At 45.7% G+C, this 143,680-nt stretch overlaps 7 protein-coding genes across 7 annotated transcripts; 3 read left to right on the plus strand and 4 right to left on the minus strand.

Annotated features, from left to right (window-relative positions):
• Nucleotides 1-43,599: 43,599 nt before the first annotated feature.
• LOC135388839 (DENN domain-containing protein 4C-like) lies at nt 43,600-79,894 on the minus strand. Its single transcript, XM_064618685.1, has 39 exons — nt 79,750-79,894; nt 76,869-77,264; nt 75,815-76,001; nt 75,676-75,732; nt 73,710-73,779; nt 73,456-73,625; nt 70,199-70,422; nt 70,044-70,110; nt 69,917-69,972; nt 68,568-68,712; nt 66,755-66,848; nt 66,582-66,663; nt 66,079-66,121; nt 65,854-66,000; nt 64,982-65,123; nt 64,700-64,887; nt 64,195-64,428; nt 64,088-64,128; nt 63,862-64,006; nt 63,594-63,722; nt 60,114-60,348; nt 59,892-60,023; nt 59,652-59,810; nt 59,386-59,551; nt 58,205-58,469; nt 57,135-57,527; nt 55,577-55,907; nt 54,500-54,691; nt 53,387-53,573; nt 53,215-53,266; nt 52,589-52,835; nt 52,275-52,486; nt 51,442-51,616; nt 50,559-50,761; nt 50,403-50,486; nt 48,757-48,874; nt 47,668-47,713; nt 47,414-47,583; nt 43,600-44,861 (listed from the first exon to the last, which is right to left on the minus strand). Exons 2-39 carry the CDS (start codon nt 77,168-77,170, stop codon nt 44,713-44,715), a joined length of 6,039 nt encoding a protein of 2,012 aa, XP_064474755.1. The 5' UTR covers nt 77,171-77,264; nt 79,750-79,894; the 3' UTR covers nt 43,600-44,712.
• A 1,134-nt stretch (nt 79,895-81,028) lies between these two features.
• On the minus strand, nt 81,029-82,044 carry LOC135388842 (iron-sulfur cluster co-chaperone protein HscB-like). The gene is made up of 2 exons (XM_064618686.1): nt 81,588-82,044; nt 81,029-81,498 (listed from the first exon to the last, which is right to left on the minus strand). The coding sequence occupies exons 1-2, from the start codon at nt 82,017-82,019 to the stop codon at nt 81,127-81,129; spliced, it is 804 nt and encodes a 267-aa protein (XP_064474756.1). The 5' UTR covers nt 82,020-82,044; the 3' UTR covers nt 81,029-81,126.
• A 147-nt stretch (nt 82,045-82,191) lies between these two features.
• LOC135388843 (osteoclast-stimulating factor 1-like) lies at nt 82,192-84,364 on the plus strand. The gene is made up of 8 exons (XM_064618687.1): nt 82,192-82,361; nt 82,650-82,696; nt 82,773-82,890; nt 82,954-83,045; nt 83,349-83,468; nt 83,542-83,620; nt 83,911-84,009; nt 84,213-84,364. The coding sequence occupies exons 1-8, from the start codon at nt 82,316-82,318 to the stop codon at nt 84,263-84,265; spliced, it is 654 nt and encodes a 217-aa protein (XP_064474757.1). The 5' UTR covers nt 82,192-82,315; the 3' UTR covers nt 84,266-84,364.
• A 1,911-nt stretch (nt 84,365-86,275) lies between these two features.
• On the minus strand, nt 86,276-88,840 carry LOC135388844 (small ribosomal subunit protein eS17-like). Its single transcript, XM_064618688.1, has 5 exons — nt 88,773-88,840; nt 88,404-88,555; nt 88,174-88,279; nt 86,455-86,520; nt 86,276-86,370 (listed from the first exon to the last, which is right to left on the minus strand). The coding sequence occupies exons 1-5, from the start codon at nt 88,773-88,775 to the stop codon at nt 86,302-86,304; spliced, it is 396 nt and encodes a 131-aa protein (XP_064474758.1). The 5' UTR covers nt 88,776-88,840; the 3' UTR covers nt 86,276-86,301.
• A 174-nt stretch (nt 88,841-89,014) lies between these two features.
• On the plus strand, nt 89,015-102,417 carry LOC135388845 (regulation of nuclear pre-mRNA domain-containing protein 2-like). Its single transcript, XM_064618690.1, has 10 exons — nt 89,015-89,649; nt 89,932-90,162; nt 90,229-90,270; nt 91,910-91,975; nt 92,064-92,116; nt 92,889-93,015; nt 93,115-93,290; nt 97,348-97,522; nt 99,677-99,838; nt 100,397-102,417. The coding sequence occupies exons 1-10, from the start codon at nt 89,502-89,504 to the stop codon at nt 101,677-101,679; spliced, it is 2,463 nt and encodes an 820-aa protein (XP_064474760.1). The 5' UTR covers nt 89,015-89,501; the 3' UTR covers nt 101,680-102,417.
• Nucleotides 102,418-103,204: 787 nt separating this feature from the next.
• Nucleotides 103,205-104,491, minus strand: LOC135388847 (large ribosomal subunit protein mL44-like). The gene has a single exon (XM_064618692.1). The coding sequence runs from the start codon at nt 104,290-104,292 to the stop codon at nt 103,282-103,284; it is 1,011 nt and encodes a 336-aa protein (XP_064474762.1). The 5' UTR covers nt 104,293-104,491; the 3' UTR covers nt 103,205-103,281.
• A 191-nt stretch (nt 104,492-104,682) lies between these two features.
• LOC135388846 (cyclic AMP-responsive element-binding protein 3-like protein 2) lies at nt 104,683-115,453 on the plus strand. Its single transcript, XM_064618691.1, has 11 exons — nt 104,683-104,803; nt 105,346-105,496; nt 108,748-109,156; nt 109,380-109,459; nt 109,539-109,634; nt 110,077-110,169; nt 110,305-110,352; nt 110,454-110,512; nt 111,392-111,460; nt 113,470-113,669; nt 114,151-115,453. The coding sequence occupies exons 2-11, from the start codon at nt 105,386-105,388 to the stop codon at nt 114,483-114,485; spliced, it is 1,500 nt and encodes a 499-aa protein (XP_064474761.1). The 5' UTR covers nt 104,683-104,803; nt 105,346-105,385; the 3' UTR covers nt 114,486-115,453.
• Nucleotides 115,454-143,680: the final 28,227 nt, after the last annotated feature.

Here is a 143,680-nt window from a genome sequence, read left to right on the forward strand (position 1 = left end):
TGTATCCACCTGCTGTACATACATCGCATCACACATTGCGATACAGCGCGCGTTTCTTGTCATTCCCACGGAACATTCTAGTGGAGGAAAGCGAAAATACAAACTGAAAAAAGAAAAGAAAAAAAGGTCACAGGAGCAAAAGTTTCGCCGCCTATTATATATTGCGCACCATGCCGGAAAATCGAGCATTGGTATGCGTTCTTCTTGTCTTCTCCCCCTCAAGCAATGGGATAGGGAGCTGCCTCAGCGGCGAAGCATCCCACATCGTCATTACTTATTTGTTGTTCTTGTTGTTGTCGTCTGCTACGGAATATCTTGTGGCTGCGCCCCAGGATTCTTCTCGCCGTTAGCAGTGCACGAGAAGACATGACGTTCAGCACTTGTAGTTACGCCGCAACTAATATCAATGACGTTTTTTTTTGTGTGTGTGTCTTCCGCTGCAGTATTCCGAAGGATGTCGCTTGTGAGAATACATGGAATAGACCTCTACCCGAAAAACGTCATCATGAGGTTGGTAGACAGACTGAAACCGAAACAAACCGGAAGGGGGAGGGCTGGGTTCCACGGATGGGCACTCGTTCGCTGCCTCCTACTGAAAGAAAAGTAAGATCAAAGGTCACGTCCCTTTCAGGGACCATCGTAATCCCCTCAAGACCGTGGCTTTCGGGCGCGACCTTGCTTGCCCCCTAGCTTCGAGCGTAGTTCAACTCTACCAAATAGGCGATTTCAGATATTGCCCTTGTGCTCCGCACGGGGGCCCTCCGTCGCCCAAGTCACGCGCATCGCGCAATGCGTTGTGGGAAATGGTTTGCATTCGTGCTCGTCTGCCTGTTGCTTGAAGGTGCGGGAGGTGAAGGAGAGAGAAAACCGAAACCGTTTGCGCTCTCCTTATTCTTCTCTGACTCATGAAAACTAAATCCCAAGGTGCAGCGGCGCTCTCGCAACACGGCGCTCTCTGGTGGGCCATCCGTGCAATTTCTGAAATCGTCAATTGGTGGCGCTGTCGAACACTATGACGTCATTTGTTTACAAACATGGAGAAGTCTATGGTGCGCTTTGCAATTTCTCTCCTTTTATTGCTCCACAGTAACTGTGATGTTCTCCAACGGAGCAACCGAGTCTAGTTGTCTGAAAGGGCTGTCTCCATTTTCTCTTTTCACTTTCAAACATATCCGGGAGGATCAAAAAGAAAAAAAGAGATTCTGCAGACACAGAGAGAGAGAGGGAACCTGGCAGTATTTTGTGTAGCTTTATGGCCTGGAACACTCCTTCTGATTTCGTAGGAGTTTTAATGCTACTTGAGGGCTGTTCTCGGCCACGGCTTGCGCTGTTCACATGAGTCGGCATTTAAAATCTTTGTCATGTAGTTCGGTTTCGGATTGCAAATTATATTTTTCGGTGAAAGGATACTTGAAACCAAAAGTCTCTCCGTACCGCTTAGTATTTATTGTCAAGAAAGGCGAAATCTATTATCCCGCAATCCAGGGATTTGGCCCGCAGAAATCCAGGGATTTCGGAACATGAAATTATGCCGAAATCCCGGGATCCAGACCCAACTCATCGGGTGCTCTGAGGGAATGTTCGTCCTGGGCTTCTAAGGGAACTATGCCGACAGCGTCTGAGGAAATTTCAGGAAAAAACCCCGACAGCACAGCCGGCACCGGAATTCGAACCCTGTTAAAACAGAGGTGGTGGTGGTGACGAAATAAGTCACTTATGTGGACAGCGTCACGACTGTAGCCATGATGAGATGAGATGATGCGATAACAGTTCTGTTAAAAACAGAGGCGATGGTGAAAGGGCTCGCCCTTGTCGGCCTCACAGATGTGGGCAACGTCACGACTGACGCCCTGGGGAATATGCGTCCTGGGCCGACTTCTAAGGGAACTGTGCCGACATATGTCTGAAAGCGTCGGAGGAAAACACAGGAAAAACCCCAGACAGCACAGCCGCCACCGGGATCTGTTAAAACAGAACTTTACTAGGTACGACGGTCGTAGCCAACTTGGACACAATTGGACACCAATTGGACACAACTTGGGTACATTATGCATTGTTTTCGACGAATCAGGAGTCAGAACGATATCATTCGGAATGATGGTGGACTACACTCTTTAAAATGAACTTCACCACATAGCGCCCTCTTAGCCAAACATCATCCCGAGGGGGGGGGGATAATTATTGGCAGAAAAAAATAAGAAAAAGAAAGGGGAAAGGTCAGCCATGCAGCACGCCGGCTTGCTACTCCCTAAAAAAAAGGAAGAAAGACATCCCGAGGGACATCGTTCTTTTACCCTGATTTGCTGAAAACGAGGGGCGTACGTCATTTTTGTGGTATTATGCAGTTCATGATTGCCGCACACTCACTCTTAGAAATGAACTTCACCACATAGCATCGCGCCTCATTTGTTGAAAAGGAGAGGCGGAGCCTATTCTGTGCCGTGCATAATTGACACAAAATAGGCTCCGCCTTCCGTTTTCAACAAATCTAGGGCGGAGACGTTGTCATTCGGGATGATGGTTGGCTAGGAGCGTGCAACGGGGTGAAGTTCATTTCGAAGAGTGCTCTTAAAACAAAGCTTCACCACACTCTTAAAAATGAACTTCACCGCATAGCCCGCTCCTAGCCAACCATCATCTCGAATGATATCGTTATCTGCCCTGATTTGTTGAAAACGGGAGGCGTACGCCTTTTTTGTGACACTTATGCTGTTCATAATTGTCACAAAAAAGGCATGCGCCTCCCGTTTTCAACAAATCATGGCAGATAACGATATCATTGGAGATGATGGTTGGCTAGGAGCGGGCTATGCGGTGAAGTTCATTTTTAAGAGTGCACATAGCACGCTGAAGGCCAAACATTGTACGGAGCGATACATGTATCACTCTTGATTTGTGGAAATGCGCGGGGTACGCTTTTTTGTGACAATTAACATTTCTGCATAAGTGTCACAAAAAGGCGTACGCCTCCCGTTTTCAACGGGCAGACATCAAGGAGAGAAGGGTTTCAAATGAGGGGAGAGAACGACGTCACTCGATGGTTGGCTAGGAGTGTGCTATGTGGTGCAGCTCTGTTTTAAGCGTGTATGCTCTTGTAACAGGTGGTGGCAGTGGTGATGGAAACTGCTTGCCGCACACTCTTAAAAATGAACTTCACCGCAGAGCACGCTCTTAGCCAACCATCATGTCGAATGATATCGTTATCTGCCCTGATTTGTTGAAAACGGGATGCGTAAGCCTTGTTTGTGACAATTATGAACAGCATAAGTGTCACAAAATGGCGTACGCCCCCTGTTTTCAACAAATCAGGGGAGATAACGATATCATTGGAGATGATGGTTGGTTAAGAGCGTGCTCTGCGGTGAAGTTCATTTTTAAGAGTGCAGTCGACCACGTTCAGGCGGGCAACGTCACGACTTCCGCAGGGGGGGGGGGGGGGTATCGTGCGCCCTGGGCCGACTTCACAGGGAACTGTGCTGGGAAAACCCAGAGAAAACATCCAGAGAAAACATCCAGAGAGCGCCCGGATTCGAACCCGGCTCACCTCCCAGTCTCGGCGTGGAGTGCCATCGTCTCTTGTAACATAGCTTCACCGCTATAGCACGCTCTTAGCCAACTACCATCCCTAATGACATCGTTCTCTCCCCTGATTGGTTGAAAACGGGAGGCGCACGCCTTTTTGGGATTGAAAACAATGGAGATGTTAGTACCAAGCCACTCGGAACTGGCTGCTTCAGGACGTGTTATTTAGGGTTCGATATATGTAAAACAAATGAAGGGAAAGGAGGGTGGAAAAAAAAAAGAAGGGAAAACTGTACAAATCTATCCACTTTGAAATGGAATAGATGAGAGCGCCACAAAAAAGCTTTTTGTGACATTTATGCAGTTGTGTTAGTTGGCACAAATAGGTGTACGCCTCCTGTTGTCAACAAATGTCGCGATTATTGTTTTCTAGTTCTGTTTCAAGAGTGTGTACTGTAGGCAGATCGTGGCAAGAATGCGGTTGAGTATGCACAAGACGGCGACACACCTCTTTTTTTTTAACTTCCCAACGGTATCTTTCGGGAAACGTTCGAAATATCGGTGGCTCCCGACCTCATGTTCCTGCACTCGAAAAAAAGAACTTCACCGCATAGCACGTTATACGCCACGCCACCCATTGCCATGAATGATAGTGTTATCGCCTCTGATTCGAAGACAGATGGGGGCGTCAGCCTTTTTCTGTCAATTATTGCGCATCCAATCCAGCGTGCTATGCGGCGATGTTCTTTTATACAGGGTGTGCTTCAATCGATACGTTTGAACAGAACTACACTCTTAAAAATGAACTTTCTTTCTTTCTTTATTCACCCTCAGGTCAGGGAACTTCACCGCATAGCACGCTCCTAGCCAACCATCACCTCGAATGATATGGTTATCTGCCCTGATTTGTTGAAGACGGGAGGCGTACGCCTTTTTTGTGACATTTATGGTGTTCATAATTGTCACAAAAAAGGCGTACGCCTCCCGTTTTCAACAAATCAGGGCAGATGACGATATCATTCGAGATGATGGTTGGCTAAGAGCGTGCTCTGCGGTGAAGTTCATTTTTAAGCGTGTATGACCATGTTTGAAAATACAGGTATAATTGAGCTGAAAGGGCATGCCCAGTAGAACTTCATCACGGAACGTGATGAAGGCCAACCACTGCACGGAATGATACCTGTATCGCTTCTGATTTAGGGAAAGCGTAGGGCGTACGCCTTTTTGCGACACTTTAACGTAACTGCATAAGAGTCCCAAAAAGGTTCACGCCCCTCGTTTTCAACAAATAAGAGGAGAAAACGCCAACTTCAAACGCCCGATGCAAAAGTCTTCAAAGACTCGCTTGCTTCAGGATTATACTGCTCTTCGGTGAAAGCGTGGGAAAACAAAGTTCGCCTCCCAGACATCTAGAGGATCCGCTTTCGAACATTCCTTCTCACCGGGGCGACGAGAATTCAGGCACAATGCAAACACAACGCGAGCAGTTGCCCAACTTCAAAGGAATCAATTTCGCGTGAACTAAAGGGGACGTGCCATTCGATGAAAGAAATACAGCTGGTTGTTATTTTTCCCCTTTATATTTACTTCCCCTTCATTACGAAAACAGAAAACGGGAATGAAAGAGAGGCCGGGGAAGTCCCTGTCAGAATCAGCCGTATACGATCGAAAAAATAGGGAGCGGAGAGGTTGACGGCCCCGAAAGGGAAAGGCGTTTCAGTAAGATGGAGCAGTTAGAGCGATACGGTGTAAATGTAAAGGCGTGTAGCGGAATGGCTAAGAGGTACAAACGACTTTTCTTTCTTGCTGTCCCTTTTCTCTGTTTTTTTTTTTATTTTTATTTTTACTACCTTCGCTACATTTGCGTCGTTTGGAAACGCCCCATTGGCCAGGGCAATTACTCCACGATTAGCCGGCACAAGTTTCTGTACTGGGTTTGAAATGGGGTCCGTGAATTACGTTGGCATTATTTACGAAGCTGTTGATGATGCGATCACTCACTAAAGTACGAAAGGAAAGTTAGGTAGCAAGCGAGCTGGTGGTGACGATCCATGACTTGAAAACCCGAGACGAGGTAGGGACAAAAACAGACAAACACAAACACGGTCGCAACGTGTATTTAAAATATACCGGGTGTTTCAGTTAAATCCCCGGGCTAAATAATTCGCGAACGGGTGCAGCAATCCACGAGCTTTCTTTTTTACAAGTATCTGTCCGATACCACCTACAAGCTGCACACCGTGTGGATTAGTGGGAGGCGCTCATTATTAAGATAAAAATGCAAATGAGTTAAGTAAAAAAGCGTAACTTCTAAAGCAGGGCGCTGTCGGTATTAAACTGGGTACTACCCCTTTTGGGACCTTCAGTGGACACCTTTTAGAGAAAAATCTGCCACCGAAGCGGGTCATTTGTTGCAGTAATTAATTAGTTTCGGTTTACGTATTTTTGTCGCGGCTTGTGGCTGCGAAGCGCAAAAGGGCGCTCTTTCACTCCCTTATCCATCAATGAATTACGTCCTTACACCAATGAATTACACCAATGAAATACGCCCTTTTGCGCTTCGCCGCGACCAGCCGCAAAAAAAATACGTAAACCGAAACCAATTAATTACTGCAACAAATGACCCGCTTTGGTGGCAGATTTTTCTCTAAAAGGTGTCCACTGAAGGTCCCAAAAGGGGTAGTACCCATTTTAATGCCGACAGCGCCCTGCTTTAGAAGTTACGTTTTTTTACGAAACTCATTTGCATTTTTATTTTAATAATGAGCGCCTCCCACTCATTCACACGGTATGCAGCTTGTACGTGGTATCGGACAGATACTTGTAAAAAAGAAAGCTCGTGGATTGGTGCACCCGTTCGCGAATTATTTAGCCCGGGGATTTAACTGAAACACCCTGTATATACAGGGTGTAACACGAGAGGGTGTCACTTCAATTCCTAAAAATTATCGCTGGCGTCTGATTTTCGGTTGTCAAATTTTTGTCGACATCTTGAAAAAAAAAAAACATGATTTTGATTGTAATGTGTTATGGCCATGAGCTTTCGAATTCAGGAAGAAAAATGCTGCGTTTGCTTGACAATTTTTCGAGTTTAATTATGCAAATTATATTAATTAATGCGTGACAGGAATTCAAACGGCCTCAATCTGTGGCAAAAGTCTGTATGAGTGTATTCCAAGTAGTTTTATATACTTTTTTAGTAAAATCTATTTTTAGGAATTGAGTGACATCCTCTCCTGGGATCCCCGGGCTAAATAATTTGTGAACCGGTGCACCAATCGAATAACTTTCTTTTTTACAAGTACATGTATCTGTCCGATACCGCCTACAACCTGCGCACCGTGTGAATGAGTGGGAGGCGCCATTATTTAAATAGAAATTCAAATGAGTTTCGTGAAAAAAAACATAACTTCTAAAGCAGGGCGCCGTCGGCATTAAAATGGGTACAACCCCTTTTGGCCCCTTCAGTTGACGCCTTCTAGAGAAAAATCTGCCATCAAAGTGGGTCATTTGTTGCAGTAATAATTGGTTTCGGTTTACATATTTTTGTCGCGAGCAGTAGTATTTTCTTTTGCGACAATTATTACAGCCCATAACTGTCAAAAAAAGGCTTACGCCTCCTGTTTTCAACAAGTCAGGGCAGAGAACGATGTCATTCGAAATTATGGTTGAGCTACCTTTGAAGTTACGGTCGTTCCGCAGACGGCCCTAAGTTTGCCGTCTGACTAGGGTATCACTAACGCGCTAACTAATTCCGTGCTTTTGGTGTCTGTGTGTGTCTTTCGGTTTTGTCAGTCAAAGTTCCCAACAACTCGAATATTTCTTTCGTGAGAGGATACATATGCCATCCTGTGCCGTACAGTAGTAAGGGATTTTATGCAAACTAAAATTGTTGCTCAACGCAAATGGTGGGTGCGGGAGTAGGCGACTCATTGGTGAATGAGTTGTGGGCGACCCATTAGATAGAAAACGGCATTGAGGTGAACGGCATTAAAACTGTCGGCGTGGCACCGCACGAATGACATTGAAGCCTAAAGTGTGTCACCTATGGGCCAAATAAATTATATTAATGCGTTAGCATTAGAAGGCTCATGTTAAAGGAAAAATGGCGGTGTCCATCTGCGGACACGAGAAAGAAACGAGAAGGATGGAAGGAGCAGCTTGAACGAGAACAACGAAGACACGCGAGTTCAATGCGTTAGCATTAGATCATGAAGAACAAGAAGAAAAATCAAATTCACATTGGGAGTGGATTTACACGCAAGGTGAGTCAGCATATTTGTGTGGCGACATATGCTGCACGTGATGCAGGGTAGGGTAGAAGTATACAGTGGAGTGCGAACGAAGTACGAGTGCCGGGCCAAGTAGGCGACAAAAGAAAACAGAACGCGATCGGCGGCGGCGACGGGCTGCCTAGAATGAACAGGAACGTAAGCAACGCCTGTCTGCGGACGCCATGCACGGCTCAACGCCGAAAGCGCGCAGACGAGATCGAGGAAGAACGGATGCAGCGGCTTGCACAGCAAGCTGAACTGCACCGCAAGAAGCGTCAAGCAGACGCCGCGCGACGGAAGCAGGGGCAAGACGAGCTCAACGGGATGCAAACCCAGCACTTCGAGAGGCAGCAGCCAAGAGGGCTAAGCGGCAGAAGAAACCGAATCATGTCACGACAAGACTCGTTCGTGAACGTACTGTACTGTACGTACGTACTGGGCTGACGTAGCTAAGGACCCCTGCTTTCGAAACGATGCGATGGGTGCTGATGTGCCCATCCAAATCAAGGGCTTCTCCTAGGTCACTGGAGCCCAACGCCCTGGAAACCGAAAGGCCGGAGTTGCCATCTATACGCAAAGGATGGCATCGGCGTTATACCTAGAGATATTCGCAGCAACGTTCACGAATACGCTGAGTCCTGTGCCGTACGTCTTCCCACAGATCTCAACGTGGTTGCTGTGTACCTGCAGCACAAGCGGCAACCGCTGTAAACGACATGATGGACTGCGTTATGCTTACTCAGGAATGGGTCGTCATGGTGGGAGACTTCAACCAGGACGATGTGAAAGACTTAACTTCCAGTTCGCCTTAGACATGCGTTCTCTGTGCTTTATTGTCCGTTCTTTGTCCGTTCCGCAAAGGTTCCATCTCCACTGACCGAGGAACGTGTGTGGACCACGTCTACCAAACGACGCTTCTGGTGGACGAGGTGCTATACATGGTGTGCCACTTCACCGACCATAAGGCCCTTCTGGTGTGTCTCCATAAGGACCCTCCCTAAAAAGAAGTCGAAGACGGCATTTGGACACCGGATATGCAAGACATGCTCCAGTGAACCGAAAGGAGGAAGCAAAAGAAGGAATCGAAGACTCATGGTGGTGGTGGTGATGGTGAAAGGGCTTGGCGTTGTCGGCCTCACGTATGTGGGCAACGTCACGACTGACGCCCTGGGGAAATGTGCGTCCTGGGCCGACTTCTAGGGGAACTGTGCCGACATATGTCTGAAAGCGTCTGAGGAAAACCTAGGAACCCCAGACAGCACAGCCGGCAATCGAAGACTTATGCTAACGCATTTACAATGGACCCACCAATGGATCTTCCGCGTCACATACAGAAGCGATACTCTGGTGGGAGCGTACAATGTGAAACACGATACATAAATTCAGTACGAGAATATATTCTGAAGACGAGAGATTTTATTCGTAGTATTCCTGCACTGTTCCCCTCCCAGCCATGTGGTTTGCGTTTTACTCTTAATCGACAGCCCTCTGTAACATTGGAGAGTGTTCGTCAAGCACGTCCACAACAATCAACCATCCTGGGCCGTTCGCACGTCGTGGTATCTCCTCATCCCATTTTCATCGTCGTTACTTTTGTTCCGTCCAACGCGTAAAACTTGACAGATACATGCACAGAGCTATCTTTTCGCGCTACACACGTGGGCAATACGGGCAGCGCAGCCGTAAATCATCGCAGCCATCGTTAAGGCTATGTGCTCGAGATACACGGCATGAGGTTGCTCAAATAGATTATAAAAAAAATACGCTCCCGGTTCACCGAAAACAATTTGCGTGCGCACAGCATATTAAAACTAGAAAAAGAAGCGCTAAATATAAGGCATGTGATAACGAACGACATTATTGAGAAATATGCTCCTGTTTGAAGATGATGAAAGAAGAAACTTCCACGGAACATATTGTGCAACTCGAGGGCGCTATAAAAAAAGATGGATGAAACGACATTCTCATCTCGTGCTTCAGCGCGATATGTCTTAACCCAGCGACATGCACTCATATCGCGCGGGGCAGCGTCCTATATATGTGTGTGCCGCGCCCATTGGATTGCGTGCGATCCTCATATTTATAAAGTTGTTGGAAATAAATTGCGTAGATACGCGGTAACGTTTCTCGATCAAATATGAAAACGACCGTGTTCTTCCACTTTAACTGATATCTATACAGTGATGAATATTTTCACCGTAATGGTTACTGAAACAACGATGTAGGAACTCACAGGCAAGGGACGTGCTGGGACACGTAGCAACAGGGCACGTACACCGCGTCGGCATCTCGTTTTTATCTTTTTTCTTTTGAAGTACACGTTGAGCACGTAAGTAGAGAGCGTATTTTTAGGCACTAACAGGTAGCGGTCTTCGTCGCACAAATCAATAGAGAGTTTTAGCAGACCGTTGATAACGTGGCTAGCGTCTCACCGTATCAACCGGAACCAATCAGTGGATAAGATTTTGAGTCACGCACGAGTGCGATTGGTTCTGATAGAGACGCTAACTTTATCAACGGTATACTAAAACTCACTATTCTAGGCCAACCAACCTTCAGAATCGTTTTATCTTCCGATTCGAAGGAAATTTGATATATAGGTGAATATATAGGATATATAGGTTGCTGGTGAAAGGGCTCGCCGTTGTCGGCCTCACAGAGTCCCCCCCCCCCCCCCCACTCCACTCTCTAGACATTGTTGCGATTCTCGTGCGAGTCAGCTCTCAAGGAAAAGGAGAAGGCAGGGTCCTGTCCAATTATAGAAGAACGTTTATTCTACATAGCGTGTACGAACGAAAAGCGCGAGGTCCTACAGGATCTCGCCTACACACAGACGAACAAGAAAAATCACAAGTATACAATTCATAGTTTATATTCCTGTCGTTTGAGCACGTTCGAGCAATTTTCCCGTGAACTCCGACTTCACCCTGTTCGGGGCACTCAAGTCGTACGATTCCACCACGAGCCCATCAGGTTGCGCTGGCTGCGTCTGCGTGGTATTGCGAGGAAGCATCAGTCCCAATCGTAACAGCATAAGTCAGAGGAACAGTTCGGAGGATTTCTACACTGTTAAAAACAGAATTTCACCACATAGTACGCTCCTTTATAAAAGCGATAAAAACTCACGGCGCACACAACAGGTTAAAATGTAACGAGGCATTGACGTTTCGGAGTCTATACGGACTCCCTCATCGGAATGAAGCAGGGGGTGGCTGTGCAGTTCTATTTACGTACTAGAGGGGGGGCGGGGCGTAACAATCGAGACGCGGTACTGGATGTTTGTTTACAACGTTCATATGAACAAAATTTCAGGGCAACAAACAAACAAACAGGAATGCACGCTAAGGGAAAAAAAGAGTGATTTTAGTCCTTTTGGGGACTAAATGCATTGCCACAAAAATTAGACCCTTTATGGAGTAAATACATGGGCCTAAATGAATGTCACAGAGTGGGGACCTCCATTTCATCTCACGCATTCTAAGAGTCCCAGGTCCTTCTCCATATTTTTCTTTATTTTCCAATCCAATCCAATCCAGTCCCAGGTACATAATTCGTGGACATGAATGAAAATACTTTGAATTAAACCGTCAACCGTGATATGTCGAGCGATACAAAATTTTGCGACATGCAGTGGGCATAGATTCGCAAGAAAGAACCTGTAACTATTTTTTTCCTCTCTGTGGGTGGAAAATTGCTATAGGTTAGCTAAGTTATATAGCCTTATTCCATCAAGTTCACGAACAGCACATATTTACGTAGACTGTTGCATTCAGGGTTTTTATCTGCACGGCGACAGGTTCGGCATTCCATGGCAGAAGATGGCAGTGGTGTGTTTGCCCCGTTACGGAGCGTTATCCTGACTTGCGAACCTACAATCCGTCTTCCCCACCGAATTGACCTCTGGTTTCAGACCTTCACAGTCCAAGAGTACATAGACGGCCCCATGCAGTGTTATAACATGCCAACGATTTGGCCATATTGCACGAAATTGCCGAGGTTCTACACGGTGTGGCATATGCACCGGGCCTCACCAGAGATCAGACTGCAACAATAAAAGAGAGCCAAAGTGTGCTAACTGCAAATCCAGCCATCCCGCATCATTTTCTTTATGTCCTGTGAAGACCGCCGCCACCAAAAGGCACCAAGACCGGACGCTACGACTTCCGTCTGACGCTCCTAGGGGTGGTAGTGCCACACTCCCGTCTGGTACAAATGCACAAGAATTTTCTGCACTACCCCCTCGATCTGCATCAGGTGAACGAGGGTCGCTGAACACAATCGCGGCTAAGCCCATCACAAGCAGCCACCCACCGCCTCCTCGTCCATCAAGGCAGATTACACACACTTACGCCAGTGTGACGGAACCAGCAGGCACGAGGAGACAGTTATCTTCATCAGCCCCTGAAGATGTGCCTTCTCTGGGGCTCTTCTCAGCGGTACTTGCTGCCCTTAAGGCAATTGTCTCTGCTTTTCCTGTAGCGTCGCAACTGCCCGAGGTCCAAGCGCTTCTGGCACTGGAGGCATTACCTTTGCATCAGCATGACGGCATTGTATAGAAAGGCCATGGCGATGCAGTGGAATCTTCGACGCCTGCGTAACAAGCTCCCTGATTTTAAATTACATCTACAACAGTACAAGTTCCCTTTCATAGCTGTATATGCGAACACGGCATGGATTCGACACATCGCGTTAATGGATACACAATCTATCGATCTCATCAATCCTCTGAGAGCACAACAGCGCTATACGTTCGTAATGACCTCGTATTCAGGACGCGGTGGTCATGTCTAAAAGGGTAACAGGCCATGTCGGTCATTCCCCAGCAATTAACCACCTTTACGTCGCCGAGCAGAAAGAACGGCTCGTCGGACAGGGCAACTTACGGACCTTGTGGAATACCGCCGGATGAAAGCTAAAGTAACACGAGAACTTAAGAAAGAGGACAGGAAGCGTTGGCGTAAGTTTTGTCACTATCTTTCACCGTTAGGCCCGGCCACGAAGATCTGGGAGACAATCCGATCTCTGAAGGAGGCGCCCCCTCAAAAGAATCCTCTCGCGGCCTTGGCTATCGTTAAGGGTGTAGACGGAAACACGCTAGCGACGGACTTCTGTGTGGTACTAACGACACCGGCGGCTGCCTCGACGACGCCACTACACCGCAGTTTTTTCCACAGTTTGACGGCTGATCTTCACCAAGACTGGCCTCGTCCCCCAGAAGTTATGGACCGCGACTACACACTAATCGAGCTAAAGGCAGCGTTGAAGCTTGTGAACGCCGGCTCGTCCCCGGGACCCGATAAAATCACCTATGCCGCACTGCGAAACCTTGACGGGCGGTCACTCCAAGCTCTCCTTCATGTGTTTAATACGTCTTGGCAACAAGGATCTTTACCACCCACCTGGAAGGAGGCATTGGTTGTTCCCATCTTTAACCCAGGCAAGCCCCGAAATGCCCTATCCTCCTTTCGCCCTGTGAGCCTGACAAGCTGTATGGGGAAACTGATGGAGAGAATGGTGTTGCATCTCCTCGACTGGTGGCTCGAAAAACAACGTGCGTCCCCTCACGAAATGGCTGGATTTCATCGCCACCGAAGCTCCATGGATCCAGTTCTCGACCTAGTCTCTACAGTCCGACATGCTCGTGTCCATCGAGGGATCGTCCTATCGGTTTTCCTCGACATCAAGCGCGCATATGATACCGTCTCGCACATTTGTGTGCTGCACGCCTTGCGCTCGTTTGGGCTATCCGGTCGGCTCTTCATCTGGCTCCAAGACTTCCTTACGGACCGAACTGTCGCTGTCCGTACGTCCCAAGGCCAAAGCCCACCAGCATCCTGTTCCTCAAGAATTCCCCCAAGGAAGTATTCTCAGTCCGACACTCTTTAATGTGGTGATGGCCGGCCTACAATCAGTAATTCCTCGCAAAGTGTCGTAAGTGTTTTCCGTGTATGCAGATGACGTCGCCCTTTGGACAGTAGGAAAATCACGCCCAGCCATACAGCGCCGCCTGCAGCTTGCTTTAAATAATGTCCATACGTACCTCACGCACATTGGGGTGGACCTTTCACCCGAAAAGTGTGTCGAGCTCCCTTTCACGCGCAAAGCTATGGCCAATTTCCCTCTTTGAGTTGGTGCAAAGAAGCTTGAGCCGGTACGCTTCCACCGCTTCCTTGGCGTGGTAATCGACTCGGACTTGCGCTGAGCTCGCCACATTAAACACCTTGAAACTAAAGTGCAGCGATGGCTCCCCGCAATTCAACATCTTTCTGGCTTAGGATGGGGCTGTGATCAGCGTTCCCTGCTCGCAGTTCACGCGGCGTTGGCAAGGGCGACTGTGCTTTACAGCATTCCTATTCTGCACAGGATATCAACAACATCATTAAATACCCTTCGGTCCCTGTTTGCTCGAAGCCTTCGTCGCTGCCTCGGAGTTCCAAGAATGGCTGAAACACGGCAAGTACTGGCTGAAGCTGGTGAACTTCCGATTGAGGTTCTACGTGAACGTGAAACGGCTCGGCACTTCCTACGTTTGCGTGCTCACATTCCCCGTCGCCCGCTCCTCAGGCAAATTCGATACCGCCCTGAAAGCGACTTCTATCGAGTAGCGCAGAGGACACGCCAGACTCTCACTGACTTCATAGCTAAGGACATTATACCGCCGGAAGCCCCCTGGTCTCTGACGGTACCGCCGACTTTCGTAAGCCTTCCAAACCTTCTGGAAAGAAGAGATCAGGTCCCCCCTCAAGTCCTCCGAGCCCATTTTCATGCTCTGGTAGACGAGAAGTTTTCTACGTTTACGGCAGCATATAGCGATGGCGCATACAGAAACAACAAGTCCGCCTCAGCATTCGTCATACCATCCGAAGGCGTAGTGCACGGACGTCGCCTTTCACATCCAACCTCCTCCACAGCTGCGGAACTCTATGCCATCCTTTTCTTTCTACAACACATCGCTGATTTTACACCGCGGGAATGGGCAGTCTTCACAGACTCCAAATCTGCACTTCAATCTATTGCAAATTCCGGCATACGAGGCCCATCCGCACCCCTAGTCACAGATGTGTTAATGGCTTACCACACTGTCCGCGCAGTGGCCACAGGCTAGTTCTCCAGTGGGTTCCAGCCCATTGTGGTGTCGTGGGGAACGAGCAGGCAGACAGCGCCGCAGAAGCAGCACTCTCGTACCGGAAACGGACCAGTATTGTTCTGCTGAGAGGAGACCGCCGTTCCATTCTGCGACGCTTCGTGACACCCCTGGCTTCCCGCCAATGGACAACCGACATTCTCCCCCCATCTATGTTGAGCAGAGTTGATCCAACGCTCGCTTTACCCATGCCACGAAACACCTCTCGTCAAGATGCTGCATTAATCCACCGAATGCGCCTCGATGTGGCCTTTACAGCTCAGTGGCGTTACCGCTTGAGACAAGGTGACTCTCAACCTGCTGCCACTGTGGTGCTCTAGAGGATCTGGAGCACATTCTTCTTCATTGCCCCCACTACCAACCTTCCCGAACCACACTCTCCGAGTCTCTTCGTCAGCTGGACTCTTGCCCTTTCTCTCTATCGAAATTGCTTGGTCCCTGGCCCAATCCAGCCCAGCAAAGATCTGCGCTCAAAGCTCTTTTGACATTTCTGGACACCATCGGACTTCGTTCGTTATTGTGGAGGGGCTCGTTATTTTATTCCCCACATTCCCACCAGCAATGGGGTAGAGTATCGCCTGTGGCGATGAACCTCCCCACTCTCCAAGGTCCAAATAAAGTTGTTGTTGTTGCATTCAGGAGACCATTTTCGAAGTTCAATGACTATTTGCAGTCCCGTGGGGAGTAAATTTCGGGGTTAGGGACTAAAATGGCGAGTAATTGCAGTCTATAGGATACCAGAAGCTGCAATTACTCCCCATTACATGAAGGTCCTATACAAGCTTTCCTTGTGCCACCAATCTGTGACACTCTCAAAGAAATCGCCCTGAACTGCTTTGTTGAACTGTCCCCTTGAGCTTATCCTATGTATGTCTGCTCATGTGAAACTCTTCCTCGTCCGTAGTCCTGTCCCCCACCCCCTTTTTCTTACGAGTCTGAAACGTGTCGCCACTATTGAGTAGGCGGACCTCACTCCCATTTCCTTCCGAATACGTCCGTCCGTTCCTCACACGGGGAAAGCACTTTTTTTTTTTTAAGAAAAAGGCTCTTCAACCTTCATGACGTACGCCGTCATACCAGAAATTTGATTCCTGTCCTGTGTAATTGCACTTTTTTTTTTAACAGCTCCCGTGGCATAGTGGTTAGGATGAGCGCTTTCCGCGCCGAGACTGGGAGGAGAAGCGGGTTCGAATCCCCCCGCACCGGCTGTACTGTCTCGGGTTTTCTCTGGGTTTTCCGGCAGACTTTCGGGACGAATGTCGGCAGAGTTCCTCTTGAAGTCGGCCTAGGACGCATACTAACCCCCCTGTTTCCCACTCCTTCCTGCTGCCCTCTCTCCATCTGTCCACGTCTGTACACCACCCATAGCCACAGTTGCTTCGCGCCACTAAGGTGGAATTTAAAAGAAAAACATTATTTTAACGGAAGGGTCGCCCCACTCCATACGCATAACTCAAAACCTTCGTACTGTTTTCCTAAGCTAGATAGAACATTCCTCCTGCACCCTTTCCCCTTTTATCTTTCCTTTATTTTCTTTTTTTTTTCTGCCAATAAATCCCCCCCCTCCCTCCTGGACGCTGCACAATGCGTCCATGCCTGCGAGCGCACCTCGAGGGCATTTGAAAAAGATTAAACCGTTATTGCATCGCGAGTTCATTCAAATCAACATTTTCAAATATCCATTACAGCTTCTTTGCATTCGATTATCAAATACGAAGGTATACATTCGATTATCCACCCGGCTCACGACGACGTAATAAAAACGTTCCTTCCCTGGAAGGAATACGTTCCACTTTTATTAGGCAGATTCTTAAGAAAACGTTGCTATCAAACCCTATATCTATATCCTGAAGCGTATTTCAAATATAGGACCAGGTTTTTTTAATCGTCTTCCCCGGTTTCAATATCAACAATGCAGACTCAGCAATTCCAATTTCCATTCAAAAGTTCGCTCGAGGCCAGTATACGCATGGTTCAAGAACCGCTGTCGCCCTTGTGGTATATAATGAAGATATGGCAACCGACAACGCCGCATGCGTGATTACCGCGTCGAAGGTATATAAGGCGGCTATCTCCGAGCTGAACCACAGTCAGCGAGAAGTTAATGGTCGTGAGACGTCCCTTTAGTACACTTGCCATAGATGACGCCGAAAATGAGGACAATTCCGAGCCCTCTCCAATGTCTCATTACACACCGCAACGCTTGTGATCTAAGAAACCGCCGATGTGGCACGCGGGATGTTAAAGTGCTGCGATGGGAGTTCGGTGACTATTTGACCATTCGCATTTAACGTGCTTGCCCCGAGAGGACATGGCAGTGAAGAACTGGCCTGAACAAATGTTGATGTTCATGTTAGTGTTGTGAACAATTGTTCCATTATCCTCCAGACATAGCCATCCTCAGTTTCCCTTTCCCTTTCCTCATCCTCAGTTTCCCTTTCTTTTCTGAATAATGCGTCCTGGAGCAGCTTCTAGAGGTCTTCTTTTTCTTCGTCCCAGGGAGAATGGCCATTAGCCACAAGGGAGATCGGCCAGGGCTGTGAGGTTGTCTAACTGTACTATGACTTGACGGTGACAATCTGGGTGGAGAATATGATGGTTGGTGGAGAATGTGATGGTTGAAGTGGTGGAGGTGGTGAAGTTAGCTTGTTTTGGCTCCATGGCACAAGGGCAAGCATTGTCCATGTCCTGGTTATTTGCATAATTCACATGTAGAGTCATTGTAGATGTATGGCTGTGTGTTTGACCGTAGCTTTCCATTCGAGGTAAGCAAGAGCTCGCGGAGTAACTGATCAATGGGGATATTAACGCGTCATTTCTTTTCTTTTTTCTTTTTTAACAGACCCGTGTTCCACCCTATGCCGTCGGTCCAGTGCATGTCCTATTCTTGCCGGCGCTTTTTCCGGAACAGACTCCCACGTTCAAGACTGTGGGTCTGCAAAACAAAAAACAGACACGCGGGTGAACTGCGGGTACGAAACGGATGCAATACACGGACGAAGAAAACGGTCCACCGCGTCCGTTACTCCGTAAGAAACTCAGGATCAAACCAGAGAGCGGTGTACAATTTATTTTCACGGGGGAGTAAACGAAATTATGGAGGGAAATGTTACCCATGAAACAAGACTCAGGTCCCGTGTCGGATGCCTGTTAGGTTACACGGGCGCTCTCTCTCTTAGGTTACAGCGTCAAACATCATCGATATTTCAATGGCAGTTGGCTTCAACTGGGACCAGCGATCACAGTTGAACAGGTCTGTGAAATGGCAACGTGCTTCGTGTGGACCGGCGACTAAGTAATGGAGTGTTCTGTCTTTCATGTGGCCCAGTTGCGTGCTTTTGAAAGCAAAGAGCAAAAAATTTGTCCGAAACGTTGCCACTTATGGAAGAAGAAGGTGAAGCTTATCGTATTTATTACGTGGTACACTCTTAAACATGATGATGGTGGTGGTGGTGGTGGTGGTGATAGGGCTTGCCGTCTCTTAAACATGAGCTTCACCACATAGCACGCTCCTAGCCAACCACCATCCCGAATGACAACGTTCCCGCCCCTGAAATGTTGAAAACAGGGTGCTGAGCCTATTTTGCACCCATCACGTGCATAATGGTACAAAATAGGCTCCGCCCCCCCCCCCCCCCCCGTGTTCAACAAATCAGGGGCGAAAACGTTGTCATTCGGGATGGTAGTTGGCTAGGAGCGTGCGATGTGGTGAAACTCATTATTGTGAGTGTACACTCTAAAAACTGAACTTCACCTCATTGCACGCTTTGCGCCAACCATTGCCACGAATGATAGGGTTATCGCTTTTGATTCGAGGAGAGAGGGAGGCGTACGCCTTTTTGTGTCAATTATCATGTATCCAAATTGACACAAAAAGGCGTACGCCCCCTCTCTCTTCGAATCAGAAGCGATAACCCTATCATTCGTGGCAATGGTTAGCGCAGAGCGTGCTATGCGGTGAAGTTCAGTTTTTAGAGTGTAGAAACACCTGGCAGAAGAGCTGAAGCAAACGACGCACGAAACAACCCGTGTAAGCACAGGGAACTGCCGTTCAGTTCAAGGGCTGTTGGGAGGTTCAACTGGCATTGACTTCAACGGTATTTGAGTGTGTCTCTGTTCCAAGGGTGCAGGTGTAATGAAGCGCTCAAATAAAGACCGCCCTCAGTAGCTCAGCCGGTACACTCTTCAAAACGAGCTTCACCGCATAGCACGCTCCCAGCCAACCATCATCTCGAATGATATCGTTATCTGCCCTGATTTGTTGAAAACGGGGGGCGTACGCCTTTTTTGTGACACTGATGCTGTTCATAACTGTCACAAAAAAGGCGTACGCCCCCCGTTTTCAACAAATCAGAGGCGAGAACGATATCATTCGAGATGATGGTTGGCTGGGAGCGTGCTATGCGGTGAAGTTCATTTTTAAGAGTGTAACGTGCTGGCTTGCAGAGGTCAAGATCGCGGGTTCGATCCCGGCCCAGGGCGGTAGCAATGTGGGGAAGGTAAACATTGCTTCCAGCACCGTGTGTCGCAGATTTCCGGCGCACGTCAAAAGAACCTCAGGTGGTCCAAATTATCTGCACTCCTACCCTGCGGCACGTGCAACCATGTCGCCACACTGCGCAGACAAACCTTACGTGTAACGTCACGGTACCATTATTTCAAATACAGAGAACGTTACCTCTTCGAAACGCAAATTCATCTTGGATCTCGCTTTAATGCCCAAAAAGGTTCGCTTTAATGTACACCAAATTAAAGAAACCCATATTTACGTAACGTTATTCAGTCTGCCTCTTGGAGGGCCTGTCGCACTGCAAACACTGGTAGAGTGAAACTTAGACGTTTAATTTGCATTGAGAATGGGAATGTTTGGCCACGTGTATCACGATCAGAACTGTGCAAACTTCAATTCACTATGTCTGAAAACGCTGATTGTGTTACCGTCCAAACATGTAACAGTTTCAAAGGACAACAAGCACAGAAGAACAACAAAGTAATTTTAAGAGTATTATACCTGTGATATTCCCCTCAGAGATACACGAGTATGCCTCGTTGCTATAGTTGGGCAGATATGTATAAAATACCGCACAAATGGGGGTATTTAAAATAAAATACCAAATACTGAGAGCCGATTGTTCTTAAAATACAGCTCAAAGTACTTGCGAACAAAAGTATTCAAAATAGAGTACAAAATATTTCAAAAGGTATTTAAGATACGTTTAAGATACTTGAGCGCTATCGGTTGTAAATAACACCCGTGGGCGTCGTACTGTATAGTTTCATCTGATATATCGCCAAGGACGTATAGAGGCGACTGCTTGGAATACGTTCCATGTTGCAATCTGACAATGTAGACAGCCCGAAAGACCTTACCTAATTGAACCTGTCCTTATATCACTCAAAGACAAAATGGATAAGAAAAAAAAAACTGAAATGCTGCAACAAGCTAACAGCAGCCCGAAGACAGTTGACAGAGTAGGTAATTAAAGTACTGAGTAGAAAATACCGAAGAAAGTATTTTAAATCGCGCACAAAATAATCCTTGGAAAGGTAACTAATAAGCAGTGATGGCCAGTAGTTAACTACATGTAGTTAAACTACTATAGTTAAACTACCAGACTGTAGTTAAAAAGTAGTTATCAACTACTTGCAGAAATGTAGTTGCAACTACTAGTTAAACTACTATTTTAAGTAGTTAAATACAGTAGTTAGGTTACTGAAGGCGCGAACTACTTCCGATTTTGCCGCAAACTTTACGGCACGATTGTGCTTCGGACTTTTCGCATGAGCTACTTGTTTGACGAGAACGGAGGTGCAGAGCAATTGTGTCGTGCATGTGTACTAAATCTTCACTTTTAATGCTTGTCCAATGTCCAGTGAAGCCTCATTTGCTGTGAAATAATTATGCAACTTAGTTTATCGCGTAGGCACAGAAAGAATCCCGCCGCAAGCTTTGTATTTGACGATCGTAGCAATGGCGTGAGCCAAAGTTTATCATCCGTGTGATTCATATTTAGGTGTCCAAGAACACTACAAGGGATTGGGGTTGATGGACAACGTTAAGTAGTTATAGGTGTAGTTAAACTACATCGCCGTAGTTAAAGAAGTAGTTTTAACTACTCCCCTAAAAATAGTTGAACTGCTAGTTAAACTACTCCATCACAAACTAGTTTGTAGTTATAGTTAAACTACTGTAGAAGTAGTTAGTGGCCATCCCTGCTAATAAGATACTACTAAATACCCACACACAAAAATAAGTACAAGTCTGCAGTTGGGCCACGTATGCCATTGGGCGAAAACGTTTCCTCGCTAAATTGTATGATAACTTGTGGCTCTCTCACCAAACGTGCGGGTGACAATTTTCTACCATGAAAGCTTATGGAGGGCCTAAACGTTTCTCAGTCCATATGCGCGCACGGGAGTTCGTGACGGGCCATTGGCTCAAATTGGGCGCAGCTGGCACTGAGCACCAACATGCTTAGAGTACTATTAAATGGAGTGGACACTTTGCTGCAGCGAAAAGATATTGCTTCTTATCGCGTTCGCGTATACGTTGTACTCCGACGTTTTTCCTGCTAAACGGGTGGCTGTGCGCCTCTTCGCGTTTCAAGGAACATAAATCATTTGAACTATTTGAACTGAGCGAAATTCAGCGTCAGCTGTGCGTGTGGTGAAATGAGGCCCGATGAAAGTGTGCAGACAAATTTATTTAAGCGTGATGAGTATTGATTTGTGAAGTCTCCGACGACGAGAAGCTTGCGCGAGCGGTAAGGCAGCGCGGATGCGTTCCGGCGCGGCGCGAGGCGAGAAGTATAGCACACAGCCTCCACGAGCCCTGTGGGAAGCTGCACGGCACAAATATCTCTGACGTCGTCCCCAGGAAGGGTGACTTCAACTGGTGTAGCCAGTTCTCCGGCACGCAGGTAAATGACAACCCCTGCCGCTCGGTTGCCCTTGTCACTGCGACGCGTTCCGCAGCAGTACTTGAAGCTGTCGACTTGTATTGGTCTCTCCGTCTTCATCCACGTCTCGGAAAGACACAAAAGTGATGTCTTACGGAGGACATAGTCGTGTGCAACGTCTTCTGCGTGGAGCTGTACGGAGCGTACATTTAAGGCTGCGAGTGTCAACGGGTGGGGCTTGTCTAGTTGTTCCACGCACTGCGTAGTGATGGTGCGAAGGCGGATTCATTGCGAACAGATATCGGGCTGGCGTGTGATGACCTTGTGGAATCACGCTTCTGTTTACATTGTTACTATTGGTTGGTCGAGCCAGTCTAACGTCATAAAAGCGAAGTGTAATGTGCTCCTGGCGAAGTTAGTAGCAATCCAGATAGCTCTGGAATTTATGACCACTGTTCAAGCCCAAGACGTTCTCGCCGATCCGCCACTACAGGGCGTGCTGACCACACCTTCCCCTTACATTACCCCCCCCCCCCCACACACACACACACCACCACCACCACCACCACACTCTAAAAACAGATGGTGGTGGATGGTGATAGGGCTTGCCGTTGTCGGCCTCACGTATGTGGGCAACGTCACGACTGATGCCCTGGGGAATGTGCGTCCTGGGCCAACTTCTAAGGGAACTGTGCCAACATATGTCTGAAAGCGTCTGAGGAAAAACTTCAGAACTTCTAAAAACAGAACTTCGCCGCATAGCACGTTGTGCGCCAACCATTGCCACGAATGATAGGGTTATCGCTTCTGATTCGAAGAGAGAGGGGGGCGTACGCCTTTTTGTGGCAATTTTCATATATCCAAATTGCCACGAAAAGGCGTACGCCCACCTCTCCCTTCGAATCAGAAGCGATAACCCTATCATTCTTGGCAATGGTTGGCTCATTGCGTGCTATGCGGTGAAGTTCTGTTTTTAGAGTGCACCACCACCACCCAAGACGTTCCGATCCTCTCAGACCCTAAAAGTGCCCTTCATCGTGTCAAAGGATGCCGACAGGAGGACAGCGCCACGCAACACATTACAGACATTCTCAAGCAGCTAAAGGAAAAGGGATTCTGCATTAGGTTCCAGTGGATCCCCGCGCATGTGGGGATCGATGGCAATGAGAAAGCTGATCTAATTGCCCGTGCAGACCATGCCAATTCTCCGAACACGGTATAGTACCCTATGACCCACAAGCCAACAGAACAAGATTCGCTGATTATACTCGCAACATCCGAAATTCGGCGTTCCCAACAGTCCGACTGTTCGAGCAAAGTCCCCTCCCCACAAGGGACCCAGTCAACACAGAAAGCTGCAGAAGTGTTGCAGTAATGCTGCTGCAATGTTGCTGTGTGCAGCAATGTTTCACAACCAAGCGCAGCCGTTACCACAACATCATTTTCTCAATGCGGAAATGATGCTGCGTTTATTGCTTTCATGTTTTCAGTGCAGATGCACTGCACATGTATAAAATGCTGAATTCTAGACTGTAGGATATGAGGGTGTGATTACCGGTGAACGTTGTTCCTGGAATGTTGGTGCAATCTGTCAATGCAGTGTTCCTGCAACGTTGTCTTTATAATGTTGCTGCAATATAACATCAATATGACATGGCAACATTACTGCAATATTACTGCAACAAATTTTGTTGACTGGGGACCTTGAACGCATGAAAGCTAGTCCTTGTTCACAGGCTGAGAACTCAATCCATTATGACATCAGCACGTATGTATATACAAGCTTGGTCTGGCACCGTCGCCGAGGTGTGGCTCCTGCTTCGCCCTCGAGGGCTTGGAACGCGCTGTTCTGCATTGTCCGATTCACCAGGGTTCTAGGGAAATTATGCTCAGGAAGTTCCATGCCCGGGGCCTCCTGGTCGATATATTAGAAGACATGCTTCATCATCGGGGGTCAACACGCCTCCGCAGGACAGCACGTGATGTGCTACTAGACTTCGCTTCTAGCAGCTGACTGCATTAAATGTCTCCCCTCCCCCTTTCAGTCTACCACTTTCCTTCCCTCCCTCCCCAACTCCCCGCTCCTAATGGAGTGAAACTTGCCGCCCTTGTCGTGCAGGCAGACCTCACTCTTTCTTCCCTACAACCCCCTCCCCCCCCCCCCTCGTAATGTGCTCTTTCGGCTGTTCACCGTTCGGCTGTTTCGATTCTGGGGTGTGCTTGTTACACTGATGATGTAGTGATATGTGGTGGAACCCAAAAACAATGTCCTGAAAGAGTCGACAAGGTTCTATAGAAAGGCTCGAAACCCACGGGATGAATGTGAATTGAGTATCTGGGCTACGTTATAGACGGATCAGGAAAAACACAGCAGAAAGGGTACAGGGAATAACGAACGCACCTGCACCTACGCGCGTCACCGAGGTTCGAGCTTTTGTGGGCCTTGTCGGCTTTTATGCAAAATTTTTGCCGAACTTGGCGAGTGTCCTCGAGTCATCGTATAAGGTACAGCGGAAATCACACTTACGTGCAACGCGCGAGCTGTGATTCTCGCGCCTGCTGGTGGAGCGATATGAAACCAGGGATCAGAAACCGAAGCTGAACCCGAACCGAAACCGCTAAAAACCCGTATCTTTCGCTGAACCGACCCAAAATATATTTTTTCTCGAGTTGAACCGAACCGGAACTGAACCGAAATCAATTTAGGCGGTTGCCCATTCGCGAAACGGTTCAGACGCAATGTGCGTTGTGAGAGATCGGAACTACGATTTACACAGCGGACTCAGCCGCGTTGCCTAACAAATTCGAAACCGAAACTGAATAGAACAAAACAAAACAATACCGCAAACCCAAGTGCGCGAGGTATTTCCTCCTCGCAGTTATTGCGTTCATGCAGTTGTGTTAGTTTTGAGGTCGTCGTTTTGGCGGTTGTAGGCTTCCTTTTCTGTTCGCGATTTTTGTCGTCCAGTAACCTCTAGTTTTCATTTTGGGCAGTGAAAATAACGGCCAGACCCTGAGCAGGACGTAACAGGTTGTATACGATGAGTGAACATAGAGACTACAGTATACCACCGTAACGTTGCACCTTACACGCAGATCTGTAACACGCAGTGTTGCTGTGAACCGCTGCTGTGTCGGCAACAGCAACAACAAAAGCACATTTGCGTTGTTGGAGAATTGTAAGGATGTGCTTGCTTTTAACCCATGGCAATCGCTAACAATCCACTTTCCTGAACCGGTTCCAACCGATATTTTGCGCTGCTGCGGAGCTGAACCCGAACCCAACCAATATGCCTGAACCTGAACCCGAACCGAACCGAAAGAAATAACGGTTCCGATCCCTGTATGAAACCGGACGTACAAACCATTATCCGTTTGTAGGGGAGGGCGCGTAGATATGCACGGGAGCGAAACGCGAGTCTCTCCCCTGCGTACATGCCCCCCCCCACCCGCCCCCTACAAACAGATAATGCTTTGTCCGACCGGTTTCATATCGCGCCCCCAGGCGTCCTGCCAGAGGCCACAGCTCGTGCGTTGCACGCATTAATATCCTGTGTATACTGCGCAAAGAGGAGAAACAGAACTGGAACTCTGAACGTCGCAAGTCTTTCCAGACGTGTAAACACTTATTTTCTAGTAACCAACTTTTAGCACTATTTGATCCCAAGTGTGACGTGCGATGCTTCTTCGTACGGGGAAACCGTTCTTTCGCAAGTAAAAGACTGCGTGCAACGACCAGTAGCTTATGCCTCGCGGACATTAACGAAATTATGCACAGTTAGAGAAGGCGGCACTAGCTATAATCTTTGGGACTAAAGGGTTCGAGAAATACTTGTTGGGTCGAGAGTTTCAAATCATTACTGACCATCAGCCGCTGTCTTCTCTCTTTGACCCTCTAGGCAGTTTAGGTACACTAACTGCGTGGCAGTTAGCAGAGTAATCGTTGGCTCACAATTTTGGCCAATATTTCCTATAAAAAGAGAGCTAGCTTATTAAACAAGCCAACAAGCGAAATAAATATTCTCCTCAGCTTATCACACGCAGATGGACTTTCCAGACTTCCTTTGCATGATACAGTCATGCTGTGCTGTCCGTGGTTTTTCGTGGGTTTTCCTCAGACGCTTTTAGAAATATGTCGGTACAGTTCCCTTAAAAGTCGGCCCAGGACGCATATTCCCCCCAGGGCGTCAGTCGTGACGTTGCCCACCTCTGTGAGGCCGACAACGGCGAACCCTTTCACAATCACCACTACGTTGCTTCATCTCTTTTGCAATAGTGTTGTGGCCCGTCTGCGAACCTAGCTCCCCTTATTCCTGCTTTCTGAGTGGACGAACGCTTTGTCACGTGCTTTCTGCAACCTTATCATCGCTTATGCATATTGCGTAGGCGATAAAGTGTTCGTCAGAACAGTTCGTTGTGAAATCGTTAACTGGATACCTCGGAGAGTAGTAGAAGTTAAATCGTCGGTGATGTTCCTCGTTAGAATTCGCGGAAAGATTAGATTTCTTCGTTTGGATCATTTAGAGACCAGCATCGCCAAGTAATGACCCTCCAAATAGGAATTTCCTTCGCTACTGGATAACGAGCACCTCAAGCGCAGAGGCGGTATCTCAAATCGAATGAACACGCAAGCCTGAAAGGCGACAGACGACCCTCTGTTTACAAACATGTGATGTAACGAGAAGACCGGTTCGAGGTTATATTTTGCTGTGGTGGGCAAGAAGCAGGAACAGCGCGTCGGCTGATATGCTGATAAAACTGATAGTGCCCAGCAGCATCCTTTGCGTGGTGGCGTTTCGTAATCAATGACGTAGGGTCTCAGGTCGTCTATCTCCAGAAACCGGAACGTTATGGTTGTACTAGTATTTAGTGTGCTTTATGCGTGGAGTGAATATTTCTATTTGTGTTATCGATATTGACCGAGTTCATATGTGATGTGTTTCTTTTCGGGGTGGGGGTGGAGAAGTGTTGCCAACTGATAACGGATTTGTTGGGAACAGATATCGGACTGGCGCGTGATGACCTTGTGGGATCACGCTTGTGCTTACATTGTTTCCATTGATTGGTTGAGCCAGTCTGATGTCATAAAAGCGTATGTGTGTGTGTAAACTGTAATGTGCTCTTTCGGCTGTTCACCGTTGATAAGCGTTTTACTGTCCGCCTGAATAAAGGATATATTGCAGTATGTTGGTCTGTCTTGAAGCTATAGGATACCACATCCATTATGCTTTCTTTCGCATCAGGGAGAGCATTGTTAAGATTGGGGCTGCTTCCCCGCAATGCCACCCAGACACAGCCAACGTAAACTGATCGGATCGCGGTGGGGTCATGCGGCTTGAGTGTCCCGGGCGTGATATACAGCATGGGATACCGGAGTTCACGAGACAGTTGCTAGAACGTGCCTCCATGAACGCGCCCCTAAGCTATGAATTGTACAGTTGTGTTTTTCCTTGTTTCTGTATACAGGCTGTTATTTATTTTTTATCCGTTACATAATTTTTATAATTTTTATTAAAAGCCATGAGAGCAGCATAGATGTTGTTTTTGCAGTTGAATTATACGGCCAAGCTGGCTGACATCCTCTCGAAGTACGCAACTACAAGATGACTAATTACCTAAAATTCATTAATGAACTCTTTAATAAGGGGATTTCGGGTAAAAGCGGGAGATCAGAATAAGAGACCATCCCATAGTTGAAAGCCAGTCCACGTTTTAAAAAATTCTGAAATACGCACGTGCGTGAAGATATTGGTTTTGGCGTGAAGTTTGGCGTGGTGGTTTGGCGTGAAGGTATACTTTTTGGTTGGCAACATCAGGGAGTCACAAAGCACTCTATTAGTGGAGTGGAGAATATTATGCTATCTTAACACCGCTGCAACATACCAATATAGTAGTATCGCCAATGAAATACTGATTGACGGACACAGCATCCTAAGGCCCGATTTCACCAACGCTGGCTACCTTTGAACCGAGATTAAGGGTTGCTAAAACTTGAAGTTCGAACTGAATTATTTTTTTTTACAAACGCTAGTTCCTGACGTGATGAAGTTTCAGTGACAATATAACTCCCTTTAGTAAAGAAGAGTTAAGCGTTAAATTCAAGGTAAGGGACCATTAATCTCGTCTTAAATGGTAATCGGCGTCGGTGAAACCGCGCTCTCGCAACGTAGAGGCAGGAGCCATTTCATCAACTACCGATTTTTAACCAGAATAATATTTATAAAAAGTAACAGTGTGTATCGTGCGTCGAGATTTCAGCAGATATCAGAGAAATCTCAAGCAGGCAAAATTAATCCACGTGCCGACAACTCCGGTGTTACACATGATGATCATAAAGTAACGTAATGCCCCGAACTCTCACAAAATGTCAGTATGCAAATTGAAGCCACGACACTCCGGATAGGCGACAGGTAAAAAATAAATGTGTAATACACGTGTATCATAGCAACGCGCGGATACACAAAACACTTTTGCACGAAGCGACTCAAGCCGGCCACCCCTAATATTATTATGATTATTTTTTTAGTTATCTCCTTATTCTTACCGTGCGAATCTCCCTATTCTTACCGTGCGCCAAGAAGTTGAAAATTGGGCTGCTTGGTGTGACATTAAAATCAATAAAAACCCCACTGTAGGGCGACATCTAAAAGACGACACAGACACAGCACTGAGATGAGAGCAAAGACGTGCACGGCTATATGTGACCGCATATGCGGCGGCACACTAATACATGCCGTTTGCACCGCTTCCGGTTTGGTGCCAACACGACATCCGGTTTCACAGCAAACACGCCTCTGCACCATCCACTGTGCCGATTGATACAGTCATCGCTTCTGATTTGAGGAGAGAGAGTGTCAACGTCACGGCTAACGCTCTGGGGGAAATGTGCGTCCTGGGCCGACTTCTAAGGCATCTGTTGCCGACATGTGTCTGACAGAGTCTGAAGACAACCCCAGACGGCGCAGACGGCACCGGGACTCGAACCCGGGTGCCTCCAGGTCTCGGCGTGACATGGTCAGCACGCTAACCACATAGAGCCCCTATTAAGTGACTCCATAACCACTCAGCCACCCGGCTCTGAATTCACTGCAGGCGTCTCCGCCAATGAGGCAACACGGAAGAGGTCACGTGCTTACGGGAACCAATAGGAATGGTCGTGGCTCTCGCGCTTCTGACATCAGAGCTTACGCGGAGGTTTGTTCGAGGTACTAGGGAGCTATGGGAAATCGTAAGTGCCCTCCAATTCCGACTCCTTATCACTTTCAGTCAATCAGGTATCAGCAACGTGATGTCACCCACTCCAAAGAAATCAGGCCATTGGCTTATCATGTTCTCGGAAACGACATCGTGAAACCTGTACGATTTCATAAAGCTCCCTACACTGTATGCTGCCATCTACGACATCTTGAAAGATAATGCGATTTTTTCTTCTTCGTTCATATAAAAAAAGAAGAAGAAAAAACGTCTTTGGCAAACTTGTGAAATAGTCGTCTGCAAAAGAGAACTATACCGCTTCCAGCGTACACGTACACATATTTTTAACGTACGGCACCTTCTATAATTCCTTTCTCTCTCTCTCTCTCTGTTCCACAATTAAAGTGCGTTCTGCTAAACTATAGAAGAACTTATAATGAGACCATTGTGGTTTCTGGCTTTTTACAAAAAAAGGAAAGAAATATGTCCCCGAGCGCAATATAGTTAGAGCTGTGAATGACAAGGCACTTTCAGGGCGCTACATTAACTTGGATGGTGGGCGCGACTGAATGTGACATGTTCGGCGGGAGTGGTGGGAAAAAAAAGTGCGAAATAAATGACAAGGAGACAGCAAAGAAACCCAATCTTTTAAGTGTCTGGAAGTCGGAAGGGCCAGTCCGAAAATTGTTTCTACAAATTCACATTGGAATTGCAAAGCATCACTGCACGGACCCTCCCGTATGAGACGAAGTTATTGGAGAAAGCTCCTCGTATTAAAGTCAACAGAAAGGGCCTGGAGCTACAGATCGCACGAGAATAAAAATCGAAGTCATTGTATATGTTAGGCGGACAACCACTGGCGGTCTTCTTCCCGTTTTCTTTGTTCTTTTTTTTTACGATATCTATGCCGTTCCTTTTATCTCATTCCTTCTTTTATTTTCTGTTGTTTTTCCATTGTTTATCGAGCTATTTACTGACAAATAACACAACATTCCATCGATCTCGTGCACAATCATGTAGCAAAGCGCTTAGATACTCTACTGTTATTATTCCGTACACAAGCTCACTTGCAACCGAAACAAAAAAAAACAAAAAAAATAAATCGGCGCGAATTAAATACATATGCTTTTAAAAAATAGAGAAAGCAGTAGTTCCACATGACATGACCAGTGCTGGTTTCAAATTTTCGATGGTAGACACTTACCAATTTTTCTCGATAAATAATGGATTGATTTTTACGATTCCGGTATTGTGCGTTCGCTCTTGTAAAGTTGGATATTTATGCAGAAAATCCCGACCGTTCCTAATTGATTTTTCTGGGGGCGTTACAGAAGTAAAAAATAATATAAAAGCTGTCGAAATCTGGCACTGAATCTGCGGAGCGCACAACTCGCATGCAGATGCAAGCTAAATGTTGTACATTCTTGTTCTTCGGAGATCTTTCTAGAACATTTTAATACCAGTATCATGTGTGGCTCCGTTTACGTGTATTCGTTTCTGGTTCAGGGGTAGGGGGTGGAATCCTACCGCTTTCGCCGGTTAACTCAAATGAGTGACACGGTGTGGCGCCACATGTAGCCACTGACGCTGGGAACCCTAGACAACTTCCGGTTATGCCTTCTGTTTGTGAACAGTAAAAGGGCCGAATAGACCTTTACCCATAAGAGTTGTTAACCTTCTCTCTGTTAAAGTTGTTCCTCTCCCTTGCAGATATTTACGTATATTTACCTCTCAGTCAACGTATACTAATATGCACGTCATAATAATGTACGTCAATAAGACAGCGCATTGTGTAAGGATGACACTCAAAAGGAAGTATTGCTCGGTTCAGAAATAGGTCAGTCAAAGGGTCGATGAGGTTCATCCAGTGGCGTCGCTAGGGTACGCGCCACCCGGTGCGGGAGCTCTTTGCGTCACCCCCCACTATGCGATTCACGATAAATAACCAGCTTGCACTCAGAACACCACACTTACACCACACTCAGAAAAAAAAAATGTGCCTCGCAGAAGGCTCCTCATGTTGTTTTTGGCGTCATCCTGCCACAGAGAACGGGAGGAAGCGGTAGTATTGGTGGGGCGCGTCACCCCTTCCGTCGCTTCACCCGGTGCGGACCGCACCTCCCGCAACCCCCCTAGTGACGCCACTGGGTTCATCAATGCTATTATAAAAAAAAAACGCGATTCAAGGAAAGGGCGCCGCCATTAGTGCCGCCACCCTGTGGTCGTCACAGGAACTGTTGAGGTGTGGACGGTTGTGGACTGTCGCTTGCCGAGTTCCTTCATTTTCCCGTGTTTTTTGTCATTCATTTTCGTGTCCGTTCGTGTTCACTTCGTGTCTGTTCATTTTCTCACGCTCGGGAACCGGTGTAGAAAAGATATCGCATCGGCCAGCACTCCGCACGTGAATAACTGTGCATATCGCACGCGGAAGCAAGCAATCTTCTTTTTCCTTGATCTTTCGAACGTTGATATACGCTACTCAGATGTTTACCGGGTGACTAGTTATGTGGAATGTTAGGTTATCGTCAGTCACACTCATTAAAGACGGCGGCCACGAGTATTTATCCCAATGGGAAGAGTGATTTTGGCAGTCCACCCCAGTTGGGTCGTCACTGGGAACGAAGCTAAGGAGTGCACGGAGACTGGTGGTTTGAGAGTACTACATAGTAGAGTAATACATGAATTTTTTTGTGTGTGTTAGCGCCGCGAAGCAACTGTGGCTATGACCAGCGTACAGATGGAGAGAGTACAGAAGGAAGGTGTGGGGGACAGGGGGTTAGTATGCGTCCTGGGCCAACTTCAGGGGGAACTGTGCCGATATTCGTCTGGAAAGTCTTCGGGAAACCCAGGAAAAACCTCAGACAGCACAGCCGGTGATAGGATTCAAACCAGTGTCACCTCCCAGTCTCGGCGTGGAAAGCGATCATTCTAACCACTATGCCACGGGAGCCGGCAATGTATGAATAGGACCAAGAGAAAGGATAACTATTGCCCCATGATTTAAAAAAAAAAGGTACAGACCAAATACACACCACGGGGCATCGTTAATATAGGAAACAGTAGAGTCACTAAATAAGCTACGCTTCAGAGTATCGACACTGAGCCGCCATGTTGTTTCGGATGACCCCCAGCGCCATCCATTTAGCGCTCTTCGAAGTGTTGTCTTCTTCCACTGCTGAACTTCACCTTCTTCTATTTCTACTGCCAAAATAGAGGTGGGGCTGGAGGTCATCCGAAACAACATGGCGGCTCAGTGTCGTTACTCTGAAGCGTAGCTTATTTAGTGACTCTAGGAAACAGTTCCCCAGCACCTAGAAGTACGATTTAGAAGGTTTTTGACACACATGGTTTCCACTCAAGCAGTTCATCCATAATTTTACCGAGGTATGCTACTTTATGGACCTGTTTTATATGCCGGCGATTAACACCAAGATGCACCTGGAATAAAGAGCCATGCTTAAGTCCGATGGGCGTTTGCATTCCGATGTCCGTAGACGTAAATTACACACGGTCTTCTGCATTTACCGAAAACCGCCGAGAACTATTCGCCCGTAATTTTTTGTGCCATTCGACAAAAACGAATAACTACCGATAACCGCCGCCAGTGGGGTGAGCTGCCATGGCCCGAAAGGTAGCTAAATATTGTTATTGGAAGCATTGCAGTCTTCAAGTATTCCGCAAAGAACTCTGGAACTGGAACGGATAACCTCAAAAAGCAAGATTTCCTCCCCGTTTTTCGATTCGTCACATCGGTTACTGATGAAGAAAAATGCGGACGAACTATACCTGGGTGGTTCCTGCTGAAGCTGACTGCGATGTTTGTTTGACAAACTTCAGGTTGTCCGGTGAAAGGGACGGGTCTGCCCTCGCCTCCGCCGGCCCACCCAGACCTCCTGTCACTGCCATTCTCCAGCGCAAACGTGGAGCGACGTCCGATAGCGCTTTTCACACAAAACGACGGTGTGCAATGTCGTACGAGTCCCTTCGTGTACATGATGATTTATTGTTCAAGTTTTAATCAGTATTTAGTGTTGTATGCTTGCGTTGGATCATAATAAACAATTTCAACGTTCCACTCATAGGTACATCACATTTTCGTCTATTTTCGCCTTGTCTATAGTATCGTCGGAAAAATCCCAGCCGAAATCTACCATTTCCTGATGTCCGAAAAAAAGCATTTATTTTTTCGCTGAATTTCGAAAAGAGAATCGCCGAAGACCAGAAACCCTACGTATGAGCAGCATCAGGCTTTCGGTTAGTGACCGTGACAGATTTTTGACTCTACGGCACTCCTGTGGTAGCACACGAAACAACGCATTCAGTGACGCGACGCTGTCGGAAAAAATTAGTTAGCCATGATTGGCAGTCCACTCCTGAACCATACGGCATTCATGGAACCTTTCATATGGTATCCTATTCTATTGAAGGAATAGCCTTAGGACACAATGCATCAATATATGCCTTGCAAAGACTACACCTGTGACCGGCTAACAATGCAGGCCCCGTGCACTTCGCCAGGGGGCAGCTCGACGCTCTGCTTTCGGCGCCACTCAGCGGTGGAACTGTTCGCAACTGGGTAGGTGAGCCGGCTGCAATGACTGTAGCTTTGTACGCCGTGGCTTCGAGAATTCTAATTGATCTGTTATGCGACATCTTCCGGAGCTCTAACTTGAAAAAAATGCATTAAAGTCGACGAGAGTGGTCATATATATGTACAGAGTCCGTGAAACTAGGTAAACGTTGGCCCAGTCGTAATTGCAATATATACGCTACGTTGCGCATCCTGGTAAACATGGTTACGGGGTACAGATTACCGTATTTTCACGCGTATAAGCCGCACCGCATATAAGCCGCAAGACGCGTTTTTAGGAATGTTTTGAAAATTTTCCGGCAGATAAGCCGCACTCGCAGATAAGCCGCGGGCAATACGAGACGACTCCTATGTGCGACAAAGGAGACCTTAGAGTAATGCCATAAACCCTGTGGTCCACACTCCGGGATCGGCATAGTGTACAACAAAGGAGGTCAGTTCTAGAGTTCTACCAAGATCGGATTGTGCCCTTGTTGGGCGCTTTTCATGTATTGATGGGTCAGTGGTCTTCCAGAAGGCATGAATCACTGTCACCACTTTCGTTAAAGCTGCATGGGGCAGTCTACTCGAATGTGGACCCATCCCTGTTAGGCACCGTTCGTGCATCAGCAGGGCAGTGCTATTCCAGAGACACTGTCGACTCTTTCGTTAAATTCAGTGTATGGGGAAAATACCTGACAAAAAAAAGTCATCAGATAAGCCGCACCGGTGGATAAGCCGCACAGCGCCCATGAGAAAAAAAAATCGCGCATAAGCCGCGGCTAATACGCGTGAAATTACGGTAGTCGGTGCTGTGTAGGTCCAATGTTCCGTTGAAACAGCCAGCACTTCTAGCACGTGATCAAATATTATTTACGCTGTTGTCTGCGTATACTGCCGTGTCTTCCCGAGTAGTGTTACCCATTACTGAGTCCCGAATTCAGCATTGTATTTGATGCACGACGAATGTGACATTTATTTTACTTCACAAACTAGTGTCGTTATGAAACACATACAGAAAGCAGTCTCATAGTTGAAACCAGAAAAATTGGTTTCTCGGTCTCTGTTCTTGTTAGTAACACGATATCTCGAAACTGGTTTCAACTATGAGACTGCTTTCTGTATGTGTTTCATAACGACACTAGTTTGTGAAGTAAAATAAATGTCACAATCGTCGTGCATCAAATACATATTGTTGAATTCGGAAATAATGGGTAAAACTATACTCGGAAAGACAGCAGTACGCAGACAACGGCGTAAAGAATATATTTGATCACGTGCTAGAAGTGCTGGCTGTTTCAACGGAACATTGGATCTACACGGCACCCACTGATCTGTACGCCTTAACCATGTTTGCCAGTATGCGCAAGCGTAGCGTATATATTGCAATTACGACTGGGCCAACGTTTATCTTGTTCTGAGTTTCACGGACTCGGATTTATTTTACGTCACAAACTAGTATCGTTATGAAACACATACAGAAAGCAGTCTCATAGTTGAAACCAGTTTTGAGATATCGTGTTCCTAACAAGAACAGATACCGCGAAACTCTCCCATTAAATGGAATACGTTCCAGAATAACATAGAACACAAATGAAAATGCGCTAGTTATGTAGGTAACAACGGAGCTATAGATCGTAAACCAGTTATTACAATATAAGTGATCATATACTGCTTTCAGTCTATCCTCTTGCGGTGTATTCTTTTTTCTTTTTATGGTTTGAGCGATTTGCGCAATGTGGTGAATCAAGGCACGATTGCTTGCTCAGACTTGTCGCGCATAGTGTGCGCTTAACATATGTTGGCAAAACTGTATCATGCTGCAGTTTTCCGGATTAAAGTGACAGTACACCAAATTTCAGGGAGTTCAGAATAGGCGTCGTGGGGTTGCTAGCTGTTGACCGCAAAATTTCCCGAGGTTCAGCAGCAGGCGCTTGTGTTGCCGTTCGGCAAACACTAATCCCCATTTTGCTCCCCCAATTTTAATCCCCAAGAAAGAATTACTCTTCTTGAAATTTAGAATGATGTGCTTGCTTTAACAAACAAACAAAAATCTTACCTTGCCGTTCGAATTATTTTGAGTAGGGAAGCGCTGAAACTTCAAACGCTTCCCAGTTTCGTTGTCAACATCGCTGTCAATGTTAAAACTACGAACAAAGCAACAGTATCTCCTGTTATGACAATCCTTCTTTGACACTTTTTAGTGTTGGGATCTGCGTTTTCTATTGCCCCACATTGCCACCATGTGTCAACCACCTACCCAGTTGGGAACGGCCTTCACAGGAGGGAGCTACCAGTACTCCAAAACTTTAGTGGACGGTGCTTCGGTTTGTGGGACGCCAAACACCGTGAACTCCCAGCCATACGGCAGTCATTTTTGCGCCCATTGCCCCCCGTAGCATAGGTCGGCATTTTCCTAAGAATTCATTTAACATCACATCATGGTCAGTTTTCTGCAAAGCCTATCACATCACATCACCGTCACAAACCATCACATCACGAGCCCGTAACTCAACTTCAACTTCAGAATTCATCACTTCATAACCCATCATTCAACTTCAACTTCAGAATTCATCACATCATAACCCATCATTCAACTTCAGAACCCATCATCGACTTCCCGCCCAACTTCAGAAACCATCACCGACTTCAGAGCCCATCATCAGAATTCAACTTCAGATCTAATCGCGGTTTTGAAGTTGAATTCCTATGATCGGTTCTGAAGACGGTGATGGATTTTGAAGTTGAAGTTTGTGATGGGGCTTTGAAGTTGAATTCCTATGATGGGTTCTGAAGTCGGTGATGGATTTTGAAGTTGAAGTTTGTGATGGGGTCTTGAAGTTGAATTCCTATGATGGGTGCTGAAGTCGGTGATGGGGTTTTGAAGTTGAACTTCAACAAAGGCCTACGTGGGGTGTGCTCGGCTGCAGGATTACGACTCTAGCGTAATGCTCGTCTGGGTTTGCGTGGGTTTCCTGGTAGTGGCGGCAAAAGGGTAAGCGAAGGAGGGGTATGCTGTTTGGAGGGTGCGGTCAGCCTGCACTCGGTTGGACTTGGAAGCAGGGTTTACCAATGAAAGAGGAAAGGGAGGAATGCCACGTTTGACCTCCGCTGTCGCATGTGAACGGCGGAAGGTGTGTTGCTTGCGCGGTAGGGTTATTGCACAATGTTGCGCCCGTTGTTGACAGATAAGTGAGCGCAAAGCACATTGCGCGTTCAAGTGGCATCGGATGACCGCTGATGGGGTTTTGAAGTTGAATACCAACGAAGGCCTACGTTGGTGTGTCCGGCTGCCCGCTGCTGGAGGATTACGACGTTGGCGTCTCCCTCGCCCCTGTTAGCGTGGATTTCTTGGTAGTGGCGGCGAAAGCGTAAGCGGAGGAGGGGTATGCTGTTTGGAGGGTGCGGTCGCCTTGCTCTGGGTTGGGCTTGGAAGCAGGGTGCACCAAGAAAGGAGGAAAGGGAGGGATGCAACGTTTGACCTCCGCTGTTGCATGTGAACGGCGGCGGGAGGTATGTTGCTTACGCGGTAGGGTTGTTGCACAATGTTGCGCCCGTTGTTGACAGCTAAGTGAGCGCATAGCACATTGCAGGTTCATGTGGCTCCGTACGACATCCTTGCCTGCCGGCACTTTGAACGTTCATGTGACTTCGTACGACCGCCGTGTCTGCCGGTACATTGCACGTTCATGTGGCTTCGTTCGTCTGGCTTTTCCGCCGTGCTATTTTTCACTCGTGACGCGGGGGTATTAGCTTCGGCATCGGAATACATCGTGGCCTGCCACTCAGTATTACATGAGTTCTTGTGACATGATGCTTGCTGACACTGGAAATAGCCGTCATGAACGAATTCAGTGACCTGTGATCACCTTCGCTAGACATATGTTTTTACTCTAATTCTCTCATGCGATACACCACTGCAGTGGTTTATCCGGAATCCCAAACAGGGGGCGTGGTCATTATTACAGCTACGTGATAACAGCTTTACACGTATAATTACAGACATGTCATTACAGCTGAAACAGCATGCCCCCTTTTTTGCAGGGGGTGTCGCCATACTTTTTTCTTTGGGGTGGGGGGTGTCACAGGGATGTAGGAGGGTCTGGATAAATGACTGACACCAAAAACTGAGAATCTGTCCTCGGAAAAGTGTAACACATTGTATTATTTTTCCTCCGAGGGGGGTATATACGGACGAACACTAAGTGAATTCTTAACGACCGAGGCATTTGGACACATGTAATACATACAGAATGTGAGGCGCAAATTGAAGTGAAAACTGCAAGGAGCCCGGAAGACCACCAACTTACAGTCCGTGAAATAGTTTCTTTTCCCCTCTCGCAGTCTGTGAATAAATATGTGTCGACACAGTTTACAACAATTCCCACTCTTACCTGTTTTTATTTGATGTTTGAAACAACCTCTCAACAACAAGCTCAATTGGTAGAGCCCTGAACCGGTAATCCAGAAGGTGTGGGTTCGATCCCTACAGCTGGCTAACCTTTTCAGTGACTTTCATCTTTCCTCGTTGACAAGGTATATTCGGAACTCCGCTCCCAACTTAATTTCGGCATGGTAGCAAGAACTTTCATTTCTCACTTAATTTCATTTTGAGAACTTGAAGGTTGTAACTTCATTACATATTTAGCTTAATGACGTAACTCGTAACTAGCAACTTTTGGGTGGTAATTAACTTCCCCACCTCTGCTGAAATGTACTTTATTGGCGATGAATATCTAAGAAATAGCAGCTGCGTGCTCTGATGGAACACTTGTGTCCGATGGATGCTACATGCATGCGGAACATTTAATTCCCCAAAACATGACCTATGCACCTCAGATAAATAAGAGACCTATAGTGACCTCTGTGTATTACATTTAAAATAAAAGACGTCTACAAAAACAATGCCAGCCTGATCTTGTCATATTTGGATCCCAATCACACAAAGAAAAAATAAGCAATCTAAGAAGACACATAATAAGCCTAATAAAACACACTTCGTCAGCACGACAACAATCGTCTAGTAAAACGCGCGTACGCGACCGAAGGCGGAGGCTCAAATCCAAACCCATCCAATATACATATATACGCACATTATAGCTGTAGGCGAGCAAATGAGTGAAACAGAACAACCGCAACGTGCAGACCGCGCATCTCGATCTAATCTACCACTCACATTCGCAACATACAGTTGCCTCCGGCTAACATTGCCCTCCGCGCCCCACTACGCGAGAGAGTAACGCGTTCCAAACACTTTCCCTTCCTGCGGCCGCCGATACACAACGAGAGGGGGGGGGGGGAGGAAGTCCGCCAGTCATTTGCAGTGTCAGGCCCATACGCCCACATCAGACACGAAACGCGACGCGTTTATGTTCGCTCGGTGCACGCACACCAATTTGCCCTTCACTCCGCACGCGTTCGCACAAGTAACAGTCACGACACGTGAACATCAGACATCGACTAAACATGACGTTCAAAACCTATTATGAGGACCTCGAAACCTATCCGTCATCTTCAAAATCCATCATGCAGACTTCAACTTCAGAACCCATCCCACTGACTTCCCCTTAAAAACCATCGCGCTAACTTAAAAACCCAACACACGGACTTCGACTTCCAAACCCACACACGCTGACTTCAACTTCAAAACCCATCACGCCGACTTCAACATCAAAACCCATCATAGCCCTTCATTCAACTTCAACTTCACATCACGTCATAGCCCTTCATTCAACTTCACTTCACATCATGCCTTTCATTCAACTTCAGCTTCGCATCACATCATGCCCTTCATTCAACATCACATCATTCTCTATGAGGTGATGGTGAATGAAGTCGGTGAAGGCCATCATGAATTCGTCGACCTATGCCCCGTAGACGCCAGCCCTGCCCTGAACCCAAGTCAGACTCGATTTTCTGCCTGCTTCGTATGCGCCCCATTTGGCGTCTCTGGGTTTTGGGTATCCTCGTGCTTGTTCAGTGCGTGCAGGGGCGGATTTAATGAGGGAACGGTGGGGGGGCGGTCGCCCCCCCTCCCCATACGGCTGTGTTTCTTATGTAAAAACCCTATCTCCTGGACGATGCCGCAAAGCATGAAATTTCCTTGAGACCGCCCCCCCATGACAGACCCTTAAAGGAGCAGTCTAGAGGCCCACAACTTTGTTTCTGTTTTTGGTCAGTATGGAATGTTAGGCGGCCGAAAACAGTTTTCCCACAATTAGTGCAACCGTAGCTAAATTGGGACGCCTGTAATAGCTTCACGAACCTCCCGCGCGCGAAACACCCTCCTTCGCCTTCACGATAGGCACGTGATGAGCGGCACCACACACGTCACTATGTGACGCAAGTGGTGAGGGCGCTCCTCATTGGACTTGGGATCACATGATCGAGGTGAGCAACATCGCCCAGGCCGGAGCGTCTGCTACCGCTTCGGAGACGCCATGCGTTCTCCGGCTTCGTGATGTCCGAAACGGAGGGTTTGAAGGCTGTCCACGACATAACCACGATTTTTTGGGACTGCAGGCACCACGGGAAGAACGAGTGGTGCAGCCCGAAATTAACTGCGTTTGTACAGCAAAAACCCCGTCCTTCTCGACAGTGTGCAGCCTGTCCGACAGTTTTCACCGCGCAGTTGGTTCAGTGGCTAACAGGTGGCGCCACAATACCGCCGCCATCGCTAGCTTTCTGGTGCTGTGAATTCTGAGATTGCACAGAAGCCACGGATATATTACTCTTGTGATCGTAATCTTATTTTCTCAGGCTGCGTATATGCTTCTTTTTTTTCTAAGAAAACGTGATATAAATCATATAAATAATAGAAGTCAACAAGAAGCAGCTCGCAATGTTCGTAGCAGACGGTTTTTCCTACGAACGAATGAGGGGCTTTCTACCACGAACGTCACACTAGAGTGGGTGTGGTCTGCAGTTGGAGCGCTCCGGCCTGTCACCGCGGCAGCGATTTTCCAAATTAATTGCACCATGGTGATACAACTTTGGACAGAAATATTTTGTGGGAATGCTTTTCACATACTGCTTTACAAGATGAAAGCAGTTTTGGGCCATGTTAGATACCACTTTAATGCTCCTTTAAATCCGCCCCTGAGTTCGTGCTATATTGACGACATGTATTTCGCAGTATCATCGTTTGTAGTGTGCAGTCACGCATAGGGTCAACCAGATATTGCGCTACATGTATTCACCGATTTCAATTGATTAAATGATGACTTACGTTCAGTGCTGACTTGTCTTCTGCTTTTACGGTTGCAGACGAGCGACGACCTTGCGGGCACCATGTGCACCTTAGATATACATGCATCCTGTTTCAATTACTAGTCCGCGAATAATACCCCTGTCACACGGGCATTTTCGATCCTGCTCGACCGAACCTGCTTGAACCCAATGCAGATCGGATGGTGCTACACGGCCGCTTCCAAGCAGGATCGAACTTTGATCCTGCTTGACTCAAGACAGTTCCTATAACAGGATTGAGAATTTCAAGACGGCTCGACGGCCGCCATTTGCATCCTCGACCCCGGTGAACTGTCATAACTTCGACTGACATAACTGGCCGTGTAGCAGCGTCAAAACTCGAGCGTGCTCGGGAAGTTCGATGCAGATCGGATTCGAGAAGGATCGAAATGCCCGTGTGACAGGGGTATAACATTTCATTTTCAGTGCACTTGTGATAAAATTCTTGCCCTTGAATGGTCCATGACATGCAGCAACATAAGGTGTCGTCTGCATTTTTCTCTCTCCGAAGGCGCGTGTCATAGTCACGTGCGTCCCCAAGCAGCACAATGTACTGAAAGTCAAGTGCAATAGGGGTGGACGGTATGTGTCTTAGCAACGTTCTTTAGTTTCATCAGTCTGTTCAAGGCCTTCCACCTACCCGTCCACCCCTATTGCACTCGACTTTCAGTACATTTTGCTGCTTGGGTCACGTATCAGCTCGACCTGCTCGAGCGCCTGCACCCTCGTCCCCAATACGCACCGTTGGTTGCGTTTTCCAAACACGTGGTCCGCTTTGATTTTGTTGCAAAATAATGTTCAATAAATCTGAACGTTCAGAAAACCCGCACATTTTGGGGTTTTGACTTGATTAGACGAGAGATCGATTTGACATTGACCAACTGATGCTGTGATCAACCGACTGATGATCGCTGTGCTCTCTTGTCCGCTGGCAATCACGAAATGAGGTCATCTGTACGCGAAAAATATCGTATCCACCAGAAAATCTGCTGATTTGATTCACTTTCTTCTTGCATCCTACTTCCTAAATATGCTCCTCTCACCATGTAATTTTCCTTTCACCGTTTGCTCTATTGTTTATAAGAACGTTTTTATCTATTCATTCCCAAATAAACATCAAGCCATACGATGGCTAAGAAAGGTGCAACATGGATATGGCTGCCATCCTGTACCCCCTTTTAAAAGCACGGTAGTACTTTCACATACATACTTCGAAAAACCGCGACGACAAAAAGCGCGTCGCAGCCGCAACACTCCCAGAAGACTCGTAGTCGAACGCGCCCGTGAGCACTTATATCCACCACTCTACTCATGGACACCATAAACGCTAAGCCATGCGCATCATATGGTTTGCCGTGACCTTGATGGACGCTAGATAGTAAACTGAATATGAGCCCTGAACGCAGTCCACACACGCCCCGATGCGCACACATATAAGCGAGAGCATAAACGCGCGTGGGGCTCGCAATTCAATAAGCGCTCTCGGAACAATTTCCCCTTTTGCAGGTTCCACGCGTTATTACCGAAAAGACAAGCAAACGGAGTCGGACTCAGCTCTTCAAATTCTGTGCAAGGTCCACGTTTGAAAATGAGGTGTTCGGGGAAACAGAAATGTTTGCAGACATCTTCGTTTGCATAAGGACTTTGAATACCGTGCATAAGGCGGTGCCAGTGCTGTTGAAATGATTAAATGGGGGGCAAGTAGACAGATTTTGATGGGACAGGTGGTAGACAGGACAGCAAAAAGATTTTGCTGCGGATATTTTGCATCAGACTTTCGGCGCTCCATTCTGACTAGCTCCTTCTTGCAAATGTAAAAAACCCAGCTTCGAGTCCTGGCACCGGCTTGGGGTTGTCCTCGCGAATTACCGAACTCCAATTATCACGAAAGGGAGTCATAGCTCACTGATAGCTCACCAGCTCACTTAAGGCAGAACAACAGCGGGCAGATTGTCTAGTACAAGTTGAACGTGTAGTTTTTGTTCGGCCCCCTGTTGCCTCCGAACACAACGGTTTCCTCTTGCAGAGTCAAAAAAACACTTAGTAGGTTCACTTGCATTTTCGCATGGTTTCCAGAGTACATTTTACGTACTTCTCGAAGCTTAACAACGTCAACAAGCCCTGTCGTCACACATATTTTGCCTCCTCAGTTGCTAGACATTTGGCATTCAGTTCATGTTCTCAGTGGGACAGCAAACACAAAACTGGAATTTCTTAACTGTCCAGGTGGAGTTTGGAAAGGTGGCAACCCTGCACTGGCTGGGCGTCTTCCCTTGGTTTTTGCCCTGACGCTTTCATCCGAACGTTGGCGCGTCACCATACTGGCAATGAAAGTGCCCAGCAAAGTAACACCACCACCACCACCACTACTACTTAGCTCAGCTTTTCTGCAGGTATACGGAAGGCTGACCACAGTTGCAATACTCACCACCTGACTCAATTTACATGAAGCAGACAGTGCAATTGTGGGTTGCAGTTTCTGAGCCAGAATCGCAAGTACAGGTGGGGTGTTATTACTACGTATAGTTACATTATAACGGCTCTATGTATCGTTGCCAACATGTGTCTAAAGCTGAAATAACAAGGGCCACCCTGTAGGGGGTGGACAGGAAAGAAAAGCAGGGGGTGTTGCAAAACATATTGGGGGGGGGGGGAGGCGAGTGGGTCTCAATAAACCATTGGTTGGTTGCATCACTGAATGAGGAGTGAAGCAACAAGACCGCATATTTTCAACCACACACACAAAAGGACTGTTTTAATTGTTTTAATTGTATACTTGTTAGACAAAATCCAGAACGCAAAATTTTTCATATTTGTACACCTAATATACTTTTAAAACAATCCCCACCTGTATCTGAAATAAAACAACAACCAAGATCAAGATGAAGATATAACTGATTTTCCCCAAGCACTTACATGCTCACACTTACTGTTACCAAGCAAGGGCCAGCACTAAATCGTAGTATGTACAATGCTACTAATTCTTTTCAAAGATATTAGCTTCAAAAACCTCTGTAGAAAGCAACATGGTGGGACAACACTGCCAACACATCTTATGTGGGCACTATAACAGCTGTAACAAGTATAGCTAAGTGATCTGGACACGTTCATGCACATAATGAAGTGTGAACTTGGCAAAGCTCGACAACTGCCTAACTCATGGGGGCATGTAAATGATATGCAGTAGCAGAACACCACGGAAAGAGGTGGTACATCAAGTAGAAATACAATACAAATACGCCTCTAGCGGCCCTCATTAGCTTTGATTTCAGTCAGGAAAACGTAACTGAACAACTTCCTAAAACACAAGTGCTACTCGGCAAGACACACAGAAATAGCACCACTAAAACAGCTATATAAAACTGCTATATATATATATATATATATATATATACACTACTATTTATACAGGTTATGTACAGTGGTCTGAAGGACACGCAAAATCGGCACTGCCAATGCGGGGGGCTCTGGCAAATTTAAAACCTACGTCCACAGAAGGTGCATGGTCGTAACAGTGCAGTTTTCCTACGTGGATGTCCCAATTGCTGGGATTTGTGAGAAACCAAATGCCAGATTAGCCTGCTACATAAAATGAACACCAATTTGAGAGCTACGAAGAACTGCTGCGTGAATAAACACCATATATGTACACCATTATACATTAGTAATTTTTACACGCTGAGAGCGCATGCAGAGCTGCGGCCACGTCCTGCGGTTGATTTCGATTTTGTACGACGACTCATGTGTCGGTACCAGGATGATAAGGAACAGCTATGGGTAGAGTCCTGTACAATGCTTCCCTCATCAATATTCACACAGTAAAAAAGAAAAGATGTGCAGCCAATATCGCGCAGCTAGTGATCACGTGGTAGGGCGTAGTTCTAGTTCGCGGAAAAACTTGCGGCACATCATGGCACGTAGAGACGGATATTTGTCGCTTTTGTACAGTGTGGTCCTCTTCGTTGGTATGAGCTCGTCGTAAGCTTTCCAGTACTCAATGTCGAAGGACCCTGTGCAAAAAAAAAAACATCTGTGTAGAAAATCACTTCAATAATACAGTGCAATCTCATAAGTTCGAACTTGGAAGGGACCGACGGCGCTGGTCTTGTCAGCTTAACCTGCCCTCTTATATCGCGGCACGACATGTCTACAAATTGGCGTCGTTGATGGCTAATTGTGACTAGGCACAGCTGCTCTCATTAGAGCCTTGAACCTCTGCCTTCCATGATGCTAAAAGGATGCACAATGGGTACTATCATTCCAGCTATCTTTTGTGTCAAAGCTGCTGCTGCTCTGACATGACAGTGGTTGCCTTCGCTTCATGACAAACGTGATGGCTGGGACACCTCCCGTCATGTTCACAACTACCACCTTTAGGAAATTCGCTCGAGATACAACTGGGGTACAGTTCAGTACGGTTGTGCAACGCAGACGCAGCCCTCAGTCTGCATGTCATTGGACTATCCCGACACTGATTCGGGTTCAGGTACAGCATTCGAATGTCCCAACCAGACGAGGACCCGTGCAAAGAACAGTGAAACTAAACCAACACTGCACGAAACGTGCCGAGAGCGATTGCACACGCGCATGGAACCCACACGTCGCTGCTGCATAGTTCTGTATCGCTGAAGTTTTATTCATGTGCCTATGCGTTCTATATCAGTGTTTCCCAAACTTTTGGCGGCGACGGACCCCCGGAAGCGATGAGAACCAATTCACGTACCCCTACACACACACACACACCGTCACAGCCAGTGCATTACCAGCAACCTTGTCAGCTGCTGCGTGCTTTCGATACAGCTTCAGAAATGATTCCGGACTGGTTTCTTCTTCTTGTTTGTATGTGTATGTCGCGGACAAACGTGCATTGCAGGACTTTTCTATCAGAAATTAGAAGCTAGCCGTTGAAGCATGCTTGTAGCAATTTTGGAAGTTCTGGGTGTTTGGAAAATTTGGGCATGTACGAGCGTGTGTTTGTGGGGACGAAAATCCTCACTGAAATGTGAGAGACTGTCGCGGACCCCTGGGGGTCCGTGGACCACACTTTGGGAAACACTGTCCTATATGAGATTGTCACGTAAAATTGCAGCCATCTATTGTGTGTGTTTCACTAGTGGATGCTCGTTACCAAAAGCGGATCTGGACAAAGTGCATCTTGCTGTCGATAAATCGTTTGCAGAGTGCAGACGCGCTTGACCATTTTGTGTGACACTGATCTCGCGAGCAACAAACGCACCGCTACAGTGTGCTCTCGTCAGGAAAAATGCTGCATGAGTTTAGCATGTGAGGCTAGTGTGTTCGGGAAATCTCTAATATTCGAAGATATTCGATTTATACGACGACAAATCGAATACAGATAGTAGTGAAAATATTAGATACCGTTTCGAAATGTTGAATATTTGCACAGCCCTAGTTTCCCCCAGTTCAAATACATCAGCCGACCGATTTTCCGGACTTGACTGTCCGGACTTGACTGTCCGGACTTGACCGGACTTGAGGTCGACTGTTGTGGGCAGTCAGTGCGACTGTCATCAGTATGACGGCTGCACGAGCACTTGCCGCACAACCGACACGGCCACGGTGTCAAAAGCTGGTGAACAGTGGAAGCGGAAACTCACAAACAGAAACTCCACTAGTGTCCCGACCCCTAGAAGTGCCGGCACGCACCAGCCTATTGGTGCTTGTTCGCAAGCGTTTCAGTCCGGAAAATCGGGCATTTTGACTTCGACCTGACTGGAAAAATGGTACTGAAAATGTATTAATCTAATGGCGACGGTGATGGTTCCCCTTGGGAGTCCAAAGTATAGAATGAGTCCGAATAATTGGAGTTAAAAAAAATCAGTCGGCTACTGTACACGGCTTTAAGGGGACCCGAGCGTACAGTTCCAATTATCCTTAAGTTTGAATTGACAGGATGGCACTGTAATAGTATTATGCGTGACTTTGCTGCCCTTATTGAGAGCGGAATGTTCCACAATATATAGAGCCTGAAGGTTTCGGGAAATAGTTTTTTCTAGATTCGCGGGGGGGGGGGGGGGGGGGGGGGTAAATGGACATGTGCTATAAATTCGTGTGAATTCGGGTGGAAAAACTTCCAGTATACTAAAGTTGGGGAGAAATCAGGCTGAGTTACTCAAACTAACTGTGCTGGTTTGGTACAAATGGTGATGCAACTCCATTTCCTGCCAAACAAGTTTGTGTGCATTCCTACAGACATCTCAGTGAGGGCAATTTGCAGGGTAAAATCTGGTTTCACCCTAAAGAGGCAACCTTCAATTCGGGGTGCAAATTCAGGGAAGAATCGGGTCAAACCCTAAAACTTCAGGCTCTGACAATATACAGTTGAAATTCCTTCAAAAGATCCAAACTTGTTCCCAGCATTTACACACCATCTTCTCAGGGCTTTTTACGGAAATACCAGTTCACACAAAGGAATTTCAGCACCCCCAACATCATGTCCCTTTAGCGACAAAATGCATCCCCTTTTCACGTTATCTCCACCTATTGCTGTTATAACTGTTACCGTAGTGATTGCTGAGCGCAATGTATGTGTGGAACTCACTCTGGTTAATAGTCTCACGTCCCAACACAGCAATTGCCAGGAACAAGATGTCCCTGTAGAGACTCGGCCTACGAGACGCAGTTCGTGTCTTCTGACGTTCCCTCAGCAGCAGCTGGACTGCTTCCTTGATGTTCCCATGCTGAACGCATGCCAGTACTTGCTCGGTAACGCTGGAATCACATTTCACTATGTCAATGTATATTTCACAAAATGTGCCACACTTATGTGCACATGAGGAAGACTCTATTACAAACCTTTTCTTGTCTTCTGTGACCAGAGACTTCACCAAGGGTGACACACCTATAAGTCAGACAAGTATTTAGTAACGAAGCATTTGATACCTCAGAAGTATGTCGTTGATTTTAGGAGAAGTGTTTCATTTTGGGACTTGTTGTGTCAAACAGCCAGCGACTACTATCTTCATGACATTTCTCGTACTAATACTGTGTGTACGAGTGACCTCTACAATTGCATTTACTGTAGTAGATCCCCATGTTCAATGAACTACCTCCTGGCCTGAGCAGCACACTGAGCATCGCTGAGCTCTTGAGGAAATGGTTGTACAAGAGATAATGAACTTTTTCTCAATAATGTATTCTCTTTACAAAATTCAAAAGTTCAACCTATATACAGTTGCCGACCGATTTTTCGGACCCCGATTTTCCGGACATGCTCGATTATTCGGGCCCGTTCGCGGAACGGCCGCGGGTCCCATAGAGGTGATGTATAAGAACGTCCAAAATTTCAGACGCCGTGCAGCTCCGTCGCTCAATATTTCGGACTCTGTTTGCCCAACCCGCGAATTTCTCTCATGGGGTGACGGAAAACATTGGTATAATCTCAAGTTCGTATCAAAAGAAATCAACCAACTAAAATATTGAGGCAAAAAAATAGGCAGTGATGATTTTTTATTTTCCATTCCTCTGAGTAGATGAGGTCTGTCGTAGCGCTTTTGAGTCTTCGTTTTTGGCCAACGGCCCAGCACGTGCTGTCCGCCCGGGAGTCGCGCGGCAGCGCTGTAAAGCGAGCTTCACCTAAAGCACGCATGCGTTAGGTGAAGCCGACTTGCGCACTTGATGACGGCGGTGCCTCTGTCAGTGTACTTACAGTGACGAAATGTCGCTTCGGGAAATAGAAGCTGATGTTATCAGGCAGAGCTGGAAACGCGTTAGGAAAGCATCGACAAATTTTTCCAGCCTACTAGAGCTTAGTAAAGTTTATTTTGAAGCGAAATTCGTTTTTTCGGACTGCTCGATTATTCGGACTCTTGCGCGATCCCCGACGAGTCCGAAAAATCGGACGGCGACTGTAGCTACACAAGCACTCATGTATTTTGGTCTTACTTGCTTTCCGCAGCTGCCTGTACATGGGAGGTACCATGTCTGCATGCAGCTTGGGATTGTCCCAGCAACAAATCACATTGATGGCTTTTCCTTCTGTTCCTTGCCAGGCATCAGGAATCTGAAAAATTAATTCATCTTTGTAAGCAACAGGCCAGTACATTAGAGCAGAGCTGTGTGAATAGCAAAATTTCTAAATCAAACTGAATATGAATACCTCACAGACACTGTGAATCAAATTCAGATTGTTTATTTTAATTTCAAATCGAATTCAAAATTGAAATTCCCAAAACCCACACTGAATATTTTGAATACTGCCTGACTTTGGAAAGTTTCTAACGTTGTGCCCATTAGTTTAGCTACTGCATGAAACGGTGGGATTACAGCCTTTCCGTTAGAATAAAATATAAGAAAGTGAAGCCCATCTACTTCAAATACTGGAAGGAACACATTACATCACTGGAATGTGCACCTGCTAGTTTAATTGTTTGCATTTGTACTTTCTGTACTTTTTACAAATATTTGTCCGTTACTGTCAGGAAATCGTGCATACATTTATTGGGGCGTATAAATGCACAACATACAGCAGGACTTATAATAACTGATAATGCAAGCACAAAAAACCTCCAACAACTTGTGGGAGTGTGCTACGTGTGGACCCATATACTATATGGGTTACATATGGGCTATATAGGATCATTTTGTGAGTACAACTACAAGTTGTCACGCAGAAAAGATAGAGTTTGTACATGTTATGAGCTGACTCTCTGTGAATGAGCAGTATTTCCAGACAAGTTGTAGAGCTGTTCACTTGACACTTATGTGACTGATGCATGTCCAATGTGAAAGAGATGCTTTCCATGCCATCTTTTTGCACTTTCTTCCTTCACTTCGGTATAGTAGAAGCTTCGGTATTGCAGTCCGGGAGAGGACTGTCCTTGAAAGTAGAGTGTAATATAGGACAGCTTTAGCCATTAGTTCACAAAATCTGCGATCCTGGACGACAGAGAATGGCTGGAGGTCGATACTGATCATTTTCGTAACTTTTGCGCCCCCAGCAGCCTTTCTTCATATAGGACTCAACCTTTGCACTTCACGGTTCATTCAGTTATTTCCATCAGATTTTTCTTTTGTACTGGGAATAGCCCATTCAATGTCTCCATATCCTTTAGCAACACTGTGATAGCATGAGTGAAGGAAACTACTTTTCAATGTTGCACAGCAGTATGCTACGCTCCCATTTTTGGCTTGCAATCCACGGGATCAATATTGACGCTGGGATGGATGCGAGACAAGGCCATGACGTCCGAAATGCAATGACGATGATGACATTTGAGCGGACTATATTTCGGGTTCGCATAAAATGCGACACTTCGCTACTCTTATCGCACAACACGTTTTACTCTTTGTGCATTTTTGCGTCTGCCTCGGCCTCGTCCACAGTGCTGATGTGAAAGTGTGACACACTTTCACAAAGGTATAACACCTCGTTAAGGCATTATTCAAAAAATATTCAAAAACTGCAAGTGCTCAAACTTGCCTGTGAATACTGTTCAAATAGCGTTACCTATTCAATTCGAATCTGAAGTTTTGAGTATTTGCACCGCTCTACATTAGAGATGCAGGATTTAGGATAAGTTGACCTTTACCTGTCTGTTGCCATGTAGCTGTGGTGCCTCAAGACTCAGCTGAGGAAGGTGGCTAGGAAGACTGAGTCTCTTGAAATACCAAATCTAGATGAGAAATGGAATCAAACGAAACAATTACATATTTGCTACAAACCATCAAAGGGTAGTACAGCATACCAAGTTCCAGTAGATGATTGGGTGCTGGTCGACAAAAGTGGCACTGAGCATGCAGTCATCACCTTCATGCTCAAGAACATTTTCTACCTCTTTTCTCAACACAAGGGGGCTTAGGTAGGGCACAGTTAGGGGTTCCAGTGACACAGATGGGCCGAACGCACTTGCCAGTGGAGAAAGTGGGCACACAGGCCTTTGCAGGACTCCTGTAACGAGAGAACGTGAAAACGCTCAACCACAGTAAAGAGTGAGTGAAAACAGAACGAAGAAGTATTTGATTCGATTTTGAGAAAGCAAAGAAGACAAACCTTTGAAAAGAACACCTGTATCAAGATTTCTTTTCACTGTACCCTTAGGCATTACTAATAGCCCACCCAAGCAGCATGATACACCGAAAGTTTAAGTACGTGGAAGTGGCTTGCGGGTATCTTATCAGTGTGATGCTTCATATTGCCAGATCTGCCCACGAAAAACAGTACCTAGATCTACTCGCCCTTCCCTTTGCACTTGCACTTTCAGCACATTCTAGCAGCACCTTGTTTTATAGTTAATAGACAAAACTATTTTTTTCTTTGTTTGTTTGTTTGTGTGTTTGTGAGAGAGAGGAGGGCTATAATGCAAAATTTACCATACTTAGATGTCACCTTTGCAGAAGCCCTAACACTATTTGTCAAACTTCACTGTACAAAAAGAGAGAGGCAAAAAGAACCACATAGCTGCGCTTCAGTGCCAATTTTAAGGAGAACTTGATGGTCTGAGCTTTGCAATGCACAGTAATTGTATTGCCAACTCAAAAAACAGTTGAAAAGTGTACCTTTTGCAGCATTGCAGTCAGTTTTTCGAAGCAACACAGAAGCTGCATAAAAGTCTTCCTGTGGGCACTTACCAGGTCCCATCCGAATCGCAGGTGTGCTTGTGCTCCTTTGCTTTTCGCATAAGTTTCCAAGAAGTTGTGGAACGGCTGACATCACAGCCGTCGCTCCAGTTTTGCGCACCCTCTGAGCCGGAAGGCTGGTTGCAGGCGGAGCTGGGGTGCTAGTCGGACTGCTTAATTCTGCCATCTAAATTTTTTTATGAAAGAAAATAATTTTTACAATACAATACTCAATACAAAAGCTGATTTCACTGTAATCTACTCTTCTTATTCCATAGTGTTCAACAATGATAACAAAACCAGCCCTTATCAGAACTGTGGCCTGCTTCTTTGTAATTTGTAAAAATAATCAGACTTAGCCGAACATTTCACATACCCGACCCATCCCTGCTGTAGAAAAAAAAAAAAAAGCTAAAATTTGGACACACAATTCACCCGTGCCTACGACAGGTCTCCCAATCATACAAAGTTTTAAAATGTTCTGTATGTGCAAAGGCATGCAAGTATATGCAAATAGTGATACAACTTGATGGGCCATAAGGGCATGTATGTGCGGCGGATACTTTCTTGTCCAATAGCACACAGCATACCATCGTGCCTGGATATATTGGCTAACATGGACATTTTCAGATGGAAAAAATATGCTACAAAATGGTTTCTCACAACATTGAACACTATATTTCTGGACTGAATGAGATCAGGGAAGAAAGATCCTGCACTCATGCTCCAAACTGTAGAACCTGCACAACCCTGTTTGGAGCAAGGCTGCACCCTTGAGGGAACAACTGCATCTGACATAACAAAAAAGAAAAAAGGCTTTCCTCAAGGTGTTCAAGCAAACTCACTGGTACAGATCTAGGTGGACTATCCATAGTCATCAGGTCATCCGTGCTTGTCTGCGTAACCACAGGAATGTCAACAGGTTCTGACAAATGCCTCAGCGCCGAGCCTTCCTCAGTTAGGCTGCCCGGTGCACCAGACGCGAAACCATCGTCCACACGCTTGGGACTTCCTAGGGGAGTCTCTGAACATGAACCTCCCGTAGCTTCTTTCTTTTCTGTTGGAAAACAGTTGCATTTTCTTTGGCTACTGTCACTACAGATATGACCATCACAGCATAAAAGTACACTACATCAAGAGTTCCAAGCACCTAACTAACCTGCATCGGGGCTTTCCTCGAAAAGGAGGAACGTATCGTTGCCGCTGTCTATGCTGCTTGGACGTGACATAACGTCAGGGGGCTGAGGCGACTGAGGGGACTGCAGACCGCCGTCTCCAGTTTGACCATCGTAGGTGACATTTTTGACAATCTGAGGGGAGTGGGCAAAGGGTGGTTCACTCTGGATGCTGTCTGTTGACTGTGCTGAACTCATACGTCCGTCCTTTAGGTCTTCAACACGGTAATCCTGCAGCAAGGCGAGAGAAGGAACGATATCACCGCGGCCATACAGTCGAGCCCGTTTATCATGATCTTCAGTGTAACGATAACCCGGATATTACAGTTAAGCTGCTGGTTCCCGTCAGCTTGCTCAATAGAGAACATTAAAAAAAAAAAAGACTTTGATGTAACAACCGTCATGAAGGAGCTTGCGTACGTGTGTTATCAGTGGCATTATATTTGTACCGTTCTACTAAGTAGTACTACACTGACTTGATCCCAACCAGCGATATTGAATATTCGCTAATTAAGCTTAATTTGGAGGCCTGTTTCATTCAAAAAAAATTTACTGACTGAGCAACTTCAAATTAACGAGTAACTGATGTTACTGCCAGCTTAAGACTTACCTTAATCTTCACCGTTAACAGGGGAACCAGAGTTGCATTGCAGAAATAGCACCTGAGATGAAAGAAAAAGGGCTATATCCTAACAGTGCTTCATGTGCACAAAATCACTGCTTTCCTCTTCGTTAAACTTACTGGTAAGGGTTTACTAACAACACAATGTTTACTACCCTACCTAGTATTGAGGTTGGAGTCATCCGCTGCCCATCCGTCCATAATTTCTTCATCATAGAGCAATGATCGGCAGTTGTTACACTGAGAGCAGGATGTTATAATGATGTCTAATGCCACCCGCTGTTTGTCTCCAGCATCCAGACTGTCCAAGTTTTGAGTCAGTTGGGTCAGAAAAGATGGCATGCTTCCTAAAAAAACAAGGAACTTTTTAATGACCCAGTAACTTCCCCTTCTACCTACTCTAAGAGACCTAACAAGGTTTAGGCCTGTACAAATTGCAATTTTAAAACTGATGTGAGTACAAAGCGAATAGTTATTAACTGAAACGACTACATTGCAACATATGTGCATGATATGTGCACATGGATCTTTCAATGAAGTAGCACTCACTTTGGTTCATACCTAGGGTTCTTTGTTTTCGGGTTTTATGATTTTTCAAATTCGGGGGAGGGGGAAGCGAATCGTGTGCTATTTCCACACGAGAATTCAGGGAGAAATCGGGCACTCCGATCTCTGTTTGATATGCCATCGGGGAATTTTCTGGTGAAACGAAAGGCATATGAAACAAGCCACTGCTGTGACACTGGGACGAGAAACAATAATCTTTTTATATTTGCACTCGGAGCTGAGGCAGTGAATGACCGCGGTATTCAAACACTTGTTCGAGCTCCACAAAAGCTCGCCTTTGACTCCTGCAGGAGGTGATTAGAAAAGGAGGACAAATAGGTTGCCACAAATAGCTCTCTTTGCTGATATTATGATTCACTTTTCCGACGGTTTACCTAGAACAACAAGTTGAAGGACCGCAAGGATTTCGGGTAGATACCGGGTTTAACCCGAATTCTTGAAAACTTGTTCGGGGAACTATCGTAAAAAAATTGGGTTTAACCCGAAAACGAATAACCCTATTCATACCCACTCTGGGAGTTTTGGGATAACAAGTGCAGCTTCTGGGCTACTCTAATAAATTCAGAGACATCACTTCAATTCCAAATTTGAATAAAGAATTTCATATTAGATTTGGGATTTAAATCGAATCTGCAATTATTTGCTTCGATATTTGAAAAATCTGATAATTCACACAGCCCTAGCTTAGATGCAGCATTCATTTTACCGTAAGTATGGAGAGGAGTGCCAGGACCATCCCTGAGCAAGGCATCGACGCCATCTTCGCCAACGTCACCTTCACCACGAGAAAGGGTGTCTGTACTCTGCCTGCGGCTGGATTCCAATGAAAATGAACTACCGCGGTCTTCGTCGTCCAGCAACAGTTGGTCAAACCCTCGTGGAAGAGAGCTAGACATACCTGCAGGAAATAACATGTTGACGGACTATGTCGCAACCTGGTATCGTAATGCCTAGGCGGCATTGCTTGTTCTGTGTTCGCGAGCGTCTGCTACTTAGATGTCACTACATTTTGAATGGGCCAAACCTAACAATTTGAATGCTTGCGTTCTTGCTTAAACATTTACCTTACGTGGGTGTGAACACACCTTCGCATTATGGAAACTAAATTTTTATTTACACTGTGTCCGGCAATGTTGAGCTCACAGGTAAACATCTACGTATGAAACATTCATGTTCATCCATACAGTGACTAGTTTATTTACAAAGATATTTTTCCTTGAGAGTGTTACACAAATGCTGCAGTTCCTGCTCCAAACAAAAGGAAAAGAAGTGTACTTAGCTCCAAAGCGCGCATTTTTGATCACTGCAGTTTTAATTCTTGATGAAGTGAACATATTTTATCTGTAGACAACACCATACAGTAGAATCTCGATGATACGAATCTCACGGGGTCGCGTAAAAAATTCTTATTATCCGAAATTCGTATCAAACGAATTAAACCAAAATAAAAATTGAGGCAAGAAAATAGACAGTGACTGTTCATTTTCCGTTACTGTCAATGAAAGAGGTCGGTTTTAACGCTTTTGTGTCTCCGTTTTTGGCCAATGCTAGCCAAGTACGCGAGATGATTCAAAAGACGTAGCACGTGCTTTTAACCCGCGAGTCGCGCGACAGTGATCTATCATCGAGATTCTACTGTATAAGGCATTTACTACATTCATTAATTATTCATAAGCTGTACCACTTGGTACTGTATACAAAATATACTGCATGCTACCAATGAGCATAGATCAGGCCAATCAAACAATGTTTCACAACAACTTCCGATTGAAACTCAACTTACTGCGTGTTGGTGTATTCGACGTCGACAGAGATTCTTTGATTTCTGTCAGCCTTGAGGCCATGCTGAGAGCAGCAAACTTGAATGTGTCAATGATGTACTCAGAATGCTTCGCCGACAACTTGGGTATAGCAAAGGAAGCATCAGCCTGGATTGATGCTGGTGTGCCATTAGTACTTCCTGTAGTGGCCCCTCCTGGGGGTGCCTCTTTCGACACAGCTGGTGGGACGTAGCGGCGCCGCGGCGAATACGGAAGAGTTGACGATCGTGACAGGCCTGGTTTGGCACTGACTACTGAGGGACGTGGTAACGGAGATGGAGATTCTTGCTGGGCCTTGCAAGAGAAGAAGTATCATGCAACCAGAGCTACGATTTTGTTCAAAATTAGATACACGAGGGTAGGTATGTGCGAACGGTTATTGTAAGACTGAAGCAAACAGCTAACTGAAGTTAGCGCAATGCAAATAGTTGTGCATGTATAAGCACGTGTACGGCATGTATACGCAATATAATATATTCATATACGAACCAGAATATGAATAGGATTTGACTTTTTCGGGTTAAATGCCTTCCCCAGATTCAGGAGGGAAGAACCGGGAAAATTGGGGTGAAGTCAGGTGCTATTGATATGTTTTGGGTGTTAGATTATTTTTGCACTTTTGCCTTCAAGCATTTCAGATGAACAAGAGATGCAAAGCGGTTTTAATGAATGCCAGTGTGCCTGCATTCGTAGCTGAATTTGCTGCACTGTGGCAACTTCGTTTTCGGGGCCTTTCGGGTTTTACTGCAAGTGACGATGATGCAAATCAGAGGTTAAAAACGGGTTCCTACCGAGTTCAGTCCTCTAACACAACCGTTACACATACATATTTAGGGCCCGGTGTTTTCGGGCATAACCCAGTGTAGCCAGTTTTTACTCCCCTCGGGGCAAAACCTTAAAAAACCCGAAAATGTAGTTCAAAAAGTGGAAATTCAGTAACCAATACAGGAACTCGAGAACGCTAAGCATTGGACGCATTGGAACGCATTGTACACTTAGCACAGCTGTCAATCAAAAATGCGAGAAGTGCTCTTTTTTTTATTTTCTACCCAAAAATCTACTTTTCCACTCGATATCACCCCATTTAACCATGTTTTACGGGTACCGAAATAAAACACAATCCACGCCCCTTCCCTGGGTTTTCAAAAAACATGAAACCCGAAAACACAGGGCACTATACATGCCCCATGTATGTAGCAGGACTAAATCTTAAACTGACGAAATATTGTGCGCAACAACACCAAGCGTATCTAGGAGGTCGACTTAGTCCCGGTTAAACCAACGCCGATTAACACTTGAACCGAGATCAACAGTCCCTTAACTTGAACTTAACGCTTAACTCAGCTTCACCAAAGGGAGTTATTGCCACTGAAACATCACATCACCAACTACCACTTACAAAAAAGCACTGAGTGTGAACTTCAAGTTTTCGCAACCCTTGATCCCGGTTTAATGTTAACTGGCACTGGCGAAGCTGGGACTTAGCACCCGATAACTAAGTTTGAGGGAAGAGAAACACACCTGCTCCGCCAAACTCTCCATTTGTGATGTCGACCGGGCCGGAGAGGAGCGGGCCGAAGCAGCCTTTTCGCGGGTCGCACCTCCCTGATGAAAGGTGGAGCTTCGAGATACCATGCGGTGAGATCCAAGAGAAAACTTGCGAGTCTTGAGTCCCAAAGACGACGTCAAAGAAGCAGCCGCACTAGATATGTCTAGCTGTTGCCAAGCGTCTTTCAGTGGACTGAATGTTGCGGAGAAAAGTTCTTTAGACTGTTCAAAAGTGCGTGCCAGGTTTGTAGGTGATGCACTTGACGATCTAACGTTGGAATGTAACGGGGGAGAAAGAGGACCAGGTGTGGGCTTATGATGTGGCGCGAATTCCTGCGATTGCATTGCCTCGGGTGGTGCTTGTTCCTGTTGGAAAAGAAACATGCGTAAGGTCAAGTCAGTACCAAGAAATATCCTTGTGGGTAACTCTTGATCGCTCTAAAAGCACTATCTTGGAACTCAGGTCTTTGCAATTAAGCTAACATAAGGGAAATTGTCCTCCCTGTTTTTAATGCATAGCATTCTAAGTCCAAAATAAAATGCAGTCAATTAAAAATTAGGAAGGAAAATTTACAACATTAAACTGTGGTATGTCACTAATCAGCAGAAATACTGCGAGCACCCACCTATGAAGAGTTTTTTTATTTGAAAAAAAAATGCAAGCGCCCATTATGAAAGCAAAATGGGGCTTGCTCTGGATTTTTATAGAAACAAGAAACACCATGCACAATTTATTATGCAGAAGGAAGACACAAAGGCCTCTGAAAGAACTGGCCCCTTCTTTAAGCAGCATACTGTAAACGTATTTTTATTCGCAACGTATTAATTTTCGCGAATCGCGCATTCAGTCATTCGCGAGTATTTAATTTCACGATTCCAGGGCTCTTTCCTTTCCCAGGATATACGTCAAGCTGTGTTCGCGAATACAATTTTTCGCGATTTTTTAACGGTCGCGAAATTCACGAAAATTAATACATCACGAATAAAAATACGTTTACAGTATGCATCAGTAGGACAAACACACAGGTTGCTGTAATATTTACCACGCTCTCTTTTCCGTTTTCCATTTCTTCTTCATATGTCACTGCTACTACAACATCTTCCACAGATTCTACTGTGCCATCCACTGCATCAGTCTCAGCTGTTTCCACGTGTTCACCGGGCGAAGTGGCTTCCACTAGAGGCGTGAGTCGAGTATCATCTAGCTTCGCACCACTGCCTCGGCGTTCTCGTGATTGATTCTCCCCTCCAAAGCTCAGAGATCTCACAAACTGGCGACTGGGTTCACGTTCCGACATAGCACGTGAGCTGGTGGTCCAACAAAAATGGTAAATGAATGCAATACAAAGCATTAACAATACATAGAGCCTGAAGTAACGATGTAAGATAAAAGTCACTGAAAAGGTTAGCCAGCTGTAGGAGTCGAACCCACATCTTCTGGATTGCCGGTCCAGGGCTCTACCAATTGAGCTAAGCTAACACGCCTTCTCAGCGACTTCCAGGGTGCGTCATCTGAAGGGACAAACCAGTCACTCTCTCTCACTCATCCTCCTTTCACTCTTACATTTTTTGCTCACTCATACACACATTCATACGATGGGATCGACGCAGGCGGCAACTGTTGAACAATGAAAGAACTGATGTTCTGAGGCTGGAACAACATAGAAGTACAACATATGTATTTGTCCCTTCTATGTTGTTCCAGCCTCAGAAAATCAGTTCTTTCATTGTTCAATAGAGCCCGAAGTTTTGGGGAAATATATTTTTCCTAATTCGGGGGGTTAAAAATCGGAGGAATCTACATGTGCTCTAAATTCATGCGAATTTGGGTGGGAAAAACTTCCAGTATGCTAAATTCGGGGAGAAATCGGGCTCAGTTACCCAGACGAACTGTACCGGTTTGCTCCAAACGGTGATGTGACTGCGTTTGCCGCCAAACAAGATAGTGTGCATTCCTACAGACGTTTCAGTGAGGGCAATTTGCCGGGTAAAAATCAGGTTTCGCCCTAAAGAGGTAACCTTCAATTCAGGGTGCAAATTTGGGGGGAAGAGACGGGTTCAACCCTAAAACTTCAGGCTCTAGCAATACAACAAAGCAATACAGTTGCTTTACTTATTTGCAATCAAATAAATAAAGCAACTGTATTGCTTTATTGTATTTGTTTATTTAAAAATATTGCAAAATAAATAAAGAGGCTGCCCCAAAGGAAAAAGATTTGTGCACCTATTTGTTCCATTTTCGTTCTCAACAGACAGGTTCCCGTTTCCCATGCCTGCACTTCGATGTCTGCGACGTCGCTGAACCGCTGAGCGCAGCGCTGTGCTGCTTCGCAGAAAGGTGTCTGGTTGACGCATTGCTTCACTGGCGAACAGCACTCCCGCTGATGCCACTGCATTACGTTACGCACAGAGTTACATTTCACAAGCAACTTTGCCACAAAAAGAGAAAGAATGTAAACAAAAACCCAAGCAGCCTGTTCCATTGCTTACCCATAAGGTCATCAAGAGATCCACCATTGACGTATGCACCGGCAGAGCTTCGAACAATGCTGCCAACCCTGCTGCGGAATTGATCGGACTCCGAGAAGTCAAGCTCATCAAAGCGGAGGCTCCGCGCAGCGCCGTTACACTTTTCGTTACGACTAGATACTGCAAACAAATCCATCGTATTTTTCGTGGGGGCCGACTAAAGGCCGTCCAAAGGCGATTATCTACGACACTTCATCTTACCTGCAGACTCTCGAAATGCAGGCCCAGAGAATTCCTGGGAACCTTCCGTTGCATACGAACCGCTTGAATGCGAGGATGACTTGGCAGAGTCTTCGTGATTGGCAGAGCTATAACCGGTGTCAGAATGCCCACCTAAGAGCGCAGAGAAAGTTATGTACAGGCAACCATGCTTTGGCCTGTTTGCACAAAATGCATGCATAGTGCAATGCACCAGTTCCCTACCTCTGTCATCTGTCCTGGCCAAGAGCTCCGGAAACATCTGCCCTGTCGCTGTGTGGTCCAGTGAAACCCGGGTGGAACTGGGCTCCTCCAGACTGGTACGACTGCTCGCTACACTTGTCCGTTCTCCCTGTCGTCGCACCAGGTTTTGTTTAAACTGGGACACAGCCAGCACGACATTGCGTAGCTGGGCCCATCGGTGGCTGTCACCTGTTGGCCACGGACATTCAAGGACTGCCTGAAATGAGAGATGATGGCATTAAAGGGGCACTAAAATGCAAAAACAACTCACTCTCAAATGAAAGCCCACGTTTCACATAGTGCAATTCAAACAAAATTAGTTCACACGATGGTACCGTTTTTTTTCTTCTAAACGCAATGAAAACAGGGCCGTCTTTGGCGCCAACGCCTGGGATCCCCAGGAGGCAAAGATTGGCAGCATCCAATGAGACAGCAGGAGAAGCGCGCGCACGTACCTATCGTGGGTGTGTATCTGTAACGGGTCCGATCGTAGTGTTCCGTATATGTACGGCATGATGCGCACGGCATGATGCGCACTGCTGCGTCTTTCAATACCGGTTGACTGAATTGTAGCCCACAACAGTTCTCACGAATGTTCCGCTGACAACATTTATCTCCATGTCCTTCGGACAACGACACCAGTCTCCATGGCGTGGCACGCGCAGCATGAACTAAAATCACAGATGCACTAGCTGAAGCATCGTTCACCGCTCAGCGCTGAAGCAAGGAAGAGTCCGGCATAACTTTGATTGTAGCTTCGTAACGGAATCAAAGTTTTCAATTATGATAACAAGTACGGACTCAACATAGCATGTAACGTAATTTGAAGTAAACTTGTTTTTGCATTTTCGTGCCCCTTTAACACTAGCCTATATTTTTGTCGCAGAAATGTTTCGGAGAATGTGTGCCTGCTCACAAATGTTACATCATCATGGCTAGGGCCTGGCTTCTTCGGGTTATACTTTTCTGCAACATCAGGGGGTAAATATCGGGTCATAATTAGAGCCTGAAGTTTTAAGAGTTTAACCCGATTCTTCCCTGAATTTGCACTCCGAATTGAAGGTTGCCCCTATAGGGTGGAACTCGACTTTTACCCGACAAATTGCCCTCATTGAGACGTTTGTAGGAATGCACACTAACTTGTTTGGCAGGAAATGAAGTTACATCCCCGTTTGTACCAAACCAGTACAGTTAATTTGAGTAACTTCGGCAGATGTCTCCCTAAATTTACCATATTGGAAGTTTTTCCACCCAAATTCGCATGAATTTAGAGTACATGTTTATTTACCAGATTTTTCCTCTCCGAATTTAGAAAGAAAATGTTTCCCGAACACTTCAGGCTCTAGTCGTAATTTGCTTTAATAATTCAGGTTTAATCTGGTTGAGTTGAACCTGATTCAACACAATTCCGGTTGAACGTGATTGAATCAGGTGTAAAGCTTCGGACACCTGACCAGGGGTGGAAGTGGTGTCAGGACTTTTGGAGCTACAATTGGAGCAGCAAAAATCTGCTTCTGGAGCAGATATGGAGCAGGAAAAATGACATTTTGGAGCACATATTCCGGAATTTGGAGCAGAAACGTCTGGTACGCAGATTGGTTCCTTGAGAGATCTGCACATTGTCATATACTGCCAGATACACCATGAATCATGAGAAGCTAACCATTTTCTTAATGTAAACATAAAAATATCAGTGTACAAAATGTTATAGACTAGCTAGCATGACCAGTTAAAAGGTACACACTCGTGAAATCTAACGCATATTTCGTTGACTAGTCTGCATGACTATTTAAAACGTACACACACACTGGTGAAAACTAGTACATATTTTTTTGACCAGCCTGCTTGATTAGTTGACACCTGGTGAAAACTAGTACAGAATGAAACTTTCAGCACTGCCTGAATGCAGTCACAATACACAATCAGACGAACGTTGTACTTTCAGTGTTGCCTGAGGAGTGCCATGTGCAGTGCTTACATTGGCACAGTTATCCATAGTTTGATGTTCCTCGTGCAGCGCTGAGAGTATAACGTTCGTCTGATCCCCTCCTTTTCTTGTTCCACGGGTTACTCTCAATCTCTTGAATGCGCTGGAGAAACTCTGGAAATTTTGTGTTTGTGTCCTTCAGTAGAACGCTTGTGCTCTCTACCTTCACCATGTCCTTTGACTTGCCACCTTGGCTGACCAGTGATTGGGACATTTTGGGCAGCCTCAGCAGTCCGTGTTCTCTGTTCTGTTTCTTCTCGTTACAGGCGCTTTTTGTATGCTTTGTAGTAGTTTGGGAAACAACGTACGAAAGTTTCTTCCTTCCGCACTGAATGCGGGAAACATGGTCGGGAAAATCTCCGTTGCGACGTCTCCCCATGTGTAAGGGGCGGAGTTCGCAATCATCTAAAGTACGAAAATAGTGTCTGCTTTTAACGTACTTTCCTGTACGTTAGCTCTGGCCTCAAAAGCGTTCAAATCCTTGCTTCGGCACTTGAAGAACGCCACTCTCGGTGTCTGTGATTCTTTGCTTTGTCCGCGTGTTTCTTTGATGCTGCATGACGCGTGACAGCCGAACCACCAGCGTGCACGATATGCCCACGCTGCATAAAGTGCAGTAAGCACCGGTTTATTTTACACTAGGCTAGCAGCACAACGAAGTGAGGTCACCATTTTAGTCTATCATTTTGAAGATGTCATCGTTGAATTTCGTGTTTTTTTCTGAAGTGTACATGGGCCCTCGTCCCGTGATTCTGACAAAAAACAAGAAGAAAAAAACAAGTCAGCAATCACTTTTGCCTATCGTTACTTTTGCTCACCGTTGCACAGTGTGCAGGCACCACCTAAAAGACGACAAAGGCAACAAGAACCGCAAAAGGGGAAGTGAAGCTGCCGCGCACCCCATCAGAGATAAGCCTAACAAGCCTGACCGGCGGCCTAACCGACATGAAAATAAACTAAATTGTCTCGGATTGGCTGACTTTGGATTTTGTTGGATATGAAGAGAGCTTTGTGGACGGGTTGATCGTGGGGCGGATATGGATATGGATGCTCGTGGCTCCCTTTTGGCAGTGTTACTAGAGTTGGTACGGACCAAGGGGGTAGTTTGGCGCAGCTTTGATGTTGCGGCTCAAGTTTGCGCATGAAAAGCAGCGGGGCGCAGAATGGCGCAAATGGCGCAGCACTTCCACCCCTGCCTGACACACCATTAGGCACAGAGTATCAATATTTAGTCCATGCATCTAAGAGGCAGTAGGATCTCTGTTTTTGACAGTTTGTTAGAGCATATTTATATATTTACAACACAGTTTCCATCGTTCTGTGCTAGTTGCGATGGCTTCTGATCCCCCTGGTTCAACAGTTTTCGGGGGAATATCGGGTGGTAATCAGGTACGTACCATAACCATAAAAAGTCGGGCCCCAATCATTGCCAAATGATCGAAGAAGTGCGGGTGGAATTACTGAAAGACGCTTACTTTATTGTAGTATCCATAGGTGATAGCATTCGGCTGGATGCCGTTCTTCTTCATGTCGAACAGAATTTTAACTGCCAGCGCCGGTTGATTGTACTGACCACACATCAGCATCAGCACGCGATATGACACCTAGAAGAAGCCCACAAGAAGAGGCAAGAAGGCTTGAGCAGTTGTGTGTAAGTATATTAAGCACTTTCGTTGTTCAAGAAGAAGGAGAAGGTACATCACGAGCCGCGAACCTTAGTGCTTAATGAACCGGCAGACGTACCTCATCCGGAGCGGGCAGCTTGAGTAACTGCATTCGATGGAGTACTTCATCAGCTACTCTGAGGGCCTTTGGCCGGGATGTAAAAGTCTTGGAGTAAGCTGGCAGGTGCATGAACCACACACTGTAACATGTTCCTGCCAAACACCTGGAGAAGAAGAGGGCAACTCATCAACTTCCAGCCACTTTCCCCCGTGAGCCACTTTGCAGCAACGATTCTTGAACATACTTAGCCCACATAAGAGGAATTTCTGCTTGTTTCTTGGCAGCCTAGAATAGAAAATGTGACCCCTTAATCGGACCAGTGTACAAGTCAAAATAGGAAAGATAGCCAACCTTGCGAGCCAACTTCACTTCCTGTTTGGTGCGCCTTGCCATGGGGCTTGAAGAGGCTGTCTGCCCCTCGGGCGGTACATTCAGAAGGGACACTGCGGGGTGCTTGTGATACTGGGTGATGTCCAGATTATCAAAGCCTTGGAAGGGCTTATGGGGTGCACTTTCCCACCCAGGTGACTGTTCCGGGGGAGAAATGAACACAGTGTGTTCGTGGTTGTGGGACGACCCAGCAACCTGAAAGTATTTTTTGGAGTGCATGTAGTGAGAGTACCTCAGGTCTTCCTACTGTAATAAAGTACTATGCAATGAAGTTATAATTCTACTATTCTATTTTATTCAATTTTATTTTATTCTACTATTCTATTCTAAGTTATAATTCTACATTTCCTCATGCGACATTGAGAGGGTTGGATGTCAAGATCAGAGAGAGCACTTCCTTTGTTCTAAAAAGTTATTTGCGTTACAATAAAAAGATACAATATGCAAAAAACTGGAATGGCCCAACCTCAAGAAGAAGGTGTTCTGAAGATTCTCCAGCAGTGTCAACTCGTTCAGCACACTCATCAAAGAAAGCCAGGCTCACGTCCTTGTCGGACACAAAAGATCGCTCCTCGATAAAGCGGATAAACATCTGTGTATGCATCATCATAGAGTAGAAGCGATGATAATTCTTGTCACGACTTTTCAAAAATCCTGGAAGATGCAGGAGGTATGCACCAGTGAGTGTTGTGATATATTTGTGGTCCTTAAAGGTAGAGCCACATATATATATATATATATATAATACCTTGAAGATCAAAAAGTGAGTTAGGATCTGTAATGCCAGGTTTCGGAGCTGACGTTATGGGTCTCAGGTAGGTACGGAAGTCCTTTAGCAATGCTGCCATGAACCTGAGGAATGCTTCCTGAATCTCAAGTTCCAGGCGACGCTGAAACAAGATTATGTTTCATGCATTTGGCTTCAACATTTACAGCACCCACTCAATTGTTACAGCAAATTGTTAAGCAAATGGTTCCCACTCAATTTTGGTACTGTATCAAAATTCAAGTTTCTGTCAAGGACCTTTTAAAGTGGCACTAGGGACTAAATCTCGTGCCTTCAGAATCTTACCAAAGTTATCAGACTGAAGTCTTCTTGTCTCACTTTACATTCCTGCCAAATATTTCGATTCTACATAATGCGATAGCTAAAGTAAATTAATTTTTATTTTTGAGAACAGTGACGTCACGCTAGGCTCCGCCGGAGCGCCCGGTTCTCATCTGGCAATGCTGCTGCCCTTCGTGTCTTCCGGGGGGGCTCACTTTTTGCACTCCGTTTCGCGTATAGAGTCCTTGAGGCACTTTCTTTTTATGCCATAAATAAATAAAAAGTAAATAAAGTAAACTCTGTTCCCCCCCCCCCGAGTCTAGAATGGCACTTTAACGTACAGCCATACCTAGTTAGATTTTATTTTGTACCAGTGGTACTCAACCAGGGTTCCGAAAAATCAAGGGGGTGTGTAGTGTTAGTGTAACATAGGCTCATGGAAGCCATGCTGACAAGCTCATGGGCTCCGTGGATTGCATGCCTTGGGAACCACCGTTATATATTGATTTGAAAAGTACAAATTCTTCCAGTGACCAGGATCTTATGTGCCATAAAAAGTTCAACATAGTTACCTCCTTCTTGTGAAGAACAATGTCCCTGTCAAAAGGTACAATGTCACCAGTGCAATTCCGTGGTGCAATGTTTGCCGCGTTTGTCTCATAGAGGCATACTTTCTCGTACAGTGACTGCAAGTTGTTACGCAGCGTCCTAGCTGGTTTCTACAAGTAAAGATATTGATTGGTCAGGCTGTCAGTACATGTATTAGTCCAAGCAGATCACACATACACTGAACTCACCTTTGGCAAGAGCTTCACACTCAAAAAGCTTTTCTCCTCATTTCTGCAAAGGTACAGTATAACAGTGTCTAATAAAAGTACTGTGCATAGCTGATGGAAAAGGTTATTGCTAGAGCATGAAGTTTTAGAGTTTAATCCGATTCTTCCCCGAATTGAAAATTGCCTCTTTAGAGTGAAACGAGATTTTTACTTGGCAAATTGCCCTCATTGAGATGTCCATAGGAATGCACACTAACTTGTTTTGCGGCAAATGCAGTTACATCAGCAAACCAGTACAGTTAGTTTGGGTAACTGCGCCCGATTTCATCCCGAATTTAACATACCGGAGGTTTTCCCACCCGAATTCGCATTAATTTGGTGCACATGCTTATTTGCCCAATTTTTACCCCCCGAATTTAGAAAAAATAATTCCCAAAAACTTCAGGCTCTGGTTATGGCACATTGTGATGCAGAAAATTCCATTCTGACACGAAAAGAAAAACAATAAACAACCTGTCACTTACATGAAGATAGTATTTGTATCCAAATCGATACATGCCACTTCATGGGGTGGGTCATACATGTCAAAGTACCTGGAGTCCACACCTAAAATAGCACAGACAACACCGATCAACAAACAATTGACTCTTGACAGCCCCTCATAAGGGCAGCAGGAGCTATCAATCAATCGTCTCACCGACAATGAACGGAAGAGGGGCACTCAACACGTCAGAGAGGCCAAGAGGGCAGAGTGGAATGTATGGGCATTGCCAGTGAAATGGGAAGATGAGCTGGAAAGAGGAACACAAAATGCAATGAAACCATGTGAAAGTTTCTCATACACTATGCCTGTGCTTCATATCGTTCTAAAACCTACATGAAAATGCTGCAGGTGATGATGTGTAACGCAATGCAGCACTATAGAGGGCCAATGTCATAAGTCGTTCCCACTTGTGTTCATTATCTAATATTTCTACTCACACTCGATTGCACCTTGCATTTCGCTGTAATGTATTGCAAGGTTACACCACTTACAATGCTGACAATTTTTTGCAATTGCTTACATGTTCCTACTCCATAATGATGCAGTACTGGAAAACGCTTAATTTTGCACACAGCTAATTTACACAAACTTTGTAAATTCACAAATAAATTGTAAATTCACACAGTTTAAGGGCATACGAAAGTTTCGATGAAGACAAGACACTTAAAAAACTATGCTGCAATCGCAAACAGTGTTTCACACCAAGGTGCATGGGCGGGGTAGCTGGTAACTGATCATACTGGGCGAAACAAGCAGGAAACGAGACAGATCATAGATGTCTCTACCTGCAGATATTTGTGTCAAAATGTAAGACGCACACTTTATTTATTTTCCACCCAATATATACCAACATAGCTCAATTCTACCCTATTTCACAGCTCCTGAAATAAAACCAGATTTTGAATACGAAGCAAATACTTGTTGTATAACACATGTGCATATATAACACATGTCCACAGCAAGCATACACAATAAATTCATACGGACCACAATATGAAGTTGTGCTCACATTGTTTTGCAGTGATGGCCACTAACTACTTCTACAGTAGTTTAACTATGTGTACTAACTACTTTGCGATTGAGTAGTTTAACTAGTAGTTCAACTACTTCCCAGGGGAGTAGTTAAAACTACTTTTTTAACTACTGCAATGTAGTTTAACTACATCTATAACTACTTAACCTTGTGCACAAACACCAATCTCTTGTAGTGTTCTTGGACACCTAAATATGAATCACAAACAATAATAAACTTTGGCTCAAGCCATTGCTGCGATCGTCAAACACAAGGCCTGTGGCGGGATTCTTTCTGTGCCTACGCGATAAACTAAGTTGCAGAATTATTTCACAGCAAATGAGGCTTCACTAGACAAGCATTAACAGTGAAGATTTAGTACACATGCACGACACAATTGCTCTGCACCTCCGTTCTCATCAAACAAGTAGCTCAAGGTAAAAGTCTGAAACACAATCGTGCCGTAAAGCTTGCGGCAAAATCAGAAGTAGTTGGCACCTTCAGTAACCTAACTACTGTAGTTAACTACTTAAAATAGTAGTCTAACTGGTAGTTGCCACTACATTTCTGCAAGTAGTTGATAACTACTTTTAACTACAATCAGGTAGTTTAACTAGTAGTTGAACTGCATGTAGTTAACTACTGGCCATAACTGTTGTTTTGTGCCCCCTCTTGTGCCATGAACTATTTAAATATATTCAGTTTTGAAGAAACATTGATTACATTCGAAATTCCAATAGAGAAGCCTGTATTCGATTCGGAAATCGTACTGAACATAGAATTATTCATCTCAGTATTTTTAAAAAATTTGAATATTTGCACACGCATATAATCTATTACACGGTGTCCTTTTACTGTCAAAATATGTGCTAGATATGTGAAGTATATATGTGCTAGATGCAGCCATGCACACCTATGAAATACACATGCACTAGTCAACGGTACGATACTTACAGCAACTACCGCTTCCGCAACACTTGTTAGAACGTCTGGCCTTAAAGAATGAAACAGCATCTTCTGCTCGGTAAGCACCAGAAGGAGAACACACAAGCAGTTGTCTGGGCCGAGAGTCTTCAGCAACTCTCTGAATGAAGCACCACTGAAAGATATGGTACTACCAGTTATGCACTTCCCCCATGCTACATTACACTGACATCTCTAAATAGAACCCTACGGGAAGACAGCATTTGCGACGCCGTTGGCCACTGCCGCCGTATCATAAAAATATAGAGGAACGGAGTTTAAAAAATAAAGCCCAGGAAATCAACACACACAACAGCACATGCTGATTATTTAAGACTGAAGCCTTTACACAAACCAAATGGTAAACTTCTTCCTTTTCATCCTATCTTGAGAGATTCTCAACTCTCAAGAGATTCAGAGCGAGAGAGAGAGAGTCTCAACTCTTTTTAAAGGCAACCTCAAGACACCAAATCCCCGCCGGCACTGCTAAAGTGCATGTGGGAGGGACGTCACCCCTTCCTCAGACAAAATATACACAATTAACTTGGGCTAACATCATCTAAAACTAAACACAGGTCTGCCTAAGTTGGTCTTGCAGCACTGGCAATTTTGTAAGCAGGCTACACCTCATGCAGGGAAGCATTAGGTGAAGCCCACTTTCGTGGGGGTGTTGTTCACATTCGGGGAAGAGTCGAATATTCGATTCGTGAATCGAATACTTCGAGTGATTGATATTCGATTTCAATTCGAGAACTCGAATATTCGCACACCCCTAGTAAAAACATATGGGTGATTGCAAAGACACTTAGACAGGAACATCCTGGAGCTGTTGAATGATTTTGAGGTTAGAGTTGTATTGCACTCTGAGTTGAGTGTAGTTAGCACACGGGAAATTTCATCCACCAGACCATCATAGTTTTCTAAGATAAACAAGAGGAATGAACTGCCTCTTCACATACTGTTTTAGTTTTATGGTGGTGTAAGCGTGAGTACTGCACTTTGACGAACATCAGGAGGGTATGTGACTGAGATATCACAACACTTGTAATACACAATTACAATGTAAACAGCAAGCTTTGTCTCGAATGGGCAGCTCGGGTGCTTAGCAGAAGAAGAACCCAGAAGTCACAGCAGACGTCATGGCGGCAAAGGCACTGGCCATAAAATTCAGTCGTAAGTAATTGGCTCTAAAAGGTTAATTGAAATATATTTTCCACAGTGATTGAGAGGCTCATAAGAAAGCAAAGCAACAGAGCTATTTTAGCTTCAATTTGGAGATGAGCTGTCCCTTTAAGTGAAAAATCAAATTAACAGAAGTCTCCTGTTCTTCCCTAACCTACCTCAGTGGCAGTGGTGTGTCTTCAAACTGCGACAATGACACGTGCTCCTCCTCCAACTGTAAGGTGTCGATACACACATTCATCCAAACAAACATAAAAAATTTGAACCCAGTGCTGCACAATTTACCTGGATCCATATTGTTGGACGCTGTACAGATGGGAATGGTATGTCCAGCATAAAGTGAGAAATATATCTGCAAAAGATAGATAAACGGAGTTGCTGACACGCACACTCAAAATATCGCGAGGCGGAGAGAAAAAAAAGCTGAGGGGGGCACCCACCTCTCAACGGGTACGGGCCTAGATTCTCGCAGTGACAACTTGTAGAGGAACCGAAGCACACGCTCAAATGTCCGAAAAAACGGCCAGTGAGAAAAGAGGCAGATTGACTTGTTTGCGTACACAACTTTGTCATCAGACGGTTCATAATTTAGTTTCTTCCTCTGTGATGCCGTGAGATTTGAATCTGGGAATCTTTCATAGAAAGTGATAGAAGCACCGTAGACCTAGAAAAAGAGGACGCAGTAAAATGAATCGACGGATGCAGGATTAAAGGATGGGCATGTTAGCTACCCACCAGAACAGTAAAGAACACTGTGTGTGGGAACAACAAAGACAGCAACACACGTACTGCCATACAGTGATACTCCTGCTTACAAAGCAAAGGCTGCACAATTGTTTTCCTGCAAACTATATTTCTCCTATACTGAAACATTGAAAAAGAAAAGATGAAGAAATGTACAAAAAAACAAAAAAAAGGGTGGGAGCACAACAGCCGTTGTAAACTGACTTGGTTATGTTAACAAAATATAAGCACAGATACTTATTTACCCACAACACCGATTAGGGCTTACAGTTCAACGATCATACAAAGCCGTGGTGTACATGAGCACTTTCACGATGCATGCTCTACAGTATTTTCGGATTTATCTTAAGGGAGCAGACTTGTTTTCGTAACCCACATCATGTAGCTATTCATCAGAACGTTACATGCTGGCAATCCAAGGTGTGTCATAAGCTAGAAACTGAACACTTTTTAGTGCGTCACGAGCTGCACTGTCATTTTATTCACACCATCATTCCCGCATTTCACACAGGTGCCGTGCCTACCTGTCTCACAAAGTGTTCGAGTGAGGGACAAAATTTCAACAGCCTCACAGGCATATTTTTCATTGCTTAACTAGCGCAATGAAAAAAAATGGCATGTATGTAGAGCCTGAGGTTTTCGGGAAATATTTTTTTCTAAATTCGGGGGGTAAAAATCGGGTAAATAAACATGTGCACTAAATTCATGCGAATTCGGGTGAAAAAAACTTCCAGTGCACTAAATTTGGGGAGAAATCGGGCTCTATTATAAATGAACTGTACAGGTTTGGTACAAACGGTGATGTAACTGCATTTGCTGCCAAACGAATAAGCTATTGCATTCCTACAGACATCCCAGTGAAGGCAATTTGCGGGTAAAAATCGGGTTTCACCCTAAAGTGTCAACCTTCAATTCGGGGTGCAAATTCGGGGAAGAGTCGGGTGAAACCCTAAAACTTCGGGCTCTATGTATGGTACATGACTGCTAACAACATTTATTGGTTTCATTCACATAAAGCACTCTGCTTTTTTTTCAAATCGTGGGGTATTTTGGTTTCGACACCACGTATGCGAAGATATCTTAGTAAAAAAAAAAATAATACAGACAGGTGTCACTAAAAGGGCTGCTATTATAGCGGACTTCCGTTTAATTTGCCAACACATGAAATCAAAACACAGAGACCGCCCAGCCCAGGGAGACCACCAGAAAAGAATTCACGAATATGAAGTGCCTATGAGCACTGCCATGAAATTGGGCTGGAGGAGCCGCCCTGTCTGTGTGTGTCCTTTCCTGATATCTCTTTCGGAGCAGGCTGAAAGTTCAATTTCAGACATAAACACAACCTCATTGTATCGCAATATGTAACGTAGACAATGGAGTATAACATTTCAGAAGAGCAACTGTGCCGCTATTGCCTCTTATGATGCAATTGCACTCTTTGTTCCCCTTCACAGGAGTGTACAGAACTGGGCAAACATCATTATCAAGAGAGTAGATAGGTAGCAAGCGAGCTGGTGGCATAAATCCATAACTTGTCCTTGTCCGTGCTATAACTTTTTGTCGCCCCGTCTCGCATTTTTAAGTTATGGATCATTATCAAGACTGCACATGGTACCCTTAAAGTAGCACAGAAGTCATTTTTAACACCCTATTTTCTTCCTATAAAACTGTTAAGTAGGCCAGTAAGATGCACCGTGCGAAGTAATTTACACCACAGAGTCATAATTATCGCAGAAATTGAGTTTAAAATACGCCGCAAAAAGCGACCGTGCGCAACGGTGGTGAAGAGCAGTACCAGCCTGTGATCTGCCTGGAACCTCGCGCTGACGTATAAGGAGAACACTCGCTGATTGGCCTAGAGAAATGTTGTCTGCTACTCCGCTGTCGTCTGCTACTCAGCTGCTCGGGGTTCTGATAAAGCCCTTCTCCTTGCTCGGTAATGCTTCGGCCGCTCCTCCTATCCCCAATTCTCCGGGAAAACTGGCAAAACAGGTTTACGGCGGCAAAGGGACAAGGCGCTGACCCCCACTGACCGGCAAACCAGAACGAGTCTCCTTATGCCATCATTGGTGACGTGCCATCATACCTCCTCATCCTCGTTATAGCTGGAGTGGCGGGCGAGTTAATGGTGAACGTGCGGAGCATGTTTATGTGAGTTTTTTTCTGGGAAACAAATTGCACACATCAAAACCTTTCGTGCTATTCGGTATAATGACACACACACTTTCATCAGATGTCTCAATCTGAATTTTTTTTGGATGGCCCTCTGTACTCCTTTGAAGGCAAATTCTGCTTTCGTGTCCTGTGCAAAACGATAATTGTAACAGAATTATGCATCCTGGCACTAGCGGGTCATTTGTTGCAGTAATTAATTGGTTTCGGTTTACATATTTTTGTCGCGGCTGGTCGCTGTGAAGCGCAAAAGGACGCTCTTTCACCCCCATGTCCACCAATGAATTACACCCTTTTGCGATTCACCGCGACCAGCTGCGACAAAAATACGTAAACCGAAACCAATTAATTACTGCAACAAATGACCCGCTTCGGTGGCAGATTTTTCTCTAAAAGGTGTCCACTGAAGGTCTCAAAAGGGGTAGTACCCATTTTAATGCCGACGGCACCCTGCTTTAGAAGTTAGCTTTTTTCACGAAACTCATTTGAATTTTTATTTAAATAATGAGCGCCTCCCGCTCATTCACGCGGTGCGCATCTTGCAGGCGGTATTGGACAGATACTTGTAAAAAGGAAAGTTATTCGATTGGCGCACCGGTTCGCGAATTATTTATCCCGGGGATTTAACTGAGACACCCGGTATAGGGCCCTATTTACATATCCTTGGTTCACATGCACAAGTCAGCAATCAAAGAGAGCTGGGCTGAAATTGTTGCTGAAACAATAATTTTTTGCCGGATTCCAAGCCCTCTTGTGTTCCTCTCCACAACAGGAAACATACCTTTTCAGCAGATCCCAAAGTAAGGACAAACGTTGAAAATGTGGGCCATGGTCTTTGAGCTTTGGTTGGCCAACATTCCACTGTGGCACCCATGGGCAAGCAAAACAGTGGTACTTGTTCAGGTAGTGGGAAACTGCTGTAGTTATCCCTTGGGAAGCGATCCAAAATTGCTGCACAAGCAAGTGATGGCCAATATGCTCAAGTTTGCTCACCTGCTTCACAGGGAGGACAATAAATAATGGGCCTCAACTCACCCGGTTCATAGGAGATGAGATCAGGTCTATTCGTAGATTTTTTGTAGCAGAGGAATATGTCTGATCCAACCTGCATGAAAAGAACAAAGGAAGCTACACCAATGGCACTGTACTATCAACCAAAATGAGAAGCAACTGATGCCAAAGGTGACAGGATTTAAGATTTTCGAGTACCTATTTCCATAGCAGGATCCAACAATAACTTTTCAAACAGCAATGCCCACATCTCAATATCACCCATCATTATTATGATGGAAATAAATTGAATCAATCAACCAATCACACTTGTCATTGAACCACCAAGTTATAACAAAACAAAAAGTAACAAATGTAGCAATTAGAGCCTGAAGTTTCAGGGTTTAACCCGTTTCCTCCTCGATTTTGCACCTTGAATTGAAGCTGGCCCCTTTATGGTAAACCATATTTTTACCCGGCAAATTGCCCTCACTGAGACGTCTGCAGGAATGAACACTAACTTGACTGGTAGGAAATGCTGTTACATCGCCCTTTGTACCAAACCAATACAGTTAGTTTGAGTAACTGAGCCTGATTTCTCCTCAAACTCACCGTACTGTAAGTTTTTCCACCCTAATTTGCATGAATTTGGAGCACATGTTTATTTACCGACCAGATTTTTACCCTCTGGATTTAGAAAAAAATATTTCCCAAAAACCTCAGGCTCTAATTATAATTTTATAACAAAAAATAAAAAAAGAAAGAAAAAAAATTGTTTCCTCCCAGACTCAACTTGAAGCATAGCCTGATGCGTTTGAGCAGGGAGTTATGACAGAAAAGATTTTAAAACATGTGTGAATGCAAACAAATTAATAGCCAGGAATACAGTTTGTAGCTAAATAGCATGGATTATATAAGAGAACATTTTGCAAAACTGTCCATGCTGATATATATATATATAGCCCTTTGACAACATTACGGAAGAAACTTTCTCAGAATTATTTCAAAAGGAGAACTTAACAAAAAAAAAAAAAAGTCAGCATTGCGTTGTACATGTGTCACACAAACCTTCCACTGCATCAGCATATATGACACACAAAACCAGACGTGTAAATGACACCAGTGAACAAGCATAATTCTCAAACATCGAATCATCTTTCAAGTGGATCATCATTACAAGACACGCAGCCAATGTCATATGCAATTCATGCGGCCCTTTCAAAGTTTGAATAATCAGTATTTGCTCCTGGTTCCTGCCCAGACAAGGATATTTTTGTGCAATGAAGCAAGATAAGGTAATCAACAGGTAAGAGGTGCCTGCTACGTGCCATATTAAGCACCTCTTCTACATTGCACACCCTTGAGAGATACCAGTTATCTAGCAGATGTGCACACGGAGAACAGGTTCTGCTGTTTGCTTGGGAGCACGATCCAAGTTGCAAAGCATTTTTAACAATAAATAATACTGCGATTACTAATATATTCATATATTTAATAAAACTTCATAATATTACTATTTTATTTCTTTAGCAGGGAGAAGGCAAGAACTGGATGCACGTATGAATATACAGTTCTCTGCATACATCTTGTTCTGATCTTTATATTGCTGGATTTTTACAATTGTTCATGCATGAGGTGCACAATTGATTTGCTTTTGCAAATGTGACTTCCACAGTCAGCTTCAATGGAAGAGTGATGCTCCATCTGCTCAAGAATATGAAGGAGAGGTGGAGCCCAAATTTTTAGGGTATAACCCAATCCTTCCCCAAATTGAAGGCTGCCTCTTTACGGTGAAACCCAATTTTTACCCCCACCAAATTTAGAAAAAAAAATATTTCCCGAAAACTTACTCAATGACTTGGCCCTTTTCTGTTTTGTTTTTTCACTTGATCAGCACAAACCTAAGAGGTTCCGGAGCTTTCGCACGACATTCACCTTGCATCATTGTCAAAATCTGAGACTGATATCTTTTACGGCGTGCCCACACGGAAATATTAACTCTGACACTTACCATGCCCTTGTTAAGATTGCGATCAATCTTGCAGAAGGCATGTGGTGGCGTTTCGCCCTGCATTTTTGAAGTACAATGTTAGTAACGTAGCTCCAAAATTATCCATCTTCCCAATAGCATGGATGGTCTGGGTATCTACCTTGTTTGCTAAGATGACACAAATATCCGTCACAACAAGTTGATTGCAAGGAGCATTTTCCTGTGCACGACGATATGTCAGGAAGGTCCGTGATCCACTGTTATTTACATTCGCAGAACGGCCGTAAGGAGTCTTCTTCAGAATCTCACTGTCGGGCAAGATGCGCTGCTTGTTTTCATATAATACCCTGAAAAAATATGAAATCCAAAACTTTATCAGGACAGGTTTACAGCACAACATGAAACACTCAGAGGAGACAGAGATTAGACACAGTTCTAAGTGACCACTGTTCTCACACCATGTCAGCCTTCAGTAAGAGCAATTCTTTTCATGTATGTACAGGTATCTTTGAATGATTGTGTCATGTTGTTTTTTGCTGTCCAGTGGAGATTAACAAAACAAACAACAAACCGCTGCCAGCTGTATGGACACGCAAATTTATTTTAGGAAACACTTCTGTTGTAAAGGATGGCATGTGTATGCAACCAAGCACCTTGATTAAGCAGTTCAAAAAATTTAGTTCGATTCTTAGACAGTGTGGACTGTTTCTAGTCGAACGCACATGAAATACCAAAATATTAACTCCATCCAATAACCTTAGAGAGAACACCAAGGAACACGAATGATTCATGTACAAAACTATGCATAAGGGCAGACATTCATCCCTGTCTCTGGTTCCCCTCCATGATCATGCACCAGCTTGTCAGCGCTTTGTCTCTTCTAGAGACATTCATGAACATAACCTACATAAAAAAAAATTGTTATTCAAAAAAACCTATCATGACAGTCATGTCGTTCACTCCTCGTGCACAATATGTTTGCTCAAACATGGGTCCATTCTTAAGAATTACAACTGTTAAAATGATTCTACGACAAAGTGGCATAAATTCATGCAACATCGTAAACAAGCTCCAGCATAAAAGAAAGCCTTAGTGTGGGGCAACAAGTGAATCAGACAAAGACAGCTTTGTCCATGTCGTCTGATCCACTTGTTTCGCCACACATATCATTCTCAACAATGATTAATCGATGATTATTGATTCAATCTACTTACCCAATATCCACCAAAGGTGGCTTATCCCTTCCCCGACGATAACATAGAAATATGCTTGGACTCCTGAGACTACCATGATTGAGATCCGCCGGAAGACCCGACGGAGTGTTCTCAATGCAGACAAACCCCGTGGGCGCCGATTCGCCTTGGCTTCGAATTATCACCGCCAAGTCTGTGATTGGTAATAGGCCTTCTGAAGCACGAGACGTGTGACATTCGGCAGTGGCTTCCTGCTCCAGGGGCTTCGGGTCCGACGGAAGTCCCGCAACCACAAAGTAGTCCGCCACACGTTTCTCTTCCATGGCGGATTTCGCTTGAAGTGTCTGGTACAAGGCCAAGTTGCATTACGGATGTGGAGGGAGAAGTAAAAGGGGCTGCCCCGTCTTCGTGGACATGCTGTGAAATAGTGACGACGAATTAAACGCAGAACGCTATGAGAGATACACGGAGCTAGAGCGCAAGTAAAGACGACATAGACGACGGCACCGTCCATGTCATCTTAATTTGTTTGCTACCCAAGCTCCGGCTGTATTCTCCTCGGGTATCGTCCACCAGTCGACCTCCACTGATATCATGCTCCCCGTCATTAAAAGAACCCAAGAAATGAAACTAAAGTTTGAAGTGTCAGGAAAATTTATGATTGGCAGCATGTGTAAAGAAATAATAGTGGTCAGTAGAACACTGAAAATACTGCAAAATACTGAATAGGTTACGAAGAAAAGACACCAATGTTTTGAGAAAATAATTCATTATATTACCTTACTGTTAGACAGAAAATGATGCAGGAGAACAAAAAATATTCAGAAGAGCCATGCAGCAGTGACAGAGAACTATACATTCGCCTGAGAATTCTGGCGACAAAATGCCCTCGCATTGGCATTGCGGGTATACTTGTTTCTGGGCCCTTTACAATGACTGAAGGAATACAAAAAATAAGGAACGAAGAGATATTTTACATTAACCACCAAGAAGAAAGTTAAAACTGATCTCCTCCACCCCTGTGTCAACCAAGGATGAGATAGCTAAAAGTCATCACTCACACATCTGCATCAAAGATGTGCTTATCTCGACAGATAAGCCATCTACCCAGGGAATGTCAATGGTATGGCGCAAAACACACTTTCCCTTGTTGAGATAACAAAATGTGGGCTTTTTATTACTATATCCTGTGAATCCTGTGTTGACATCACTCCGGATATTGCAACCACTGAATAGATATGTATTGCGCGTATGAATTCCGTTAGAATGTAAAGTATTCAGTGGAGGATTCAAAGTACAAGGAAGTAACTGAAGCTGTCTGCCAGCCTGTATACCCCTGTTGCACAAATGAACAGTGATTGGAATCCAACACTGCCACTTCTAATTGCGGTACAATCATCCTGATATGATCTTTCTGGCCTCTCCAAGCTGACAAATAGCTATCCTCAAGGCAAAGTGTTGCACACATGTTTCTCCATGCTAGTATTAACACGGAAATTGCTACTGCTACACTGCTGCTGCTATTGCTTCACTGTCTGGAGACATGTGATACATATAACATATGTTGGGATGGCATTTGTTTTCTGTACATAGGAGAAATATTTGATTTAAAGATTTATACAGAGTACACCATAGTAATCAAACTGCCTTGAGATTGCAGATATTTATCTTCACTTTCCTATGTGTCTTCTAGAATTGATCATTCAAAGAAAGTTCAGGAATATGACTGCTGAAAAGACATGTTTAAATTCTTAAATTATTTTTTCCCCTGGACCATATCACAGTGGAACAGTTTGTAGATAATGTCCGAATTGAATGCTGGTCTATTTTGTAGGAAGTTGTGCCATAGTAATTGTAAAGGTGTGCTTAGATATATGTGCTCACATCAGTGTGCACTATAACGTTGTGTATTTGTAAGATTATTTTTTGTTGTTGTTGGTTCTGTAAGTCTGTCCCCCCTACTGCAATGCCTCTGGCAATGCAAGAATCTGGAATAAATACTTGCATAACCGTATAATGCATGCTTGACATACTGTAAGCGAAGTTGCGTCAGCAGTTATCAAAAGCATCAGAACAATCACGAAAATACACAGATGATTAATAATAATAATTGGGTGTTTACGTCGCGAGACAACTGAGAAATACACAGATGAATTTGGCGATTAAATGTCGTTCCTCATCCGTGCTGCCAAGACTAAAAAGAAAGTTTTTCAATAACAGAACAACGAAATCGATCTGCAGAGCATATCCAAAACCATCATCCCCTTACAGAAGCAAATTTGCTGAATGTGCCCACCACAAGAGAACAAGATAAACCAGTGACACACTTGCCGTTGTCAGCATATTCAAGATTAGACATTTGAACAATCACATGGGCTCGAACACAGCACGCGAAAGGATTGTTGAAACGCGATAGGGAAATGACCTGCCACTCTTTGCACACGATCAGCAAGCTGGCAAAGAAAAACAAGCGACACAGACCAAAGCGCACTTCCTGTCTACCCTTTTCGCATATGTGCTGGCAATGGCATGAACTGCCCTTTATCTCTCGAGTAAACCACATCAGAAGCGACAGAAACAACGACGTCAGTAATAAATATCAGCGGTGAACCGGGTGAGCCCAACGCGGTAGCGGCATCACGCCCCAAAACAAGAGCATAAACAACTCGCGAGCAAACGCATGTCCACTGGCCAACACCAACACGATGGTAAATCATGCGCTGGCTGTGTTACAAAACAACCTACGCACGCACGGCAATAGCATCGTGTGTGCTACTGCTGGAGAATCTAATAAAAGCACTCAGAAAAGGGAGGCCGCAGACATAGCGGTGCCGATAGTAAGCCTACTCTACGGCTGCGAGATCTGCAACACGTCGTAGCAGAAAAGTGAAACATTGCGCACCTTTGACGTATGCGATCACTGAAACACGCTGAGGTTGATTATCCGTGTCCGCATTTCCAGTGTACGATCACATACGTTATAGCAGTTTGCACTACACCACACCGTATGAGTCACACACAGCCGCCATGTTTATTCTCCTTCAAACGGCGTCATGATTGGACGGATGATTTACGAGTCGTTCCTCCCTCTAGGGAGCAGAAAAGAAAATACAACTACTCTTTCGCTGTTCAAGGTCATCCGTGTTTCTTTTCTTTTGTGAAGTTTCATTTTGATAATGTTGCATAAAAGCGGACTCTGAAGCGCGAGTCCACACTGTCGAGAATGTCGAATGAAGAACAGACGCCCCGAAACTCGATTCATTGCAAGAGAGAATACGTAATTCATTTACAACGCGTATACTAGCAAGTTCTTTTTTTTTTTTTTTGCTTTCTTTCCGACAGCGACCTTTCTCTAATTGTTGTGAGAGGCATACAAACCAGGTGTGTGGGCAGGTCATTTGTGGCAGTCGGTGGATAACCAAAATGAGAATTCTAGTTTCGGTTTCGTAGCGCACTTCCTATTTCAAAGCAACATTACTTTGACTTGAAATGCTGATTTTATACACTGTACTAGTGTTACAGAGTATATCTTTTTGCGTCATATTTCCAATAGGCGCGATAGACACACATACTCATGCAGATGACACGAAATTCTAATTGAACGTTATGCCAATTAACATGAGAGCCAATTACCGTTAAACGACTAATTAAATTAATTAGAACTTAGTCAGTCATCATGCGTGCTCCACAGAGACAATCTCAAATCTACGAGCTTTTTTTTTTTTGTGCATCATGTCCAAAAATCTGGGGTATCTTGCATGTGTGCATGGTATATGTATACAAACTTGTAGGTAACATTTCCTTGAGTATGAGAGAAGACACGAAGACAAGACACGCAAAGGGAGGAACTTATACGACTTTGTCCACACAGCACAAAATGCTGATACAGGTGAAGTACAGATCCCGACAAAAGTTTACGGAACACCAGAGCGACGTATTTCTTGATCTCAGCGACACCCTAGCGACGAACGGGAGTGGGCACACTTACTGAGAGGTGCGTCGAGTACCCGGTCGCCTGTTTGTAAGTCTATCTGCTCCTGTTTGCAGCAACCGTGTCGCTCAGATGACCATATACACCGCTCCAGTGTTCCGTAAACTTTTGTCGGGACCTGTACTGCAGATCAAATGAGGTGACATCACTTCACTGTCAACTTGATGAAATTATGACAAATATGACTTGACCATGTTCTTTCTCCGCCTAGAGCGTACTTTATTATTCACCCAGTGAAAAGTAGTTTACAAAATTGCACAGACAATGTGAAAAAAAAACAAAACTAAATTAAGCATGATTGCGCAGCTGTTCTTTAAGCTTATCCTCGACATTCCTGAAATACTTAATCTTGGCCAGTGCCAGACAAGCCTTATCAAGCTCATTGTTCGCGAAAGATGTACTTAGTTCGTCAGATAGCTTCTCTAAATTTTTGTTAACTTCTTGAAGAAGGCGCGGTGCAAGGTCGACGTTCTTGTTGTTCTCACTTAACTGTTCATTCAATTCCATCATGTAGGCCAAAAACGTTGAGTCCAACTGCACGGCATCCAAATCCTTGCCATGTAGCCTCAGCAAATAGAAAGCTCTCTTCTCAGGCTTTGAGATGACTTGGTAGGCGAGATTCACAAACGCAGAGTGGTCATCGGAATACTTCTTCTCTTTCTGGAATTAATTATGTACGGTACCCAAACACATTACCAATATGAATATAATCGACTCAATAGGAAAGATGCACACGCACGCAGCTATACCTCCGATTTCTTCGTGAACCTGTCAGGATGGAGTATTCGCTGGAGATCGTGAAAAGTCTCCTGTAGTCTTTTTTCGTCGAGGTCGTAGCGTGGCGACTCTCCGAACACTTCGAAGTAGTTCAGATTCTCATTCACTTTCTGAAGACTGTCGCACGATTTGCAGAGTAAGTCTCTAAAGCTGACTGTTTTATTACAGTTCCAGCAGGTTTGTGCTCCGGAGTGTTCTACAAACCACCTCCAAACCGGTGTCCCTACTGCGATATACTTTGGAGAACGTCCTAATACACAGCGCTCTTGAGCATGTGACACTTTCACATGTTGGTAGATCAATGTTCTAAAATCGCTAGGGTGGTTCAGTAAAGAGGCACCGAGATTTCTCGCAGAAATCCTCGAGTTTCCGATGCGAGCACCAAATCTTATGGACGCAGCCATATTGTCGCTAAGGAAACTACAGTTGCGCCGCTCAGCGAGAGAGCATTTGGTAATTCTGAACCTGTGAGGGAACATTTAAAAAATGCCACCTCTTTGTGACATTTTAGTGGACAGTTGTATCTTTCCACATTTATTCTCGTATGGCGAGAAAACCAAATAGATCAACGTTATATCCAAAATAAACGAGCGCTATCAGCATCAGCGAAACCGAAATTTCTGCTATCTGCTTCCTCTGAGAGCGAAAAAGTTGTTTCAGACAGTTTGAATGTTTGTATGGCGACACACTAAGCCGTAGAATGTCTTCGAAACCTTCTAGACCTGCCCCTCCACCTCCGAAACCAGGTACATTGAGCGTAAACAACTACTTTCTCCTGTTTCCGGAATCATGACTTGCTGCCTCATCATACGTGACGGGCGGTGCCTACTCGGTACCCTGAACACGACGCAGCACTTTCGCAAAACCACATGTTAAATCTTTTTGGCGTTATCGACGAAAAATATATCCCAATGTAGAAAAGAAACAGGTCTACAAATTTTGTTTTTGCATTCACATGAGTAGCGGAGTTACAGCGCGTAACCTCCGAAGTGAGAGAACTGTTCATATTATTCTGTACCATTTTAATATTGCAGGAAATGTCAAGGTTTTCCGTGCTCAATACAAATACAAGGCACAACAGGTATGCATCCCGCAACGGCCCAGCTGTTGGATTGCACGCACGGGCACATCTATTAAATGCTGGCTTTGCATTTCAGCCAGACGAACTTTCCTTCGAGGAGGGTGATCTTCTCTACGTATTTGACATGATCTCTGATCCAAACTGGTGGAAAGCTCGCTGTGGACGGCAGACTGGCTTAATACCAAGCAACTATGGTACCTTCTCAATACTTCTACTCCATGGCATCTAACTAAATGGTACCGTATTGTATACTGCAGTAGAAGAAAATGCTGAGGAACTCTTACACCCACTACACGAATCTGCCAAACGAGGCAATGTTCAATTTCTCGAAGAGTGCCTCGCAAATAAGGTGAGTGAAGTTTCAAGCCGTTGTGTAAGTTTGGATCTACTGTTTGGATCCGTGGCCGTGTGCGCTGTGCAGACTTTGCTGCCACAGCCCTATGAGCCAAAATGGGTGGATTAGCAAAGGCTTATATGGGTAGCTTACACGTGTATGCTCATAGAACGCACATTATTGTACCTTGCTGTAGTGATATATGCCACTAAGCACAATGGGGTAGAGCATCGCCCCTGGCGACGAAACTCCCATTCATCATCTTGTACTAAAGTTGTTGTCGTTGCGGCTAAGCACTAAGCAAGTGTTACTGAACAGGTATCGGTGAATAGCCTCGACAAGGCTGGATGCACTGCACTGCACTGGGCTGCACATGGAGGGCACGTTGAATGCGCCCAGATTTTACTCTCGGTACCTGGTGTTCAGGTTAATGTGCAGGTAATATCCCAACCCAATTTATGTGTTGCAAATTGTCAAAGCAATTCAGCAAAGCATATTCATCGCATTTCAGAATAAGCTAGGGGACACACCAATGCATTCCAGTGCCTGGAAGGGACACAGTGCAATAGTACAAATGCTTTTGGCGTCTGGTGAGTACATTTTTGTGTACCCACATTAGACCTTTCATGCTATTACAGGGGCACTAAAGTAGAAAGATTTGTACTTGTGAAATGAAGGATACCATTACCCTGATACAAACACAAAAGGAGCGGGATTCCTCAGTTGTGTCGTTCTTTGCAGCCGCAGGAACGGCGTAACCCCATGGAACCCGTTCCGTTTGTGTTGATGTCAAGGTAATGGCATCGTTTATTCTGCAAGGAGAAATTTGTGCTTTAGTGCCGCTTTAAGAAAATGTGTAATCTTCTGCTGTGTTCCGAAGGGGCTGACAAGGACATCACAAACAAAGACGGAAAGACACCTGTGGACCTTGCAAGTGACCCAGAATCTATTTCACTGCTACAGACGTCGAATAGAACATGTAAGCAGTCAATTTAAAGAAGAAAAAAACTGTACACTTTCTTTTGGTGTACAGACATCACAAACATCTTGCACATCAAGCTACTGTCCTGCTACAAGGACATTTGTTCATTTCTTACTACAGCTGCCAATGACAGTTGACCTTGTGTGTGTTTACGTTGCGTCTATTTATAAGGTATTTCACATTCCACTTGTACGTTTCAGCTGTATCTGCAGACGCTGAAGATTACTTACAGTCGGACGATGACTCCAGCTAGTCTACCATGACATACCCAGCACAAACTATGAATTGTATAAAACTATTTTTATATTTTTATGACATTTTATCCAAATAAAGATATGGCTGTGCACAAAAGCCCCTTCAGCATAATTGCTCACATGAAACACAGCATCCAGGCAAGAACGATCCGTAATGCTGGACTCAAGGTAGCAATTTCGGGTTAAACCAGATTATGGTGCATAAGTAGGGCCCGTTTTTACACCCGACTTGCGCCTCCGTCACTTAGGGTAAAACTCGAAAACTAACTTGGCGTAGTGCAAACTCAGCCACCAGTACCAGCAGAAGAGGATGCTATGTTCCACATCCCATGTTCATGTAAAACACTAGAAATACGGTGCTCTTTTTTTTTTTTTTTTTCACGCAGTATTGCCAGATTTTTATCCCCCATCCCCTCGGTTTTAAAAACATAAAACCCGAAAACACAGGGCACTATGCGTAACCTTCAAGTGTACTTTCTATTTCAATCTACACTGGAGAGCTAGGTAGAAAGTTAACGAAAAAAAGTTCTACAAATTTTTGTGGGCATTCAACCTCCGTCCTATGTGCAGCCACCAATGTGCAGCACCTATGGCCTCAAAGACGCCAGGGAACAACCCCTTGTGTGCCATCAGCACCAATTGCACATATGGTGAACTTTGAAGACAAAGTCAACGGGACTGTTAAAGACAATTAAATATAAGCAGAAGTGCCACAACGACAGTGAGCACTGCCTGGGGTAGCTTTGAGTGAGGCAATTTATAAGGAGGGTTTACTGCGCATGGGAAAATGCTCTTACTTTACATAGAACAGTAACTTCACTTATCTACCGGGTACACACTGGTTGCAAATAGCATTGCTGGCTGCAGCATTTTGTATGCTCTTTTGGTGCGCCACAGTTCTGAAGTAAAAAACTAACACGGGAAGATCCAGGATAAAAGAAGACAGACAAACTAGAAGTTATTGGATGGACCCACCCACACACCCTACATATAGATGGGTTGCACCGGCCCTAAAGAAAGAGGGAAAAGAAGCACGCGTATGGGTGGAGTGCGCCGGCCCTAAAGGAAGAGGGAAAAAGCACTAGGAAAGCTATGGTGTGACGTAGTGACGTCACGTGCAACCCATGTATACATAGTTTGATCTGCTGCACCATTGTGGCAGTAAACATTTCAAAACTCCAAACTTCTCTGCGTTACATTGTGATACTGAAATACGTGTATAATATTGTATACGACGAGGAGAAAGCATTTACAGAACAGCCATGTAGTGAAAACTGTCAAAAACCAGTGGTTTCTGGAATAATCAATGCTACTTCAGGATTCTCTTCTCATTAAAATCCTATACAGGCAGAAAGGTTGTACGCAAGCGTTAGCCCCATATCCACCAGAGGAGCCAAACTCCAAAAAATAGAGCTGCGCGAATATTCCAAACTTCGAATGTGATACAAATACCTGATGCTACTCGCAACCTAGTTCCAGCATTCGAAATTTTCGAATATTTTTCTAATAGTACTGAAGCGAGGTATCGCTATCGCCATTCTGCAAGTGGGCTTCGCTCCTTTGCATCCAAGAGTTAGGTGAAGCCCCCTTTACATCACTGTGCATGGCTCCATTCTGCAAGTCGGCTTCGCACCATTACATTCGAGTGTTAAGTGAAGCCCACTTTACACGACTTACAATAGTATTCTGTCGCTAAAGCCTTTTTTAGCCACTTTTGTGAGCTCATGGCACTGATTTACCCAGGCCCACTCCCTAAAATTTTGTGAGATTCCACAATACATTGTCAAAAGCATGTAAATACAACCCCTTGCAGAGCCCCTGCAGTTTATGTGCAATGTGCTTGCTTCTTTACCTGCAGTTTCTAGAAAAAAAGTACACGGGAAATTCACAATGTAAACATAGAAATGAGGAGATTCATACAAAGCAGGCAGCATGGAACATGTCTAAAAAAATCCTTCCATGCACATGTAGAAGTCCAGTGTCAGGAAATGCGAGCAAGAGACAAAAAATGAGGTGTCACATCTTTTACTGATCTTTAAACGCGTGGTCCTCCCCGGAAGGGCATCAGAGGTGTAACTTGCAATCCTGGGATGTTTGCCATCTCCTGCACACAACCCAGCAACACAGCTGTTAGTACCACACACAATCCTAGAAGGCTTGCAGAGAGGAGCCATAGCCAAGAACTTACCAGAGCCTTCATCATCTCCATGGTGTCAGAGTCAACTTCAATAACGTCCTGTTCCAGGGCTGAGACCTGTAAAAGAAATAAATGCAGCGTAAGAAGTAGGCAGCCACCTTTGTAGCTCATTATGTGATCTCATAATTGCCAAGAGTTATAAAATGTGTATACAATGAGAGGACCTCAGAGCACACACTGAAATTTGACACACCGTATTTGCACGACTATTTTTACCAAAATATGCACCCAAGATAACACGCATATTACAGCTGGGCACAAAAACTGAATTTCAGAGATAAGAACAAAATGTTTTGCCTGCAAAGCTTTGAGAAAGAGCTGTAATGGCCCTAAGCATGGGTGCTCTCTCGAATAATCAAGGGTACAGTAGAATCGTGCAAGTACGGTATACGAGTTCTATTTCAAATGCACTGTTCAATAAGGTGCATAAAATGACTGGTGCACCTTAGTTTCCTCAGCTACAAGCGTGTTCTACTCAACAGAAACACGCGCACAATTAAAAACATGATAGCTTGTTGTCTACATGTTTTATGCACCCCACATACTATGTGTACTTTGTTAAGTTATTAAGTTTATTAAACAACCACTAATTTTGTGGTTTGGTCGGTCTGGTCCACAGAATAAAGTCCTCTCCTATCCTGTATGTCCACAGAACAAGCGCTATAAGAATTAACGCAGAATAAGCACGGTCACCTGGAACGGACGTGACCGTCCCTTTAAAGGAGCCCAGAAAGCCATCCAAAAGATTTTCTGTTTCTTGCGAATTACAAAAGGACGTAATTTGATGTGACAACTAACACACAAAAAATTATCTGTACGGAGTATTTTTCTTGGAATAAAACGCCCCCCAAACATTGACGCACGTGTTCCCGCTCGACTCGCTTTGCAAGCCGAAACGAGGCGCAGGACTGTGATGTTGTCGTGGTTACAAGAGAGACCGCACTCCAATCGGGGTCGGCGCTTTTCACACTTTTCTTTTTTGTTTTTGCTCCCAGTTACCTCTATGTGTAGCAGATGACTCTTCCAAACAAGCAAACCAGTTAGCGGGCTTTGCAAGCGCTGCACGTGGTCACGATTTTCAAAATCGAATTCCGCGATATGTATGCATCTCTAGAGTGAATTATTTCGCATGGTGCGTTTTAGCAGTCAGGTTAACGGCCTGGTTTGGAAAAAAAAAAAAAAAATGGTAATGACTGAAGCACTTCTGTGCTCCTTTAAGTGGTGAGTAGCTTGTCAATGAAGATAATTAATTCTGATTTCATTTCAACAAAAACCTAGCAAAGAATTTATTTTTACGGCTTTCGCTGCACATCGAACTTGTACCAACACTGCAGCCCAGAAATGGTGAAAAATTACCGAAGTACTCAAAGCAGTGAGCATTTTAATTGCTGCCATTTGCTGAATGTAATTTAGCTTGCACAAGTGAGCACAATAACAAAGTATTGCATATCATCGGAGAACCGGATGTACTATCAACTTGTCTCCGAACACGCGATTGACAGGAACGAGATACAGTGCATAGAAGTGTAGAAACGCTCCCTCGTTACAAACTGATATGGTCCAGTGCTGTCAGGTGCAGTTTTTCTCTTTACAAGGGTTTCTTGCGAACTGATCTCCATAAAGTAAAACTCTGTGGCCTACGAGTACCATAACACAACACCATGTTGTTGAAAATGTATGTCCGTGCATGTTCACGAAAATGTCAATTACCTCAGGAACATAGTTATCCCTCCTTTCTCTTTCCTCCTCTTGCAACTTGATGGAGATGCCTCGTACGGGTCCACGCTGGATACGCTTCATCAAATGGGTGACGAACCTGAAGTCAACACACACGAACATGTTAATGCACTCCTTCGCATTCGTTCTGAATTCATCCACTATACCATCAGCACAACACACCGATTACTCTAAACAGGAAGAAAACGCGCCACTCGGCTTACCCAGCTATCTTGTTCTTCAACTTTTTGCTGGGAATGATTGCGATTTCTTCGCAGATCCTCTTGTTTGTGTGGAAGTCGAGGGTTAACCTCGTGTAATACTTCTCGATAATGAGGCGTGAAGCCTTTTTGACTGTCTTGGTCCGAACGCGACCCTATAAACGAAAACGACAGCATTTCAACACAGGTTACAATCAGGCCGCCCGGGCATCACCAATTTTGTATCCTATAATACAGAACATGATAAAATTACGTAAAAATACAACTTGTAAGTCAAATAACTGACATTGAAGTCGAAGTGTGCCGCAAGTTTGTGGTAAAATATGCATAAATTTCCAAAGATTATTTGAGATTTTTAGCAATAACACCTACCATTTTTCACCAAACGTAGGGAAGAGGGCAAAAAGGCTCTCTGTTGCCAACACAAGGAGGGGTAAGGCCGTCTACTTTTAATTACTTGCTACTTATCGTTCAAGAATACATTTTATTGCTTGTTAATAATACACAAATTGACGAAAACGTAAAAACTATGTTTTAAACCAAAAAATTCAACGTGACAAATATAACTTGAATATAATCTATAATCTCACCGCCAGAGCGGAGGCTGTGTTCAGTCAAAATGGTGGTCAAGTGTCATCAAAAAAGAAATGCAAAACCCGATAATTTTGTTTACCTGTGTTGGGGTTCTGGAACGATTGTGAGTGCATCATAAAATACACGGCAAGCAGCTTGTAAATACTTCTGTGTACCAGGGGCAGCTGTTCTTGGGCTGAATCTGTGCTCATCACCAGCTAACGCAAACTGTTCGAGCTGCTTCTAACCGTGCATTAGGCTTACCAGAGTGCATCGCTTCAGCCTTCGTGTGATGTCGTGAAATGCTTCAAGAAGAAAATCACGGACGTGCACATTGTAAAGTGTGTCATCAGTGTTGTGCAGAACGAAACATTCACAAACGCCGCGTGTCCAGTGCTGCAGATCGGATGCGAAAATTTTCCCGCCTCAGCGTTCTCCGCGCACGTCGGATAACTTCCGCGTTATAGCCGTGTTGATTGTCACCACACGCTGAAAACAAGAAATTGTGGATTAGTGACAGCCCCCACCATGTCGTTCAGCGAATCGAACTTAGCGAAGAAGTTCACGACGCTGGCAAACACTCAGGATAGCGTTCAAACGCTATCACTGTGGCTTATCCATCATAAGGCTCACCACCGAAAAATCGTGGAGACGTGGACAAAGGTGTTGAAGAAATGTAAGAAAATGTCCCTCTTTTTTAATGTTAGCGGGCGTGTTCCATCTGTGATGTTTGCTACAGGCGTCGCGTAGGCTGGTAATATCTTGTAGAAGTGCGTCCAAACCTAGTAATAATCGCCGCACCCCTCAATACTCCTCAATTTGGGAAGATCCCTGTGGCTCATTGCCTTAATACTTTTCTCTAATCTAATTGAAGACATGTGTAATTTTTGCACAGTTGCCTAACCTGAGGATATAAGGTGTTACGCTTCTACATTTCGTGTCGGACCTTGTTTTGCAGCGAAAGCGGGGCATCGTTTGACCATGCTGTACCTCGCCAACGACGTGCTTCAGAACGGGAAGCGCAAAGGCATTCAGCAGTTTGTGGACTCCTTCGGTGATGCGCTTCCGAGTGTCATCGCCTTTTTCAAAGACGAGAAGATTATAAAGCAAGTGGACAGGGTTTTCACGATATGGAGCGAGAGGAACGTCTATTCGACGGAATTTGCAAGTCAGCTGAAGGATGACTTACGTAAGAAAGTTGCCTTTGTGAATACCGATTGTGGTGTGCTGTCGTTAACACTGAGGTTTACTCCAGATGGCACAAGCAATGCCAAGAGCACGCATGCATCCAGCAACGGTAGGGCCCTCTTGTTCTATGCGCCGCATTGTCGTTTTACGCCTTTAAAGGAGCATGGAAAGGACATTTGGCATCGATTGGGATTGATTTATTTGGTTGAATTTACAAAAGCTGTGTTTGATTCGTCAAAAAGTGCTGACGAAGTGTGTAATAGGTGCTCCCCCTGTGCAAAGTATCCTAGAGCCCAAATCTAATAGAGAAGTGTATGCCTCGGGTCGTTTGTCATAGACGTCTGAGCTGAATCGCTACTTTTTGAGCGACAATAGTTGTGTGAAGTGAGTCGAGGAGCAAACATGGACCAGTCTTATCAGAATTGACTGCCAGTAACAACCACATCAGGACAACAACAATGAGAGGACATCAACAACAACCACAGCTACCCTATTCATATTGTCCGCTGTACATTGAGCTTGTGCTGCCCTGCCGCAGCACTTTTTGAATCAATTTGTTGAGTGTAATGCAAAGGCTACTCCTCCGCTTAATCGAATGGGGAAACTTGAACTATTTGCACAAGTTCACCAACTGCAAAGTTCGAAGACGTTAAAAACCGGGTTGGCTACCGGAAACGAGAAACGGTAATTACCGAAATTCAACAGGAAACTAAAATGGAAACGGAAACAAAATTGTTTTAGTTTCCACTACCAGAAACGGAAACCAAATTCAAAAGTGGTAACGTTAACGGAAGCCAAATTCGCACTACATTTCCCTCAGTGTTTTCGCGTTAATAGGAAAATTATATATATCCGCGCTATTCTTCCAGTAATCATTCTTTCATTCATTCGTTTATTTTCGGGACTTTCTTTCGTGTTGAGCCCACTGCGCAACAAGATGGACGCGAAAGTTTTGGATGACGTGTTATTTTTGCGCACGAGTGGAGAGTTTTGAAACTTAAAGGCATGTATTTCCGCAACCTACAGGTTTTCCCGGCGATTTTAATCCAAGTTTAGCTAAATTAATTCATGCCCCATAAAGTTTGCATGGCACGTGGATTAATTTCGATGACGCTTGGATTAAAATCACCGGAAAAACCTGTAGAGAGGCATCTACTTGCGGTGTATAAGGTTCTTTGCATTAAAGTCTTTAGTGTTTGTGTTTGGTGTGGCTCATGCATCCATTATGTAACTAGGATATCTGTCATGAAAAAGCCAAAACCAGACAGTACGAGTTCTGGATGAGAAACAGAAACCAGTACTGAAATTACCTCAGAAACAGAAACGAAATTCTTAAAAGTAAACGGAAACAGCTACCGAAAATCGTCCAGAAACGGAAACGAAAAGCCTAGTTTTTCAGTTACCGGAAACGGAAACAATAATATTTTCGGTAACCAACCCTGGTTAAAAACATCCACGAGTGATGTGTTCCGGAGCTATCTCCTGACGTGACATAACCGCTCATTGACTTACAAGCTCTCTGATGGGGTTGAGGAGTTTCAAGAAGATGTGCTGATCAGAAACTTATCTCTTTCATGCTACAGTTTATCTATGACCACCGTTCTTGCACAGGACTGCACATTACCCATAGCACAATACGTCACAGCCAAAAAACGAAACATTTTATAGAGGGTGCTTTCACTGCTCCTTTAAGTATGTCACACGATGCTGTTGCTATCCTGCAAGCTCCTGATACCTTGTTTCTTCAGATGAACCGGAAAAATCCAAAGAGCCGAGTAAAAAGACTAAGCAGCCGAAGCTGAGCTCCAGTGCAGGTGCTCAGCACATTTTTTTTTACAATTGTGCCGTGCACTGTGACAGTGACGCAAACATTTATGTGTGTTTCTGATTTCCTCTTATCAGATGGAGCGAAGCTCAAGCAACCTGACATCGACAAAATCATTTTGGAATTCAAGGTAATTGAATATTAACCTAAACGAGGCCTGGACTTTGTCCTTGAACGAGCACGTTAAACATACAACCGCTTCTGCCAAGTCTGCCCTTGGTTTCTTCGTTCGCAACCTGAAGCTTTCTCCTGCCTGTCTGTCTCCGAGCCTACATTACACTAGTTCGCCCTAAACTAGAGTACACATCTTCAGCATGGGACCCCGTCAGTCATATCTCCGCGACCTCAGGGGCAACTCGCTTTATTCTCTCAAAATACTCTTATCATTCGAGCATCTCTGCTCTAAAGGCTTCACTTAACCTCCCCCCTCTCGCTTTACGTCAGCAAATTCTTCCACCTGTGCCTCTTCCATAAGTTCATTTGCACGTCTGCCCTATGCGGCACTTACATCCTGCCTGCACCACATGTCCTACTACGTTTCGACCATCCCATGAAAGTCAGCCGTCCCACTACTCATGCTTCATATTATTCGGAATCACTCTTTCAACTGACCGAAGACCTCGTACTCAACCGTGATCCCATCGTTTTTCGCGCTAACTTGTGTCCTTTTCTTTTTCACTGAATTATGTAAACTGTACATTGTGTGTTCTATGTGTATATCCTGTTTCTTCTGTTGTCAGTTTTGTTTTTGTTTCCTTTTTTTTTTCTCTCTCTCTCTTTTTCTTTTTTTACCAACTAAAGTACCCTAATGTAATGCCCGCTTGGGCCTTTGAGATAATGACATAAATCAATGACTAAACTTTTAGTGCAATGATGACCCTTGTTCTTCTCTTGTTATGCAGCCACAAAAAGTGATAGAGAAGATAAAGAAGATGAAGAAAGTAGAAAATGAAACCACTAATAAGCTGGCTGCATTAACTAGTCGTAACATGGATGCGTCCAGTTCTGAGGTGCTCAGGAAGTTTAAGGGTAAGGGGAAGTGCTTCGGACGTTTTATAAACAGCATTGTTCTGAGGTTCTGACATGCAAATGTTTCGATCTGATCGTGTTCTGCATTGTTTTTCGCAGATCGGAGCCACGGTCAGCAGTTTCAGAAAGACTTCGATGAAGCCACCAAGTGTTTGGAAGAGTATATACAGGCCCTGGAAAAGGAAGTCGAAGATCGAGCGGAGATCGTCGAGCTCCTCGGAGAGGCCAAAGTGTATTACGACAACCAGCACGGTGAAGCACGTATCGTCGCAACGGTAAGTCAAATTGGCCCTGGGCTGTGTCTCGTACGCCAAATCCAAAGACAGAGCGCAGCTACGTGAAGACTGTGCATAATTTCTCGCTATTTACTCACATGTGGATTCCTTCTATGGGCATGCCAAGCATACCTTGCCCTCCAAGTGCACTGTTTTTTATTATTATTATTATTATTATTTATACTTCACCAGAGAGAGTTGCTTTCTGTGCTTCTAATAAGATGGCTTGCGATGGGTTGCTTCGGTATGGGTGAGACCAATATGTGTTATTTGGAATAAGAGTATTAAAACTTCAAAGTCAAGCTGCAAGATTCGTTGTGAACGACTATTCACTCCATTTCATTGAAATCGATCCTGAGATGGGTTCGGTTAGGAAATCGTCGATCGCAAGCTAGTTTGAAATTCTTTTATGGTGTTTTCTACAAGTTAAATGGTATCCCTTGCAGTGAATACCATTTAGCTTCTGTTTTCTTTTCCGATCGCCTTGATCAAAAATGCACAATTGAACCCTACTGTTTTCACACTGGAGTCTCCTTTTTTTTTTTTTGTCCAAACTGTCCCAGAGTGGAATTGTCTTTCTCAAGACCTCGTTCTCTCAACGGCTAGTCACATATTTATATATAGCCTGTGTTCCCTTCATTCCGAGTGCTACACTCACTGACCCATATTTCAGACTTCAAAAATTTAGACTTTTCAATTTCTCGGACAATGCTCTTGGCACCGTCAAATGCCCCAAAGAGCCAGTGTATTTCTGCTTCCAATATTTAGGACCGTGCTTCGGCCTGCCTGGTTTTTCGTACTCATTGTGCTCCGAGCATGCTTATTTTTTCGTCTTCCGAGAACCAAAACAGATGCACTACAGTGCATTTTGGGACTCGATATTTGTACCACGTCACGAAAGGAAGCGTGCCGACCCGGCACATCTGTAGAAGTGCAGCGCGCGCGTGCGCAAAGGCGGAGATTAGTAGTGCATGCCAGCAATCTGCATGCAATCTGCCAATGCCAACATCCAGGGCCATTACCAGAATGTTACGCCCCCTTGACACTTAAAAAGACACGGGCAGGTGCCAGCATGTCATTCTGATGAAACATCATTTTTTAAAACTGTTTTGGCCAGTTGTGTATGCCGGTGTGTAACCAATGGAATTAAAATGACTGTTCCTGGCATTTGGACAATTTTTTTAGACTTACCGTCTCCCGAGTGCCAGAAATACAGCAGAAAAATGTGCTCCGGCGCCCGATATTTCGTACTGCTTTTATGACATGAAGGGACAAAGGCCATTCGTCATTTCCAACATGACGTGCGCACAGAAACGTGCGGGAAGGCGGAGCTTATTTGAGCACAACCAGAACCAAACTCTCTGCTTCAGACACGTTGCAAGAACTTATATTTTGATATGCATACGAGTGTTCACGATATGCAGGGTGTTTCTTTTTCACCTAAAGTGATAAAAAATTCTAGCTGGCAACGTACTCGCCGGAGGGTTTGTGGGGCCGCTTTTGCCGCCATTTAGGAAGTCTTTGGACAACTTTTAATTCAGGGAAATTTATTTTTTCAATTGAACTTCGAAAATTGCCAAGCAAACCTCACTTTTTTTTTACAGAAATATCAAGCCGTCCACGGATAACTGCAGACCCAACAAAAACTATACACAGTATCTCAACAGAAATAGGCGAAAAAAAATTAGTAAAAATTACGCTTTTGCCCCGCCTGCTTGATTTTCGCAAAGAAGCGAGGGCAAAATGTACGTCTAAAGGAGGAAGTGTCGCCGCCTTCATTTCTTTCGTCTTCTTTGTGATAAGACGGTTGTCACCAGCATCAAGGTCAAAGCAGGGGAAAGAAAGGTAAAACAAGAGGCAGGTGCACTTCCTCCTCTCCCCGCACGTTCTGTGCGCTCTTCTTTGCAACAATCAAGCAGGCGGGGCTAAAGCGGAATTTTTATTAATTTTTTAGAGTATTTCTGTTGAGATACTGTACATAGTTTTTGTTGGGTCTGCGGTTATCCTTGGAGGACTTCATATTTCTGTTAAAAAAAAGTGTGGTTCGCTTGGCAATTTTCAAAGTTCAATTGAAAATAATGAATTTCCCTGAATTAAAAATTGTCCAAAGACTTCCTAAATGGCGGCAAAAGTTCCCAGAAGGTACAAGTATGTCGTACGTCGCCAGTTAGAATTTTTCATCACTTTAGGTGAAACACCCTGTATAGAATTCATGTACATGCGTAAGTTGACTACGACTATCTTTGAGTTCGGAAATACCGATCCCAATTTCAAGTGGGGATGTCGATGATGTTACTACAATAGACGTGTTTAGTACAGGCGAAGACGTAAATTCATCGACGATCCAGACTAACGTAATGTCACCACTTGACACTTGGGCAGCATTAGCATCAGTGTCGTCTTTGGCACCAGCAATATAAGAAAATATGGCAAAGACAACGGCAGTGACAAGGATGTCGTTGATACACCCCTGTACACAGGGTCAATCCTTGCTTTGGTGACTATGCTTAATTTGATACGATACGTTGTACCACGTTTGCGCAGCGAAGCAGACACATATAAGCTCTTTTTTTAAAGTCACATTCAATGGTCTGAGGGAGGGCTTTAGAAATAAAGTGGATTTATGCCATTCACTAAAAATTTGGACTGGAAAAATTTTAAAAATTTGTCGCCGACTGTATTTGGACATTTGCAATGAAAATGCTATAAGCACCACAAGGACCCTCACTAAAACCAGTCTTCTGATTAGATATAATGATGTGAGCTGACGAATGTAATTAATTTGTTGTAAATGTGCTCGGTGTATCTTCGTGGTTGTACTAATGTGTGCCCCTGTGGTGTTTTTGGCGCTTTTATTGCAGATATCTAAATAATGCAGCGTAGACTGTAATGGTAACTGCAAAAGTATTGGCTCTCTGCCAATGTACGTTAGTAACCCTGATGGAGCTGTGAAACGGTGCTCATGAAGCGAAAGCGAAAATATCATACGAGGAGAGAATTAGAACCCTACCAGAATCGTGGATAGTGAAGAAATTGTACCTTGGCATTATATGTAAAGACATACACACCAGATGGAGAAGAAAGATGACAGGTTGGAAGAGAGAAATTGGGGTAACTGAAAAGACACTCGACTACGCAGCAATATATAACAGAAGGGAAATTCGCGACCTAACCAGGCAATGGGAAACAAGAAAATGGCAAAACGGCGTGCGCAAGAAAAAAGCTCTAACGACCTACGCGGAAGGGAAAAGTGAGACCTCTGCGGAAAGATGCTACGACAACTCTGTTGGTAGCACGCTTTTATTTGAAGCAAGGGCAGGAGCGCTAAGGACCAGGCAATGGTGGAAGAAAATACGGGACAAAACAGCAGACGGGCACTCGCCGGAGACGATGGAAACAGTATGCGCCATCTGTGAGGAAACAGTGGAGACAACCGAGCACGTTGTGTTGCATTGCCAACGTATCCCTCCAAAGGCAGAGGCAGTTTCTTTGAAAGAGGCGCTGGGCTTTGGAACGTGTGCATATATTAATACAACCAAAAGAAGGCTGGAATATTGGTGGGGGGAAACAGACAAGGAGCACATATAAGGAACTTTAAACTGGCTAGGTCACGCAGAGCTCACTGCCGTGACCACCCGTTACAAAGGGCACAGCCAACAGGATCATCATCATCATCTTTTGGAGAATGAGGAAAACATTTATAATTGACTAGTATGATGTTACAAAGTTGTTGTTTTTTGTTTTTTTTTCTTGGGAGATAGTGCATGGCTAAAGCCTTGGTACTTTGTGACATTGCCACTCTCGAAGTCTCCATCACATAAAGCACTTAGTCTTAGCCATTTTTTCATTGACATAAAGCACGTGTTCATAAGCAGGAACATGCCTTATATTTATTTATTCAGTTGGTCAACCTAATGGTGATACATGCCATATGACCAATGCTGAACACTATTTTCCTTGAACAGCATTGTCAAAGAATCCCTAATAAATTTGATTATGCCATTCATTCGGATTACATAATTCCAAAGAAGGACCATGTTCTCACTTGTGTCTACAGGCATACAAGAATTTTGGAAATCGTGTGAAAAGCCTAAAGAAAAAGCTGGAGGCACGTGTCAAGACACTTCCCAGTCCTGTGCCATCACCAACTCCCGATGCCCCATCCCCAACAAATTCAGATGACGGTCTTCAGTTGCCTCCAGTGCAGGACATTGGAGAATTTGGAGACTTAGGTGAGTGTGTCTTGTGCGTCAGACTAACTGTAGTTGCACCTACCTTCATTTTTGCATGGCTTGGTATTTCAAATATATTTTAGAACTAAAGGTGTAGCAATAGCCTATGATGTAGATGCTTATATGGACACAGCACAGTCATCTCGCTCAGTTTTAGGCTTCTGTGTGTTGTGTACGGCAAATAGAAAGCATCTGACAAAGTGCCGGAACACACCGCAGCAGTTTCCAGGAAAGCATTGGTAATCACAAAAGAATTCGTATAAAGTGTGACACCAAATGTCACACTTTATACGAATGCACTTATATGAATGTCTTTCCTTTATTTGCTACCTTGCTATAGCAGTTACCCACTGTAGAGATGTGTTACTTTTGTTGAAGAAATTACTTTCTTTTATCCCAAGTTTCTCACCATAATTTTGGAAAGGGTTCACATTTTATTTCACTACATGTTGTTCAGTTTTACAGAACTGCCCCCTTGTTCTTATATAGTATAGGGATATTCACAGAGGAATGCAGCTATCACAGTTGTTCGAAAACAAGTCACACTGATCACAACAGGGTACTTCCTCTAAATAATTTTTCTCTTACAAGAAAATGTCTCTGTTGAGTATGTTGCCAACACCCGTAGCTGTGTAGTGCCCCAGTTGAAGGGTTGTTCATTGTAGGCAACGCAGACTTGCCAATTGCAAACTTGCTTTGCCATCTGTGAAGGTAACTGTAAAGTGACTAACATGTTTACATACCTTTTAAAGTTTCTTCTCCCGTGAGCCGTTCAGCTTAATAAAGGCTTCACCATTCTAATCTGTCATTTTAGTTTCAACGGAACCATTCTTTCCTTCTTAGTCTCATCCTTGCCATAAATATAAGAATGTTGCATACAGTAGAACCACAGTATAGTGAACCTGCATAGTATAGTGAAAGTATGGATCTAGTGAAGAAAACCTACTGTCCCAGTTAAACAAGTATAGACGCCCACACTTTTTTTTTTCTCTGTGTATAATAAAGACAGTTACGCTGGAGAAACGCTGGATATAGTGAAGAAAAATATTCTGCACAGCTCTGCGAGGGAAAATGTTTGGTTGGTGCAGCTGTGTAAATGTTGATACGCCAGTGTCAGTATGGGTGTTAGAAGAACCCAGATTTTGAGAAACAGAAAAAAATGGCACGACAAGAAGACCCGCATCGTCTTTGAATTGAACAACAACAACAACTTTATTTGAGATGATGAATGGGGAGTTTCATCGCCAGGGGCGATTTGAATTGAGAGTGAGATGCTGCTTAGCAAAATAGATGCTGGTAGCACAAAGCATAAGAGCATGGCTTTGTGGAAAAGAGAAGAGATGCGGAAGACAATATTGGGAGGTGGAACTAACACGAGGTGTAGAGTAATATGAAGTAACATGAGGTCATGAGGTAACATGAGGTGTAACACAAGGCAGAGACTAGGGACAGGTGCGCGTAAAGATGATGCTGCACTTGTTAAATGGTTTCATCCAGCTTGTGCATTGAACATCCCTGTGTGCCATCAGCTCATGAAAAAGAAAGTGTTGGTGCTACAGGATGTGTCCTTGTGTAAAATGTGTGTTCTCAATGAATATCACCCTGCACATTCTATGTCAACTTCATTATACCTAGGGCTTGACTTTAGGGTTAAACCCGTATCCGCCTGATATTTACCCCCCCGAACGAAATCGGTAAAATTCGGGTTTAACCCGAATCTACCCCAAAACATCCGGGTCGCGTGGCACACTCATAAGCGTACATTAAAATAAAGTTTGATAACATCGCTAAACATTAGTTCCACGTTAAGACAAATTTTTATTAAACAAAAAAAAATCACCCGAATTCCTGACGACAGAATATGCCGTAACGGGATTTAACCCGAATACACCCGACTTTTCAGATGAAAAAATATCACCCGATATTTACCCCCCGAATTGGCCAAAACTAGAACCCGAAAAAGTCAGGCCCTAATTATACTTCAGATACAAATTCTACATGCTTTGACCCCCCCCCCCCCCCCCAGTCGCTGCCTTGTGTCCAAGAGTGCTTTTTTTTTTCCAGTGCACGAAATTGAACGGTTATGCCATCTTGCAGTTCATTTTGCATTTTACCTTTTGTGTAGACCAACTCTTTACTATTTATTCCCCTCAGGAGGAGGCACGACAATGATGGAACATAACGACACCCCTAATTCAGCTCCTTCCCCCGAAGGATCGCCTGTGGGACTCAGCCCAGTTGTTCCAGGTGCAGCTGCCGCACCCACTGGTGCAAGTTCCGGTTCAACAGATCCGCTCAGCAGCTTCATGTCACAGAGTAAGCACGAGTCTTCGGAGTTTTCAAATGTGTCACAACGTTTGTTTACAAATACATTTTTTAACCTTGCGCCGTTTGTTCTGTAAATAATGTTGGCTCGTACAGTTTGGGTACACATAGGCCCTCGTGTTTTCGGGTTTTATGTTTTTTTTTTTTGTTTTGAAAATCAGGACCAAAAATCGTTTTTTCTTTTAGGAGCCGCCGGGTAAAATCGAACGGCATAAGAGGGGGAATGCAGATGTTTGCACGAATATAAAAAATGTGAGGTGCTTCTGAACGCAAAATGCTGACTGGCTCTGCTGAATGTGTAGTGTTTAGGCATTCTACGGTGTCCATATTAGTGGCTGAATTTTGCATTTTGGCAAGTTCACTTTCGTTTCTTTTTTTCTTTTTTTTTCTGGGTGGGGGGGGGGGATGTTTACCAGGTTTAAACCTACAACACAGGGCTCTATGTACCTTCACGCCATAAAGTTGCATGCAGGCTTCCAAAAGCACATCTTTGAGGCTCGGTACTTCACTCGACTAATCACAAACACCTGCGCTTCATTTCACCGCCAGGTCCCTCTGTGCTGTCTTCTTGGCTGGACGCATTCAACCAGGAATTTCAAGATGGCCGCCTGAACGACGAGCCGCCCGTGCTTACCCCTGCAGCGCCAGCTCCGAGCACCTTGGAGAGCAGGTTGTCCACGCTCATGCAGAACTTTGGAAACATACCGGGAGGGCTTTTCTCTACGAGTTCCGCCAGCAACACTCCAAAGCGTGCCGACTCTCCTCCATACGGCTCGAGCACGGCGCGGCCGGCCGCTGCTAGCATCGCGGCCCTGGTGTCAGAGCTGCGCAGTGCGGAGACCCCGCAGAAGGACGAGAGCAGTGGCCAGGGCACTCCGGTGCTCGACGAGAACTCTTTCCTCAACAAGCAGGGCCTGTCCAGGCAGCGACTGGACGCTGCGCCGCCCATCAGCGTGAACCCGCACGCCGATGTCGACCTGCGGCAGAAGCCCATGAAGGGAGACACCGACATGCGTATCCCGTTGAACGAGAGCCACGAATCGAAGACCGCCGCGAGTACGTCCGGCTCCGACGTACCCCCTTCCCCCGTGCCGGTGTTGGTGCCTCCCCCCCTCCCCCCAGCTCTACAGGCATATCTGGAGCCGATCCGAACTGTGACGTCGTCCGGACCGAGTGCAACAACGCCCTCGTCGAAGGTAGTGCCGTCCCCTCCGGCGCCGTCGGCAGACTACCTCATCCCCGTTGCGGAAAATTTCGACGTCACCGACATGGACTTGGACGACGATTCTGTTGACAACGATCACGGTGAGGCTCATCACTTGCCTCAAAAAAAGTCCAGCAACCTCATAACGCTCGTGCACTCCGAAGAGTCGAACGGTACGCCGGGTCAGTCGACGGGCCCGACGGAGGCGTCCCAGAAGGACGAGGAAGGAAGCCCACCGTCGGTTACCGTGACGACGGGAGCAAATGATCCCCGTAGAGCTAGGGAGGTGGTGGAGAGCAGCTACAGTCCGCCGTCGAAGATCGAAACCGTGCAGACACGGAACACGGAGCCGAGTTCTGAAGCGGACTTGACGACGTCCAGCGACATCTGGGAGCGCAGGGAGTACTACCCTTCCCAGCAGATGAGTAACGGCGGAAGCAGAATGCGTGGCCGCGGGTTCTACGGGTACAACGACCAGCGGCACAGAGCTCCCGGTGGGTACCAGGAAGACTATGGACACAGGAGGGGTGGATTCGGTCACGAGTGGAGTCCGAGGCAGCCCAGGTACCAGAACTATGGTGGTCCTCCGCATCATACCCGGGGTCCGTATTACAACCCTCGCTACTGAGGATGTACGGGGCTTGTACGGGGCTTGGACGTAGAGTGTGTAGCGCTGTACATAGTGGAAAGAAGAAGAAAAAAAATATGTTCATAAAGCATCTAGTGAAGGGACTCTACTGGAGAAGCCATGGCACGAACGCACTTGCACTTGGTGAAATCAAGTGGCAAAGTGGTTCTCGCTGCACCAGTGGGTGTTACTTTTCCAACGTTGAGAAGCAGCATCTGTTTCCTCTTTCCTGTCAAGTGCACATGTGGAGGAGGGCTTTTATGGAGCAACAGGATGTTACGTTTTATAACCTTACTTTCACTCGTCCTCTCACTGGGAATCTGGTCGTTCATCTGCAGAGAGCAATTATATGCAAACTTTGAGTACAAGCTGTAACGAAGCTTAGAAAGCGTTAGAAAATCGCAGTCTCTGTTTGCACCTTTCGAGTGCAGTCACTTTAGGTTCTGTTTATGGTGCACAGGCCCGTTTTATTTCACCAGGATTGCTGTGATGACACTTTTATATGTAGAAGTGAATGCAAAAAAACCTTCACAGAGGTGTGCTGAGCTTTGACATTTTTCCTTGCAGCATGTTTTACGGCCGCCACCCTCCCCCCATCCCATTTAGTTTGTGTTGATCATACACATTGCCATTTTGTATCACACAAGTTCGCTTTCCCGGGACAGGGGTACTTGTGGTGGTATCATGTGCGTTGTCGGTGTAAACTCATATGACGCATAAAGTTTGTTTTCTCTCGTTTTTTGATGATTGTGTCATTTCTTCTGTGTAGCTATTGTTGTGGCACCTGACAATATACCTCGATTTTCTGATGTTCCAGCTGTTCCGATGTGACACCATCGCGGCACAGCATAAGTACAGCCTTGTGTTTTGGGGTTAAGCCCAGAAAAGCGACCTGTTTGCACCCCGTGATTTGTATCGTCGTCACATGGGGTAAAACCAAAGGACGATCTAGCAGAAGTGCAAGTCCAGACACAGATCTGAGCTCTGGAGAGTGGTAGGCACTGACCATTCAGCACAGCTGCTCGGTATTTTGTGCTCCTATGAAATGCAACTAGAGCTGTCTTTCTATTTTCCGCCCAGTATCTCCCGATTTCATCTATTTCATAACTCCTGAACTAAAATCCAATTTTTAACCCCCCTCATCCCAATTTCCAAAGAAAAAAGGAAAACATTAGAAAACTTGGAGAAGCACCAGCACTGAAAGTGAAGTACTATTATAAGTACTAGTTACAAAAATATGTACTTCAAGTACAGTAAGAAGTCTTGCCGGTGCCAGTTGTCTCTCGACGTAAACCCCCAATTATACACCTTGCTGGTGCTAAACATAGAAGGCGGCTGTCTGGCAATGTGAGTACAGTAATTTCTTAGTAATGCACATAAAGGAGTGGAATTGTGTTTTCCCCACTTTTATGTCTTCATCCGCAGCCTTCTACGACATTGCATAAAAAGAAACACTGTTCATAAGGGGATACTTTACTGCATGCCTTGTTACATTGTGAAATGGTGACATGCTGCCTCTTTCATGTGCTGGTTAACGTAACTTTTATTTCAGCTAATCTAATTGTACACTATTATACACAGTCAGCAAAGAGCCACAAGCATTCACGCTGCCTTAGAAGCCGTGGCCGCCAGCTCTGGCTGTGCGGAGATCTGAACTTGCCGTCCCATTTTTCCAAACGGAAAGTTTTGCATATTCCCAACCAGCCCGTACATTCTTCTCAAGGCATCCCTGGATGCCATCTCCTGCGCTATTTCCAATGTTTCTCCCACACTAGCACCAATGAGCTTCTTGTTGCTGTACAGGGCAACATTATAGCCCGCTTCCAAGGTGTTACGACCCGCTTCCCAAAGCAACCTCGGTTCTGCAGGTTCTCTTCCCTGTTCATGAAGTATCGATGCTAAGGTTTGTTCGGGATATGGTATTTCCCATAGCTCGAAGATGTCTTTTCCCACCAACTGTGTGAGAAGGAAGTCTTGTATGAACAGATCCGCTTGCCTGGAGCCGCAGTCTTCAATTAAACACCCGATTAATGCTTTGAGGACGTTGGACAGCGTCGATTTTTCAGGCGGGAAGTCCGCACACATTATCAGATCCGCAGTACCGATGTTTTTGGATACATGAGATAGGACATCATCAGACATAAGATAATTACACACAGATTCGATGCACTCCTTCGGCACTTTTGGAAGAGTTTGTGCGAGATACGATGTTATGTATCTGTGGCACTGGTCTTCGCCGGCACGTGAAAGCTGTGTGTTTGGGGTTAGAGCAACAGAAGACTGTTCACTAGAGATCCCCAGTTCTTGCCTCCGTTTTTCCTCTTGTTCCAGATAGGACTGTTCAATAAAGGCCTTTCGAAGTGTCTCGGCGTTCCATTTCTCGCCTAGACGATTAGCAAAGGCATAGAGTTCAGTGTCGTAGTTCCAGTCCAACCACACTGACCGGTGACGAAGTGGCTCCGGACCCACTTTCTTCCGCCGCGATTTCATTTCTTTTAAAACTTCGGGAACATGCTTTTTGTATCCGCATTGCTGCACTATGTTTACGTTCACTTGGCATCCAATAACCGGTATCAACTTACGCGCACTTCGTATGATACTAAGCATGGACATTTTTGTTTGTTTGCAGATTGTACTGGATTCGATTCGATACTACGGTGCTTGAGGCGGACAGGTGCCACTGCACGGCACGTTTAATACATAAAATCGCAAGAGAAGAACTAGTCAGAACCAATGCATAAAACAGCACATGTTGAATGCGCTACAACCGAATAACCAGAAACAACAAACACCAACATCATCATTTGCCATCCGAAAACCAGATTCAGCAAGGGCTACCGGCTGTCGATCGCTGTTGATGCTAGGCTGGCCTCTGTTGCAGTGTGCCATTCTGTGTAGTATACAACTGAAACAAAGTTTGCTGCATTATTGTACTTATTTACGTATCGGTTTTAATAAATCAAATATTATGTCTGTTTAGCCGTTTAGCGCCTCACCTTTTTGTCCTTTGGTCACTTCTCATCTGTCACGAGCGGTTATTCATTTCATCGGTAAACAAAATGCCTGAGGGTCCCCGACGTGATTTTACCAGCTGTAAATAAAAGTTCGAGGTCAATACAGCTTGGTAAGATAGCTTGTTCTTTCTACCATGTTGACTTTCATGAGCCGCACCTGGAATCGACCCGGTTACCCTATTCGTGGCAACTCCCAAGGCCCCCCAAAAGCCAAACATGTTGCATGTTTTCATCAGACAGAAGATAGCCGTGAAAATAATATATTTTGGTCCATCACCCTCTTGTTTAGAAGATTAACGCGTGCATTTCACAGTGGTAGCACTTCCTGAATGATACATGACAACGATCTCGCGAACATTTCCTCTTATGCAAACGGAAAGATGCGTCGTGGAGATGGTTCATACGGTCACGGTACGCAGTAACTGGTCGAGAACATTTTCACATGATATATGAACAGTGCATCCCCTCCCTTGCGTCTTTATTCAAAACGTGGCAAAGTTATCAGCTCTCCCTCGGAGCCGGCCGCTCTTTCTTGTTTTTGCATACGCAGTCAGATCATCCACTCCGAATATCTCCCATATGGGTTGCGTCAGTTTCTCGCTTGTCGATGAAGATCGAGTGCTCTACATTCTACGTGTTTGCTCCATTGCAGGGTCGTGAAAGCAGTGCAGGACAGTGTGTGAACTGTGAACATGTCATTTAGTACGGCGTTAAGCTTTCTGGACCTCTTTGAGAAAGAGGACCCGCTTTTGAAAGACAGCTTGTTTCCGAACGAGTTGCCGCCGCTGCTGGACACGAACCTGGTAAGTGGAAGTTTGCTCGCATACGGATAGGCAGAGACGTATCGTTCAGTCGCCACGCGCTTTGAATCATTGAACTCTGGCATCATATGCCGCACACGTGTGACGTGGTGGTACCAATGTTACGCAGCTCACATTGTCGTTTTGTGGCTGATCGTAGTCCGTGCTTGGTATGAGCATAGTTGCTCTTGCTCTAAGAAAAAGTCATTCATTTGGCAAATCAATCAATGCGTATTTGGTCGTCTTGCAGGACGTTTGCTCTCATTTGTACCTCTGCCTTGGAGTGTAAAATGTGTTCTACGTGGATATACAGATAGAAACTGGCAGTAACTGTTATTATTATTATTTTTTTATTGCTTGATCGTAAGTTATTGCTAAACCAGACATGTAGCAGCATGCTTTTGTGCTGCACCGCATCTGTGGCTTGCAGATAATCTCATTCTCCATCTCCATGTTGTTTGCTACAAATTTTGCTGTATGTGCAGCATCGATTGTACTGTGTCAGTCTTGTTCTGGAGAGGCATTAGCACAGAGTTTGTGCAGGGCCTTGAAACACTTGAAAACCGCTGAATTTGAAACTTCATATTCCAAGGCCTTTGAAGCCCTTCAGTTTGGAGCCACCCATGAAAACCCTTGAATTCTTCACAATAATTGTTATTTACAACATGTAACGAAGTACGCAACAGCTTCAGGTCTGCTTCCTAAACTAGTCATTCCTTATAGATATGTTCACCTATCAGACCAAATGTCCAGGGTTATTCTAGCAAGCGTTACACTTTCCATCGCATTCTAAAAATAGAAGACTGGTTTGACCGATCCCAAACTTTGCAGACTGATAGCCATTTGTCTGAAGTTTTATTTGAATTTTTTGTAAGCACTATGGTCATGGAGAAAGAATAAAAATCAAACAAAACCTTGCCCTATGCATTTTCAATGGCCTATCCCACACAAACACTGCCATTTTTCCTTGTGTGTGCTTCACATTCACATCACTTCACACAGGTGGCACTGCATACAACGACGTGGCATGCAGATTCTGGCGAATGCACCAATTCTCTTGTTCCAGTCTTGCTTTGTATGCTGGTGCCACCTGTGTGTGGTGAAATAAAAATGAAGCGCACACAGGAAAAAATGGCGGCTTTTGAGTGAGATGGGCTACCATGGGTGGGGAATTCACTTTTATTTTGTAGTGCACTAACGTTACTCACTACTTTTTTCAAAAAGTAACGAGTTACGTTATTCGTTACTGTCGCTGTAGTAGGTAACGCGTTACTCACGGCGTTACTTCTTATAAGTAATGCCGTTACTTTTGCATTACTTAACCAGTTGTCCTTATAATATGTACCATTTGTGGTTGAATCACATAAGTGCATTCCGCAAATCAATACCAGCAATGTTGGGCACAAACAAGGGTCACGCATGAACACAACTTACATGTACGATTTATTGCAACGCAGAAGTAGTTGATGTTCAAAATTTTCATCTGTGAGCTTCGCCCATTTGGCTGAGGGGACGCCCAATGACCAGTGAGTGCTCCTTGTCAAGGTTGATAGAGACGGTGACCTCTTATCTCACACAGTACAAATCCAAACAGCCAATCCCTTGGTACTTCGTTACTTGTTCAGAGGGTAGAGGCTATTTTTTTGTCGCTTTTGCCCCATTTGTCCGAAAAATACCAGAGGGAGTGAAAAACAATGGTGGTAAACAAAGGTGACATCTCAACCAGGGTAGGTCAATAACCCTTCTTTTGCGTTCTTCGTGGGTGCTGATGTGACCTTCTTATCATTGTTGAAGATGAATAGAAAAAATCGGGGAATTTCCCGGATTCTGCAGGCACGGTCCTCGCTCAAGCTTTCAAGTTTAGACGATGAAGCAATGTTCCCGAACACGCATTACCACACTTTACCGCGTTACCACATTTAACTACTCGAATGTAACGCGTTACCGGTAACGCACTACTTTGTAACGCGTTACTCCCCACCTATGTGGGCCACAGAAAATGCATAGAGTCAAAATTTTGCTCGATTTTTAAGTTTTCTTGTACACGACCCTAACGCTCACAAAAAATTCCAACAAAACTTCAGACAAATGTCTACCAGTCTGTAAAGTTTGGGGTTGGATAAATCTCGTTTTCTATTTTTACGACGCGATCGAAATGTGTAACGTTTGCTAGACCGACCCTGTAGATCAGCGTTGCTTCCCGTGTGGCCACGCGGAGGGGGCGCGGACAAAAGCTCACCGGACATAAGCTCACCGGACAAAAGCTCACCGGGACTGCACCCGTCGAGACTGACCAGGGTTAGGTCAAAAGAGACTTTTACTATTTCACACGTTGGAGAGTGGGTCAGTTCATGTAGAATAAACACATAATCAATCAATCAATGTAGAATATGCACCCGTCGAGACTGACCAAGGTTAGATCAGGAGAGCCTTTTACGTATTTCACACGTTGGGGAGTACGGTGCGGTGAGCTTATGCCCGGGATTCCACGCGGAGAACTCCGAGTGTGTCTGGCGCTGCCCGGTAGCGTTTCTTCTACTTGTGTTCTGGCTTACTCTTAGAACAAAAGCTTGCTGTACATGTGCACACCTGTGTTCACATGTCCACCACGCACGTTGTAGCCACATTGCTGTGAAGTGCAGGTATTACGTTATAGTGAACGAGAAAGCGTACCTTCTAAGCATCGTGAGGGGTTATCTATGAGGGCTATACAAATAGTTGTCGCTGTTATTTTGCTTATTATGTTTTCTGCAGCTGTAGCGTGTATAGAACCAGTTCTAAGGCTAGAGACACTACCCAACGAAGTCCACGTGGGTCCTCAAAAACCCTCGAAAAATTTCACAAAGTACCTGTACGAACCCTGTTAGCACTTGACTTTTTGTTCCTGTCCTCAAAATACAGTATTGCTCCCCCGATATGCCATAAAGATGGGTCATACTTTGTCGTAAATACGTGAATCGCCTTTTTTCTATTTTGCCCTTTCACAGTGAGACACGAGGCACTCTACGGCTATTCTTTGTTGACGGATATTTGGCCCGTTATTGACCCGGGCGACTTTACTTACCCCATTCATAAGTCCAGGTCAAAAGGGGGAGGGGTCATTCCCAGAAACGCGCGTTTACTCTTCGTAGACCGTGGGTGAAAAACTAGGTGAGGTTTCCTGTCCCAGGAGGCACCATTCATGAGTGAGGGGGATTTGTAAATGGAGATTTCATAAATCGACGGTTGACCGTACTTCCCCTTTCCTCCCGTAGCCGGAAATGGAGTCTGAAAGCATCGATTTCTGGACCAAATACCTGATCGATGACGCCTCGCTGTTGACTCCAAAGGAAGAAGTAGCATCCGATCTCATCGGCGACCTGGGCTTCGGACTTGTCCCAGACCTAGAGTCGTCCCCCTCCCTCCTTCCTGCGTCTCCAGCAGAGGAGCACAGCTACAGCATGTCTCGCGACGGACGTCCCTTGCACAGTCCACCGCACGGGTCATCGTCGGACTGTTCAGATCCCTCATCACTGTCGGTGCTCGATGAAGTGCAGGAAGAAGGAATGGATTTGGAAGATCCCTTTGGCACAAGCAGCTACAGCCCGGTAGCGGAGGTTGTTTCAGAACAGATGTCTCCCGTAGACGTCTACTCTAATCCACCATCCCCACTAGAGTACATTGGTGAGGAGAAATTTTAGACGTGCAACTTCGCCGAAGAAATTGACGTAAAGAAGCGTGCAGTAATGTTAGCGTACGTGGGCTTTGAGCCAGAAAATTTTGTTTTCATTGTACTTTAATATAGTTACATTGAATGGTGTAGGAACATGTCCAGCACGTTTCTGTGCATGGTGACATAGAAGTGCTGCAGTTACACCTGTTGTTTGAATTGAACTTTTAATTGCAGCTGCAGACATTGTGGTTGCAACATCAGATACCAAGGACGACATTATCGTTGTTGACGATGAGCCAGACGTGGTCATAGAGGTAACGAGTGTTCTCTCACTTTCTATACGTTTTTTTTTTTTTTTCCTATCTAAACGAGTGACCTATTCCAAATTTGCAGGATGCGTTTCATTATGAGATTCCGAAGAGCCCTTCGAGCGTGTCATCATGCAGTTCAACAAACAGCTCCCCCAATGCGAGACATCGTAGCTCAAAGGTTTATTCCTTTCCTTCTCGCAGTTGCTTAATTATTAGAGCCTGAGGTTTCCGGGAAATATTTTTTTCTAAATTCGGGGGGTAAAAATCGGGTAAAGAAACATGTGCACTAAATTCATGCGAATTCGTGTGGAAAAACTTCGAGTATGCTAAATTCGGGGCAAAATTGGGCTCAGTTACTCAAACTAACTGTTGTGGTTTGGTACGAACGGTGATGTAACTGAATTTTTTTGCCAAACAAGTAAATTAGTGCATTCCTGCAGATATCCTAGTGAGGGCAGTTTGCCAGGTAAAAATCGGGTTTCACCCTAAAGAGGCAACCTTCAATTCGGGGTGCAAATTCGGGGAAGAATCGGGTAAAACCCTAAAACCTCAGGCTCTATTAATTATATAGCATGTCGTGGTCGATGATCGGCTATGCCAACTTGATGTTCTTTCTGCAGAAGGTGGAGGAAGTCCTGCAGCTCACAGATGAAGAAAAAAGATTGATGAGGAAAGAAGGCATCTCGATCCCAACTACAATGCCCTTGACAAAGGTCTGAAAAGCTCGAGTACATTCACTGTCTTTTTCTGTTGTTTTCGAAATGCTGGTTGCACACTCAGAGAGACCAGGACGCAACTATACTTGCTAACAAAACAGTGAGGTTACATAATTAAACAAACTTGTGCAGGCCGAAGAACGTGAACTGAAGAAGATTAGGAGGAAGATACGGAATAAGGTGAGCTGAGTGTGGTTGGCAAACCTTTGGTAGGTTCGTCGTTTTGACCTTGACACGGTTTTCTCCTCCTCCTCCTCCTCCTCCTCCTCCTCCTCCTCTAGCAATCTGCACAAGACAGTCGCAAGCGGAAAAAAGAATACGTGGATGGTTTAGAGAATAGGTACGTCACCCATAATACCACTTTTACTGGCACAATTCACTCATTTTTTATCCAAAAATGTCGGTATCACTCAGAGGATGTGCTAATCGTGTGAGAAGGAAAGACAGATGGAGCACTCACATCCCATTTTGTCCCGAAATATCCGAGTTGGCTCTGCAAAATCAAGAGGCACTTTCTCATTGTCGGTCGAATCACAATCTTTCCATACGAGATCATCTGCTGTTCTGTCAAGTGCTAAAGAAATTGGTTGTCTTAAAAACAGCTTTTCACAATAATGTTAGGAGATACGATGCCCCATGCCAGTATGATTAGGGCCGTTTGTCTTACGGTTAAACCCATTTTTAGACTTCGATTGGCCATCAGTATAACTTGAAAATCCTCAAAAATGAACTTGCCATAGTGACAGTACGGGTCCTGAAGAACACTAAGCACAGACGTTCAGCATTGTGCTGTTTGTCTGAAATGCGAGACGTGCACTTTATTTATATTTTCCACCCATAAATTTTGCCTTTCCACCCGATATACGCCCATATAGCCCGATTTTATACTATTTTACGGCTCCCGAAATAAAACTATATTTACCCCCGATTTTCGAAAAACATGAAGCCTGAAAAACACAAGTGTCTAAGTATGATCGGACACTCTGGTGGCAGCCACCTTTCTGGCAGTCACTCGCATTGCGGTATCTGGCACTGTGTGTGGTACGGACAGGCAATGTGGCTAGAGTTGTGGTGCTTGAAATACGTGTGGTGAAAAACGTTTTGGTGCTCCAGTTCGGGGTGTGTTGTTTACGTGAGTGCACCAATTTTGGGAGTAAATACCTGGTTTTACCTGTCCAGACCTTGGAAGAAATTGCTCAAGGTTATGATAAATTTTCAGAGTGAAGCTGTGTACAGCACAGAATATTCAGCTACAGAAGAAAGTGGAACTTCTTGAGAAACAGAATGGGTGGGTACCGTTGGCTTTATGTCCGTTCCAGAACTACGAATGTTTGCAATTGGCTATGCAACTTTCTGCATCAGCTGCGAACAGCATCAATGCATCATGTTAATGGGGTGGTTGAATTTTGGGACAAAGTGTGTGTGTGGGGGGGGGGGGGGGGGGGGTAGCCACCATCGTGACCTTAGGCTCTGGGAAACTTTGCCTTCCCCCCCTCCCCTGCCCTTTCATGCATCGTGATTGGGCAGGGTGCCTGGTATAAGCAAGATTTGCACGTTTAAAATAAGGTACATCCTTTTTCTTACGCCTCCTGTGAGGAGGAATGCCATGTTACCATACAACACATTAGCCCATACGTGCAGTTGCACAGCTGTAAATACCAGCTCACTGAATAGCTCAAACATTCGGGCGTCCAATGTTCAGGTGATTGTTATGCTGGAGGCCATGAACAACAGCACATTTGTCCTTCTGCTAGCGCTATTCTTGAGACACAGTGCTGTAGTTGATACAGTAGACTCTCGTTAATTCAAACCCCCCAAGGACCACAGATTTTTGTTCGAATTAACAGTATATTGCCTAAATACAGAGTGTTTATTTTTAGACCCTGAAGTTTTCGGGTTTTATTTTTTTCCAAATTCGGGGGGTAAAATTCAGGTCAATCACTTGATGTCGAAAATTCATGCAAATTCGGGTGGAAAAATTACCATCAGACTGAATTTGGGGATAAATCGGGCTCTATTGTCGAACAAACGTTCATTGTACTACGTCTGATACTCTGGATAGGTATCCAGAGTATCAGACGTTGAGATCAACAATTTTGTGAAAAATTAGTATGTCATTGCCGTAAGGTGCCTAGCTTAGGTGCAGTTTTGCAGGTAGAAATTGGGTTTAACCCTAAACCGGTGAACCTCGATTCGGGGTGCAAATTCAGGGAAAAATCGGGTTTAACCCTGAAACTTCAGGGTCTATTTATTTTTATTCATTACAGAACTTTAATTTAAAAACTAACTGAGCAAAATAGATGCCGTCTTTGCAGTTGAGTTCTACGGCCAGGCTGACAGTATGCAACTACAAGATGACTAATTACCTAAAATTCATTAATTAACTATTTCATTAGTGGATTTTAGGCAAAAGCGGGAGATAAAATGAGAGACCATCCTAGTTAAAAACCATTCCACATTTAAAAAATCCTGAAACAAATCCAAAAACGATACAGGATTGAAGCAAGGTCAGCATGGTCCGCACTATTGGATGTGGGAATGCATTTCTTCTGTGAGGTATTTGATCGTGCCAACTGTTTTGTCTGATTTATCGGTCGGCGACTGCATTTCTCACGCGAAGACGTTATGTACAGTTTGTTTGTATGTTTGAAATTTTGAAGTAACTCACATTCAGGAAGCGTGCAGCAGCAGATGATGTCTGCATATGAAAAACACAAGCAGTTAAAGTTCCGTTTTGGTACTCTCGCGTTCGCGTTATGGTTCACTGTGCCCCAAGAAATGGTGTAACCAATTGAAAACAGGAGCTGCTTCGCAATTTCCGGGATTCGTTTCGCTGCTCCCTGCGGGCAGAAACACTTTACGAGGGAATTTTGTGTAGTTGGCACGTATGTGAAACATAGTGAAAACATAGTGGGCCAAACACAATTTCGAAATATGTTTCAATTAACCAAAATTATGAAATATTGGGGTTTGAATTAATGCGAGTCTGCTGGTAGTTTGGGTGGATCCTATGGTACATTAAAGGTTTTTTTCATACACTGCAAAATTAGTAATTTTTGTGGTGACCCAATTTTTATGTTTGTTGTGGGAACATTTGAAAGTGCCTGTTAGAAATCGGGTTAAACCTGATTACCCATTATGTACAATGCTCGTCGTGCAGTATTGCATTTAGGCTGAAAATGTCTGACTCTAACTGTAGTCAGTTCTTTCCATACAATCACTGTATAATTTTTCTTTCTTTTTTTTTGTGCTTATTTATGTGTACTGTTGTGATGACCCTCTGCCTTGCATCTAAAGGTCCCTGGTGCTGCAGCTGAAGCGGTTACAGACCCTGGTGGCTAACTCATCGACTCGGAACACGCAGACCAGCACTTGTGTTATGGTGCTTATGCTGTCCTTTGCCCTCTTGCTGTTCCCCAACATGAGGACAAATAACAGAACAGACAGCGGAGACCTCATCATGCAGTCACCGTCCGAAAAATTGGCACCCATGTCAGGTGAGATAAGCAATCTTATCGGTTTCACAGAATACAGTGCACGAGATACGATTGCACACTTTTATCTATGGGATCCCGTGATGCAACAGCATTAGAATGTGCACATACATGGTACGGACAGATGTTGGTACATTTGCCAACGTCTTATGGACCTTAATACACACATTTCAAACAATGCATTCCTACTTGTGTACTACTAGTGTACTTTTGTATACTTCAGTACACTTTAAATGGCCGTCAAACTGTGAAAGTCAACTGTATTTGAGATTTGGGAGTTTACGTGGATGGTATAGGGATTACGGTATGAAGCAAATTCTTTGTGAAACATTTTTCGATTCATTTTTCAAATGTTTCTTCCCCTGGGAATGTTTTTGGATACCTTTTTTAGCAAAATATTTCTGCTACTTTTGAGACAGTCCTAACAGCTCCAATTTCAAAGGCAGCAAAGGGGAACACCACAAAACTTACGTGTCTTGTGCAGGTCGTTCAAGATCATTACTGTACGCTTCAGAAATCAACTCTTATTGCCATGACTTTCCTGAGGCCAACAAGGCTTCTCAGTACATTGAGGAAGACATTGATGAGGAGGTTGAGGAGCAGAGCTCGTCGTGGAGGGGCATATTCTCTGTCCCGAAGGAAGGGCGTGGATTTGGGTTCTTACGCGGGAACCCCACTAGTCCTGTCAAGGACATGTTTCCTCTCCCGACATCAAAGCACGACATGACAACCGTTCCGCCGGACATCGTACGGCAACACGACGGCAACTTCAGCACGGTCATCACCACACGACCGGTTGTCTTGCAAGTTCAGAAGTAGGAGGGAGAGATAAAAAAAATTGCCCACCATCAAATCACAGACAGAATTGAGAGATTTGCGGATGTAATCGTTCGTTCATGCTGATTACCGATTTAAATTGTGGAGTTAGTGTAGCGTAAGCATTACATTTTTTTTGTTTTGGGTGTTTCTGCTGGGCACCTTTATTCTGGCAAGAAGGATTTTTGTTTTGTAGCTTTTTTCCATTTATATTGTTGTAGCAAAGTTGATAAAATCAAAGTTTACATGTTCTGTGATCACTTTCTCTTTGTTGTCGTTGTCTTACTGGAAGGCCAGGGTTCATTTGACTTCATTTTGCATTTTTTCCACAAATGATGGTGATGTCAGTGGTGAAGTCCAACTCTGTTCTTGGAGTATGTTTCAAGGAAATGGTTTTACATACCGATATGTGCAATGCAACGGATGATTTACATCCTTTTTCCTTCCACGTCTATTGTACAAAGTACAGCTGGGTCTTGTTACTTCCTTCGCTTTTGAGTGGTCCGTTATTGATACTGTATGTAACCAATCTGTCTATGATCATGAAAGTTGTGATTGGGTTGAACTGATTATCTTCACTAGACATATTAATCGCAGTGAGAAAGCTTTGGGGCACACACCTTTCATAATTAATGCCAGTAGTGTATTTGTAGGAGCTTTTGGAAGCCAAAGAGAAGAAAATCTTCATTATTCATCCATGCAATAGATAGACATTGTTCTGCATTTAATGCACACTATAATGATATCGTTATCTTCCTTTCCATAATTGTCCATTCCTCATTGTACTTGCTATGTATGGTTTCTGGGTGTTTTATTGTGTGGCTGCTTTGTATGAAAAATGCATGTGGTGTCGCATTGGTAATGTTGCTGCTATCAAGATGAATTATGCATTGGTATGAGTTTCAGTGACCGTCTGTAGTAGAAATCTCCAGTAGGTATTGTGTGGACAATAAACATAGCTATGGAATGATTGTGCTCTCAGTGGTGGCAGTTGCTACACTGGTATTACTGATGTATTGCGCTACAATTTGTAATTCTTTTTATACAACTATTCTCTCAGTGTGGAGTCTCAAAAACTCATTTGGCTACCATGTTTGTGCGCTGGACATCGTGTGGTAGCACATGCTTGACGTGCAGTAGCGTCTCAAGAGTTTGCAGCATTTTTTTGTACCCTCATGGCTGTAAAGATGCCAGAGTCGTCGAATGTCTATCCAGTGACTAACGAACTGAATTTGCTACCACTGACCAGCCTTTACGGGAGCAGTAAAAGCCTTATCCTAAAGTCGAGAGAATGAGCGAGGAAGGTTGACGTCACACTGTGCTGCCTACGTCACGGCAGCAGATCGGGTTGCGTCATCAAGGTCACGCTGCTCCGCACAAATGCTTATCTTTCAGGGCGTTTCTGTGAACTGAATAGTAGCGCTACGACAGTTTATCCACGATCCGTGGTTAGTCTCTGCTAAGGGGAGAGGGCAACGATTGGAGAAACCACGTGACGAAGTGTCTGTCCAATCACAAGTCAGCAATAAGGGAGGCATTCGTAGATCGGCGTGTGTACCCAGAAGAAACCACGTGCTCCTCAAACTTGAAATGCTGCCCCCTTATTTGGAAGAATGACCAGAGAGGTCGCTCCATGGGCAATACGGGAGAGAGGGAAACTCGGGAGCTGTAAATAGACAGCTGACCCACTTGCAGAGCGTATTGTATTGCGTTGTGATAAGACACCACTCAGTTCATGTTTTGCATGCTCGCTCCATACAGTCTGATGGTGATGCGTGTGCCAAACGTACACGTCTTGTCCGATGGGTGCTCCTGGGACCCGATCTTGAACTTTCACATAGCACTCGGTGTGGTTATATTTAAATCGCGCTCTCCAAAGCGCCTTTGGTAGGCTCGTGTATAAGAGCATAGAGTAGACAAAGCGCCACCTGGAAGCCTGGCAAAAATCGTCGAGAGAAAGTTGACGATATTGTTGTGAAAAAATGGCTAGGAAGCAAGCGATCTGACGATATTGTAGTGTTTCTTGGTGGTTGCTTTTTTTTTTTTTTTTTTTTCAGTGACCTTTCTGGTCTCTACGCTTGTGAAGATCTTACACGAGCTCTGCCCTGATCCAAAAGGGATAAGGCGATCCTGATCCAGAGTTCGTATCACGGGCCGAAATGATGCATTTAACACGCGTTTTGTAGCGTAGCACTCACCGGGGCTCGGCCGAGCACCGAGAAGAGCAGTAAGCCAGCTTGACTTGGCTAGCCTCTCCTTATATCTCTGAACGAATGCCCTCCACAGCTACTGCATAACACCATCCGAGATACATATGTGAAGAATAACCTATGGGTGTTTCACCTACAGTAATAAAAAAAATTTTAATTGAGGGAAATGTTTTTCTAAATCGAACTTTGAAAATTGCCAAGCGAACATCACTTTTTTTACAGAAATATGAAGTCCTCCACGGATAACCACAGACCTAACAAATACTATGTACAGTATCGCAAGTGAAATAGTCGAAAAAAATTAGTAAAAATTCCGCTTTAGCCCCTCTTGCTTGATTGTCCCAAAGAAGAGCGCACGGAAGGTGCGGGGAGAGGAGGAAGTGTTCCCGCCTTTTGTTTTACCTCAGGGTCATCTTGATGACATCAGGGTCATTCAATGCCAAACGTCCCAGACATTGCGCTCAACCGTCTCCGATTTCTTTAAAATAAATTGTGGTTGATTGTTCCCATGCAGCCAATGCACTCCTGGCTCATTTTTGCCACAAAACTTTTTTGCGCGCCGTGGCCGCCTCTTTAAGTTTGTCATTTGACATGTGACCTACCTGGCGAAAAAAAATTCTAACAAAATAGCTTTTGCGCAGATTCCAACCAAATCTGTTCTGGGTGAAGACAAAGCATAATACTTTCTTGCCAGGACTGTTGAAGTTTGATCGACCTTTTTATCGAGGGTTTATGCCCCGAGAAAACTGTACCATTTCGTTAACTTTTGGAATTTTTTACGGAACTGCAATTTTTTCATAGCTATTGAAACTGTTTAGCACTGTTGCGTAGGAGGCATAGAACGTGTTAAAAATATTTGGAGGCTCGCAGACTTGGAAGAGTACGCGGAAAAAAAATCATTTCGGAAATATTGTTCTTTTGCCATATATTCAGCCGTCACCAGCTCCGGTGGCGCAGCGGTAACGCGTGCGCTTGGAGACTGGGAGGTCCGCGGTTCGAATCCGCGGGCCGGCTGTGCCGTCTGGGGTTTTTCCTGGGTTTCCCTCAGATGTGTAATAGGCGTATGCCGGCACAGTTCCCCTGAAGTCGGCCCATGGACGCAGCTATCCTCCCCCCGCTCGGATTCCGCTCGGTCTTCCACTTCACCCTTTCCTCTCCTCCTCTCCACCACCTTTCCCTTCCCGAGAAACATGCCGCCTAATCAGGCAGGCAGACCTCTCGGGTTCCTCCCAACCGACACTCCTCCTCCTATTCAGCCGTCTCTTGCACGCTGAGGAGGTCCTGATAAAAATATGAGACAAATTGCATTTGATAGTACGCCTCTTCAACATTTATTTTACAAAGTTTCATCCATGGTTTCATCGAAACACTTTTTGTTTTAGCAGCGAAAAAAAAAAAAAAAGAAAATGAAGTTGACCACCCCCGCACTCATCCTGCATTGCTCCGCAAGGCTGCTTCACCCCAAGACGCATCGCCGCCGCGCACACGGGAGCTGCCGAAACCAATTTGCGTTCTTCAGCGAAAAAAAAAAAAAAAATACAGAAATTAATCTTCCAAGCCTCATGTTTTCACGAGAACGGCCTACTGCAGCGACGCAGTTAAATAGGAACACTGGGCCTAGGGATGTACTTCGGTGACAACGGGTACTTGTGGGCTATTGAAGAACCATAATCTGAGCGATGACGCACACAACGCTTACTAGCATCGACTCTACGGCGCCAGGCAAAAAAGGGTGTCGTGGGGATATGTTTCATAATTTCTTTTTTAAAGGAAAGGAAACGTTAGTCATGATGGAGGCTTGCTATTCCCAAAAGCAAAGAGAAACAAACAAAAAGGAAGAAGAAACAGAGATACAGATAATTAAGGAGAAACACAGAAAAAAACAGCTCCTTCGCTAGTCGACAACAACGACAACTTCGGCTACGACAAAAGAACACAATAACAGAAGGAAAGACTTAAAACTCTCCAAGTGACGTCTTGAATATAAGGAGCCAGCTCAGGAGGACGGTGTCGCCTCCGATCAGTCCGTCGTCATCGAAGTACATCCCTGGCTCCAGTGCTCCTTGTGTACTGCGCCACCACAGAAGGCCGTTCTCATGAGAACCTGTGGGACACTATCCCAGCTAGAGATAAGAGAGACACGCCCGGCCAGCGAGCCCCAAATCGAAGGAATGATTTATTCTGCACGGCCTAGCGCTGAGGCGCGATGCGTGGGCGGCGCCAGCTGACCGGCTTCGTCTTCGGCAGTCACCACAGCTGCCCCCCCCCCCCCCTTCTGTCTGCCGACGGTACGGGAAGGTTAGCATGCTTCAGATGAGAGGGCGCATGGGGGTACGTAATAATTCCAGGCTTCACCTGTACGGGCGTAGGAGGTGCTGGAAAGGCTGGTCCGGGGAGGGAGGAAACGGGATGATCTTTGTCAATGAAGGCAGGCTTTAGCCTGTTGATGGAGACAGACCATGGTCGGCCGTGGACGTCGATGACAAAAGTCTTGCGGGAACGACGCAGAACCTTGTAAAGCCCGGAATACGGAGGCTCGAGTTAGAGCCCTGCGCGGATGAGATTTTTGGCATCCGCATCCGCGCACACATTACCGCATCCGATCCGCATCCGCACCATACACAACAGTTTACATCCGCATCCGATCCGCTGAGCAAAACGCACCATCCGCATCCGATCCGCAAAATCCGCACGTTTCGAAAGACGCGTAAAGACCGCCGGAAGCATGTTGGTATAATTTCGGATGCCTCCATGCTGTCACGGAAGGACTCAGTCATGACGACAAGCAAAGGTAAACCTTTCAACAAACGCGATATGGAGAGACTTCTGGAACGCGTGGAACGCTACCTCGTCGGTGCTCGCGCGGTTCGAGACGCCAGAATGCCTCCTCTCCCGTCTTGGCGCCGTGCATGGACAAAGGTGAACCCGAGCATGCGCTCGCAGTCGGCTGTCGGCGCGCAATACAAATAAATTGCTGGTGGAAAAATGACAGCGATCCGCTACCGATCCGCTGCCTTCGTATCCGCATCCGATCCGCATCTGACCTCGCGCCATCCGATCCGCACACCGCAGAAAGTGCTAAATTTTCATCCGAATCCGCAAGTATCTTGCGGATATCCGCTTCCATCCGCGGATGGTGCAGGGCTCTAGCTCGAGTGCGCGACGAAGGCGATCCGTCCGGAGGAAAACGTGGGACGGGACGAAGGGATGTGATGATGCTACCGCTCGGGTCGGAGTAGAAGGAAGCGTAGCAAAAGTTTGTCTGAGGCGGGCGAGGTAAGCAGGCTGGTCCGTGCAGGGGACGGATGAAGGTACAAAGACGTCGGCGGGCAGGCGGTGCGGGGTTCCATATACCAGCTCCGCCGACGAACAGCCAAGATCGACTGTAACTGCCGCGCGGATGCCCAATAGGATGGACGGGAGGAGAACTGATCAGCTCGCACGGTCACCGTGGGCCATAATAGCTTGCTTGAGGTGACGATGGAAACGCTCCACCAAGGCCGTTGCACGCCGAGTGGTAGGCGGAAGTGCGAATGCGCTCGGTTCCGAGGAGCAGTGTTGCCAACATTTTTTCGGCGCTCCCTCCAAATCAACCCCAAAACCCTCTAGAATCTGAACAAAAACCTCCGTTTTTAAAAATATCGTGTATTTTCAGTGAAACAATTAGGTATTGATGATATACTGATATATTCACTTGCGCGGAACAAGATATCACAGGTTTGCATATGAAGGCATGTTCTTCACCGAGCAACGCCCCGACTCGAGTTGAGGTGAGAATAGTGAGAAAATAAAAGTAAAGAGTGTGGATCGAGTCTAGAAGTCTGGCAGAATGCACTGCTTTGCAATGCTATGCTTTGGGATACCTCTTCTAGTCAGTCTTTGAATATCAAGTTTAAGTCACTCCTTCGAGAACTTCGGTTGGTATGGTGACTTCTTCTCTGGATCGGAAGGCTTCCCCATTATTGTGAGGAGGGATATTGTGCCACAGAAGCAAACAGACTCGCGAAAAATCGAAAGAGCTTCACAGAGCATGCAAAAACCAACACGCGTCCGCCGTCACGGAGAGGAGCGGACGCTTGGCCGGAGCAGACGCCAGCACACGAAGCACGAAGAAACCCCCGAGTAAGCCGCATAAGGTGTGCAACACGCTACTTTCTAAAACATAAGGCGTTCTGAAACTTCTGGAGTTTGTCATCTGACATTCGTTGATCCTGTTTTGGGGTCGTATTAGCAAAACTTCTATGGGTACAAACTTGTATGGGTACATGACGAATGTTGAAATTCCTCTGAAATCCCTCCGAAGTGCAACCGAAACCTCCAGATTTCCCTCCTCCCTCCAAATCGAAATTCTTCCCGCTAGGCTCCTGCACAAATCCTCCAGATTTGGAGGGAAATCCTCCAACTTGGCAACACTGCCGAGGAGGCGCAGGAAAGCTGCGAAGAGGTGGCTCTCAAACTGTGGTCTCCTGTCTGTGACGACTTCCTCTGGGACGCCGAAGCGCGAAACCCAGGTGGACAGGAACGTGTGCGCAACGGTCTCAGCAGTCGAGTCCTTCATGGGAGAGGCTTCGGGCCAACGCGTGTATCTGTCGACGCAGGTCAATAGGTAACGGTGGCCCTGTGATGATGGTAGAGGCCCGACAATGTCAAGATGGACCGTGCTGAACCTGGCGCTGGGAGGCAGAAAGGTGGCGAGAGGAGACACGGTGTGCGTATGGCATTTGCTGAGCTGGCAAGGAATGTAAGTGCGCACCCAACGACGGATGTCCTTGCGCGCTCCGGGCCAAACAAACCGTTGAAGAATCAACGCCGTGGAGGCGCGGACTCCAGGGTGTGCGAGGCCATGGAGGGAGTCAAAAGCAGCCTTCCGCAAGGCAGCGGGAATTACTGGACGAGGCTCAGCATTGGTAGTGTCGCACAGAACAGGCCGCGTGCAGCCAGGCAAGGGCAAATCCTGAAGTTTGAGGCTTGTTGAATGACCGTTACGAAGGTGAGCGATCTCAGAGTCTTCAGATTGTGCTTAGGCGATGGCGTCGGCGCTGAGGACTGTCGCTCCGGTCACAGCGTGAACACGACTCAAAGCGTCCGCTACAGCATTGCTGGGCCCTTTAATATGGCGGATGTCAGTGGTGAATTCAGAAATATAAGCGAGGTGCCTAATCTCGCGAGGGCTGTACTTCGTGCTAGCGGATGAGAAAGCACCGAGGAATGGCTTATGGTCGGTGAAAATGGTGAAGCTTCTGCACTCCAAGAAATGACGGAAGTGACGCACTGCAGAGTACGTCGCGTGGGGTTCCTTCCCGATGGCACTATACTTTGACTCCGTGGGACTGAGCTTGCGTGAGAAGAACGCGAGCGTCACATGGACACCGTCGACCTCTTGCTGTAGAGCCGCGCCAATGGCGTTATCCGAAGAGTCAGCAACGAGGCCCGTGGGAGCGTCGTGCCGTGGATTACTAAGCATTGTAGCCGAAGCCAGGGCGTCCTTGACGCAGTTGAAGGCAGCTCGCAGGTCTTTGTTCCAGGGCAGAGGTGCCGCGGGAGAGGAAGCTGGTTTGGTCTTCAGCAATTCTTCGAGGGGTCGAAGAAGTACCGCGCAGGACGGGACGAAACCACGGACGGGAAGTTGACCAGCCCAAGGAAACGACGTAGCTGACGGACAGAGGTTGGCAGAGGAAACTCCTTGATCGCTCGCACTTTTTGGGGAAGGGGGAATATTCCGTCGGCGGTGATCTGATGCCCGAGGAACTCCAGCGAAAGCTTGCCGAATTCGCACTTCTGGGCATTGATGACGATGCCGTGCTGTTGTAATCGTGCGAAAACCTGGCGGAGGTGTTGCGCGTGCTGCTCCTTGGTTTCACTGGCCACGAGGATATCATCCAGGTAGGCAAAAGCAAACGGCAAACCTCGCAAGATGGAGTCGACGAATCTTTGGAACGTCTGCGCGGCATTCTTTAAGCCGAAAGGCATCCTGAGAAATTCGAACAGCCCGAAAGGCGTCGTTATGGCAGTCTTGGGGACGTCTTCGGTAGCCATCGGAATTTGGTGGTACGCTTTTACCAAGTCGATTTTACTGAAGAGACGGGCACCACCCAAATTCATGGTGAAATCCTGAATATTGGGTAAGGGATATCGATCCGGCTTGGTGACCACATTGAGTGCCCTGTAGTCCCCATAAGGTCTCCAATCACCCGTTTTCTTAGGGACCATGTGCAAAGGGGAGGCCCAGTCACTTTGAGAAGGTCTCGCAATACCAATAGCAAGCATGTGTTGGAACTCAGCTTGGGCGATGTTGAATTTTTCAGCCGCAAGCCGACGTGGTCGAAAGTGTACGGAGGGACCGGCTGTTTGAATGTGGTGAACCACATCGTGACGTACTGGCTGGGTCCAATCCGGAGGCTTCGTCAAGGACGGAAATTGGCTGAGGACGGCGGCAAAAAGCGACTGGAGCGAGGAGATGGTGATGGCTGGAGGAGGCTGACGGACAATAGAGGGATGTCCGGGAGTACGCAAGGTTGTCTTTGGGTCCACGATGGCTTTGCGACAGAGATCGACGACCAAACCAAAGTGGTGCAGAAAATCGGCACCGAGTACGTTGTGCTCAATTGCAGCAGTTTTGAATACCCAGGGAAAGGAGCGCCGTAGGCCAAGAGACAGCGTCACCGAACGTTCACCGTAAACAGGGATGCCGATGCCGTTTGCAGCTACGAGATGGTAGATGGGTTGTCGTAGCCCTTATGTTCGAGTAGCAGGGATTGAACTGACTTCTGCTCCGGTGTCGACCAGGAAACGGCGTCAGGACGTTCTGTTCGAGACGTAAAGAAGGCAGCTACCGCTGCTGCAGGTTGATGGGGATGCGCACACCGCCGTTAGCGACCCCCGGGGCGGTTTCCCGGCCAGGCGCAAGGTGATTGGCACCTTCGAGCTCTTGCGCCGTATTGCCAGTGGAACCAACAGAACTCCGTCGGATTCTCTTCAGGCGCTGGCGAGGAACGACGGGCTCCGCGGGGGGATCTTGCCTGACGACGGCGACGCGCGACGCTGCGGTCATCTGTGCTGGGCTGCACATGCGGCAAAACGGATGCCAGCAGGGACGTTATGTTCTGCAAGTCGTCCTGCAGCTCTTGAAGGGCGGTACGATGGCCGCTGTTGTGATCTTCCGCTGGTGCAGAGGGGAGTGGGCATGGGGCACGGCCGGCGGACGGCGTGTGAGCTTCGGAAAGCTGGACCGTTGAGATAGCCGGAACTGCCACCTCCATGATCTTATCGTCATGTTCCGCAAGTTCGGAGATGGAAAGGGTGTTGGCTGTTGCGAGCAGCATCTGCACGGCTGGTGGGAGTCGCTGCAAGAGGAGCTCCTTGAGCAAGGGTTCATCGAAGGTGGCGGCACGCTCGCCGAGAAGGCGCTGCATGTGACGCAAGAATTGTGATGGGCGCCTATCCACAAGGTCCTCTGCGGACAAGAGTTGCTGCAGGCGCTTGCGTTCTGAGGCGGTAGTTCGTTCGATGATGGCCGCCTTCAGCGTATCATACGGCATAGGAGGGGCTATCCAACAGAGAATGTCAGCGACTTCTGTAGCAATGTCTGGGGGTAGCACCGAGACGACATGAGAGTACCTCGTAGCTTGTGAAGTGATACCAGCCAGATGGAATTGGCACTCTACTTGTGAAAACCAAACGTTTGGGTTGGCGTTCCAGAAGGGCGGGAGCCGTACTGCTATGTGTCCAACGCTGGGGCGGGAGGCAGGGTCGTTGCGGTCTCCCGTATCGTTCTGGGCCCCTGTCGGAGGCGCAGCGTGTTCCATCGTTCGGGTCACCAGTGTGGTACACTATCACAGCTAGAGATAAAAGAGACACGTCCGGCCAGCGAGCCCCTTCTTCTTCTTCTTCATCTAACTGGATAGGGTCTGGAGCTATGTGGTCTCCCTGGTGGGCACCTGCAGCTCCATTTGTTGTTGTTGTTGCTCCTCAAGCGGGATGGCGCTCCATTTCTTTTAAGCTTCAGCGTATCTGAATATAGTCCAATTGCCGGGAGTAGACATCTTTACTAGTTTGAACCGCACCGGCTTTCAACAAACATAACCAAATACAGTTAACGTTTCGGGTCCCATTCGGGTCCCATCATCAGAATGACGCTGTCCTGGTCGTCACCGGGTATTTACGTAGAAGAGGAGCTCCTCTACGCTCCTCTTCTACGTAAATACCCGGTGACGACCAGGACAGCGTCATTCTGATGATGGGACCCGAATGGGACCCGAAACGTTAACTGTATTTTGTTATGTTTGTTGAAAGCCGGTGCGGTTCAAACTAGTAAAAAAGCTTCAGCGTAGTGTGAAGACGTGTCTTGAACGTGCGACGCTCTGCCATGAGCGTCACTGTTTCCTTCATTCTCTCATTTTCACATCAGCGAGAGAACGGCTTAGCCGTTGACGATACCGCTGTCTTTTAAAAATGCGCAGAGGGCTTTCATTACTTTCACTTGTTGCTGTTTGCAGCGCCAGTAACCAAATAGTTTGCAGAAGCTGAAAGGTCGAGAGTCAAGCTTGTCGAGCACAGCCTGGAGTCGTTCTCTGTGAGTCTCGTAATTAAGATGGACACTGCATGATTATGTGAAGTGTGTCTTCCGGTGTGTTGCATGTGCAGCATAACGAAGTTGATATGAGTTTCATTCTGTAGAGTGTTGTCCGTGAATAAAGCTGACCTAGGCGGATTCTGTGGATGACTGTTTGCAGAGGTCTCTCCAGGCTTCTTGGGACGATAGCTGTCAAATTGGGATCGATGAAAGGGAGATAATCAGTAGGTCGGAGGGATGACTTCCATAGTTCTCTGGATTTTTGTGTCGTCGTTCTCCTTAGATAGGCTTTTGGGTCAGCTTTCGAGAAAGGTATGGCGCTGAGCTTGGTCTTGCTTAGAGCTTCCTTGGCTGTTTTGTCTGCTGCTTCATTCCCTGATATACCACAGTGGGATGGAATCCACTGCAGTGTTACACTGTGACCTGACCGTATGGCATCGCCGAGGGTGGTGAGAATTTTGTACACCATATAATTCAAATCATCGAGCGCCAAAACGAAGGAATGATTTATTCTGCGCGGCCTCGCGCTGAGGCGCGATGCGTGGGCGGCGCCAGCTGACCGGCTTCGTCGTCGGCAGTCACCACAAACCTAAAGCTTCGAAAGTTAGTTTGTACATACAACATGTTTTTGCAGGCAACGCAGATCGGTTTGGGCAGCTCCCGTGTGCGTCTGGCAGCAGTGGCTGCGATGCGTCTTGGGGTGAAGCAGCCTTGCGGGGCAATGCCGGATGAGTGCGGGTGTGGTCAAGTTCAAACTTTCTCTCTCTCTCTTTCTCTATTTTTTTTTTTTTTTTGCTGTTAAAACAAAGCGTGTTTCGATGAAACTTTGTAAAATGAATGTTCAAGGGCATACTGTCTACTGCAATTTGTCTCCTACTTTTATCAGGACCATCTCAATATATGGTAAAAAACTATTTCCAAATTCATGATTTTTTTTTTTCTGCGTGCTCCTCCAAGTCTGCGCGCCTTAAAATATTTTAAGACGTTCTATGCCTCCTAAACAAGAGCGATAAACAGTTTAACTAGCTATGAAAAAATTGCAGAGTTCCGTAAAAAAATTCGAAAAGTTCACGAAATTTTACAGCTTACCCGGGCATAAACTGTCGATAAAAAATGTCGACCGAACTTCAACGTGTCTGACACCAAAGTATTATGCTTGACCTTCATTCAGAAGAGATTTGGTTGGAATTTGCGCAAAAGCTATTTTGTTATAATTTTTTTTATCGAGGTAGGTTACATGTCAAATCGCAATCTTCAAGAGACGGCCACGGTGCGAATTCTTTTTTTGTGTGTTTTTTTTGCGCCAAAATAAGCCGAGAGAGCACTGGCTGCATGGGAACAATCAACCACAATTTATTTGGCAGAAATCGGCGATAGTCGAGCGCAATGTCTGGGACGTTTGGCATGGGATGACCCAACAAGATAAAAGTTGGCACAGTCGTAATTGCAATATGTATACGCTACGTTGCGCATACCAGTAAACACTGTAAGCAAAATATCCATAATTTTACTGCACCAGCTGACTGCTAACTCTGTTGCCGGCATATGTGCCGTAACCTAGATATGCTGCACAAAATCCGTTTGGAATGCACACTGCACAGTTCCAGACTGGCTTTTCGCAGTTTACTATCCCTTTAATGGAAGTAGCTCCCTTTTCGCTTATGGGAGCTGTGCAGTGTGAAAAAAAGATTTTTTTTTTCAATAACTACTTTACGGCACATATGCCGGCAACAGAGTTAGCAGTCACTTGTGTGTAAAATTACGTTTTTCTTTCTTCTTTTTACAGTGAACATGGTTACGGCGTACAGATCAGTCTGTGCTGTGTAGATCCAATGTTCCGTTGAAACAGCCAGCACTTCTAGCACCTGTATCGCAATTGTTGCGATAAAACCCCCATCTCCCCAAGCAGCAAAATGTACTGAAAGTCGGGTGCAATAGGGGTGGACGGGTAGGTGGAAGGCCTTGAACAGACTCGTGAAACTAAGGAACATCGATAAGACACATACCGTCCACCCCTATTGCACTCCCCCAAGCAGCACAATGTACTCAAAGTCAAGTGCAACAGGGGTGGACGGGTAAGTGAAAGGCCTTGAACAGACTCGTGAAACTAAGGAACATCGATAAGACACATACCGTCCACCCCTATTGCACTCCCCCGAGCAGCACAATGTACTGAAAGTCGAGTGCAACAGGGGTGGACGGGTAAGTGAAAGGCTTTGAACAGACTCGTGAAACTAAGGAACATCGATAAGACACATACCGTCCACCCCTATTGCACTCCCCCAAGCAGCACAATGTACTGAAAGTCGAGTGCAACAGGGGTGGACGGGTAAGTGAAAGGCCTTGAACAGACTCGTGAAACTAAGGAACATCGATAAGACACATACCGTCCACCCCTATTGCACTCCCCCGAGCAGCACAATGTACTGAAAGTCGAGTGCAACAGGGGTGGACGGGTAAGTGAAAGGCCTTGAACAGACTCGTGAAACTAAGGAACATCGATAAGACACATACCGTCCACCCCTATTGCACTCCCCCAAGCAGCACAATGTACTGAAAGTCGAGTGCAACAGGGGTGGACGGGTAAGTGAAAGGCCTTGAACAGACTCGTGAAACTAAGGAACATCGATAAGACACATACCGTCCACCCCTATTGCACTCCCCCAAGCAGCACAATGTACTGAAAGTCGAGTGCACCAGGGGTGGACGGGTAAGTGAAAGGCCTTGAACAGACTCGTGAAACTAAGGAACATCGATAAGACACATACCGTCCACCCCTATTGCACTCCCCCAAGCAGCACAATGTACTGAAAGTCGAGTGCAACAGGGGTGGACGGGTAAGTGAAAGGCCTTGAACAGACTCGTGAAACTAAGGAACATCGATAAGACACATACCGTCCACCCCTATTGCACTCCCCCGAGCAGCACAATGTACTGAAAGTCGAGTGCAACAGGGGTGGACGGGTAAGTGAAAGGCCTTGAACAGACTCGTGAAACTAAGGAACATCGATAAGACACATACCGTCCACCCCTATTGCACTCCCCCGAGCAGCACAATGTACTGAAAGTCGAGTGCAACAGGGGTGGACGGGTAAGTGAAAGGCTTTGAACAGACTCGTGAAACTAAGGAACATCGATAAGACACATACCGTCCACCCCTATTGCACTCCCCCAAGCAGCACAATGTACTGAAAGTCGAGTGCAACAGGGGTGGACGGGTAAGTGAAAGGCCTTGAACAGACTCGTGAAACTAAGGAACATCGATAAGACACATACCGTCCACCCCTATTGCACTCCCCCGAGCAGCACAATGTACTGAAAGTCGAGTGCAACAGGGGTGGACGGGTAAGTGAAAGGCCTTGAACAGACTCGTGAAACTAAGGAACATCGATAAGACACATACCGTCCACCCCTATTGCACTCCCCCAAGCAGCACAATGTACTGAAAGTCGAGTGCAACAGGGGTGGACGGGTAAGTGAAAGGCCTTGAACAGACTCGTGAAACTAAGGAACATCGATAAGACACATACCGCCCACCCCTATTGCACTCCCCCGAGCAGCACAATGTACTGAAAGTCGAGTGCAACAGGGGTGGACGGGTAAGTGAAAGGCCTTGAACAGACTCGTGAAACTAAGGAACATCGATAAGACACATACCGTCCACCCCTATTGCACTCCCCCAAGCAGCACAATGTACTGAAAGTCGAGTGCAACAGGGGTGGACGGGTAAGTGAAAGGCCTTGAACAGACTCGTGAAACTAAGGAACATCGATAAGACACATACCGTCCACCCCTATTGCACTCCCCCGAGCAGCACAATGTACTGAAAGTCGAGTGCAACAGGGGTGGACGGGTAAGTGAAAGGCCTTGAACAGACTCGTGAAACTAAGGAATATCGATAAGACACATACCGTCCACCCCTATTGCACTCCCCCGAGCAGCACAATGTACTGAAAGTCGAGTGCAACAGGGGTGGACGGGTAAGTGAAAGGCCTTGAACAGACTCGTGAAACTAAGGAACATCGATAAGACACATACCGTCCACCCCTATTGCACTCCCCCAAGCAGCACAATGTACTGAAAGTCGAGTGCAACAGGGGTGGACGGGTAAGTGAAAGGCCTTGAACAGACTCGTGAAACTAAGGAACATCGATAAGACACATACCGTCCACCCCTATTGCACTCCCCCGAGCAGCACAATGTACTGAAAGTCGAGTGCAACAGGGGTGGACGGGTAAGTGAAAGGCCTTGAACAGACTCGTGAAACTAAGGAACATCGATAAGACACATACCGTCCACCCCTATTGCACTCCCCCAAGCAGCACAATGTACTGAAAGTCGAGTGCAACAGGGGTAGACGGGTAAGTGAAAGGCCTTGAACAGACTCGTGAAACTAAGGAACATCGATAAGACACATACCGTCCACCCCTATTGCACTCCCCCAAGCAGCACAATGTACTGAAAGTCGAGTGCAACAGGGGTAGACGGGTAAGTGAAAGGCCTTGAACAGACTCGTGAAACTAAGGAACATCGATAAGACACATACCGTCCACCCCTATTGCACTCCCCCGAGCAGCACAATGTACTGAAAGTCGAGTGCAACAGGGGTGGACGGGTAAGTGAAAGGCCTTGAACAGACTCGTGAAACTAAGGAACATCGATAAGACACATACCGTCCACCCCTATTGCACTCCCCCGAGCAGCACAATGTACTGAAAGTCGAGTGCAACAGGGGTGGACGGGTAAGTGAAAGGCCTTGAACAGACTCGTGAAACTAAGGAACATCGATAAGACACATACCGTCCACCCCTATTGCACTCCCCCAAGCAGCACAATGTACTGAAAGTCGAGTGCAACAGGGGTGGACGGGTAAGTGAAAGGCCTTGAACAGACTCGTGAAACTAAGGAACATCGATAAGACACATACCGTCCACCCCTATTGCACTCCCCCGAGCAGCACAATGTACTGAAAGTCGAGTGCAACAGGGGTGGACGGGTAAGTGAAAGGCCTTGAACAGACTCGTGAAACTAAGGAACATCGATAAGACACATACCGTCCACCCCTATTGCACTCCCCCAAGCAGCACAATGTACTGAAAGTCGAGTGCAACAGGGGTGGACGGGTAAGTGAAAGGCCTTGAACAGACTCGTGAAACTAAGGAACATCGATAAGACACATACCGTCCACCCCTATTGCACTCCCCCGAGCAGCACAATGTACTGAAAGTCGAGTGCAACATGGGTGGACGGGTAAGTGAAAGGCCTTGAACAGACTCGTGAAACTAAGGAACATCGATAAGACACATACCGTCCACCCCTATTGCACTCCCCCAAGCAGCACAATGTACTGAAAGTCGAGTGCAACAGGGGTGGACGGGTAAGTGAAAGGCCTTGAACAGACTCGTGAAACTAAGGAACATCGATAAGACACATACCGTCCACCCCTATTGCACTCCCCCAAGCAGCACAATGTACTGAAAGTCGAGTGCAACAGGGGTGGACGGGTAAGTGAAAGGCCTTGAACAGACTCGTGAAACTAAAGAACATCAATAAGACACATACCGTCCACCCCTATTGCACTCCCCCAAGCAGCACAATGTACTGAAAGTCGAGTGCAACAGGGGTGGACGGGTAAGTGAAAGGCCTTGAACAGACTCGTGAAACTAAAGAACATCAATAAGACACATACCGTCCACCCCTATTGCACTCCCCCAAGCAGCACAATGTACTGAAAGTCGAGTGCAACAGGGGTGGACGGGTAAGTGAAAGGCCTTGAACAGACTCGTGAAACTAAAGAACATCAATAAGACACATACCGTCCACCCCTATTGCACTCGACTTTCAGTACATTGTGCTGCTTGGGGCCATTCATGTAGTTGTTGCTGTTCTGGCTCGTGATGAAATATCCTTTACGGCTTGTCTGTGCACTGCAATGTCTTTCCGAGCCGTGTTACCCATTACGGCGTCCCGAATTCGGCGTTTGATGCACGACGATTTTGACATTAATTTTACTTCACAAAACAGTATAGTTATGAAGCACATAACAGAAAGTGGTCTCATCCCAAGTGGAAACTGCCGACCATCGGCCAGTGGTCGATTTTCGATCGGCAAGCGATTTAGTCGGACACTGCACCTTGGACCAACGTCGGTCTAATCTCGCTCACAGTGGTGGCTGGCGAACGACGTTGGGCCGAGAACGTTGTGTGCGATGCATTGCGGGCGTGCTATTGAGAGTTTGGCATAATAAAGGCGGGCCAATGTCGGCCCTGCACTGCAAACAAACTCGAAAACAACGCAGCTGCTACTCGAAACAAAAAAGAAGGAAAAGACACTATGTCTTATAGTAGCAGTGATCTCCCCAGAAATTCACTGCTGGGGGGGTCGAGCTTTGAAGGGTGGGGGGTTATGCTTTGTGAAGGTTCCACTTACGGAATTTTTGTTACACACGGAATGAATCGTGGATCTGCACCGCTTTCCCCTTTTTGTCTGTACATGTGATTACGCTAGAACACAGTACATTAGAATACAGATTCATTGTGAACGGCATTTCAATATTAACATGCATAATCACACGACCGACAAAGAAAAAAAGACTAGCACCTTGTCTCACGAAGCTCAATGAATACCTAGCAACCAACGGTGAAAACCTTAGACGAAAAAAGCAGAATACCTCGCTTGATTGAGTTGGGCGCAAATCGTTCTTGATGATCCACATTGAGTTTCCCGTGCCCGCACTCTTTTTTGCTCGTATATGTGCGCAATATATGCATTGAACAGTCACTTTCAAATGATTTTGGACGAATGCATGGTACAATCATCTGCATGACTGTGGTGCTATAGCCCAAGTACCACTTGGAGTACAGGATGTAATTCGCTGCGCCGGACTCACTACCAGAACGTGTTGGTGGCCGAGCTGGGTGGGGTCACCTGAGAAATTTCAGGGGGGGGGGGGTAGGGAAATCCCTGCTTTGTAGTTATCCGAATTCAACGTATCTGAGTTATGGGGAATCACCATATCTGCATATCTGAGTAAATTTCTTCCGCTTCCAAAAGTATTTGTAGACGAGATGAAGGTCTACAAGGCCGACCAAGTGCCGGCTACTGCCCGACTTAGATCTAAACTGGCCCTGTGTTGGCCCCACGTCTTATAGGTCGGTCTGCTACATTGGCCCAAGGTTGGCGGTATTAAGTCGGGTCGAGTAAAGCCAATGTCAATCCCGAAGCTTGGCCCAACATTTTTTTGCAAGCACGGCCCAACGCCTTTTGGGTCAGACGCATACGTCGGCCCGGCATTTTGCCGACGTTGTTTTTTCCCCTTGGGATATAGTTAAAATCAGTTTCGAGATATCGTGTTACTAACAGGACCAGATACCGAGAAACTCTTCCATTAAATGGAATCCATTCCAGAATAGCATAGAACATAAAGCAAAATACGGTATAGTTATGTAGATAACAACGGAGACATAAATCAGTTATTACAATATATGTGACCATGTTATGCACCGGTGCACGTTATACATCGAACGTTTTTTTCAAATTCGGCCAGTTTTTAGGGGTGCTCGTTATACACGAGTGCGCGTTATACACCGGAAAATACTTAGCTTGTGTACCATCAGCAAAAACCATTATTAAGGAACTGTGGACAACGTAAATCGCAATAGAAAAAAAATTAAAGAAAGAAAAAAAAAGAAACGAAGACAGGCAGCTCTGTTGAAGTACACTTCGGAAGTGGCCGGGCTTTATTACTCGCGAAAGTACATATAGGAGAAAATGTGGGCGGCACTTTGGTTAGGGTAAGGTGGGGTAAGATGAGACAGAAATTTGCAAATGAATATGAAATTTTTATTTTTCGTGTTTAAACAAAAAACAAAAAAAACAAAAAAACTAGCCATAGGCACATTCTCAGGGTTCTAGAGCTTCTGACCTGTGTGAATGCAGAACGGACGTAGCCGGGCTAAAATAAACACAGAGCAAGAAATTCAAAAATGCAGATTGTCTCATCTTGCCCCAAGCCTCGGGGCTAGACGAAACACGCCGTGGTAATGAACTATACAAATTAATTTTTGCAATCAAAGCAGACAGAGTAAAGCCCGTGGGGCCCTACACAACCCCCTTGAGCTAACCGCCCAAATGACGTGCAATAAAATCACACGGAATCCGGTGCTATTTTGCTCCGCCGTCCTTTGCAAACAAGGCACCGCCAGTCTGATCGCTGACCGCTGGTCGCTTGCTTTTATGTGCGCTTCTGATTTGCTGGAAATATCCTAGGAAACAGGAAAATTTGCTTGAAAAATCCTTGGCAATATGCAAAAAAGAAATCTCTGAGGAACAAGCATAAAGTCACCTAATAGTTGACTTATCAGTTTCTAAATTACATTAAATTTAAATTACATTAAATTGTCGCGTCTTGTCCCGTGCATATCATCGGATGCATTAATGGACCATTCTCACACTAGCGTCGGATCCTAGCGGCTGTCCAGAGAAACACGGGCTGCGTCTACTAAAAAAGCGCCGACAGCACCGGTAGGGGGCAGCGCTAGCGACAGCAGGCGCTGGTTTAGTAGACAAGCTCGCTGGTTTTGCTGAAAATGGCGGCCAACGAGCAGACGACGAGATCCCCGATGGTACCGCGCAGTCGATTACTGGATGTTCTTATTTCCGAAGCCTCCGAGACAGATGAAGAGCTGTGTATAACTGGCGCGCTTTCCGTCCTTACTACAAAAAGGCAAATAGACAAAGAATCCGAGGCCATGCACGAGAGCCGCCTTCAGGTTAGTTAGGTTCAAGGTGTGTTCCGCGTCACTCGGTCCCTTGCCATAGAGTTATGATGCCACATTTGGCAAAAGGTTGTAGTCTAATGCGGGTGTACGCTTAACTGTGAGCACGTCGTACCAACACAGTAGGGATCTGCAAGCAGAGAGGACGAGAGAAGGGGCATAAAGCTTTGTGACGCCCTCATCTTGGCCTCCCTCTCGCTTCTACACCAATATATGCCCAAAGGCGACTCCCTTTTATCACGAGGGACGTCTCAGTTCTGTATAATTCGTTGATCCGTCGTATACATTGCAAAACTGCTCCTGTACAGAAGCAAATGTGTGCAGAACCGAAACCACGCGAAAAGGGGCGCGGGAGGTTTATTTCAGTCAGTACATCGCGGCACATGAAACGTACTTCAATTAGTTCCGTGTACGTGCCGTGCTGCAGTCTGCTTGCTTCTTCTGGAGTGACAAGAACGTTCACGCATCCTTGCGGAGTTTATATTGTGACAGTGATGAGCCCAGCAGTCGATGTGGACGCCATGTTCAAACTACGCGGCGGGCGATGTCGTCTGCTATCGTGACGTCACACAGCCAGCAGCAGCGCGTTCAGCGGCTCCCGACCTGCTGCCTGCGCTGGCCAGCGGCAGCAGCGGCGCTGCGGCAGCAGGTTGTCTACGAAACGAGCGCGCTGCCCTAGTAGACGGAAACTTGCCATCCGCTGACAGCGCTGGCAGCGGCGCTGCTTTAGTAGACGCAGCCACGATCGGCGCGCCAATGCACAGCCGGCGCCATATTGGCGCCATCTTGTGAACATGTAGGGAACCTTCTTCGGCGCCGTCAGGGTGACAGAGCATGCGCAGAAGCGTTATGAAAAAGGTCCTTTTTTTTTTGTTCAACACCGGATAACCAAGAGTGCCCATATTTTGCATATATCTAGATAAATGAATAAAGAAATAGAATGTGGACTTACATTGACCGAAAAAGCCTGCGAAACGCTGCTGCACAGATGACAAGAAAAAGGGCTACAGAAATTCGCGCCTTTTTGGTGGGTCTTTACATTTCAGGCATAAGTAACCGTTTTTTGTTCTCTTCAACGCGTACACCAATCCGGACAATTCTCACGTGCAATAAAGCGGACACGCAGAGTCACCTATGAGTAAAGTTTCAAGCGCATGGAGAAACGCGTCTCTGAGACAGGCGGCGTCGAGCAAAAAATGTCGCGTCTTTCCCCGTGTCTCATCTTGCCCCACCTTACCCTATACCTTACCCTATACCCTTCATACAACGAATTAATTATGATAACAAGCTGAACAAAGTAGGAACAACCACGTTCCGTCCACGCATAGCTCCCGATAGTTCTGATTTAGACGATAGATTTTGTTTACTTGGCAGCATCTGGCTTTCCACCGCAGAGGAGTACTTACAACGCGCTTCGAGCTGGAAAGGAATATATCAAATAATTAAGTAAATAATTAGAACGGGCCATCGGGTGCCATCGGGTTCCAGACGACAGCGAGTTCGATGACTGCTACATCTAGCGAGCAGCTGTGCCCAGAAGCAGGTTTGATAAGCATTCCAGGGCCGTGTGGCAGCCGGATTTTAAACGAGTTCATTCATCCCAGGTCAGCGAGCTAGGCATGATGCAGCGAGTGTGGTAACGTAAACAAGTCGTCGTACAACATGCGGCTGTTACGTGCTGCTGCATGTAGGCGCGTGTAGAGATCTGCCACGCTAAGTAGGTGGGGGCCGTGTCATCCACGAGCTGCAAGTACAGTCAAGTACAGAGCTGCATTCATGGTGCCGATCGAGAATGGTTGCGATCAATGAACCGCTGCTACCACCAATTAATGTAATGAATGTAGCAATACACATTCCCGTCACGAGAATACAGAACAAGAGCGCACGGCGCACTATTAAAGGGGTTGCGACACCAAGTTCTTCCTGATAACAACAAACTTATTGTGACATGATGAATGGGAAGTTTCATCGCAAGGGGCGATACTCTACCCCATTGCTGGTGGTGATGTGGGAAATGAAATAATGAGTCCCTTCACAATAGGGATCGAAGTCCTATGATGTCCAAAAAGGTGAAAAGAGCTTTGAAGGCAGAGCGTTGGTGGGCTGGACTTGGTCAGGGACCAAGCAATTTTGAGAGAGAGAGAGAGAGCAGGAGAGGTAATGTTTGAAACCATTAACCACTCTCGCCGTCGGAGGCTTCTCTAGTCGGCTGAGCGACACCTACTCCAGTCATCTCCATCGCTCCAAATCACGTGGCCATCTGACGTGAAAGGAGAGCTGTACTCCCTGCGTTCCCGGACGCCGCGGTTTCGGTTTCGGCTCATTTGCATATCAAAATTCGGGGATGTATATTTTAACTCACGTGCGTGTTTTAGGATTTGTTAAACGTGAAATGGCTTGCAACCTGTGATAAGCTATCAATTTGGTGTCTCGCTTTTGCCAGAAATCATCTAATTAAGAAGTTAATTAATGAATGTTAGAAAATTAGTCATAAATAGTTGCACACTTTCTTCGAGAGGATGGCCGGCTGGCCGTAGAACTCAACTGCAAAAACGACATCTATGCTGCTCTCGTAGGTTTTTTTAAATAAAAATTCTGTAAAGGCTAAAAAATACCCTGTATAATAAAATACCCTGTATATAAGATGACGATTGAACAGTGGCGTCGGGATATCGCAGCTTGGTCACACAGCTTGCTAGTCGAAAGGAAGAGTCCAAATTTGCGAGTTGAAGTATCTGGAAGAGGCACCCACAACTTCCGCGGGTCTTAGAAACACGTTCGCCGAGTTGCGCGAAAAGGCAACCAGAGGCCTCCAACCAAGCCTCCTCGGCTTTTTGCTTCCCCTTCCAACCGAAAGGAGAAGAAAGTATTGAATAGACCTTTCCCTGTTTGTAAGCAAATGACGTCATGGTGTTCGACAGCGCCACCAGTTTGGTAGAGTTGAACTACGTTCCCAGCTAGAGGCGAACAAGGTCGTGCCCGAAATCCACGGTCTTGAGGGGATTACGATGGTCCCTGAAAGGACGGTCCTTCGGTCCTACTTTTCTTTCAATAGGAGGCAGCGAACAAGTGCCCATTCGTGGAACCCAGCCCTCCCCTACCGATTTGTTTCGGTTTCAGTCTGTCTACGAACGTCACGATGACGTTTCTCGGGTAAAGGTCTGTTAAGGTTAACACCACTGGGAAGACAAGTGATGTTTTAACATTATGATTTGAAGTGCCGATTCATAAAATACTGAAAAGTATTATATTGTTATTATTATTATAAAGTATTATATTGTTTCAAATGTCATTCACAAGGCTTGGTGAAAAGGACAATAAGTCTTGATGTGTCGTCCGGAGAAGAGTTCGTAGACTGTCGAGCTACAAGCGCCGCGGGCTCTGATGCAGAACCGAATCACTGGACACCCTGCTTCTTTTGCGACGCTTAATTAGAACTTTGTAAGATGTATAGACTGCACACAGGGGCGGAGCCATTCCCCGCTGACTTGCACTGCGACTGCAATCAGTGATAGTAACTTGTTGCCCACTTGTTGGCAGTCCCATTTCACCTAATGGAAGGCACACCCCTCGCCCTCCTAATCCTAAAAGTCGCATTAGGCGAAATGGAAATAGGCGAAATGGGACGTAACCGGTCCAGACCAAAAGCGATACAGGATGAGCATTTCCAACGGTTACGTGGTCTGACACGTGTGAGCCGGTTTGGACAGCAGCCGAGCTGCTCATGGCAAGCAGACGAGAATTATCGGATATAAAGGCATGATAATGGGTGGACGTTAGGACAGTGATGGTGGTAACTTGTGCGGACATTGCCACCCATCGTTGAGTGGCCGGCCATGAGCGCTTCTGCTTCATGATCATGAGTGGCCAGCGGCTTTTGGCTAGCAACGCTCATGGTAACGAACAATAAAAATAACTAAGAGTATATTTACATTTAATGTGAGCCCGCATACATTTGCGTGGCCACATGCGGCACGTGCCGCTGGGAAGGGCTACAGATAATTGCGACCACCTGGGGTCCTTTAACGTATGCAGGAAATCTCCGACCCACCATGTTGGAAGCAATGTTTATTTTCCTCATATTGTTTTCGTTCTCTGCCGGGATGCAACCAGCGATCATGAGCTCAGCAAGCCGGCGCGCTACCGACTGAGCTACCGAGGCCAGCGCATGATAACAGACAAGCTACACTGGCTCAAATTGGATCCACATGCAATGCAGGAGGTACCAGATTCCCCCCCTCCGGCGGTTCAGTGCAGCGTCCTTTAGCTTCCATGGTATATGAGAGCACCTACAGGATAGTCCCTGTTACCAATAGGACCCAGCGCATGGAGAAGTCGCTAATTGGACGCTTGGACAACATGTGCCGTGGTCGAGACTGGGAGGTACCCGGGTTCGAAACCCAGTGCCGGCTGTGCTGTTTGGGTTTTTCCTGGGTTTTCCTCAGACGCTTTCAGACATATGTCGGCACAGTTTCCTTAGAAGTCGGCCCAGGACGCACATTCCACCAGGACGTCAGCCGTGACGTTTCCCACCTCTGTGAGGCCGACAACGGCGAGCCCTTTCAAAAGCACCACAACCACCACCGGATGTGTCGCGGTTGCAATTGTTCCAGACAGACAGTAGGGGTCGGTGTGGTGCAGACCCAGTAGTGACGTCCTGAACCCAATTTACAAAGCAGTGAATGCGAGGCACCATGCAGGCTGGTGATTTTACGACACGTGTACGGTGCTATGTTCACATGGTATGAATTGGGTCTACTGGTCTACTTAACAGGTCTGTCAACGGTGGCCGCTACGTTGTACTGCTTTGTTTCAGCCCTTCATGAACGTCGTGCACCCCAAGATCAATGGGATATTCTAGCAGGACCAGCGGCATGGTCAAGCGGGTAAAAGCACCCGCTTGTTGGTGGTAGCCAAGGTCGTGCTGAGGACTGGGAGGTGGTGTGTTCGAATCCTACCACCGGCTGTGCGGTCTGAGGTTTTCTCTGGTGTAACAGGCGGCAGTGGAATCATCATCGAGCTGTTCGCGAGCACGGAAATTGAGATGCGCTCGAGATCAGGAAGAACAGAGGAGGAGGAGAAGAGAAGGTGGTGCTGGTGGTGGTGCGGTGTGGCCATTTCCTTTGTTCCTGAAGAAAGAAGAAGAGCTCGCCGTTGTCGGCCTCACACAGGTGGGCAACGTCACGACTAACGCTCTGGGTGGATGTGCGTCCTGGGCCGACTTCTAAGGGAACTGTGCCCACGTATGTCTAACAGTGTCTGAGGGAAACTCAGGAAAAAACCCAGACAGCACAGCCGGCACCGGGATTCGAACCCGTACCTCCCAGTCTCGACGTGACATGTCCAACGCACTAACCACTCAGCCATGCGAGCTGGTAAGAAGAAGGAGGAGACGAGATATGAGATTTGGACCTGGAAGCAGGAGTCCTCGCCAATCTTCTTCCGGCTCTTGAACGTCTGCAAAAGCATACTCACCTCTAATTACATTGTATTATTTTAATTACATGCCGGTTTACTTTGTGGAGCTCCTATAGCTATTGTTTTTGCCCTTCTGGATGTTCCTCCCAGTCACGCGAGAGTCTATCTTTCCTCTGACTGCCTGTCATTAGTTACATGTTTGGATTCGAACACGAAATCTTGCTTTCGTGGCTGCCAGTGCACGTTGGCATTCCTCCCAATGAGGCTGCTGAGGCTTTCTCATCTGCTGAGCTTGCTGTCCTAATTTCTGTCCCTAAAATTATTTATCTCATGTTTAAGCGCTTCGATATTCTCCGCAGGTATTCTTCGGCCGGTGAGCTTTTTTCTCGCCCTGAGAGGTCTCACTAGTCTCATTCTGGCTCTCTTTACTGTGCAGCGAACGTCTGATGGAGGTCCTCATGACGCTCTTCCGCAGCGGCGTCCCTCCCCTATTTCTCTTCCGTATCCGCCGTGCTCCTTCACGCCGCTGGCCACACTGGCCACTTCTTCCTCTTATGTCCTCGTTACGCGTCACTCCGGATCACCTTCATTGCCATTAATTTTCGTGTTCATAGTATCATTATGGTGAGCTCACCATAGTCTCATATCATCCCCGTCACTTCTTCCTCTGTCCTTTGGCCGCATCCATAATCGCTTTTCCCGCTAAAAATTATTTATTCCGTCATTTCGTTCATCTCTTCATCTCAACGTTTCTCCTATGGTGGTGGTGGTGGTGGTGGTGATGGTAAAAGGGCTCGCCGTTGTCGGCCTCACAGATGTGGAGAACGTCACGACTGACGCCCTGGGGAATGTGCGCCCTGGGTCGACCTCATAATCTATAAGTGATTCCACCCATCTCCGTGGCCAATTACCCTTGGGCTATGCGCCACCCATTTAAAGCAGCAGAAGAAGCCTTGGCTAATCTCCCTTTGCGGATCAAGGCCAGTGGTTGCTAAAACTTGAAGCTAACGCTGAATTCTTTTTTTACAAACGTTAGTTGGTGACGTGATCAATGTTTCAGTGACAATAACTCCCTTTAGTGATGCAGAGTTCAGCGTTAAATTCAAGTTTAGGGACCGTTGATCTAGGTTCAAATGTTAATCGGCGTTGATAAAACTGGGCCGTAGGCGTGTGACCCCCCGTCATCAGACGTCCCCGTTCTATTAAACTCATTGTTTGTCTACTTATCCTGACATCACCACTTTTTACTGGCGCCGCCGACACGGATGTGATGGTCAGGATACTCAACGCTTGGATGTGCTGGCGTCGGCTTGAGGCCCGACAGTCTTCGGAAGACCCCGCTCTGGCTGCCTGTACGCTGCTCTAGCTCCACATCGGGAAGCTCGACGGGATACTGCGGCAAAGTCTGTCTTGGCAGCTCGATCGGCGTCGCTGGTGCAAGTTAACTTCAAGAGGTCAGGGTAGGATTGCTTCCCGAGCTCTTCAAGATGTTATAAGGTCACTGGGTGTGACGGGTCTACGAAAGACAGAAGAGTGGTTGCTGTGGCTGGAAGGGAACGAAGCGTATAGTTTTGGACAGAGCCCGCGCAGGGAAGGTACGTGATACGCAAGACTGTATGTGCGAGCGACGCCAGGCTTCGATGACTATACCTAATACCAATTGGAAATCGATAAGGAGAAGCAGCTCACCCGTAAAAACTCACTGCGAGGTTGGAGGAATTGAGGTTAGTGACCAGGACACGTCAAGATATGAAGACGGTGTCTCTTCGAGAAGGCTTAACTCTATAGGCGCTAACGGCGACGTTGAGAGACGTTAAGTTGAGAGATAAGCAATTAGTGGTTGAGCTGTGAAGGGAGTATACGTTGCGGTAGAACCGTTTAAGTTGGAGGGAGTGATGCTGTGTCGATCGAGAAGGGTCGAAGGATTGCTGAGCCCTCGGAAAGTCAAAGAAGCCGGCGACCGAAGTATCATTCCATGTTTTGTAGAGGAAAATGTAGAGGATGTCCTAGAAACGGAAGAAGTCCCCGGAAGAGGAGTATGGGTTCGAGCGTCGTTTCAAGTCGGAGTCGTATAAGCAGGGGGACGACCCGCATCTCGACGACCGGGACAGCTGGCAGAACACTGACCGCAAGCATCGCGTACCTGCGCCTCCAGAAGTCATGGTGGGGGAAACCTCTGCTCTAAGTTTCATTTATGACTGTCCACAAAACACTGTCAAAGATGAGGGGTCACGCGTCACTGCTGAGTGCAGTGCGTGGAAGAACGTCTCTGCGCAAGTCTAGAGAGATCCACTTGTCTTCAGCCGGAGGGCAGCTCAAAGAAGAGGTAAAGGAAGGAGAGCCTAGAAGGTCTAACTATGGTAACGAAGAAGAGGCCCAATCCGTTCAGGTGTAGTTTCCAGCTCGGTTTATATCGCCAGCCTGAGAAACCACCTCCAAAGCCGTTCTGATGGACCACCGAAAACCTTTGGGCCTATACTATAGCCGTCTCTTACTACGACTGGAGATCAACAGCGGGATGATGGAACATGAATGCTTACCACAGTCCGTCAGCATGCATGGAGACTTTGATCAGTCCCTTATGCAAACTGAACTGTATATCTGTTGAACTGTCTCAACATAGCCTATAAATTTTCTGTTGAAAAACACCAGAATTTCCATTGCCAGAGCTATTGACATATTATTGACAGGCGTTGAAAATTGGCCACCGCCTACCTCTTGGAATTCTGTTAAGCTCCTGTTGTGTGAAAGTGTATGGACTTTTCATTAAACCTGCATTGAAAAGAAAAGTAACATGTGATCATAACTATGGACACTCGTGTAGGATCATTAAGGAAAATCCTCGGTGGATTCGCAATAACTTCATTTGCCAGCGCTTGCAGGACGACTACCTCTGAGCACGTTGAGAAAGGCATATGCAGCAGTTGCATTCCCTTCCTATAAGAGAAAACATATACTACAAATTGTCTTACGGGAGGGGGGTGGGGGTGATGTAGGAGGAAGGTGCGGTCAGTCTGCTCTGAAGTGGCGGCTGCGTGTGTTACGAGCTTCCGCAAATTTAAGAGACCTGTTTGCCTCGAGTCAGAATGACGGGTGAGGTGTGTCCGATTAATTCGATTACGCATACAACCAACACTGAAGTGAGGAATAGCTTGGAGTATTCACTCGCCACCAAGGTAACGGCAGTGTTTCTAACTGCTGTTGGCTTCGAGGTCCATCGAAAGTCAAATGTGCAGTAAAATGTGAACTATTTACATTAATGTGAACCGACATGGCAAATGTTGCAGTAAAAGTACGGATAAACGGAAAAGAATCGACGCCGCAAATATATTACTAGAACTTCTATCTCTCTAATGGGATTATATTGTGATAAAAGTTTTTATCACAATAATCCCATTAGTGAGATAAAAGTTGTAGTGCGCAGGTTAAATGATTGCAGTAAATGATGTGCTCCACTAACGAATTAATTAGCAAGTGCATTATTATTCCTCTGTAGTCGTCTTAAAATGCCTGAGAACGTTAAAAAATGAATTTTTTCGAATTTCGCGAGTTTCAAAATCAAATGTTTAATGACTTTATTAATTAATTAAGCGTATCATGTTACTGCAATCATCTAACCCGCACGCTACTAGAAACAATATTTTTCGTTGCTTGCGGCGTCGATCCTTTACGTGTTCGTCCGCGTACTTTTACTATAAAATTCACTTTGATACCAATACCGCTCTCAGATGAATGTTTAATTGCCTCATTCCCTACAACGTTACATCTCTCAGGATATATGCCACTATACTGCATATGCCTTTTTAACTGCACATGCTACGTGCTCAGAGGCGGTGAATGACCCGCCACATTAGTGTGAGTGTGCGTGTGTGTGCGTGTGCGTGTGCGTGCTTGTGTGTGTGTGTGTGTGTGTGTCAGAGGTGGACGTCCTGAAAGCACTGGCAAACTAAGTTAAATTATTGCGAAAGAGACTGATGATTTTCCTCGATGATCCTACACGTGTCTGTGCCCATGGTGATGCTTTTTAACACAGTTTTAATTTTTAAAAAAATCAATACACTTTCACTCAACAGGAGCTCAACATAATTCCAAGAGGTATATACACTGTATGGCCAATCTTCAAAACCTGTCAATAATACGTCAATATGGCTCCGGAAATAGGAATTCTGGGGGCTTTCAACAGAAAATTTGGTAGCACCCCGATTCGTCCAAATGTTTATT

This window comes from Ornithodoros turicata, chromosome 3 (genome assembly GCF_037126465.1).
Source record: "Ornithodoros turicata isolate Travis chromosome 3, ASM3712646v1, whole genome shotgun sequence".
NCBI classification, from domain to species: domain Eukaryota; kingdom Metazoa; phylum Arthropoda; class Arachnida; order Ixodida; family Argasidae; genus Ornithodoros; species Ornithodoros turicata.

Bases quoted from the DNA above. Each gene is read 5' to 3' on its own strand.
- LOC135388845 (XM_064618690.1), top strand. From the start codon at position 89,502: ATGTCGTTCAGCGAATCGAACTTAGCGAAGAAGTTCACGACGCTGGCA. The intron at 91,976-92,063 runs GTGCTCAGCACA...TCCTCTTATCAG, and splicing joins GAAGCTGAGCTCCAGTGCAG to ATGGAGCGAAGCTCAAGCAA. The intron at 99,839-100,396 runs GTAAGCACGAGT...TTTCACCGCCAG, and splicing joins CAGCAGCTTCATGTCACAGA to GTCCCTCTGTGCTGTCTTCT.
- LOC135388846 (XM_064618691.1), top strand. From the start codon at position 105,386: ATGTCATTTAGTACGGCGTTAAGCTTTCTGGACCTCTTTGAGAAAGAG. The intron at 105,497-108,747 runs GTAAGTGGAAGT...TTCCTCCCGTAG, and splicing joins CGCTGCTGGACACGAACCTG to CCGGAAATGGAGTCTGAAAG. The intron at 110,353-110,453 runs GTGAGCTGAGTG...CTCCTCCTCTAG, and splicing joins GGAGGAAGATACGGAATAAG to CAATCTGCACAAGACAGTCG.
- LOC135388847 (XM_064618692.1), bottom strand. From the start codon at position 104,292: ATGTCCATGCTTAGTATCATACGAAGTGCGCGTAAGTTGATACCGGTT.
- LOC135388843 (XM_064618687.1), top strand. From the start codon at position 82,316: ATGTCTTCGAAACCTTCTAGACCTGCCCCTCCACCTCCGAAACCAG. The intron at 82,697-82,772 runs GTATGCATCCCG...TTTGCATTTCAG, and splicing joins ACAAATACAAGGCACAACAG to CCAGACGAACTTTCCTTCGA. The intron at 83,469-83,541 runs GTAATATCCCAA...ATCGCATTTCAG, and splicing joins GTGTTCAGGTTAATGTGCAG to AATAAGCTAGGGGACACACC.
- LOC135388839 (XM_064618685.1), bottom strand. From the start codon at position 77,170: ATGGAAGAGAAACGTGTGGCGGACTACTTTGTGGTTGCGGGACTTCCG. The intron at 55,908-57,134 runs GTGTGTTTCTCT...TTCTCTTGCAAG, and splicing joins TGGAGAGTTTGGCGGAGCAG to GCCCAGCAAGAATCTCCATC. The intron at 47,714-48,756 runs GTAAGACCAAAA...TCTGACTTATAG, and splicing joins CAGGCAGCTGCGGAAAGCAA to GTGTGTCACCCTTGGTGAAG.
- LOC135388844 (XM_064618688.1), bottom strand. The intron at 88,280-88,403 runs GTAAGCCGAGTG...TGTTGACTTCAG, and splicing joins TTGAAGAACAAGATAGCTGG to GTTCGTCACCCATTTGATGA. The intron at 86,521-88,173 runs GTAATTGACATT...TTTCTTTTACAG, and splicing joins GGGATAACTATGTTCCTGAG to GTCTCAGCCCTGGAACAGGA.
- LOC135388842 (XM_064618686.1), bottom strand. From the start codon at position 82,019: ATGGCTGCGTCCATAAGATTTGGTGCTCGCATCGGAAACTCGAGGATT. The intron at 81,499-81,587 runs GTATAGCTGCGT...AATTAATTCCAG, and splicing joins GGTTCACGAAGAAATCGGAG to AAAGAGAAGAAGTATTCCGA.